The sequence below is a fragment of the Aythya marila genome (genome assembly GCF_965140915.1).
Source record: "Aythya marila genome assembly, chromosome: 3".
In the NCBI taxonomy this organism is placed as follows: domain Eukaryota; kingdom Metazoa; phylum Chordata; class Aves; order Anseriformes; family Anatidae; genus Aythya; species Aythya marila.
This window is the reverse complement of record NC_139044.1, coordinates 36,643,090-36,787,268: the sequence shown is the minus strand read 5'-3', so window position 1 is coordinate 36,787,268 and position 144,179 is coordinate 36,643,090. Positions and strand designations below refer to the sequence as shown.

The 144,179-nt window shown below is 42.5% G+C and overlaps 2 protein-coding genes and 1 long non-coding RNA gene across 3 annotated transcripts in view; all 3 read right to left on the bottom strand.

Annotated features, from left to right (window-relative positions):
• The window catches only part of PPP1CB (protein phosphatase 1 catalytic subunit beta), a 28,700-nt gene extending 19,391 nt beyond the window's left edge, over nucleotides 1-9,309 (bottom strand). Inside the window, exon 1 of the mRNA XM_082757621.1 lies at nucleotides 9,038-9,309. Within this exon, the coding sequence (XP_082613747.1) occupies nucleotides 9,038-9,089 (52 nt within the window). The 5' untranslated portion in view covers nucleotides 9,090-9,309. The remainder of the gene's footprint in view (nucleotides 1-9,037) is intronic.
• Nucleotides 9,310-48,797: 39,488 nt separating this feature from the next.
• On the bottom strand, nucleotides 48,798-122,663 carry PLB1 (phospholipase B1; the record flags this gene model as incomplete). Its single annotated transcript, XM_082758175.1, has 53 exons — nucleotides 48,798-49,436; nucleotides 49,924-49,998; nucleotides 53,532-53,627; nucleotides 54,658-54,762; nucleotides 56,088-56,169; nucleotides 57,355-57,449; nucleotides 57,998-58,063; nucleotides 59,210-59,290; nucleotides 60,873-60,924; nucleotides 62,299-62,398; nucleotides 63,545-63,588; nucleotides 65,282-65,340; nucleotides 68,255-68,313; nucleotides 69,023-69,083; nucleotides 70,867-70,950; nucleotides 71,673-71,744; nucleotides 72,874-72,969; nucleotides 74,740-74,844; nucleotides 75,308-75,389; nucleotides 77,757-77,857; nucleotides 78,220-78,285; nucleotides 79,451-79,531; nucleotides 79,665-79,716; nucleotides 83,521-83,629; nucleotides 84,874-84,917; nucleotides 85,934-86,001; nucleotides 87,783-87,841; nucleotides 88,572-88,632; nucleotides 89,003-89,062; nucleotides 89,658-89,729; nucleotides 90,206-90,301; nucleotides 90,985-91,089; nucleotides 91,883-91,964; nucleotides 94,292-94,392; nucleotides 95,091-95,156; nucleotides 96,701-96,781; nucleotides 99,273-99,324; nucleotides 100,223-100,331; nucleotides 101,146-101,189; nucleotides 102,574-102,647; nucleotides 103,682-103,740; nucleotides 104,373-104,439; nucleotides 105,257-105,337; nucleotides 106,147-106,215; nucleotides 113,119-113,211; nucleotides 114,920-115,024; nucleotides 115,627-115,705; nucleotides 118,413-118,495; nucleotides 119,867-119,929; nucleotides 120,184-120,270; nucleotides 121,464-121,515; nucleotides 122,047-122,125; nucleotides 122,591-122,663. The coding sequence occupies 53 exons, from the start codon at nucleotides 122,661-122,663 to the stop codon at nucleotides 49,218-49,220; spliced, it is 4,206 nt and encodes a 1,401-aa protein (XP_082614301.1). The 3' UTR covers nucleotides 48,798-49,217.
• Nucleotides 122,664-123,901: 1,238 nt separating this feature from the next.
• Nucleotides 123,902-126,138, bottom strand: LOC309875866. The gene is made up of 3 exons (XR_014317080.1): nucleotides 126,071-126,138; nucleotides 125,522-125,580; nucleotides 123,902-123,999 (listed from the first exon to the last, which is right to left on the bottom strand). It is a non-coding gene; the product is annotated as an uncharacterized lncRNA (long non-coding RNA).
• Between the last annotated feature and the right edge of the window lie 18,041 nt (nucleotides 126,139-144,179).

Here is a 144,179-nt window from a genome sequence, read left to right as displayed (position 1 = left end):
TGGGATTTCACGAGGAATAGCCACTAATAACGTGGTAAAGAGCAAGGAAGTTCTCCCACAGTCCCCGATCGTCCATAAACAACTTATGTATGGAAACGTGAGAAGGTGCTGGGATCCAGGAAGCCTCAGCACGTTGCTGGATTCACACTGGGAGGTGTTGAAAGGTCAGTCAGCTAGTCACCTGAAAGGGCTGGGCCACGAGCAGGGCTAAGCACATCTTTTACCGACTTACACTACAGTTAGTTTTGTTTGTGTCTCCTCGACTGAGCCGGGCACAGCTCGGATTGTAACTAGGAGCGTCTCTCACCATATTTAGTTTTGCAAAAGCCAAGTCCTCAAAACAGATTTAAGAGGAAGTTTGGAGAATCAGATCTAGAGTGTAAGCGGTGTTTCTCAGACTTCTTTGCAAATGGCTACAGGCAGCCATTCCTGAAACTTGCTCGTCAGAGCTGCGCACACTGGGAGGTTTGCAGCTCACCAAAGGCTTTAGCAGCACCGGGAAAGCCACCCATTGCCAATGGCTGCCACTGAGCCAGAGCAGGAACAGCACCTCGACATTAGATATAAATTAGTCCTCTAAGATGCAGAGGCTGTAAACAAGCTTTGATTTACGTGAATACCTTCAGTAGGGACAGCAACTCCTCTCGTAATTCACGGTCCCACGTGTGCAGTGCTATGCCAGAAGAAGCCTGTGCTGCAAGGAGCTTAAACCATGGTGAAACAGTAGAGAACAACGAATTAAAAGCAACTCCATGCATTGTACTGTGAAGCTATTATTTTAGCACAGTGTTTCCTGTAGCAATCCAAGAGATGCTCTGATCACTATTGAAGTATTCTCAGCATCAACACAACCTTCAATAAGCAACCTTAGTAAGCCTAGCAACAGGAACTGGTCATTTGAGAATGGCTGCACAGTACCAGGAAAGAAAATCTCCTGCAAGGTGTTTGTTTGCTTTACTTCTGTTTGTTTTTATCCCTCCAAACTCATTCCAGAGACCAGCACATTATGAATGGCTACAAGGCAATAGTGGCCAGGAAGGAAACAGCACCCAGGAGTGCAGTTTGAGAACTGCTTGTTGCAAGTTGTGCAGGCATCGCTCCTTTTGCCATTCTTCTCTATGACATGGAGAAAATCCACTAACCTAGTCTGTCATCCTGTTTCTGGAGCGCCTCTCACTTTCAGTAACTAAGCTCATCATTTTGTGGCATCACTAATAGAAGTTTCTTCAATTATTAAATCAGCTGTGGGGTGCACAGCTGTCCTAAGCATTTACACCATGCTCTCCAATAGCACGTGCATCCTGTTTACTAGACACCACTCACACTTCTAGCAGAACATTAGATCCCATATACCCTTCTAAGGATCAAAAAAACAAGGGCAGCACTGCTCCCTCTTCTTCCGAGCTCTTACTTTGTGGCCAGACACATTTGTATGGCCACACAGTAAAACACATCAGGGAGCTCATCTGTTCTGTCTAGCAGAAAAATGCAAGAAAGAAGCTTAATCTAGATAGCTCCCCCAGGCTGGAGGAGGCATCCACTGTGAACCTGGGCAAGGACTAATAAAATGTTCTGCTTCTTTCAGCAGCATCCCCGGACAAGGTATTTCTGGAATTGGGGCTTTCACATTCTATGTTCGTTCTATTTTTCATTTCTATTTGCCAGAGCATATCTTGAACAAAAAGCAAACAAAAACACACCACAACACAAGACTGCAAGCAGGCAATCCCACCAATATCCCCCAAGTTCACATTCTCCCCTAACAGTATCTGGAATGTTTAATGATTGGCAACTACCAGCTACAGCACTCAACTGTCTCTCTCTTGTACCTCAAAACATTTGGGAATATTTGACAAATCCTGAACAGCCTCTCTAGGAGGGGAATAGATTTGGAAGCCAAAGGCAATACTACCCACTACTTCAGAAAAAAAAAGAAAAAAGACAGAAAACACAGTTCTGACAGTTTTGGAAACATGTTCTCAAGTTATCTGCTCAATTTTTAAAATCCATGTTATAGGTTTCCATGGTTTTTAAATTCAAGAATCCTGGATTGGATTTAAAACGTCTTCCATTTTCAAAAGCAAAGCTTTTATTCCCTCAAAATATTTTGTTATTTAAATTGTACAGCTGTCACCCAGAATTATTTTGCACCAAAATGACAAGAGCCACGCCAACAATACAAGTTCACGAAGTTTCTGAATTGCTGCAACAAAATTAAGGTTAATGTGGCTTTCATTCCCACAGCAGCCTGCGGACAACAGTAAGGTGACTCAAGCCCTGCCATGCTTTGCTCCAGCACGCAGCATACTGCTGAACATACAGTCTGTACGTACACACAAAGCCTTTTGTAGGGTGCGTATCTGAACTCCACGCTAAAACCCAAAGAAATAACTTTCTTGGAAGCTCTTTTGCTGAAAGACTGCACTTTTCCATCTAAGTGGTCTAAAAACAATAATGAAGTTGTCTTTACTGGGTGCCCTTGAGATAAAGTATCTTGCTGAAGAACACGATTGCTGTAAGCTCACTTAGCAGGGCTTATTTAACATTAAACAAAACGACTGCAGAATAAGAGACTGTCCAAGCCTTTAATTTCTAACCAGGGAAACAACCAACACCAGTGGTGTTCCTCTTCCCCCAAAAGTTGGATTGACATTCTTAAAATTCATATTACCAGTAGAATTAATGCTCAGGTAGAAGCAGCAGAAGCTATCTCAGGTTGCTTCAGGAGAAACCCAGATCAGCCCACGACAACACCAAGTGCACCTACATCAAGCTTCACCCACTGCAGTTGCTTTTCATGGGCCGCCTGCTGCTTACTTGCACAGAGAGAGAGGTTCCATGCACCAGCTTATGGTCCCAAACCTCCTGAACTACACACCGTCCCAAAAAACGGTGGATCCAGAGCTGAAGGACAAGATCTCAGCAGTCACTCCACTCTGTAAGTGAAACACGTAATCCTAATGCTTGTTATTGGCCTGTACTTACTGTGTTTGGTTAATTACACTTGAACCAAAAATCCATGCAACTAGCAAAGCATGAGGTAGAAGCCTCTTACTACACTGTACTGTACCAAACGGTGATAAATTCTTTTCCAATCCCCTTGCAAGGTTTAACCTATCATTAAAATCTCATGCAACACAGAATTTCAACTTCTTGCTCAAAGTTTGACTTGATTTTTCCTCTAAAGCATCAGTAACAAAATTCCTAAAATTAGAGAAAGGTGGGTTGGGGGGGGCTGATTATAAAGTTACAAAGTAATTCATGAGAAATAACAAGGAGGAAAATTGCTTAAGTTGCAATAAAAAAAACAACAGGGTTTAACATGACATTTGCATCTCCGACTCCTCAGGTACTACATGTAAATATGGTTATGTAAGATATACAGATAAAGGCTTTGTATCGAGGTTGATACTAAATTGCCCCAAACCACAGAAGATGGTGCTGCAGAACTAATATGAGCCAGCCTATGCTGCAAGCCAAACTGTATGACAGCACTATGTGAAGGCAACAAACGGGGTCGTTTCTATGCTAAAATGATGAGGCAGATACAGACGGCACGAGAAGCACCTCGGGCCGCAGCTCACAGCAGCCCTCCCTACGTGCAGAGCCCTTCCCGAGTACAGCATCTGACCTCACTGAGCTACAGCCAAATATAGTATGCTTGGCTTCGCCCTGATAAACCACACACTGCTTCTTTTTTTTTTGTTGTTGTTACATACCTACTTTTGTAGTGATTGCTCACAAGCATTTAACTATCAAGGGTAAAAAAATCCTATTTACATTAAATACAGCAGCGTTGTTTTTTCTTTTATGCTGCGATTCAGCTGTACTCCGAGCAAGACTCAGAGGCAAGTCAAAACTGCTGCAGAATATTTGAGTGAAACAGTAACTGAACCATGCAGGCCTAGGGCAGCACAGTAAGAGGACAGAATAAAGAAAAACCAGTGGACATTTTTTGACACCAGGCCCTTGGCCTTCAGCATAATTTTTGAAGCCAACTCTCCCGTTCCTCCTGCACTTACAAAGCCAAGGATCAATGGGCTCGTATCTGCACTGATGTACAAGCCCAGCAACAAACACCATTCTTCCTTCTGCCCCTTCTCCCTGTTTAACACAGGGCACACCCTCCAAGGAACAGACAGCTAAAAACAAGAGTTTTCCTTCTCTCTCCAAAGAGACTGTTACAAAAAATCTTTCCACTGCTAAAAACTCCTTGTTGAGTTGTTCATCTTTGTTTTCTTAATACAAGGGTTATTGAAGGATTTCGCACCATATCAAGGTAGTAACCTGTGGTTTTTCAAGACTCACCTCCACAGCGTGTTCATGCTATTCTGAAGTGAATCACTGTCGTGGCTTTGGCTGGGATGGAATTAGTTTTCCTCACAGAGGCTCACGTGATGCTGTGTTTTGGATTTTTGACGAGACCAGAGGTGATACCACACCGATGTTTTAGCTGTTGCAGAGTGGTGCCTGCACAGAACCAAGGACGTCTCTGCTCCTCGTGCTGCCCTGCCAGCCGGCAGGCTGGGGGTGCACCAGGAGCTGGGAGGGGACACAGCCAGGACAGCTGGCCCCAGCCAACCAAAGGGATGTCCCACACCACGTGGACTTGTGCTCAGTGGTAACACCCTGGGAAAAGGAGGAGGAAGGGGGAGGTCTTTGGAGTGATGGCGTTGTTCTACCAAGAAACCATGACATGTGCTGAGCCCTGCTGTCCTGGACCTGGCTGAACACCTGCCTGCCAATGGGAAGTGGCAAATGGCCTGCCTGTTTCTTTTGCTTTGCCCAGTAAACTGTCTTCATCCCAGCCCAGGAGTTCTCACACTTTCACCTTTACGGGTCTCTCCCCACCCCACCCAGGGAGACTGAGCAAGCAGCAGGGTGGTGCTGAGCCCACGTGGACTACTCTTCCCTGCAGCTGCCTCTCTGCCAGGATCAGTTAGGAAGCCTGCAGAAGCACCAGCACCACTGCGCTATCACAGACCATCACACAGGCTGGGCAGGTTCATTTGTTAAGACCCAACATCTGAAATATTACTGACCATCATGCATCAGCCCAACAGCTCTGCAGCATTTAAATCTCAAATTTCATAAGCATTTAATCTTTCATCTGAAAAACTGAGTCATATTCAAACTTCAGTCTTTGTCACTGTCTGTGAGACCTCTGCATTCAGAAGAAACCAAGGGCTGTAGCTTTCTTAAAAAACATCACATGACACAGTAAGAGCACCACACAACCGGCCTTTATTATGGCAGCTGCAAAAATTGTGTTTTTAGCTGAACACTGCAGCAACATCCATTCTCCACATCTGCTGCATGTCTGACAAGACTTTTACTGGATGAGCATCTCCCAGCTTTCGTGGTGGGTTCGGTACTATCAGAACTAGCAGCCCTGCCAGCCCCACCAAAACATAATTTTGTTTTAGAGCAAACCCACATTACGTTCCACTAACTGAATTCAGATCATTATTTAATAGGTTAGACAGACTTAGAGTCTAGCTTTGTCTAGCCAAGGTAAATTAGCTTGTACAGCAATATAAATAAGCCTTCTTCACAGAAATCCAGCTTGTTTTTAAGGCTACTGTGTCTCTGTGTTTCCTCATGACCTCCCTTCCACATGATAACCTCCTTAGTGTTTACCAAGACAGATACCTATGTATCTGAAAGTACAGAAAGTCCAGTCCACCTGGAGGTATTTAGAAGACATTCATGGCACAAACCAGGAAGCCCAGCACCCAGACAGAAACCCAGCAGTCTATCTTCACCTACAGCACTCCTTACAAGAGGAGGCACAGCTACTCCAGCACTCTTGCTTTGCTACACAGGGAATTTTCCACAGATTTCCAAAGCTTAAACTAGCTTAGAGCCTGGCTTAAATGCAAGCCTGGTGTGCCAGTTTAGCTCAGCATTTCTCCAAATATCAGGGCATTTCCCACCGAGGGATACACGGTGCGCCTGGATGGGGCACAGTGCAGCACATTCCACTTCTTTTGTGCTGCTGACAGTTGTGTGTGCACTCCTATGCGTGACCTGAAGATCATCCACCAGATGGCATAGCTGGGAAGGTAGGAAGAAAAAAAAAAACACACAACAAAACAGCACATTAAAGCTAAAAAGAGGCAATCATCTTTTTGTACACCATAGCTTAACTGTGCCTGACCCACAACTACAACTCTAAATACTTGCACAAGAAAAACAGTCCTTGGGCTAATTCAGTTTATTCCCTTTTGTGGTCACATAGCCTAAATGTTTTCACTAACCTACAGAATTTTGTGGTTACATGACCTGTAAATGGTTGCAGATCCATTTATAGATGATTTCTCTATCAAACTAAATCTTATTACAAGCCAAAAGCATCTCCAAGATCAGGCACACATCTAGAAGAACCAGCACCTCCCTCATTATTCCAGTAAATAAGCAGGAATGGAAAGTCTGGAGATAGAAGAAAAAAGGAGAAAACATTGCTACCTTCAGTCCTTAAGCATACATTATTTGGAGGAAAATAAAGCTGAAGTTATTTATACAGTGCCATTAACTAGTAACCCAACACCAGACATACTGTACAAGAAAGTCAATGTATAACAAGCCCTTAGCATTCCTAAATTCATACTGATTTAATGAATAAAAAGGTAAAAACTCAGTAATATGCAAGAACATGGAAATGAAAAACTAGAGTCTTAGGAGACTATCATCATGTATTAGGCTCAGTTGAGCCTCTCCGAAAACTGTCCCTAGTTTAACTCGAGAGCTAATCAGTCTGGCTTCCAGCACGCAAAAGATCTCTAAAATAAATATACGTTCAGGATAAGCACGCATGCACATCTGTTGAGGGTTAGGAGGACGTTCTCAATTAATTCTCCCAAGCAGCCTGGCTATAAGCCACCTCATATTGACGTCTCAAAAATAAAAAAAGAACCACATGGAGGGTAAGATGATCTATGTAGGTAACTCCAATCAAAAGGCAAGTGGTCTCGAGCAACCACAGTAAATGCAGTCAAGAGCAACCCAATTAAATAAGAGGAAGACAACATAAGAGCTAGTACCACAGCACAGAAACAGGGTCACGAACCAGCAGCCCAATGACAACTGGAAAGTGTCCTGTTGCAGCTTTGTTGCGTATTTGCTACCTTTAAAATTTATGTGCAGCAGCCACTGAGACAATTGCTGTTCAAACTGAAAGCCATCCATTTCACTTTAAGTAACCAAAGGACTAAACACAAACTGCCTGCTAACACTTCATTAAAAAATAAGTTTGATTTTTTAACGTGTATTATTTACCACTCAAAAGCCACATTTCCTCATTGTTTTAGTCCAAACTGAAGTGAGAGTAAGGGAGCCAACACACTTTTAACTAATTAATTGCTCCAGAGATAAAAGCCTACAGGAATTTTTCTGCGCAAGCAGCACGAAGAAGGATCCATACTCACTTTACCAGAGCAGGTCAGCTAAGCAACAGCGTAAGCTATGGTTTGTGAGCTGCCAACCATACAAAAAGAATTCATTGTGGAACACTACTACTCAACCACAGCTTAAAATACTGTATGTTAGTAGTAAAACAACTAAAAAATGTTAAATGGAAGCAAAAATAATCCAGACGCAATACACTTCATTTTAATGTTGTTGTTTTTTTTTTTTCCTTCCAAATGCAACTTGGAAGAATCTATTCCCTTTCAGATACAAGATGTTGTACACGGCACTCCTACAACTCCTACAACTGTTTGTAGCTGACAAGCAGAAAAAAAAGTCATCTTGTTTTCCTAAAAAGAGCCTTCCTAATCTGCTCAGAGCAAGAAAGACTGAGAAACAGATGCAAAAATACAAGAAAAAATAGAAAGCACGGGTCAGATCGCTCAGTCTTGGTGCAACCAACCATAACCAAAAAAATAGTGAGCTGCAACACCAGTAGTAATGGTGTGTGCAAAAGGTATGGAGTATTTTAAGTCTTGATGACCTCCTCTTAAACCATTCTGCATTTAAGCAACTACCAGAAAAGCGAGGAAGTAAAGTACCTCTTGACAATTCAGGTGCCTCTACAAAAAAAAAAAAAAAAAGCAATCAAAAAAGCCAACTAAGAAAACCCCATGACACCATACTTATTCATTGTGAAGTCCCCAAAAATACGTGCAATGAAAGTCAATGTTTACTAGGTTCTGTTTTGCTTGTCTGAAACTGACCTACTAATCCGGATTTCAACATCAGGAAAATGGGAAGTTTATCTGCAATACTGATCAGAGATAAACTCTGACTGATGATCCCCGATGGTTCTTTCCATACTACATACACTACAGCACGTATCTTGAAACGCAAACATGACCGCAGCTGCCAAAGCCTTTGTGGATTTTAAAGTATTGATTTTTACTGTTTATAGATTACAGTCCCACTTCTAAAAAGAACAGCAATTACAAAGACACCCTCAACGCCTTAAAAATTCTGCTGAGCGATAACTCAGCTGGACAAAACTTTCAGACTTATAAAACACGTTTCTCCTCCAGAACCGTAGGTACATTTTTTTTTCCATAAGCCCTCTGCAGAGCGACCCAAATACGCGAAGTTGGTATCTCCATTTGTGGCAAGCAGGCGGGCAGCACATCTCTCGCATCCCCAGCGCACCAGGTATTTGTTGAATGTGGGGAGGGAGATTAATGCCAGCACGGGCCTAGGAACACCAAACACTCAGGACATGAATTCAATAAAAGGGGACCCTGTGACCCCAGCAGCGGGGCTCTGGCAGCCCCCTCGTTTCACAGGACCCCCCCCCAAGCCCCTTCACGGCCCCAGGCGAGCCCGGGCGGCTGCCCCGCAGGCAGGCAGGCAACGCCGGCTCCCTCCGTGCTGCCAGCTCCAGCCGCAGGCCTCCTCCTCGCCCTTTTATCGCTCTTCTTTTATTTTCCAGACAACCACAGGCACTTCGCGCAGGGCCGGGCGGGCTCCCCGTGCCCCGGGCGAGGACCGGCTCCTCAGCGCCTCCCCCCCGGGGCTCCCCGCAGGCTCCCCCCATCCCCCTGCGGGCTGCCGGTGCCCGGCCGGCGGCGCTCACCTTCCAGCAGCCGTGTGATCAGGCTGTCCACGTTCAGCTCCCCGTCCGCCATTTTGTGGCCGCCGCGCTCGGTCCCGGGCGGGGAGAGGGCGGGCTGGAGGGCGCCTCACGGAGGAGGAGGAGGAGGAGGAGGGGAGGAGCGGGGAGCGGCGGCCGCAGCACCGACGGCTCCCCCCACCCCCCGCGGCCACCACCAGCACCTCCGGTCCCCTCGGGCCGCCCGCCCCCGCTGGCAGCCCCGAGCGCCGCCGCCGCCGCCGCTCCCTCACGGCCGTAGCGGGGCGAAGCGGCCGCCCCTCCTGCCCGCCCCGCCTGCCCCCGCCTCAGCCGCCGCGCATGCGCAGCGCGCACCCCCCCTCCGCCCGCCGCGCAGGCTCCGGAGCGGGCTGGCGGGCTGCAGGGCGCATGCGCACAGCGCCGCCGCTCCCCTGTGGGGTCTGGTAACGGCGGGCGCTGAGGGGACTTCCCCACTCAGCTGCTGGAAGCCCAGTTTATTAAAAAAAATTGAAAATAAAATTATTTAAAATATATATTAAAAATAATTATAAAATAATTATAACCTCTTAGAACTGGAACTGTGGTCTTCATAGCCCTGCTCTTAACACAGTTGTCAAGAACCTCATAATTAACGTGTGTTTGTGTCACTGTGGCCAGACCTGCTGACGTATTTTTTTGGTGATTTCACATATATATATTTGGTGACTTCACATATATATATATATATATATATATATATATATATATACACTGAAATCTATATTTCACATATATATGTGAAATATATATATGTGAAATATATAAGATGAGTGCTCAAAAAGCACGTTAGTTGACATACTTTTGTCAACCATTGCTTGCCTTGAATGGACAGAAAAATGTTTTAAAATGTAGGTGAAAAGCAAAGCAGGACAGCAGACAACCACGCACATACTGACAAAATACGTATGGTGACTGGCTCGTCCCTCACACCAACCACCCTCCAGATGTTATAATAAAAAAAAACACAGGCCACTTATTTATATGTCTAAATACAGGTGTCGATGTAGAAACTTCTCTCGGTGAGCTCAAATGTGATTTTCTCCATCCGTCTGTACAAGCCAGCAAAATCCTGTCACCTGGAGTAATTTCAAAACCTAGTTTTTATCTCTTGATTAGGAGAAAATGAGGATGAGAAAAACAAAAGCAATTAGGATGAGGCGGGGCAGTGATTAGGCGTCAGACACTGGTAGGTGTCCAGACAGCCAGGTAAATGAGCACTCTTTTGAAATACGTAGGCAATGATAATAAAGTTTCGCTTGGACTCACTGAAGGAAGAGGAAGAAACTCCAGAGAAGAAAATTTATTTTGTATCTCCTTTTGTAGGCAGCATACATGGAAATACAATTCCGACTCATCTGCTGAAAGCATACACATATCCTTATTTTCCAGTTTCTGACAGTGGTGAAAATCTAAATAGCACATCAAAGGTTTGTCTTTCATTTCTTTGTTAAACTAGGAAAAGCAATTATTCAGCTCTTAAAAGGATCTTCCTTACCCTTACTACTTCATTCCTGGCAAAACTAATAGATACATGGTCTCTCCTGAGCTTTTAGGAATCGTCCCAGTTTCATTTCACACTACTGAAGTGCTGTGAAGGTTATTTTAAGCCACTGCAACATCAAGTTCAAACATAATAGTACATTACCGTAGAACATTTTGCATTGACAACAGAATAGGGATACGAAATTATCATTCCCTGTGACATAAATATACAATTAATTTGTCCTCAAAAGCTCCAGAAGATGCACAACTTTCAGATATATTGAGCAAAACATAATTCCTTAACAACTGTTTTTACTAGGCATGTCAGCATGTTCCAGAAACAACTCAGCAGCATATCATGATATCAAAATAATTTAAAAAGCAGATGCCATGGAACAGAACATGCTGCAATAGAGGCTGGGAAAATACCCCACTTCTTCCTTTGTAGATCCTGTGCCCGTCTCTTGTTTAATTTGACCACATCATATCTGAACCCACAATGACCTGTATCACTCTTGACGTTGCGTTCTTGAGGACGTCTGGCACAAGTGTAACTCTCTCAGTTACGCTCGGGTGAACGAGGGGCATCATTACATGATGAGGGAAGCCTGCTGGTGCTACCCTTGGCATCGGGAGTATGACACCTCCCCATCCACCTCCTGGCTCCCATCTCTGCTGCATCTTGTTTCCCACACCATATTGAGGCTTCTCTCCTGCTCCACAGACCTGTGCGGCAGGAACGGGGCTGGAGGGGCAGCGTTTCCTTCCCCATCTGCACGTGGGCCATCAGAGGCGAGGACAGTCGCTGTCCCTTGCTGTGCAGCAGAACTCTGCAAAGCATGCCCCCGCTTGCGTTGTAGCTTGAGCAGGGAAACGAGTATGTGACTTTCTTACTTGGGGCATAAAACTTGGCAGATCCTGTGGTTTATAGCAGCATAATCCCATTGCAGCAAGTAGAATGAAAAGATCAGAGAATGAGGCCCATTGTCTTCTACAATTCAGAAAGAAGTATTTAATGCAGACTGATTGCATCATCTTTGATCAAGGGGAGATGTTCAGGAATTTCTGACATTACAGCATACACAGGTACAGACCAAAGATCTGGTGATTTAAGTAGCAGGAGGAGCTGAATGTTGCTGATGCTTTGGCAAATTCTCATTAATAATGCTCATCTTTCTAAATTTCCTTTCAGTTATTTTGAAATTTCCTCTTATGTCCACAGACACGGCTTTGCTGCTAACTTTCTCCCGCTCAGTCTCAGTGTCATTAACCCTAAGTACCCTGCATGCCAACTTTCCTCTCTGTAACCACATGCTGTCTTGAGGTATCCTTTAATTCAGTGCTGTTCTGCTGAATATAAGACTTGAACAACAGAGATTTCCAAATAAGTTGGCAAGAAATAGTAGGTTAGTAAGAGTTGTTCTCTAAACTGTGGTTCTCCAGACACAAGTTCTCAGTTGTTTTGCTACCGAGACACTTGTGTCCCAGCTACAGAGCACTGCGTCAACATCTTGGATATTTCCTGCTGTTTTCTGGTTACCTTACGTAGACTCAGCCACCGTGTTGACCACTCGTTCCTCTTTAAGGCTGGCACATGACGTGCACTTTTAAGTTATTTACTGTGACATCATAACCGCTGCTTTCAGAAACCATGGCCCCAGCTGCATTGTCCTGCTTGGTCTGTCCTCAGTTACTCGACTGAAAGCACATGGGACATTTTGACACCTTTCCAGTCCCTACAGCTCATTTCTGACGTGTTGTATCACCCTTGCTGAGCTTAACTTAGGGCTGGCTGCGGCTGCTGTGTAGGTGGGAGTAGCTGTGTGGCCACACAGTTGGTTTTCCATCATGTAATTAGGAGCATATTCTCTCTGGGCGGCGACAGCTGAAGCACTGCTGCCTCCTCAGTGGCCTTGTTCAGTTTCTGACTTGCAACAGGAGTTAGCGATCCCAATCAGCAAAGTTACCTGTTTTCTCAGGGCAGTTTGCTTACAAAATATCCACAGTTCCTGTTTATTTTATTTTATTTTTTATTTTTTTTTTAACCAGAATTGGCAAGAAACTGCATCCAGGTGCTCTCAAAATAGACAAATACTTCAGATAAATTAGCACTATTTTGTTCCAAAAGTTTACTTTCAGACACAGGTGCAGAAAACCAAACAGGTCTGACTCTGTAGCTCTTCCTGACCCTTTTTCTCACTTTCTCAGTACTTGCACTAAAGCTGAGTAAACAGTAGGTTATGTTATATTCTTTTCAAGGTTTTAAAAATATATTACTCTTCTACAGAGAGCTGAAATCAACTTTCCTGATAAATTAGAGCAGGAGGAGGAGGGTCCCAAAATAACCAGTGGTTTGAGTTCAGAGGCATGTACCCAGGATGCAAAAAACCTTCCTCTGCCCTAATTGTTCAGTGATAGAGTTGGTCCATCCCTCTTGATGGAGCTATTATAGTTTGTAGAAATAGTTATATATTAATAGAGTCAAAGAGGCAGGCTATTATTAAAGTAATACGTTGTAAATATTCTACACACATTTTACACTTTTTCCACTTCAAAGAGCTAATAGGTAACTGAGATTCACCCTCCGCAGATTCTTGTCATACATTTACTCACAATTACCTGGGCACCTTTGGTGAGCTCTCAGTTTTAATTCCCACATTTGTAAAATGGGAATAATAACATATGTGAGCCTCTCCGGGTAATGAAGAGACATAACTGAAATATTTGAAACACATTATGAGGTCTTTGTTTGATATTCAGACGCATTTGCCATAATCATCAAAGCTTTAGTAATGACTTTTTTTGATGAAAAAGACTTTTTCTGTAGAATCATACTGACCCTTGGTTCCTGTGAATGTAGCATGTCCTGATTGCCTCCTAAGTGCACTGAAAGGGCAGGATAGGTCTGGATGTTACCTTATTTTCTCTGCAAGTAAAGCAAGAAAGCAGCTTGATGATTTCAAGGACCACTGATGAAAAAGTTTTTTTTTATTATTATTTAAAAAAAAAAAAAAAAGAAAAAATAATAATAAAAAAAGAATAGGAATTTCAATCTGACTTGAAAGTCTCGTTTTGGAAAGAGCAGAGACTTCTGCCCTATCCCAGTAGTTCCAGGCTGAGCAAGATCAGCTCTGCCTTGAACGCATGACGGAGACCCTCCAGGAGCCACATGTGAAACCACAAGGTAAAGCACACACAGCACTGCATATCACAGATTACTTCATTGCTCAGTGTCAGAACTATTTAAAAGTGCGAGAAGTTTTTTATTATTTTTATTAGCGCATGATACAATCTCAGTTCCCCTGGCAGCCTGTCCTACTGCCCACAAACTATCAGAAATTCGCAACACCTGCTGTGGCATTACTCCCTAAGCAAGGGAGGGGGAAGGACTTTGAAGCAAAACAAGGCAAATAATTTGGGCCTGCAGGATCTGCAGACCTCAGTTTGGGGAATGTCAATCAAGCTTACTGTTCCTCTGCACTGGAGAACAAAAACGTTCCTGCCCTCCTCTTTCCCAGGGAGGAACAGCTGTGAGAACTGAAAATGTCTGTATCCATTTTCCTAAGTAAACACAGGAATATTTAGTTTCAGCAAAAGCAGATGGTTTGTGCCCTGTGAATATGCTGGCATTTGACACTAGCAGCCAGAGTTTCACAGAAATAAAATGTGTGCAGAGCATCAGAAAGGGCTCCTCTAAACTCTGGGACTCAACTTACAAAATGAAAGCTAAGAATGCAGTAATAATATCCTTACAAAAAAAAATAAACAAAAAACAGCCTTTATCCAGAGATCTCAAAGTGCTCTCTAAATATTATTAATCAGTCTACATAACAGTCCATGGAGTAATTAAATTTTGTTACGAGTTTCTCACAGGGTTACGCTAAAGAAGAGAAGGTAATTGAGCTCCTTCGGGTTATGCAGTGAGTCACGGTCTCGCCTCTGTGTGCTCTGACCATCCACATTTCTCGCCTCTTGCTAATGCATCTCTAGTGTGCCGTGTCCTCATCTGTATTCCCAGGGCAGGATTGTTCAATGTGAAACCATTACTGTTAATAGCACAGGGACGGGACTGTGGTGTGTGCAGCATGCATTGCCGTCGCTGGGACATCTGAGTGCTCTACGGGGAATTTATAATATGCTGAAGCAATTTGTGAACAGCCCTCAAACCTCTCGCTAATGGCAGTTGCAGTGGGTGTTAAGTGTCTGAAGGTGTTTAATTATTTGGCGATTCTTATTGATTTGTGTTGTTATTGCTTAACATAACTCTGTACTAACACGGCATCTCTACCAATCTGAAAGTGTTTTCCAAACAGTAAATAATTAAACCGTACAATCCCAATAGGAACACCATTTTGCTGGGCAACTGAGGGATGGATGTGGTTTGCTCGGGATCAACCCGAGATTTAGGAGTGAGGCTCAGGGGGCTGCAGACCTCAGAGTCATTGGTGGGATGTGGCCCTGAAGCGCTGGCCCCCAGTCTTTGCTCATGTGTAAAAACAGGCTTGGGACGCATTTCTTTTTACTCATACCTTCAGAGCAAACCTGCATGCCAAAGCACATCACCTTTCTGGATCCCTGACTAAAATGCCTATTTGTTGTGACTCACCGGGTCGTGCCTCAAACACCGGCGCGAACCCCACGCGTATCCCGTTTGCAGGACCCAGCTCGGGCCTAAAATGGCTCCTCGGGCGCTGGGTGCCGGCGAGGAGCCGCGGCGGGCCCTGGTTTCTGCCTTCTTCTGCAGGACAGAGGGTGTGCCACAGAGAGCACCTGCCCTGCAGTTGAGGCAATGCTGTAATTTAATATACTCCGTGATCAGCATTTTAAGAGTTTGAATTTGCTATTTCTCCATTATGTAATTACATAATAATAGTAACTTAACTAACACAACGTACGTGGAGTTTTGCTGTTGCTCGTTATGTAAATCAGAGAGATTTAGCAATATGTTACAAAATGGATACATGTATTTGGGTGTGAGATGTAAGAGGCTACTTTGATTCACAAACAAAAAAAAATTAAAAAGTAGTTGTTGGGAAAACCTATTTTATAAAGAAAGAACTGTTTAGTTGAATCTTATCTTGTGGCTTATTCACTAATGGGGAAACTGCAGAGCTTCGTTATTAAAAAAAAAAAAAAAAGGCAAGAAAACTTCTGTCTTTTTGAGAAATGTAGATTTTTAATTTAGATTCAAAATCTGGATGATATACACGTGAGGAATTTGAGGCTGAATTTAGATAAGGTAACATGAATCACCAACAAAATACTGGTGAAGTAGCTAATCTTTAGGCACAAAAGAACATTTATTTTAGTTGTTAATCTGCTCGTAAGAAGCAGATATTCTTTAAAGTACACTTCAGAAGAAATAACAGAAAATTGAAAGTCAAATTTCAGTATCAAAAGGTCTGCTGCCTTGCCTTCTACCAAACTGTGACACATGCTGGTCACTCATCTTATTTGCGTGGTATTTTTAGTATCTCTCAGGTAATCTAATTTGTCCTAGATGTTCCCAAAATACTTTGTCTATGTATGGTAAGGCCCGAAAGAGCAGGAGCTGGGAGAGACCCAGAAAGCAGGAGCATGGCTGTGGGCGACCTGGTGTGCGGCCTGCCCTAACCCCGCCGAGCAGAGCCAGGATGGCGGTGCGAGGATGGGACATGTGGTGGCAACCAGGGGAGGGGGACAAGCAGCCCTCTGCTTGTCCTGCTGTGGCCAAAATGCCCCTGGCCATGGGCTAGCAGGAGGCTGTGGCCCTGTGCCACCCGGCCGAGCCATTACACCGCTCCGATAAGGCATGGGCCTTATCGTGCCTCAGCCTGCCATCTGCAACGCACTGATAAGAAAACGTAGATGCTTCAGAAGAATGTAGCTAGGCTTAATTGAGGTCTGTAACACATTTTGGACTCTCTACAAGCTGCTACAGTGCAGCGTCTAAGGTCTGGCTGCCACAGAGCGTGTTGCTCCTAGAGCCGTCTTCCTTCAACACCCTCCGCATACTCGCTCTTCCGACAACGCTCGCGTTCGTTATCCACGCGCAGCTCTGGTGCCATTGTGTTGCCTGGACACCTTCTAATTTAAATTTCATATTTTGATTCCTGGGTGATAACTTCAAACACCAATTTTCTTCTACCACGCTATACGTCCTTTTCTCTTATTTTAATGAAACCTAGCAACCATATTGTAAATTGGAAATAACTACAGCCCATTAGACTACTGAAATCCCTGAAGATCTGAATTATTCACTATTAACAGAACTTGTATAATTATAGGTTAAGATATCACTTAGGCATTTAGCATACATCATCTCCACTGTTAATTTTTAGCTCTTGATCTGTATTAGTAACCTCAGCTTGCTAAATTAAAGGATATGCCTCCAATTAGCCTAAATTTAACATTCAAGAACACATCTCTGGTGGGATGATGCTCATAAGTTTAGAACATCCAGGCAATTTCAGCTGAGCTATTGAGGCTCTATCTCAAGTGGAAAATAAGATATTTTCTTATAAACACTTCCAAGACTTTCACAGGGGCAGAAGGAAAAGGGCAAAGCTGCATTTTGAATAAGGCCCAAAGCCAAAAGGGGCGCAGGTGCTGCTCTTTTGCCCCTGTAGAGGGATTCGGGGCCTCATCTGTACCCTGTGCAGAGGCAGTGGGGTCAATGAATGAAATCCCCCCCCCCCCCCCCCCAAAAAAAAAAAAATAAAAAAAAAATTACTGGGCTTGGAATTGGCTGGCACAGCCAGCAAAACATTGAGATACATACCAAGAGAGATCTGATACAGCTGGGAAAGTAATAGACTTTTTTTTTTTTCTTTTCTTTTTTTTTTTTTTTCTTCCTTTTTCCTTTAAGAACATTGCCCTTGTTTAACTTACCAGGCCTCATCAGGACACTTGTTTGTATGCTGTGCAGAAACACATGGTCTCTTCAGAGTCTGGTGATCTATAAGACCCATTCTTCATGAGAGGAGTTTTACAGTTAAGCAGTGTAAATCCCTCATTCACAGCTGAGCTCCTCTGGGGGGCTGTCCCCAGGATTTTCAAAAATTATTGAGTTTATTGAGCATCTTCATTCCAACTAAATGACCAGCAAAGCTGGAATGACAGATACTTACAACTTCACATACTCATCCATTAAAATATGCACACTTTCTCATCAGAATAAACTTCATTTGGATAACCAATGATCTTGACAACAGGCTTCCAGCCACCACTGAGAAGCTGTAACTCTTCTGGTGGTCAGAAATACTGCTGCAGCATCTTCGACAAGACACAGCTTGTCTTTTTCTTCTGAGAACAGTGGGCTGACTTTCTATTTGTTAAAGTATAAATTAACTCTTCTGTTTCCTCTCTTATTCCACTAGGAAGGAAGGTCTCCCAGTCATCATCTGCATTTTTTATATACTGATTGATACCTGCCTTAGAAGATCAGCTCACTCTGCATCATCCTAGGTAGTCACATCTCTGCTTGTGGCAAGTCCTTTCAAAATATGGAGCAAGGAAATCACATGCTAGCCACAAGCTGGGCTGTAAGTTTAAAACATTTTGTCTTGGCCAGCACTGAGAAAAGATACAGCTTTTGACAATGTTCTGTCATGCATAAGTTCAGTGAAATGAATACATAAATTCAATAAAATAATTTCCAGTAAACATTAATGAGCTTGTTAAGGAAGAGAAATGCAGGCCCCATGATAGCTGTATAAATGTGACATAAGTATAATTCAGGAAAGAGTTGCTAGTATTGCTGAGCGTCTCCATAGGAAAGGTCTGGGCAGTAAGAAATCCTCTTGCTAGGAAATCTTATAAATTTATAATGGCAACCATAACAGAGGAGGGAGAAAGCACTAAACTGGAAAACACTATTAAAAATTGTAGTAGAATCCAAATTATTCAAAGCTTAGTCATGACTCTCATACAGCAAATCGTGTTACAGCGTACCAATATTACTGAAAACAATCAGAATCAAAAGATTACACTAGTAATGCTAATGCCTGGCTTCATTGTACCCAGAATGAAAACAACAAAAAAGATAATTTTCAGATTACAGTGCAGTGAGAATGTTTGAGTTTTTTATTAGTTTGTTTATTTTTTCCCAATTTTCTTTCATCTAGAAGATTGAGCTCTGTCCTATAAAGCCTTTTGTCACATACAACAGTCACAGTAGTGCATGTATACTTTTAGTCAGACCTCCAAAAATATGTACATGCCTCAGTCTTAAACACATCTTCCTTGCAACGCTGAATTTCCAAACTGTGATGCCCATAGTCCCAGCCACCCTATCAGCCACTGAGTGAAGTCTTTGGGTGGTAAATCCTACATTGGGTAAGTCCTCCATGTGATCGCAGCCAGCACAGAGGGTACAGATACCTCACATCTCCATTTCACGAGGATCCAAGAACTACTCATTCCTTTGTTCCTGCTATCAGGATTATTACCATGTCCCCTACAAGGAATATGCTGCCTTTTATAAAATCCCTTAAGAGCTATAAGAGCTAGGAGCTCAGGTGTCCTACTGCATGTTTTCTTGCCCATACCTCTCACCTAAGCCCCACAACTCCAACAGCCCAGCTGCACACACACCAGCTTTACTAGAAGGAGAAAATGTTTCTCTCTTTGTCAGGCTACCCCATGGGCTGGGGATTACAGTATGCTCTGGGTACTGTCACACATCTAGGAAATCCCATTTTCTGCATGCGTGCTTTACCTGGTAGCTCGTCCTGCAAAACTGGCTGTCACCACCACAGCCTTGCTTTAAAGAGCAAGTCCTCGAGACTCCCAGCCTCCTGAGCAGGGTGAGACCTCGGCGAAGTGCCAGGAGCTGCCTTGAGCTGTCCCTGCTCTGAGTTGGGGGATGGACCCTGTGACCCCCCCGAGGTCCCATCCAGCCTAAATTGCTCTCTGTGCCCTGCTGCATCGCACTACCTATAGGCTAATTCCCTCGTTAGCATGTGGGATTTTTCATCTCCCTGTGGAGGACACTGATTCTTCTCCTGGGTCCTCTGGGATGTCTGCACACCCCTGTCTGGTGCTTTGAATGGCCCTACGTGGGCAGGACCTACTTTTCAGCCCTTGCAATGCGTCCGTAGGAGCTGCATAAGCAGGCAATCTGGCTCCATCCTCAGCCACCCTCCTCATGCAGGTTTATCTCTGAACCCCAGCAGATTTCTCTTTAAAGCTGTCAAATGTTTGAGAAGTTCAGGTTTCTCTCATCTACTCTGGAATTTCAGCTTTAATTGTTCAGAACAAAGACTTTTCCCACCGTAACTGAACATCTTTTGCCTCAAGTGTTAGCTATCTGTGTCTTTGCATGATTGTTTACTTCAAAGATTTTAAAAGCATTTTCCCTTGCACTCTTCAGATGACTTGCTAGTGACACCATTCATGCATTTAGTTCTTTTATCTCATTAAACCTATGGATTTCCAAAATATTAATGGCACACGATCTTAAAGGATTCTTTTTTTTTTTTTTTTTTTTTTTTTTTAAATTTTCTCTCCCCCCTGTTCCAATGGAAATATCTGATTTCTTACTACAGAAGAAGTACATAATAGATGTTTCTGTGTCTTAAACCCCTCTTGTCCCATCTGCATCCACACACTGGCCAGCAAAGAAGTTATAGCAGGCACAAATAATGTGGGGAAGCATTAGGATAAGCCATACAAATCTAAGAAAAAGCAGGGCAAGGACTGATTTCTGCATGGTTTTGTGCTTGCCAGGGCAGTGCTTTGCTGTTGTACCACCCTCCTGTAGTGCTTGATGCATTGGCTCAGCCTTTCCCAGATGGAGCAGGCATAACTCTCCCTCCCCACCAAGAGGGAGGCCCTGTGTCTGACCAGGGAAGGGGAGGTTTTGGAAAATAAATGGCACTTTGGTAAGTGTTTAGTAGGCATCCTGCCTTGAATCACCACTTAGCTCCTGTTTACACTGGGAAGTTTTGTCATGCTGGTGCAGTTGTACCGGTAAACTCCTCCTACACGAGAGCTTCTTGCCTGTCAAACGCGTTCCAGCTTGGCAAGCAACATAAGCCATAACAACAAAACCACCTTTTTTGCTGGTGTAATTGTGTCTACACTCCGGCTTTTGTTGAAGTAGTTATGTCATGACAATCACCACACACAACACAAAGCCTTGAAGTGCAAACCCAAATCTTAAATCTCGTCTGCCAAGCCAAATGTTATTGTGCTTTAGCACAATTATGGAAAACCAAGGCAGATTTGGTAGAAAGTGCTGGCCACAACCTCACAGTCCACACGGACCCAGTTACGTTCCATTCAGCATTGTATTAGCTAACCAGGGATCCGCTGTGGTAAAATCTAATTTGGGTTTTAAATAGCTGCGGTTGAATAAGGACCAGCCAATCTGCCTCAAACTATATCACATATTAATAGGGCCAGGGTGGAATGTGCTTTATTTGAGCTTCTTTCTCACTAGCTTCACCTATGGATTCCTCCAACATACACTACTTTGGTTGTCATCTCTGTGAAGTCATTTTTCCCTTTAGGCTTTTCATATTCATTTTCCTTTTTTGACACCATGAAATGTAAACATATCTAAGCTGCCAATGAGAAAGAAACATCTGTCACTTCGAGGGATACTCCAGTGGATCTTTAAATACTGACAACCTTAAATTTTTTGAATGGTTTAAATTAAACAATTTACAAGCACTAACATAGTAGATTATCTGTACAAATGACATTAATATGTCTTTTTAGCCGAGTATCAGTTTCTAAAGGATGTCATTAGCCACACTCAGATTAGTTTTCCCCAGTAGACCGTAATTCAGTCTTGCGTTTCTAATAGTCTGCCGCATTTTAATTATTTTTCTTTCACTGGAGTGTTGCTAGGTTTCCTCAACAATGCAAATGCTGCCCTTCAGAAAACAATAACAGAAGTTATTAAAATTGGCAAGGCTGGGGCCTGAAGAAGTCAAAGAAAGTTACTTTTAGATCACAGAGGAAAACAAGGCTACCTTACACTTACAACGTGAGTTTCACCTACCGCAAGTCTGAAGTGCATCCCCCTCCTGAAGGACTGGAACCAGGTTTGCCCTGGCGTCAGCCACAGTTTGATGGTGAACCCAGAGGTGGCAGATTTCGTCCTCTAGACCAAATGAAGGAGAAACCTCATTTATCCCTGAGCTGCAGCCACTCCTGCGGTGTAACATGGACCTGTTCAATCCGCTCTGCTTGTTTTAACAAAGTCCATCACCACGCTTTAAGGACTCGCTAACAGATTTGTAGCTGAACAGTTTTTTAGCAACAGCCACAGCAGCAAATACAGAGCTCGACGTCCCGGTGACACTGCTGGCAAACATGAATAGACAGTGGAATTAAATTAGGGTGTTGTATCTCTATTGCAGAAAATACCGGGGGGTTCCTCTATGCCTCACACTGGGTTTGCATCTCATACCAGGCAGCGTTTGCACGGTGCCTAGCAAAGAGGGCCTGACCTCTGTGGGACCTTAAATAAAAATAGTCATCAGAGAGAACACCTCCACCACCACTGCCAGCTGCAAGAAGGACAAGTTTACAGGGCAAAACAGGGACCAGAGGTGCAGCAGAGCCCTGGCATGTGCTTTCAGTCACAGGACATACAGTAGACACAGGGCTGAGGCTTTCAGAGAACTGGGAGGGGACAGGCACTTCTGATATATTTCAGAATTGCTTTGTGACTACAAGAACAGTAAAGGAATAGTGGCTGGTATTCCACTCCAGGGCTCAGAGTCTCATATTAAATAATGAAATTCTTGCTTCACTACTCAAGCAAACAGACCCGAGAGCATTTTTCTAAAAACAAACAAAAGTGATGCAAATGCAATTTTAATGCTGGCACTCAGCCTATGAGTATACTACGCCCATTGCTTTTGCGTGGTGGCAGGCTGAAATCAGAATATATATAGGCATACATAGCTGTTTAAGGTCAATCCTGCTGGGCTAACAGTGGGGTTTTCTCTGACCATGTATTTACCATCTATCAGCGTCATCAATATCACCACAGGAGAATATCATCTCTTCTTTGCCATAAGTGTTTGTTGTTATCCTCTGCAGCACCGATCGATTTCCCAGCAGAGATTATAATAAATAACTCTCGCAGCAGTGATACGATTCACCTGCAATTTTCCAAGAGGAGGCACAAAGAAAGATGCCGAAGAAAAGCAGAAACTTTCTTCTTCAAAGCAACCTGCGTAATTCTGGAAAAGAAACAGTGTAATTTAGGTGAAGAATTGCAAACCAGACAACCCCAAAGATTCATCAGTGCTGACGTGTCTTTTACCTCCAGGCTACCGCGTGAGTCTAGACCAGGTGAGCAGAGGCCGCACGTTGTTACGACCTGACAGCCAAGGAGAGAAGAGGTGGTGGGAACACTCAGGGCTTGCATGAACGGCTGACCACAACACAAAGACCCAGCATTGGGCACTGAACGCAGGTTAAAGATCCCTTTCAACTCCCAGCGAGAAATAATCCCTTTTGATCCGGGTGGAGGAACAATTGCCCTGCTTGGGAAGCTTGCTGGCCACGCTGTTGCCCATTCTGTGCCTGTCGTATGAAAAATGAGTACAGGCAGACCTCCAGCCTGTCCAAATCATCAGAGTTTGGGTCACTGATTTCAGAGTAATTACCATTATTTACACAGCAGAGGAGTCTGCCCAACAGGGTTTATATGCACTGAGGTCAGACTAAAGATTTTTATGAATGTTACATATATTTCTTAAATATGACTACTGTAGATTAATTATATATATATATATATATATGTTACAGAATATGCTTCTCAAATTAATTGCATTGGATTTTTTTTTTCCAATCTCACACTGTACTAGATTTCAAACCTGGAAGTTAATTTTATAGGAGTAAAGGATTTGATTTTTTACACTGTTTTACCTCATTTTTGCTAGAAAAGTACATTTAAAGATTATTTTTTCCCGTGTATGCATTTATTAATCTAGCCTCAAATTCTGATGTTTTTGTCCTTTTCAACCTTCAGTAGCTAGGAACAGGATGTACTGTGGTACTCAAGGAACTCCCAGCTCACTGCAAACTTGTACCTTTCCTATAGAAATGGCACAACCCATTCTCCCAATAGCATGTTTCCCCAACAAATGATGTACTGGATATTACTGGATATTGCTGATTGTACTGGATATTACTGGATATTTCCCCAACAAATGATGTACTGGATGTACTGGATATTAAATCGTATTAAACTATAAGACAGAAACCTAAGACAAAGTACACCTGTCGCTGCAGATTACAAAACATGGACAACATCTTTTTAAACTATCTTAGGGGAAGAAAGACAGCTGCAGCCTCGTTGCATAATAACAGCCATTTTGATTGCTCCATAGCACACGAACAGCAATGAACAGACTTTGTGATTAATTAAATTAACTAATTAAAACCTCCTCCAACCTGATTTGAGCATTTAGTTAGTCAAAACAGTTGTTTACGTCCTATACAACAAAGCAACTGGGGTTACTATAATTAATTAAAAGTAATAGTGAGTGGTTTGGAGGGTCTGGGGTTTATGTATGTTCCTCGGAGGGCTGAACAATAGATTTAAAAAAAAGATTTTAAAAAGTGACAGCAGCTCGGTGTTTCCCTGACCGCGAGCTGTAATGTTTCCCTTTGTATGCGAGCTGTAATGCCCCAGTAGCTCGGGTCCGCTCGGGTGTGGGTGAGAGGAGGGACCCGAAAGCCGCGTGATGGGGCCACCAGCCAAACACCCTGCCCATGCCACTCCTCCCAAGCATGCAGGCTGGCAGCAGCGTGTGGGTGTTTTCAGTGCCATGGGGTATCCGAAGGAAAGTGAGGGGAAGAGCCTGGGCAGAGGACTTGTTTCTCCCGATGGGAAAGGCGAAGTGATGGCAGAGACCTGGGTGGCTCGTGGTCTGTGCTGTGATTGATCTGCACACCCCCAGTCAGAGTAGTCAGCAGCACCACATCTGCTTCTGGTGTCCATCATCAAGGTGCTCCAGGATCCCTTTTCCACCTCTGCAGCTGCCTGATACTAATGTGGTGCCATGTATCTTTTCTCACCCGCTTAGAGTCTTTAACATATAAAACATGAAGCAAAAAAACATCTCTTCCTAGCCACAGTAGTAAGAGATTTCTTGTCATTTCCAGAGCATTTTTTCAGGAAAGAATTATTTCCTTGGTAACAGGGAGACCTATTGATCTACTGACATCCATGTCAAATAACCCAACTGACCACGTTCCCCTCCCCAGGGCTCCCTCATTGCTGACTGCCCTACTTTTCCAGTAGCTTGGCAGCCTGGACCCCTGATGGGGGATCTCATCAAGTAACACACAACTTTCCCAAGTAGCGTTTGCTCTTGCAAGCACCCATCTTACCAATTAGAAGTCCCGTGCTCATTAACACCTCTCACTTCACGATGGACCAAATAAATGATTACATACTGCAAGAAGATTCAGTGCTTTGGACCGGAGTTGTGAATACAACTGTTTGAAGTGCAGAACTGACTTTTGCTTCAAAGAGGAAAGTTCACTCAACTAGAAGTCTGATGACTGTAATGGAGGCAAGGTAAATTTTACCTGGGCTGAATTTTGGTTTGGAAGAAAGGCACATTGAAAAACATGCGTAGGCGTGCAGAATAATTCCATAAACTGAGAAAAAAAAACAGTTTATCAGATAAGCATCTGCATTAATTCTTTTATCCAGTCTCATTCAAAAGAAGTTAATGTTTTTGGTACCAACAGATTACATTAAGATTAGTTCTGAACCTTTGGAGAAGATTGTTGTGGTCGGCTGTCTGTTTCTGAGCAAAGACTGAATTCACAATGAGGAAAAGAAGACAAAAGAGTGATTCTGTGGCAGAACAGCACACGTGCAGCTCCGTGAGCAGGGCAGGGAGAGGGGCAGGTCCCAGGAGAAGTGAAGGCATCTCCATCAGCCTGGCAGGGGAGGTCTGAGGTGGAGAAAGAGCAGCTCTTGCTCGAAAGGTTTGGTATGAACAGAAGAGCCTTACAGACAGTTGGCAAAATGCTTCATGCCGAGAGCTTTCGGGCCAGGATCAGGGTCCTTGATGTGGCCTTTCCATAAAGAATACTTGAAAAAATAACAGCAGTAGTGAAGGGTATACATGGGGACAGGGATAGAGAGCTGTGATAAAATCCCTATTACTCTGTTGCCTCATTCATATTTTTTTTCTTTGCTCTTCTTTTCCCCAAGTTTTCACTTTTTTCTCCTCCCTTTCTCTCATTCACATTGTGTTTAAGAAAGTATTCCTTTCCATGGACTTCAGTAAGCTTTGGATCACCCTCCCATACATCTGTAGTTCATTACATTTTTTAACATACTTGCTTCACAGTCTTTGTGCCATGTTTTGCTTGTTCAGAGGAAGCAACGTCAAAATTTGATTGTTTGGTCTAATTCCAAAGAAGAGCTAATACTCTGCCCTTGCCAGAATCACATGCCAGCTCAGCTCCTTCGTGCTTTAGAAAGCTGGGCTTCTCTTAGCACAGTTTTTCACTGCTGCTATGAGGCCACATTATACAATAAAATAAATTGCTTGCCCCTAGAGAAAATTGTGATTACAGAAACACAGTGAATGAATTCTTTACTTCTACAGAAAGCTGCTTCTAAAAAACAAAACAAACAAACAAACAAAAAAAACACACAAGCAAACAAACAAACAAAAAAAATCAACATAATTTTATAGAATCTGATTTGGTGCTCTTTTATAGTAATTTATGGATTCTTTATGATTATTTGCTTTTAGGAATGCTTGCTTTTTGAACAGCAATCACTATGTTACTGTCACAGCTAGTCCAGGCAAAGGAAACTCGTGGCTCACAATCTCTTGCCATCATGAGTTGCCCCTCCAGCATGCTGAAAGCATTAGGTGAGTTGAAATTTATGTCTCATCAAAGCCCATTCAACTTTCAGCAAGGAAGTGTTTTCTCTCCTGATTTAACCTAGTAAGTAACTACAAAGAATCAAAGGAGGAAGAGTGATTCAAAATAAAATAAAAACCATGCAAAGATTGTTAAGAGCCCATGCCAGGATTATTGATCTGAAGATAAAGTTGGCATAAAGAAATGATATACACTTCAATGTGGCAAATGGTAAGGTTAAAAAAAATAAATCCCTTGCCTTTGAATACAGGATGGTGGGCTAGTCTAGCCTAAAATCCATGAGTCTGAAAAAGAGGTGGATAAAGAGTCTCTGACCTGGTCCTTTGGCCAAAGACATTTAATCAGTGGTTGAATAAGAAAAATCCCAAGTAAAGGCTTTATTTTTCTACAGAATCGATTACTGCTAAAATACTGTACCTGCCTTTAGACACTAACATTGCCTGAGTCTCAGAGAAATGAAATGCCCCCAGGCATAATATACTGGGTGTTTCTGCAGCTCTGCCAAGGAAACCTCCCCGGCAGGGGTCAGGTACGGCTCCAGCTCGGCAGATCTCAAGAGAGGGTTGTAATTAAATAGATGGGGACTTTGACACCTACTTCTTACTTTTCCTCCCCCTTCCTTTTCTTACCAGCTTTGGTATCAAAGACCTTCACCCTCTAAAAGCTGATTACCTTGAACCTGGACTCAGAAGAAATGCATCCATCCCCCACTAATCCCAAGGGAACAGGATTCTCTCGCCCTTTCTCATTACAGCTGTAACAGTACTGTTGCTGTCTCCCCTGCTTGTGTCACACTGGAAAAAGCAGAATTTCAGTGCAATCTGAGAAGGATTACAACTAGATGGTCCCCAACAATAACACTAGGATTCTCACTGACAGAAAAATACAAGCAACAGAAAATGCCCTACAAACAATGCACCAAAAATGAGTAGCGTAAGCAGGGGAACACATGGCCATGGAAAATGATTCTCGTGTCAGTAACAACAGCCACGTGTGTCCCCTGTGCATGCACATCTGTTGTGCAGTCCCTCTCTGAATGTTTGCTGGCAGCGTTGTAAATATCTGAGCCACTAAGCAGATTTTATCTTCAAAACCTGTGGCCAAATCCTTAAGAACACATTAGCGTCTGTAAAATGACAGACAGGAGCGTGTGTGCATGCGGTTTTGCATTAGCTCATCAGCTTTGCTTTTCAAGAAAGAACTACAATGCCCTTGTATTAGTGGAAATTTGCCTGAACAAGAGCATGAACACCAATGGATATATATATTTTTTTTCTTGACCAGTAGCTGCCCAGCAGTAAAAGTCTTTAACACTGGTTAATTCTGACAAAAGTACAAATACTGCATGTTAGGGGTTGTGCCCAGAAGCCAGCAGCCGTGCCTTCTGCCTCCTCAGGCCCGGGATGCCTCCTGCTACAGAAGGCTGCAGCTCAGCTTTGCAATTGTTCAGCCACATGGAGGAGAAGGAAAAATAGCTATGCATTTCTAAACCCTAGCTCACGTCAGCTGCTGGTTTTCTGGAGTGCATCTTTTCACCTTAAAACACAGTCCAAAATAGTAGGAGGCTGCATAGCGGAGTACCGTATCCAAAGGCACTTAATGAAACCAACAGCTGATGGGTTTAGAAAGACAAGTTGCGTGCTTTGGTTTGATGAAGAACACGTTGTGGACGTCGGAGTGGAAGGCCTTCTTACACTGACAGCACCAGCTGGGAGCTTGCTCACCCAGTTCCCTTCCCTGACCTTAGCCAGCAACTCCTGGCATTGCCTCGGGCAGGCTGATTACCTCCTGGTAATGCTTAGGAAAATCAGGTGAAAGGCTTTCCAAGGCTTTTTTTTTTTTTTTTTTTTTTTGGCGAATTATCCATTAAGTGAAGTGATTGAGTTGGGATTAAGAGTGTTTCTAAAAATACCTTCTTGTTCAGTCACAGGTTGTTTGGCCTCGATGCATGAATTACTGGGTTAAATTATACGACGTAAACAGGAGTTTGGAGCAGATGATCAGAACAGTCCCTGCTGGGCTTAATATCCATGAATTAACCCACGGGAAGGGATAAACACAATGAGATGGCTCATACAATTACTGGTTTTAGCTCCTGTCCCCTGTTTTCAAGATTTGTGAGGCAGCTCCCAAACCACAGCAGCTTACAGAAGTACATCACCCAGTGCTGGTTTCAGCCTCCACAAGACTTCACTGTCTGAAGCTCCGGGTACTGCTCCTGCTGTCCCAGCCAGCCAGCACGAGGCAGCTGACTGCATTTCGGGATTCACTGTACGCCTGTAATTTATTAGGCTGTCATCTCTGGAAGAAGCATTGTTGAAGAAGAATGACATAGTCCTTCCTTTTTAATTTATTGTCCCAATAAAATTAATCACCGACCTCCAGCTCCTAGAAAACTCCGCAGAGGAAATCAAACTCTGAAGTTGATCCATTCTCGTCAGTGGCAAATGGAGCAAAAAATGAATCATTGCACAGGCTTAGATGCAAAATACAAGTGACCTTGGAGCAGCAATTGAACTTTAAAAGTTCACGTTTCACAAAAAACATCAAAATGAGTACTTGGAAAAGGCAATATTGATTTGGAAGCTTCCACACACTTTAAAGTTTTATTTTTTTAATGTAGTTTACAGTTGTTCCAGGATGCAAGAAACAAGGGGGGGGGGTGTCCACCCAGGGCAAACGTGAACTAAATAAGGGAGATGCACAGCGACTGCTGTCACACAAATGACAATGCAGAAATCCAATCCAGCATTCGCTGTGAGTTGGGCACCCATTCAAAAGGCAGCTTCTAAGGAAGTTTATGATACATTGCCACAATCTTATATGGGATGCCCTACATAAATCAGGGCATGCAATTGCTCTGCATGCTCCGGGCACACCTCCACCAGCACTGCACTTGCAAGGAATCAGGGACAAGTGCAAAAGATCACAAAGAGTCCTGGGCTGGTGAGCTGAGCCATGCGTGAACGCTAGGATGGCTGGTCTTAAGCTCTCCCATCCACAAAGCTCAGTGTATGGGGCTAGGTTTGCCATGAATTTGGGAGGACCATCCTCCCCATGCTGTTAGTGCTGTTCAGGGAGCCACGCATGCACACACTGTGTGAGGAACCGAGCAGCTTCTCCCATCACTCCATCAGGCAATGCTCTGCTTTACCAACATGGATGTGTAAAGCCTCTTAACTCCTCCTTATACAGGTTTATATAGGCTCATGCATGAGTGAGGAGGGTATGACATGGAAACTCAACAGCCTTAAAAATATTCCAGCGCCTCACTTAGCGTCAAAGAGTTTTGAAGGAAGATCAATGCCATAAATTTGAGATCCCATCACTTATTACAGCCAAGTCCATACCAGTGCTGCACAAGGCAGCCCAAGGCGACCCAGATGGGTGAGTAGGGACTGTAATTTTCACAAGTCTGTAGAGGATATGCGGAAATCAATAACATCATCCTAACTTTGCCACTAACTTGCTACAGTTAAGTCACTTATATTCTCCTTTCTCCCTTATTCATACACATAAAAAGACAATTCTTATGACTGTTCTTACAGAAATACTGGAAGATTTGCTTAGCTAATGTTTTTCCAACGCCACAAGTATTAAAGTACTCAACCCCTGAATTTTATCACTAGCATGGATAGTGAGAGTGCCAGCACTTACAGCAAGGAAAGAGACAAGAAAAAGCTGTTTTATCAGAGACGGAGCTGAGATTGAAATGGGTTCAATCTTTACAAGCCAATTACCGTATCACAACTGCATGTTCCAGCACTTGCCTAGAAGTCCAGACACCATGGAGTCACACAAGCTATTTGTTGCTTTTCATAATCAAGAGAGTGATTCCCTCATCTCCTCAAACACATCTAACCCTTGTTCTTACTGGTTCTTCACATGCAACTTACCATTTCATATTTTAAAGTCTCTCTTCATAACAGAGACAGTGAATTAGCTCAAATGTCTTACAGAGGTATTTACAGATTTGGTTGATAAATGCTGTGCTTCAGCCTAGTCTGGTTTTGCATGGCAGATGAACAGCCAAAAACTACCAAAATGATTATAAAGAACAGGGTAAGAAACTCAGGTAGTATAAAAGTAGTTTCAGTTGGCCTAAGATGCCTTATACTTTGAGGATCTGGCCACAAACTAAAAGGAAGCTTGCCAAACAAAGCTTTTCCTCAGCAATCGTGTATTTTTCAGAAGCCAGTCAGGTCCCAAGTAATTTCCTCTATTAAACCCAGCTCAGGGGTTCCTTTCTCTTGCAGCAGCACTGGGAAAATGTACCCAACAGCATCGTATACATCTGTAAAAGCAATTTAGCTGCCCAGGACCACGACTAGTATTTCAATTTGCACACTGTACTATCAAAGAAGCTTCATACCCATCTACAGTTCATAAGGAAACACATTTTTCAAAGCCATCTGAGCTGACACCTTTATCAGAGAACACTTTCTGACTCACTGAAATCAAGATCCTGTTCAGCAATAAAAATCATTGTAAAAAATAGACTTTGTGTCTTGCCCAGGACATGAACAGGCTTCAAACAACGATGAAACGCACACAGATCTCCAGCAGCCTAAACTCACAGCATGGCACGTACCAGCAGCTATCTGTACAAAAGTAAGACTATCTTATACGTGTTCATATTTTTTCTTCTTTCATTGATTCCATTGAGATTAGACTATTCGCATGAGCAAACGTACGCATTTGATCAAATAAACTTTTATGATAAGATTACATGCTGTACCAGAGTTTGCAAAACAGCGCTACTACCAGAACATGCAGTGCTCTGCCATCAACTGCTATATATCTATTAATCCATTTTACCAAACAACCTTGCCCTGCAATGCTTGTACCTGTACTCTCATTTGAAATAACATTAAATAACATGGTCCATCATTAATACTGCTCTGGCTGAAACATTTGGCATGTCTGCAAGTGATTTTAAAAATGTTTTAGTTGAAGAGATGTGTGGTTGATATACTGAGGGGTTTTGCTTCCATGCAAACCCACCTGATGCTTTTATCCACTGCACCTTGAAATACATCGTCTGCCCACCCCTACTCAATCCCACTCACTTTTAAGTGTCATATGTGCAGCAGTGTCAGCAGCACCGGCAGGAGTGGCAAGAAACCCAGCAGAAGAAATGACATCAGCAGCAACAGCCGATCAGTGACAGCAGCACCTTCTACCCACAAAAGTCTACCTTATCTATTCTAAAAAGTGTAGGGTCAACATTTGTACCAGCTGATATAACAGAAGACCAACATAGTAGCGTTGATCTGCTCCCATCTTTCCTGCCACCAACGATACTAGAGTCATTTACTCGACCTTGGAATATCAACATTTTGACCTCAAACTCTTTGGGCCATCTCCAGGCAACCTTCTCCAAGGATCAGGAGACTATTGTCCTATTTCTATGATGAGATGAGGAATAATGTTATTTGATCTCACTCTGTTTAACTTTCTCAATGCTTTTGTCTCTTGCCTGCTCCTCTTGTTACCCAGCATACAATGTGCTCCTTAAGAGATCCAGGGTGCATTGTCTCAGGGGAATAGCAATTAATTATTAAACCTGTCTCTACAGCAGCCTTCCAGGTGTTGAGACAATCTGTAAGCCAAGCGCTGATGTTTATCTCTGTAACATGGCACTACTGCATGAAACATGACAGCCAAACTCCTGCACAAGTTTTGTTGTTGTTGTTTTCTTCATCCTCTTACAGTGTAAAAATGTCTTTTTGCAGAAAAAACAGCCTGTGGTTATATCCTCCCTTCTAGCCTGTTTTGGGTAAGCACACATCACTGCACAAAACCTCCTACTGATTTTAGTACTGTACTTATCTCCTCTGCTCTGTGTGCAGTCAGGAGCCAGGAACCTTGAGCCAAGTTTAGATATGTCACCCACCACCGGCAAGGCAGTTAACTTCTTGCAGGGTTACACATCCCTACATATCATCTAGCCACTTTTAAGATTGTCCCTGGAATGGAAATAGGGTAGGCAAGGGCTGAGGATCTGCTGCTGGCAATAAACAAAATGGTGGGGTAAGATTTTGTGTTCCAGGTATTTTCAGAGCTGCTGTGGTCAGAGGAGCTGGTGGTAAGGAGGTCTCCTGAGATCTACAGACAAGGACAGGAGGCAGCCTGAGAAGATGGCTGTACCCCAACTGCACTACGATACAGTGCCAGAATTGCCTTTAACCCCCAGCAGGAACAATGAAGAAAGCCCAAATGTCCATTTGAGCCCTATTATGCCACCATTTGAAAGAAAAGAAGCACAGAATTAGAGCATTAAAGCCAAACATGGCTTTTACAAGGCAGTGGCAGAGAAATCTATGGGGAAGTGCCAAGCCTGGAAGGATTACAAGAATGACGCTGACCCCCCCAAATAGCTTTTTGGATGGGAAACGCTCATTAGTACATTTTGCCTTTATTATTCTTATTATTACTTCATGGTGTGTAATAACACACTAAAAAACCCTCTCAGGGAGCTGAAACTATTGTCCCAATCACTGTGCAAATACATTAAAAAAAAAAAAAAAAAGCCATTCAACAAGCACTGTTGAACCCAAGATTCCAGGTTGAGTGTCTTGTGGCCATTTGAAGGTACAAATTTAGCATTTTGGACACTGATTAATGCATCTCCCTTATGAATAGTTTGTTATCTCTTAAGACGCAAATACATCGGCTACCTCCCTTTCTGTCACATGGCCTAAGAGCTCCTCTCTGCTCCAGCTAGCTGCACAAGACTTGTAGGAATTCAATTACTTTTGAGCCTGCTCTCCGTCAGCCAAATTGAATCAGCCAGTGTATTCAACAGTTATTTGAAGTTGTACAGAGCACGATCACCTAAGCCTCATTTCCTGAGTAAAGCAGACTGGCAATTCCGACATCTAAGAGCTGATGACTTGCAATGGATGCATGAAATAAATGGGAAAATAAGAAGAGAAGATGGTAGGAAGGCTGGAGTTAGGTAATAAGAAGCTGAGCATACTATTGTGCAAGAAAATGAGCATTAGTCACAGTCCAATGCTGGCAGCTGGCGCCAGCTAGCAAGGCATTTAAAGGAAGGGTTGGAAGCAGGAGGGAGGCAGCAAGGTGGGTTCTTGCCCCAGATTTTCTCATATATATGAGGCAGCACAGAGGGAGGCATCACAAGCACTTGAGGGAAAAGTTAACCAGGAGTAAGTGGATAAGCAGAAGTGCTTGTGTCAAATTAGCAAGGACCAGCTGCTTAGCCCTGGATTGAGCTGTGCTGCTCCAAGGACACCAACCTGCCCCCAGCCTAGCCGCTGTGGCTTGTAGGTCTTCCTTGCCCTGCCCAGGGGAGGGGGAAATGAAACCGTGTTTCCAGGCGCCTCCTTTATGAAATCACAAAAGCTTGGTGCTTCAGTACAGGGAAGGGGAGAGGAGCTCACTGCGTGCTGAGAGACACCTCGACGTGCTTGTGGTACTGCATGTGTGGTGGGACGTGAACAGGCCTCACCTCCCCTCATGGCAGGTACTGGTAGTCGGGGTGGAAAGAAGCTGGGTTTGAAGAAATGTGCTTAGCCCGTGGCATGTTTTGGCTGACGTGGGCCTCGTGAGAGGGAGCAGGCTACAGGTGCTGGTGGCTGAGTGGTGGGGTATGTTGGCCGCAGCGACAAAGAGAGGCAGGAGAGATTACAAGGGAATGCCAGGCTCCGTGGAGCCAGGACCACTCACCGGTTTGACTGTTTCACGTATCCATAAGGCAATGTCAGGTTTTACATTTGGTAGTTTGGAGACAAGCCTGGAACAGATAAATGTGAGAATTATTAGCTGAAGCTGTGATGAAGCAGACATATGCTCTGGCTCTAGGAAACCTGCTCTCCTTCCTCTACCTGCATCAAGAGTAGGAGATGGCAGGCTCATCATAGCCATTTTCCAGCTCTCTGCTGGCAGAGCTATCTTGTTCCAGGAGATTTTTTTTCCGCTGGCTAAGCCCGATGTTTTAAGGCCCATGAAGGCTTTAAAGCTGCTTACAGATGGCAAAGTGACCTTTTCAGATTGCAGACTCTGAGACTGACTCGCGAGCTGATAGACCCTGAACAGAGAGAGCAAATTTGCTTTCATATTTCTGAAGTGTCATGATTTCATAAGTTATAAATAATAAATGTAACATGGTACACAGAATATATATTCCACCTCTTTGATAACACTCCACAGTGGTAATAAGCTTTTTAGCTTAAAATATTTTTGGTCCCAACCAGTATCTTCAGCCATGGGCCTCAGGACCACCAATGCAATGGAAGGAGAAGGGCAAATACCATACATCATGCTCCTAAATGTGAACACAAGATATGGGGCAAGCCATGGGCAAACCTGAGCAGGTCCCTGCTCTTCCCATCAGAGCCCTGCCACCAGCTGCCAATATTTGTGAGGAAGAAACAGTTCTCATCTCCTCACCATTTCACTAAGCTCACAGTTACCGTACCTCTGCTAGTGCTAAAACCTTATCACCATAACAGCCGAGTTTGTTTGCTTTCTATCAACATGCTTATTTAATATCTTTTTTTTTTCTTTTTTTTTTTTTTTTTATAACTTCACTAATGAGTCAGGCTTCTTCTATGACACACAAGACATCCATATTGCATGAGGTGGGGGACCCAAGCATGGCTAGCAAGCTCTGCATGCTTCAGTCGGCAAGCGCACTGTTAACACCAATGAACAAACAAGCGAGCGGGCGGCCTGAGCGCCCAGACCCAAACCAGGAGGAGAGCATGCAAAGGTTAATTGGCAAAACGCCACAGCAGCCATTCTGCAGGGGGGGAATATATGGTTTACAAGCATCTGAGTAAAAGACTGCTTTAATCGCCGGATTATACTAAGTAGTTGCAAATTTTAATACAGTAAACCAATATTTTTTCTACTTTAGCATTAAAAAAAAAAAAAAACTTTTTAAATATAGAAACATATAATCAGATTCCTATAAAGCCCCCACAGACATCTCTGAGAAACAGATATGGAAAGATGAGGGGGGGGAAATTCACCTTCCCCCCCCCACCCCCCCTTAATTTTTTCTCCTTATGTTTTGTGTGACAGTTGCTTGCAATCACTTCTCCCACGGTGCCTGTGCTGGGTTATGGTTATTTCCTCCTCTTCTTGGGAGAAAACAGGAGGGCCAGCAGCACCCTCACAGTGTGCCCAGAACTGCCAGGGCACGGCCCCTTTAGCTTCCACACCCATCACAGGCACCTCCCCTGCCCATGACACTCTTTGGGTTTGCCAAAATGAGGGGGGTGGGTTCAGGGAGCCCCTGAGGGGGTGGTCCCCATGCTGAGAACATGGCACCCACAGCATCCCCCCAGTCCTGGGGAAGCTGCTGCAGGAGCCAGGCAGAGAGGCTGGCTCGAAGCCTGTTGAAAATGGTATGCTAAATATCCTATTGTGCACTTACATGGTATTTAGAGACACCATTCATCACACGGGCCCTAAATGCATTAAATCAAGATTCGCTTAAAGACTGGTGTTCTAGACTCCTAAAAAGGGCTCAGAGAAATGAAATCCTTGCAGCCCTCACCTCATTTCTGGGGATTCAGACAGGTGTCTGGTGCTTGGCAGGCTTGGTTTACATCCCGACTCAGCCTCAGCTGGTGGTATTTGCCAGAGAGGTGATGGAAAGCACTCTCAGGCTGACCTTTTGGGCTAGTTGACATCAATCTCACCTTTGTGAACCAAGACTCGGTGGGGTGACATCCATATGGGATTAACACGGCGTAAGACAGACTGGGCTTCAAAACCTTCAGGCCTGGTGAAGGCCAGCACAGCGCACAGACTCAGCCCCTCCAAGCCAGCATGAGCAAGTGACCTCCTACACCACCAGTCAGCTCTAACCCCAAGTGTTTCTGACTGTAACTGGTCACAGCTGGGCTCCCTCTGGTTGCCTTCAGCTGAAGGGATGTCTGCAGCTCAATGCAGAAAGCATATGTGAACTGCAGACCTTGTTCAAGGAGCCGCTGGCAGTGTTTTTCAGTCTGGATGTTGTGGCATTACAAGGAGCATTTGAGCGGGAGTGCAAGGGGGAATGCTTGATTTTTGGTCTCCTGAACGTAATTTATGCAGCCATAGCAGATGTCCCATAGCCTAGGAGAGAGGGGAAGCAGCAGGCAGCACTGCTGTGCTCATCAGTGCAAAAAGTGACAGGCGCGGTGCCTCTGTGATGAGCGATACACTTACTGTCCTGACTTGGACTCTTACCTCTCAAATTAATTAGTTAACCTCCCAGCCTGGCTGCTGCTGTTTTTAATTGCATTTATCAATTCATCAGTGTTGTTTGCAGAAGTATGATGTTACTTGTAAGACATTCTCGAGAGAGGCAGCATTTCACATTCTGAGTGGTACAAGAAGCACAAGTTAGGTGTAAGATAGCATGGCTCGCTGCAGGAATGCTGCTGCTTATTCCCTGCATAACTGACCTACAAGGGCAGAGCAATGTTAGGCACCACGCAGTCTGTAGATTTGCTTATGCATGCAAAACCTCCTCTGCAAATTTCAGCAGTGCCTGTACCTCTTGTGCAAGAGGGTAAGCTGTGATGCAGTTTGCTTTCTCTTCCTAACAGTAATTAGATTCTTTTTTGGTGGTGTTTTGTTAACTGTGCTGCAGAAAGTCAAACCACGGGCAGCTTTCTTCCACAAGGCAATCCAATTAGTTAAGATTGTGGATGGATTAAGGTTTAATACTCCACAGAGATGCCTGGCTGGAAATCATTTAGGTTAGTTAGCTCTTATTCAGAAACAAACAAACAAGAGTGGAGGATAACAGCACATGCAACCTGGGGAGTGAAAGGTGGAGAGCAGCAGATAATGAAAGGTCTCTCCTTTATTATCACCTGTAGAAAAGGGAGGGGCAGATGAGCCAGGACATGTGGAGAAGGACAGGTGTGTAGGTCACTGTGCCATACATGAAGGCGCAGAGCAGAGCCTGAGCAGCCACCTGCACACGGTGCCAAATAAAAGAAGAAAGTGGGGGCACCTCCAGAAGGAGCAGTGGGCATGGATCAGGCACCAGCACGAGGCCCCAGTCCAAAGGAAAACCCTGTGCCTAGCCGTCCTCTTCCTCTGGATGGCAGGTGGTCATCTTGGCCACCATCAGGAGATAGCCGAGGAAAAGATCTTTGAGGAAGAATTCCTAGGATTGTGTAGGGTCAAAAATAGGGAGGGCAAACAGGTGCAGGGGGTATGCAGACAGCTGCATGTACAGCAGGAGGGATTGCTTCTCCTTGGTCCCACTTGTCCTTGTGTTCCTTTATCTAGAAAAAAGTCAGAGAAGGGAGAAAGGAAGAAGGACTTCTCTCCTAGGGCATAAAACACAAATGAGGCAGACAGCAGCACGGATGTGAGGCTTCAGACATTCATTGCTGGGAACGGGTTAGGAGAGATCTGAAGCCAGCTTGGGCAGGGTGAGTCAGCAGCCAGGCTGCAGCCCCAGCTGAATAGCTTCTGTAGCTCTTGGAAGTAAAGGTTGCCAGCACATAAATGCCAATCAAGTGGGCACGGCAGACTTAGACATGATCGCATGAGATCATCCCGGAGGATCAGCTACTCGTCAGGAGCCAGTGAGGGCCAGAAGCGCCGACAGTCACTTCTCCACTGCTTTCTAGTGACCGCTGCTCAGAGCCACGTGGCTGCAGAGGGCACCGCAGTTGTCACCTACCAGGCGGCTCCCTCGATTATACGGTGCCGCAGAGTGATAATAGACGGCTATTTCCCTGCTCCGTCAGGTGGGCATTTCAGGACACAGCATTTTAAATAACTGTTTATACATTAACATCTCGCTGCAATGGAATCATCGAGTGTTTCTGAGGTTACGTCGTGCCACAGGAGCACAGACCAGGACGCAGAGCTCCCTAACCTCTGGCCTGGGTACCATGGGGTGTCACAAACCCTGCTGAAGATCCAAGGGTTCAGCACAGCAAGGGAGCTGCTTTGGCTGCTAGCAACACATGTTTGAGCAACCTTTAAATAGCTCGAATATGGGGGGAGAACCACAATGCTGCGAGCATCTCAATTGCAGCAGGTCTTCTGTCCTCATCAGAGCAATGTTTGTGTACCGAGTACTCTGCCACCACCAGGTCTGGGCAATGTGGTGCCTGCTTACCAGGAACACCTGCCACCGCTGGGGCTGACAGAAGGATAAGCCCTGTCCTGCACAGATTGTGAGTTTGAAACGTGCACTGAAATATTAATTTCACACTGGAATGAAATCTGAACATTGCAAGTCTTCAAAAATAATTGATTAGGACTGATCATTATACCGTTGGCTTTTGTTTGTCTATTTAAATCTGCCTCCTGAGTTTTTGTGTTGTTATAAAAACTTACATTTTTCATGGAAAAAAAGAAATGGCTTATTCCAAAATGTCCCCCAGATTTTAACCAGGACACTTCACCACCATCCAAAATGTGAATTTCTGTGGGCCTGTGTTTTTGCTGGCCTGCAGTGGCTGTAACTGGTTATTGCTTTTCAGTTCTAATCAGTATAGGACTACCCAAAAAGACCGTGATGAAAAATTATATCACACTTCTGTATCATCAAAAATGTATGTATAATAAGCAAAGACTGCAGTCACTAAACATAGTTCATTTAAACCCAGGAGCTAACATGAGATAGCAGCAAAAGGCTGGCGTGCAGTAGCTGAGCCTATGCTAGAAAAACTGCAGGAAGAGCTAGGCCATCACATATTTTATTTTCTGGTGAGCAGCAGACCGTATCAAAAATACGAGATTAGGAGCAGGCTGGTCATTTTAACTAACTTTGTACTTAAAAAATGGCTCGCAAGCAGCAGGCTTAGAGAGACCAGGAAAACAAAATTGGGTTCTACTATCAGCAAGTCAAATTGTGAAATGACATCAGGAACACTGCAAAGATTATATCATGGATTTCACAACATTTGGTGCTGTTGTATACAACTCTGTAATTACATGAAAATTGCTACTTTCATTTAAAAGTAAAAAACGTCTCCAGCCTTGAAAGTTTAAAAAACATTAACCAAGCACTCCAAATCCAGAAAGCAAACAGCAAAAAAAACACATCAAACTAACTATTAAAAAACAAAACTACTCAGGATTTTCCAGCAGATAGCTCATGGTGTGTGGTGGCCTGAGTTCAGCTGATAGCTGCTGGCTGCTCAACTGGAAAAAAATTTGGTTTTCTTGAGGGAGAGGCAACTAAGAGGGAGTATCTGTTTTTATAAGATAAGAGAGTAAAGTATAATGGCTGTGTGGCTGGTAGGAAGGAATATTTCTAGTTTTCATGTGTTTTTGGTGTGAGCGATGGAGCTGGGAGGAAGACTAGGAGGGGATTCAAGCTAAATCTTTAATGACAACCTTTTCACTCGCTCCCTATCTCTCTGTGCTTCTTACACATCACCCCAGAAGTTTGCAAATACCTGGGAAATGCATCATTAACTGGAATATGTATGTGCATATGTATGTGCGTGTGCATGTGGTTTAAATGCCTGCGAGCTTTTTAGCCACCTAGGCCCTCATAAGAAGCAAGAGCCTCACCGTGCAGGAGCGATGGAGTAAGAATGCAGCCGCCACAAATCCCTCTCTAATCCTGCTTTAATTACATGGGCGAGCGGGGCCCTGGTGCTGAGGCAGCTTGGCGCTGCCCCGTGCTCCGACAGGCGTGAAGGAAGCGGCAGCACCTGATGGCGCAGGGCTGTGCAGTACCCAGGGTGAAGGCAAGGCTATAATTAGGAAACCACTTTGTTGTGAGGCAGGCGGTCTAATGAAAGCAGCTGATGGGACCAGCTGACTGCATTTACATTGACAATAGCCTGCTAGCATCATGAGTTGCTGTCATCTCCCCCCCAGCACGTCTGAACGTTTGGAGTGAAGTAATCTCCCTGCACCATAAAGACCGAAATCTTTCTTTAAATTGCTCCACCGAGATCCATCCTAACTCAAACAGTGCAACAGCCACCGTGCTGGGGGCAGATCTCACCTCTGGGCACACCTACAGCAAACAGGCAGGTGCATCACATCGTGCCCTTGCTTCACACGCTCCCTCGCAACATCAGGGAAACACCACAAACACAGCTCCACGGCAGGAGGTGCAGACTCGCCTAAATCCTAGCAGCAGGCTGGGCAACAGCACAGGGAGGCACTTAGAGACACGGAGTGCTTCATCACGGAGCTCAGAGTGCTGTTATGAGCTGCAGTGAAGTAATCGCTGCTCTGACTCTCGTGAGAAGGGTCAACATCTGCTGTCCCTCACGTCAGGTACCCTACACATGTTTTTCAGGGTATTTTGCACAGTTTGGCTCTGAGAAGCTCGTAACTTTCCTGTGTATGGTGATTGCTCTCTTGCTTTTCAGCTTAGCTTCTAGTGCATGGGAAATACGTACAGAAAGCAGCTTGCCCTTTTGCTGCCCTTGATGTGCCCAGTCTGAGCCGATGGGGTTTTGGATCTCCAGGGCTCTCTCTAGGTCTAGCAGCTTGTAAAAGCATTACAAATTAACTACCCTTTTTAACCAGCAAAGAACATAAATCTTCCTTGCCATAAATGCTGATGTTCATGCAGGGAGAAATTCAAAGTGAGGCTGCAGAGAGAGAGAAACATTCCCCATGCGATGATTAAAGTGCCAGTTCACGAAAGCTGACGTCAGCGCATGCTTTCAGGGCAGCAGAGCACTTTGCATTTATCCTCTCCTTGTTTGTGCTCCATCTGGATGGGCTCCAGTGGAAAAAAAAAAAAAAAAAAAGAGAGAGAGAGAAAAGGAGAAGCTAATGCCTTTCTAATACGTTTCTGGATTCCCTCGGTTTCATGCAGGGAGCAGGCTCTGAAGCACCTCACTTCTGCTTGACCCGTTCAGAGAGATAAAAGAAACCAAAGGCAGCTGGTGCTAGCGGCCAGACTAAATTATAATCAGATTTTCGGAGCCAGGAGTCAGTCGGTGCAGCTCCAAGGATGACCAAAGGAGAACACGTTGGTAAATAACATAATCTTAGGATTCAATAATTTGCAGAGGCAACCCTGTTTCCCATCAAGCGGATCCATTCCAGCTCCCAATTGCTTTCATATAAAGTCATGGCGGTTCAAAGACAAAAAGCTTGAGTTAGCTGCAGGTTTCTGCTAAAAATGGTCTGACAGGAGGACGACAGCAAGCACAAGAGCAGCTCCCCAACTCTGGGCTGCTGTATGTAGGTTAGAGGACAGGCAGGGCTGGTACCAGGCTCCCTATTAAAGCAGATCGCCCTTCCTAGGGAGAGAGCAGCAGCCTGGTGAAGGTGTGGGCTGGGGGAGATGCTGGCTGCATGGGGGCAGCCTTTAGTAGAAAAAAAAAAAACCACTTTTTTCTTTAATTCTGAGCTGTGGGAGTCGGTGGGAAAGGCTTACCCAGTCAGTCAGGTCACACAGCCACTGCAGCTGCTGCAGAGTGGTGCCAACGTGGCGTGGTCTCTTACTGAAGACACCTAAGGATAATTTGGCTGTAGACTACGTGCTGGCACTGTCGAGCTGCACTGATGACAACCACACACACAACACAATGGCAGTTTCAGCCTGTGGTCACTCTCACAGCTGGCACAGTTACTGGTACAAACAGCACGCGTTGGGCGCTACAGGAGTTAGCTCTGCAGGGAGGCTGCCTCTCGAGCACTTACATAGCAGGTCTGAATTTTCTGGAATTATTCAGAAGAACCTTTCTTTCTCCCTGGACATGCCAACAGTTTAGAGTTGGCTCTTGTTTCAACAATCGAAATGGTAATATTAAAAAAAAAAAAAAAAGATAAAAAGATTCCAAATCAGTAACATTTTTCAACTATATGCTTTCAGCTGGAAAATAAACCAAAAGGCATATATCCTGCACTTCTGAAAATCCTGAAGCTAAATACTTTTTCAAATAGCTAAATAACCTTTGAAATAATGCTCTAAAAAGGGAAATTTCACTTTAGGTCAACTTTTTCACCATCATTTCTCTTCCGCCAAGTAAAAAAAAAAGGCAGACAAACTGACTAACTATGCAAGAAACATCCATTTCAGATACATCATTTCTTCCCAAGAAGATTTTTTTTTCCAATAAAAATTCTGTCCCAAAGGACATACCTTCACCATGTAAACAGAGCTGAGCTCAGATCCCTGAAAGTCCTGACCCTTCCTATCCTAAGCAACACGTAAGGGACCCTCCAGAGCCAGGCAAGCAGAGGGTGCAACCTGCAGCCTTGCATCGTGCAGGCAGGAGGAGGAACCCAGCAAGATAATTGCAGGGCGTGGGTCCTGCAAGTGGGAGCACGACAGGAGAGCAGCACATTTCTCCCTGCTCTCCAATCCCCACCCCACAATAATCACAGGCTGGGCCACCGCCAAAGCCTGCTGCAAGGTGCCCGGCATGGCACGGGGCATCAGGGGAGAGCTGGTTCTCGGTGAGCGGAGTGCCACGGAGCTTGCTGCTCCTCACCGCTCATACAGGCTGCTGCTATTTTGCTGCGTTTGCACTCGCGGGGAACACCAGGCACAGAACTGGCACAGCAACTAGTCGGCTGTGTTAGTGATTGAACGATAAGTTGTGTAGTGGTTACACAACCAGGCCGTGTCTGTGGAGCCAGGACTTCTGGCTTTAATTTCCTGCTCGGTCACTGACTCATCGCGTAGCCCAGGGCACATCGCTTCACCTCTCTGCACGTAAATTTCATCATCTTTAGTAGGGGGGTAAGAAGACTATCTCACAGGAATGTTAAGACACACAAATTACCCTCATAAGTATTTGTAAAACACTTTAAGCCATGTTTCAACAAAGGCATTGAGTATTTCGTTGTGGAATAAGTAACAGTCAGGGGAATGTCCTAATTGCCGGGCTGGTTTATTTACCTACCGTGCACCACAGATTTCTGACAGCTGTACCAAAAGGATGTCTCAGGTAGGGGAAAAAGGGTGAAGAGGTTGTTTGACAAGTGCAGCAGGAGCAGCAGCAGCAAAATGTCAGCTCATGCCACAAGACAAGTGCGTGATAGATAGATGTTATGTCAAGGGCTGAGGGGCATTTGCGTCATTTTCAGCCCAGATTCACAAAAAGCTAATGTAGATGACTTTTAAAGGGATGGAATACAGATGTCTAACCCTGCTAAGCATGGTCCAACAAAAGCCCACGTGATTTCTCCAGGAGCTGCTGTCAACTGTTCTCGGATTCACCAAGCATTGAGATACCTGAAGTTCTGCATCTGCACATTCCCAGAGGTGTTATCTTGCTGCCTACCGCAAGCACCGTGCTGTCTGACCTCCCCCTCAGGCTGTCTGGGACTCACAGCCGAGGTGTGTCCATGCCTCGGATCCCCAGAGGATCCGGGAGGGCTACTCAGGGTCATTACATGATTCACGTAATTGTGCAGCCTGGCTGTGGCACATTAAGGAGCTGCTGCACTCCGGGCTCCAGAGGCTGTATTTGCTTACGGGGGCGCTGTCTGGGGGTCCCCACATGCACTGAAGTTGGTGATTGTTGGTGAAAGGCAAGGGCTAAGCAGAGGCAGCCTTAGAAATTTGCAAGGTGCATCCCTGATTTCTGCTGTCTAATCTATCCAGCTACATCCTCCCCAGTCATTTCTAACTCCCGTGTTTTACTTGGATCCAAAAGCTGCTTCAGAGGATGCCCACGGGCAACCCAGCAAGCACATGTAAATCCCTGGCAGGTGGAGAGCTGCTGAGCTGCCCAGTTCCTACGACTTTCAGAGAAGGCACTGCCTGCAAACACGAGCTGGTGTAAGAGCACCGAAGGTACTCTGTCTCGTTGACCCACTGCAAAGACATTGCACGTCTTTCCTAAAATGCCCAAGGCCCAGCCTCCCTGCTGCTGCTGAACTGAACCACTGCTGCCTGCCCTGGCTCGGCAGGTGGGGATTATCTCCTATTGCAGCCTCAGCCCATTGGGGCCCTCAGGTGGTGCTTGCAGTCACCTAACCAACACAAATGGGAGCAAAAGGATTTTTCTTCATGGCTTGTTTGTTAACACTGAGAGGAATTTTAAGGAATCTGTGATGGTTATGATACAGACCATCTGAAATTAAAGGCTACTTTCCTTCTCTGCATCCATAACCACTTTGCAGCAATGAGAAGGCTCTGTTAGATGGTCAGAAGTGGCTGGTTTCTCCAGCTGAAATAACTCACCCTGGGGTCAACCCAGCTATCAACAGCAGAAATCCTCTACTGCCTCTCACTGAACCCCAACCACAGAGCACTGCTAGTCCAAAGGGACTATTAAATCCTTCTTGTAAGGAAGCAGAAAGCCTGAGGCTTGCAAAGGACCCTACCACTGAAACATGTTAATTGACCCCACACTCTGTCCGACAGAGGACATGGGCACATTTTCATACCCAACTTCTACAAGTTCGGTAATTAGAAGAAAAAAAAAAAACAAAAAAAAAACAGGAAGTTTGTGAATGAAAATCTCTCAGTAAAATCCACATAATTTATTCTAGTTATGACTGCATTATGACTGACAGTTACATAGGTCATGGAAATGGACAGATGTAAGGCAGCTTCTTGCAGCCAGCAGGTAGTCCTGACCACTTCTTAAACAAGCTCTCCTACATTTCATTGGATTCCCTTTCTAAAGTTGCTCACACCACAGGCTTTCTGACTTTTCTTCTGGGTGACTGTTCTTTCTGATGGTCTAAAGCAGAACAAACTCTGCTTTGTGCTGGGATGCTCATCAAAAGCAGCTAAAGTTTTCTGCACCTGTCAGGCACGTGCTGACAGTATTGCATTTCAATACGCATGAGAAAATCATTGCACTCAGAAAGGAATTCAACATGTGAAAGATGGTGTAATAGCTAGTGCCCAAGAAAGCCAATTGATGGAAGGGCCAGTTGCTGGCAGCTAAATGGAAGATACTCAGCATGTGCTACATTTAAACATACCAGCTTCCTTCCCCTCCTCTGCCACTCTCTTTTTTGGATTCAGACTACTGCTGCTGGAAATAATTCCCAGGTCCCTGGATGTGCAAACTGTGTACTCAGTACAGAAATAGTTTAAACGTGATAGATCTCAGGAGCATCCCTCCCTGTGATGGTCAAAGACCTGTAACACCCAGAAACATATTCCATTTAAGTAACTTGTGAACCGCCTTTTGGACAATCTTTTATCTTGCCGTTCCCAAAATCTCAGATAGCTTCCTTTCAAAATGGCTAAAAAAGGAGCAAGCTTTGCAAACCTGTGATCCCCCAAGAGCAAGTTCTTTAAATAGCTCATGGAAAATGAATAACCTGATTGCAGAGCTGTAAAAACCCAGGGCTTTTCCATGCCTGAGTGGTGAGATTCCTGAAGCCCCTCTCTTGGGGAGGGGCAGAGAGAGAAGGTCTAGTGGGTGTAGTTGTTTGAACTCAACATTTTAGATAAATTCCCCTCATAGTAACAAAATTCCTGATCACGTACCCACATATTACAAGTTAATCAACTGTTAAAATGATATCACATTTGTAATCCGCATCTCTTTTCCTCTATCTCACCATCCATAAACTGGTGAGATGTTTTTCTTAATTTTCCCTCTCTTCCCTTAGTTATTGAGCATCTAAACTGGACTTTGGGGGCAAAATCACACTAGGTGAAACTCTTCTGTACCATTTGATTCTACAAAACAAAATGCAGATGCTGTACCATGACTAGAGGGAAGTCTCTTGACAGCAAAAAAGGCCAGAACTTCAATTCAGCTGCTGCCTAAGCTGTAGACAAACTGTCAACACTTATTAGGCTCTGTCACTTCTCTTCTTGAGGGCTGGATCAGTTTTACAAGGACAGGCACAGCACTTACCCCTGGCTGCCCCTCACAACCACCTGAGCTGGGCAGCGCAGCCTGTAGCCACAGCAGTTGTTTGGACAGTGACTGCTCACGGGTTTCAGAGGACATTAGGAAGCCACCTTACACAGAAGTGGTGCTTTTCAGCAGCAGGTGAGATCAACGTAGTCCAAAGTGAAATCCTGGACTAAACCACCTTCCATTTCATGCATTTTTCCATACAGACTTGAAGATCCTCCTATGCTTCTCCTCCTTTGTGCATCAGTAGCAGTCCAGCCTACCCAGCAGTGTGGTGAGGGAAAATACCACAGGGCAACTGAAACCAAGGGCATGCTATTAAAGAAAAGAGGGAAAAATGGACAACGGGCAGACAGGGTAACAGATTACATTCTGATTTAACGCTACACTGAATGCAGTCAGACTAAGATCCAGACCCAATGATTTGTCATTCATTCCAGCTTAATGAGCACCTCTGCTTAATGAGCACAGAGGGAACACTTAGCATCAATATTTTCAAGGAAACAGTTTTGCTTGTAAAATAGCTGCAAACTGCATGATTCTTAATAATTTTTTTTGTTTGTTTTTAAACATCAGTGCAGTTCATCACATACTTCAGTTTACACAGGAAAGGTACCAGAAGGTATTTCCATAGACTAAGTAAGGAGCCGCCAGTTCCTGCTCCATCTCCACAGCTCCTGCTGGGGTAGTGCAGTAGAGCTCTATTGCACCCAGAGAAACTTTGGAGAAAAGTCTCCTGTTGCAGAAGCATCACAGAGCCAGTAAGTTTAAGCTCAGTAGTCTCAGTTCCCAAAAGTGTCAGTAAAGGCAGCATTCATTATGAAGCTGAATGCCTCAGGGAGGTGAGAATCTGCAGTCCAAAGTGGAGTCATTCAAGCTCCTGTGCAAGAATTATTTCCACCAGCATCCTTCAAAATGCTGGAGGAGGTAAGAGCCATCTATTTCCCTCACTACCCAACTGGCTGCACCTCTGATGTTTTGGCCTTCAGAAGCTCAGAGCAAAATTCGGCCTCCGAGGATGAATGGAAAGGGGCTCTAGTTTTTCTAGCAGGGGACGCCAGTGTGAAACACAACACAACACAACACAACACAACAACAAAAAAACAAACAAACAAACAAACAAAAAACAACAGATTTGCATTCATCTTCAGGTAAGAAAAGATGTGAGACACCACGCAGGATGTTGTAGCTCTTACTCATGCTCTAGGACCCCCATTCTACTTCATTCATACACACATTGTTTAGAAAGGTATATCAGCACTGAACTGCTGTTTTTAGCTTCCTTCAACATACCTAGCACTGATGAAAGGTTCTGTAGAGAATGTTTATATTTTGCAATATGTCTGAGGTAAGGATGCTCTGGAATGAACAGGAGGAATACAGTAACTGTCATCTCTTGCATTACAGTTTCAAGGCTGCATTTGCTTCCAATTATTGAGCTAAATAAATACCAGCAGTTAGGATATCAGGTAGATGGTTAATGATGCACACTGATGACAGGCACGGGGAGAGCAGCGGAGATGGGCTGTTTGAGCTTATGCCTGAGCTGCGCTGAAACAAGATGCAGGTGCTTTTGTTTTGCATTCCAAATATATCCTTGTTTGGGGCTGCATGTAGAGCTCCCAAACTCAGACACACCTGTGGAGAGGATTTATGCAAACAACAGTCCTACCAGTAACAGTCCAACCTTTGAAAGCAGATCAAAGAAGGGACGAGTAGAGCTACAGCTCTTGAAACCTGACCATACCGTTTGTATTTACCCACCTCTTTTTATCTCTGCAAGAACAATGAGTGAAATGGAAAAGGGAGGACTCTGAACACTTTCTGTGTGTGCATAGTGAGCAGGTTTAGGAACCCCAGAACATTTTTTCCCCTGAAACAATTTAATTCTCAACTCATTTGCATTTATGGAGTGGAAATGTTGAAGCCTCACAAAAAAAAATCACACCATTACAAACTACACTCTGGCTTCAATAAAATAAAAATTAAAAGTATTTGACATATGAAATAAAGGTTTTGAAGACAAGAATACAGGGAGTCTATGTCATATGATCCATGCTAGTAGATCAGAAATTGACCTGCAAGTATAATACAAGGAATGTCTAACTACCAGGAAAGTTCTCCTCTGAACTCCTGATCAGAAGTTTGAAAAAACTTTGCAAATTCTTGGAGAACAACCAGGGAGATTCCAGTCTGGGAGACTTGAACATAGCACAGATCCCATGAGAGCCAGGCTAGGTTACCCATACCTACCTCATTTTTTGTTTAGATCCCCTACTCCACTGCTAGTGAATTACTTCTTCAGGGGAAGAGCCATTCTGGACCAGCTGCCATACAGCTATGGGGCAAGAAGACATGAGACTAAACAATTGAGCCCTGCAGAAGTGATGTGCATGGCCCAACTCCACATCCAGCCTCAGACAGACAGTGGCTTGCGCCCAAGGCAGTGGACAGGGTGCCCAGCACTGCACCACAGATGCTACATGGATGTTCTGGGTTGCTTAGAAGTTGCTTGAAGATGTTTCCATGGCATGGTATTTTCCTGTGTAGAATGAACTTAGCTCCTTCAACTCAACAGTCTTGCTGGAATCTAATATGTGAAATTGCTGTTTTCCTTTATTGCACTTACTTTGGTATTAAGGAACACCAGGTTACAATCATGGACTTGAATCTAACATTTTATATACAGAGTTTTATGAGGAAAAAAGGGCAGATGTGCAAATAAGGTGCCAAGGTACATGAACAAGTTTTCTTGCTTCATGAAAGCAATTGTCAGCCTATGTAATATTTATGAAACCAAGAATTGCATCTCGGAATCAAAAAGCTTTAACACTTTGAATGGCATTGCCCACTTCACTGACCTGCAGAAGCTAAGTCCCACAGTGCATTTCTGATCAATAGTATTGGGCCCCCAAATCCCTTGGCTAACCAAGAAGCTCAATTAATGTCCAACTTTTTTTTTTTTTTTTTTTTTATGATGCTGGTCTCTGTGTCACACCAGAGAGCAGCCTCAGCAGAACCAGATGTTTGTTCCACTTGCTTTACAGAGACGTTGTTTTCATGTTCTTTTCTGTTTCAGTCTCTCGTCGGTGTCTCTTGGTTCTTCTTGACACACCCCAGATGAGTGCAGAACCCACCAGGACTCCAGCTACCGCTGCCACAATGACAGCCCAGTAGGGCACCGAAGGCTCAGTTTTCTCCGAGTCGGGAACTGAATTCCTGAATCCACTGTTCCTCACCGTGGAAAGAAAGGGTTTCTCCTACAAAGGGAGATCAAAGGTTTTACTGACCACTTGGCAGGCAGCGTTCAGACAATATACCATCACCCCTCCCAGAGATGCAAACTGTCAGTCTCTAGACAGACCGTCAGCTGTTTCTGCCTTCTGTCTTAGCTCAAGCTATTTCCTGCCCTACTGCCTGAAAGTTCCTAGAAGAAAAAAAAGGAGAAGCCAGTCCAGAAACAGCACTGATGGCATCATTTCCAAATCTGTTTGCTTCAGGCAACCAAATGGAAGTATGTAGACTCATTAAAACCGGCTTAAAGTAGAGGCTTTCCACTGCAGTAAGGATAATTCTTTTGCATTGAATCCTCAGTATAATTTCCAATGTGTAACAAAATAGGAGCATATTTTTGCTATTTAAAACCTTCACAAAGATATTCTTAAAAAAAAAAAAAAAGTTATCCATAAGAAGAAAAATAAAAATGGACAAAGGAGAGTATGGGCTGGCCTCTCGGCCTTTACTTACTGGGGTTGGACACTTGAGTTTTGATCTGTCATAGGTAAAGTTGTTGTAAGTCTGCTTTTCACCAACTGGCTCCATCTGAGGAAGGGAAAAACAATAGTAAACAATGAGTTTTTTTCTCCTTGGTTTCCTGACTTGGGTGGCTACAACTTTTCATCCAATCTTTAGGTTCTTGCATCAATGAAGAAGTGCGGGAGAAGGTGCATAACAGGAAAGCTTCCCAACATTTTAATATTGATGAACTAAAGACACTGAGAATCTGATGTACTGTCTGCAGAAAAACTCCCTCAGGAAGCAAGGAACAGGAGAAGCCTTTCCTCTTTTTGCACTAAGTGTAGGAGAAAATAACCTACTAGCACATACTCTGCCAAAACAAAGTGGTTCACTATGTGCCCAGGACTGCCACAGACATCTCAAATGACAGTATAAACCACAAAAAGAAAACAATCACATGACAGAAGCACAGTACTGAAAGAAAGATGCCTAGGTGTCATGGTGGTGGAAGCAGCTCCAAAAGCGATGCAGAGTTACAGAGACGGGATAAGACAGTACCAACCTTTGCAGCCTTCACTCAGACAAATAATTCCCTGGGAGTTCTAGCTAAGGCTAAGTTCACAAGACTGCAAGAAGTGAATTAAACAGAGCCTTTTGTATCATCAGTTGTCAGCAAAGCTGCATTAACCGAACATAGGCTCACTTTGAGTCCATTTCAAATGCAAAGTAAAATATGTCCAGGCTAATGGCACAACATCTGTGGTTGGCAAGGACTCCACATGCCATCCGTTACCATAGTTAAGCTAACAAGTAGGAGCCTGATCAGTCACGTTAACTGAAGTGTTTACAACTGTGTATGGACATGCTTGAAGTAATGACTTGAGGACTGGCCCGTAGAGGACTGCAGAATTGTCATCCAGCAGTTCTGGGAATACAGTGCAGAGGGCTGCTGTTGCTTCTGCTGCCCTGTATATTCACATCTACTGTTCTCAGGTGATTGAAGTGTCAGCTGCATGCTGGAGAGAAACAACACCCTGACAAACCCAACACAATGTGCGGAAAAATTCTAACTAATCAGATTCCCATACGGAAACACTGGGAATACTTCCTCTCTCTCGTCTGGTAATACAAAATAGAAACAGAGACTGAAAAAATCAAAGGAGAGAGATGAACCAATGCAAGATGCAGGGTCTGGTGCCTTACGTATTAAAAATATGACTGGAGAAGGGAAGAAAGCTAGGAAGTTCAGAGAAGATGAGAACAAAAAACAGTGCCAGGTTATGCTGATTGCCTTGGGGTCCTGCTGGACTCAGGAGTCCTAATCATTTGCCCTGCCTGCTAGTTAATATTGTGGAGACTGAATTTGGTAGTCTTATTGCACCTTAAAGTGAACAGCTCAAATTCCAGTGTGATTATTTGTAAGATATGTGGTTCGTCTCCTGTAATGTTCTGTCTCACTGCTTATTTGTAGGTAATTGTAATGCTGCCCGTGATAGACCCCTTGGTAAGGAGTCTGGCATAGAGCAGGCAAAGGATGATATGATGCAAAATTCTGCAGCGAGCTTTTTTTTTTTATTTTATTTTTATTTATTTTTTTCCCCCACTTCAGCTCTGTGATCTGTACCTCAGGAGCAGCATTAACTTCTGAGCTCTGAAGATGACAGCACCCTCGAGCCCCTGAGTGTACAGAACAATTTCTTGAAGAAACACATGGCTCTTCTAAGGGCATGTAGCAAACGTGGTGGCTTAACACAAGCTAAACATGCTGTCTGTGTGCTCTTCTCCTGGGCCAGGGGACCGATGAGGTGGATTTGCAACCAAAGGGGACCTGTTAAGACTACAGCATTTTCTGACTTCAGAGAGCAGGAGCATGGTTTGCTTTGCATGAGGCTGGAAGGGCAGAGATCTCCAGGGTGAGGGAGAAGCTTCCTAAGCCATCCTCACCCATGCATACCCACGCAGTGGCCAGGCACAGTCTGGCCCTTTGTGTGTACTGACAAGAATCCATGTCATTTGGCCATAAGCCTACTGCTTGCTGAGCTTTTCAGGGAACTGAAAAACAATACAGCCTCACAGTAAGCTTGCACAACCTCTCTGTGCATGGACAGCAAATGAAAAGCCAGGATGTGTTATAAGAACTAGATTTATCTAGGGAATAGTCCAATCAACACGAATCGACAGAGCCCTGTGGATTGAATAGTTGTACTTTGCATTAGTAAGAAGCCAATCTCCACTACCCAATAGAAAGCTGTGTCAATATTCTTATGTGCGTAGGAAATGAGTGACAGTCTGGACAGAATAAAACTCCAGTGGCTTAGAAAAAGGACTGATCGTGATTCAGGAATGAGTAATGGCTGACAGGAACACCATGTGGCAACAAACCCACTTTAAGGCTACCATATGCCCAGGTACTGCCTCTTTCTCCTTGGACTTGCAGCCATGCACAATTTGGATGTTGGTTGCATTTGCCAGAGGTTTCTGGGCCATTGTCAGCCCTGCTAAAGCTATGAAGCCTACCAGGCTGCCATCAGCTGGAGTACCAGACAGTGAAGCCTGACATAGAAAAACAGGCAAATTGGCGGAGTGTGTACAAATCTATTATTCAGCACAAGTGCATGTACTGTTTTCTGTAACCCTGGACCTACAGTTCATATGCTGGACTGGGCAACTGCATAGATTTCTGCCCTGGATTTCCCAGCCCTTATGCTGAAGTTCATTCTGGAATATGCTGCAAGTTTCTTATCTTGCTCAAACTTTTAAGTAAAGTGAAAAGAAATTCTCCTCCATTTATGCCTGTTTCTTGCACAAACCAGGATACTGCATTTCTGCTTGCACAGTGTGCTTGGGAAGTGCTGTTTGTAAGACAAGAGGAGGAAATGTCCCCGTGGCATGAAAATGCCATAGTCTTCCTTCCACTATGGGAAACAACATAGTTCCAAAAGTGACTGTTACCGTGGAGTTATCGAGTCCAGCATATGCCTCTTACACACTGTGCCAGCACTACTCAGAAGTTACCATTTCCCCTAAAACAGCAGAAGGAATGTGACTGCAAGTAGAGGAATCATAGGTATGATTTCAGTCCTGCATTAGTTTCAGTGACTCTGCTAGAACTGCCTCAGATATTAGAGTGGGTGGTACAACATGTCCACACTATTAATGGCAGCAAAAATTAAATCACTTGTTTGTTTTCATAATAAATCTAACAGACTTCACCGAAGAAAGGCAAGCTCATTCAACAGACATTTTCAGGAAGCTGCAGGACTGCATGTTTAACTGGGCTGATTTTTGCTTTAGTGCATATTAATTACAAAATCAAAAGGGAATTTTTCTCCAGAGTACGTTGAAGCTCTCAGGGTTTCTCATTTTGAATGAGCAACAGCTTATACAGTTTTTTTAATGAGCAACAGCTTATACTTTTTTTTTTTTTTTTTTTAAATTGCCTTGGGTTGTGTTCCCAAGCAATGCAGACTGAGAAGGATCTCAAGTTCAGTAGTCCTCCTCTTGTTAGCAAGAAACAAAACTGATATGCTCACTGTTTTGTTTTGGACACTTTTCTCATGACCTTTTGTTGGGACTCCTACCCCAAGCACATGGGGATCTGCTTTGTAGCCACTTACCATGTTATTCCAGAGAGCCATAGCCATCTCAGCATAGCCTTTTCTGCTGAAATGAAAGCAGTCTGCAGCAAAGAAACTCAGATCTGGTTTGCCATCCTGTAATAAAAGCAAAATACATTTTTAAGCTCACTTTAAGCTTTGAGACCTGACAATATCTAAAAGTGTATCCAAAAAGTGCACTGAACTTGCCGTACCCCTTTACAATTTTGGTATCTTCCTAAAGGCAATATGCTTATGTTTTGACAATGCAGATGAAGTTTGGTGCTTCTAACTGTGGGCAGATTACCACATCTTGAGATCTTTTGTGTAATGCATCCTGCTCAATTTCACACTGCAATTTCGATAACAAATCTAGACTTGTCATTATACCAATATTCACAGCTCTTATGCTGACCCTGCCATCGAGCAATGCTCCGCACTGAACAGAATTATTTAAAAAAAATCTGATTGCTTATTTTTGCTTGTTAAACTTCCACAATTCAGACACAGGCTTAAAATCTTTCAGGTGTTGAAACTTGTGCTGAATTTCAGGAAACATCAAAAACTGTGGGTTTATCCAGCTGAGGCAAATGTCTGTCTTAGGGAAGATCTGCCCAATCACTGTCAAAACGATAACCATTCTTTGGACTTGAAGGCTGGCAGAACAAAACAGGGATGATATGACAAAATAAGTATTATGTAAAACTGAATAGTTTTGACCAGGATTCATGCTGAGAATTTGTCCTTTACTACAGAGAACATGCAATGCTAGAGCTGGAGAAAAGAAGGGAGAATCAGCCTTTGACTTCAAAGGCTGCTTGCTTTTTCCAGCCTTGGGTGAGCTAGGGATAAAGCGTACTTCCCCATGTGCTGGTTTCCATGTGAAGGTAATCTGAACATATACAAAAACCTAAATTGGAAAAAAATTCTGGTGAAGGCCAACTAAGCCCTCCAACAGCGGAAGCAAAAGGGAACATGCAATTCAGATGAAACTAGAGGGGGCCTACATTTTGTGTGGCCACTGCACACGTTTGTGTGCTGCTAGACTCTGCAAAGGAAGAAAAAACAGTCCTTGCCTTATGGATCTTACTGACGTAGAAATCAAGACACTGGTCCTTGCATGATGGGAAAGAAAAATGGGACTCACCCTATCCAAGGGCAACACGGTGTTTCGGAAAAATGGCTGCACAACAACTGCAAAGTCCTCACGCTCTTCGTACCGACCACTGTTAACCAGCTGTAAGGCTTCAGCCTGTATGGAGTTGCAAAGTTAGAAACAGAAAAGTAACTCGCAAGGCTCATCTACCATTTATCAGCTATCATAAAAACATGCATATCATACTTCTTTCAATGTAGGTAAGCATAGCTCATTAGTACAAATCCAGCTGAATAGGACTAAGCTTTCCAGAGAATGGCAAAGAAAATAATTTGGAAGAGATTTTCATGAGTAAAATGCAAAGAAATGAGGATAATTTGAAATGTAAAGTTGCTTAATTGGGGGGCAAAAAATGTATTTCATACCTCACTTACTGAAATCAGTGCTTCACAAGCACAAGAAGATTAAAGTTTACAGAGAATTAGAAAAAGGAGTATGACCAAAATTTTTAGAAGTGAAGGATGAGTTCAGAATGCCAACTTGAGCCGTTCAAAGCATGTTTAATTTTTCAGAAAGGTGTGCTTGAAATAAAATAATGCATAAACATTGAAAATCACCTGTTACTTTTGAAAACTATGGGCACAGACATTCATATAGATAATAAAAACATATAATTATTACTTTCCAGCTTATGGTTATAAACTCTAAGGCTCCTGGTCATGTCTCAGAGCAGTTCTAGACCCATTCCCTTAGCTAAGGAAAACATTCCCCTGGATAGGTTTATACGAATGTTTAAGGTCCATGTTTTCCAATATGGACCTTTTGAGCAGCCACTGCCAGAGACAGAATGGAGGAGTGGAGAACATACTGTGATCTGATAGAGCAATCCTTGTATTCACAGGAATAATGATAGAAAAATCTTCTGCTCCAGTGTCTACTTACAGCCTTTGTTAAATTTGAGTGAATCTTAAACCCTGAGGCTACGAAAAGTTAACTCTCGGATAGCAAGCTGACCCATGGTAAGCTATCTGTGTACTAACTCTTAGCCCATGCCAAAAGAAAGGAATATCAGGTTAGTTTAGTTCATTTTCTTTGCTAAGAGTTATGACAACAGAGCTGACGCAAGGTCATTTGTCATCCTTGCAGTGGCATGTTAATTCATGTGAGCTGTTCAATGGATTCATAACAGACACGTATCAACAAAACAGCCGTCATCAGTAACTCCTTTTCAGCTGTCCAAACAGCAACTGGAAACAAAACTGGTTTCAATCTGCTGCCATCTCAGAACTGAGCTCAAATCATAAGGCAGCAAAGACTTGCACTGCTGCTAGCCAGCTAGCAGGCTAGGGTTTTAATTAAACTGTAGCCGAGCTATTTCCAAGTCACCCCTCTCAGTTCTGAGGATGTGTGAGAGGAAGAGGAGTGAAATAAGAGATATGAGACACAATAGAAGATGACCAGTTACAGAATCAAGGTGTTACCTGAAAATCTCTGTTAACTCTCTTAATTTCTTGTAGTTCAGAGGAGTTTTCCTTGGGGTTTAAGAAGCATGGGCAAATATTCCTTCAATGAAAGAAATACAAAAATTTAAAGCCAACCCATAGTAGTATATGCAGTGTTTCAGCAATGTGTCTGTTCAAGAATCTCAGAATAACTGCTCAAAGTTTACATGCAGAGAGAGATCCTCCTTGTTGACTTACGGAAGGACAGATACTTCAGAAAAAAAGTTCTTATTGAATTAGTTTTCAGGGAACACTTGTCACAGACAGTAAGAGATGCAAGACTCACAACTCTTAATAATCAGGTAAACGCACTTATGTCACACATTAGCAGCATATCATGTTTTCCAATGAAAAAGATAACACTACATAATGAATCCAGCAGAATTTCAGAAATCTGGGGGTTTAAAGGTAAAAAAGATAAATTGTTCACATGATCTGACTCCTCAGACTACTTTGTTTCATTCTGTTACCCCTAGACCAAGAGGTAATAACCTGTAATTCACTGAAATACATCCTCTAAGAAGGTGCCTAGCATTAATATGAAAACATCAAGCAAGACAGTCAATTCACTAATTTCCCCTCTAGTGTGTTCTAGCAGTTTGTCAACTCTATTATTAAAAATCCGTGCCTTACTTCATTTGAATTCAGTAGGCACCAGCTTCCAACCACTGGTCTGTTACACCTTACTCTGCTAGACTAAACATCCTTTTTATGTCTGTGCTGACTCCTCTGAAGGTGCTGCTAATTTCTAAATCTATTCCCTCAGTTGTCTTTGAGATTTTGGCTTCCTCCATTTGGTGGGAAAAGGAACTCTTGGTCATGCATTGTGCACTGCAGCCCAGCCTGCACCACAGGTGATGCAGCACTGAATGCAAAGAGAGGCGTCAGGGATGTCAGCCTGAGCTGTTGAGCAGTGAACAGCTAGGTGAAAATGGCTTTGAAGTGCAGTGCTATGGCAATTGTATAGTGATTTATGCTGTGATATGCTGCCTTAGAGCTAAGAAAAGCGACGACTGACTGCAACCTACAGGTGCATGCCTTTTAGCTGAAGTATTGGAAGAAGTAATAGAAAGTCAATGCGAACTGGTGTTACTCATCTAAGGGCAGCAATAAAAATGGCTCAGAAAGCTCAGTGTGGCTATCTTACTGTAGTGGCAGTTTGGACTGATCAGAAAAGAAAAACACACCAAAAAAAAAAATAAAAATCCAAGCACTTTAAAGGTGAAGACCTGTTCTGCTCACTTACATTGCTGTCAGAGCGCACTCTGAAGAGCTTGCTGCGATCTGACGCAGCCCAGAAATCTCCAGTATCTCCACCATGTTGACAAAGACTCTTGGAAGCTGCAGGGATTATAATAAACAGACATACCGAGTCAGAGAACATGATACCACTACAAAGCGAGAACCAAGTGCCATCCGCAGGTCAGTGAGTCAGTGCAAACTCCACTGGCTGCAACCAATGGCATGCGCAAGGGTAATGTATAAAGGGAGCGGGAAGGAGACGTATAGTGGATGTCAGCCAAAAAATCCCTGGCAGCTAGCACAAGCTAGCTGAAATGCTGCTTCACTCCCTGGGGCATTTTCATTTTCTCTAGGGTAAATGAGACTTTGCACAGTTGGTTTAGCCAGCAGAACCAGCAGTAAGGCTGGGATATGCTCGGTCCATGGCAAATAGACCATGCAACACATTTTTCCTAAAACTGCAGCCCACTGTCCAGGGTATTGTCTAACACAAGTTGTTAGGTTGCTCCTTAGTGCTGCATTATGGCTCCAGCTATTTGGAAGATAACCTCGTATGAAACATAATCACTGCAAGTCTATCAGAGCTGAGGAAAAACACCAGGGTGCTTGCCAGGAACATAGCTTGCTAGGGTATCTTAAAAGTTTACCTCATCGTAGAAAACATCCAGAGCGTCTTGGAGGTGCTTTACATAGTTTTGCACTGAATAGGTTTCCTGTGTAATTAAAAAAATCAAAATAAAATTGGATCAGTTTTCATTTAGTAACTAAGAAGTTTAACTGTTTTATCTGAACAGCTGAGTCCACAGACTGTCTAGTAGCGAGGTGTCCCATGGGAAGATATACCAACTCAGTGCTCCTTTCTCCTTCTGATGGCAGATATATTTTTGGATCAAGAGGTTTATGGCCACGTGCACAGAGGTTGATAGTGCTTGTATTTCCACGGCACTAATGTATTCACTTAATCTCTGCAGAAAATCCAGAGGTATAGAATAGTTGTGGGCAGAGTCTTTCCCTGATTAATCACTCCATAAACAACTTCTTCAGATTTCATGTTGTCTTTTATGGGACCCAGACCACATTACGATCAGAGCAATACATTTCACGGTTTGTTGGGTTTGCTTTTTTGTTGTTGGTGCTTTGTTTTTGTTTTTGTTTTTAAACTTCCAGTCTGGGGAAACTGATATGAAGGCAGCCAGACCCCACAAAACCCATTGGCAAAACAACTTTGTGAGTGTAGTTATAGAGGTGCAGCCATGGGGGCCAAAGAATGCCTACAGCAGTCTCTATGGTCAGTTTCTAAAGGAAACTGACCATAACTGAGAGAACGATCCCCAATTATCTCAATGAGCTGGGGCCCAGGCCCTCATAGCCTGTGTTATGGGAACCTTCTCAGAGGGGATGGCTGCTGGCAGTGAGGTAAGACATCTTTTTCACTATAAACTGATGGTATTTCATTTGGTGTCATTCTGAAGTGAGAAATGGGCATCCCCAGTAATAACTACATGGAGGCACTTCCCAGAATAAAGCTTCACTTGTGTCCCCATAACAACACACCAAAGACACCACGCTGTCTTGATTACTTTGTCCAGCTGAGCTGGAAGAGCTCTTCAGTTTATATCTTTGTTCAATATGGGGAAGATGGATGGTTCTTAAATAATGCATTACTCTGGAGCTATGGTGCCCCAAAATTAAAAGCTGTGCACTTCTTGCTGATACAATACAGATGAAAGGAGCAGTAGTCCTAAGTGCTTTTTAAACCAAGAGGAGCTTTGGCTCACAGAGGGAGAGAAAGGTTAAATTTCCGGGGCTGGTCACCTGCCAAGCACCCAAACAAGCATGCCTGCTTCAGAGATACAAACCTTATCAAAGCAGTATTCACACAGGTCATTGCCTCCAACGAGGATAGTGATCAGCTTCCAGTCCTCCTTGAAGTTAATTTCCTTGCGGCACATAAAATAAACAGATTTCAGTTTCCATCGCTTAGGCATGTAGAGGTAACATTTACAGATGCAAATGCAGAGGGTACAGACAGCCCAGCAGAAAAGAGGCACGCTGAGTTAAGACAGCAGCAGAAAAGCGGCTGTCTGGGGCTACGTGCGAGTTATTTGCTAGCCTAGCTGCAAGTCACCTTGGCTTCTGGAAGGGTATCCCCTCCGGCAGACAAGGACTGTCAGGGTGGCTGAGCACAGGACGTGCGTCTGTGGCAGCAAGCGTGCTGAAATAGATACCAGCCTCGGGTCAGGGACAGGCAGGGGACATTTGCCAGCCACGGCCAAGCGCTGCGGGCAGCGTGGGGACGAAGAGTGCTGGGAGGGGATGCTGGAATGACCTACGGGAGCTGGGGAACTGGAGCTGCTGGGGATCCCTGCCAGCTGGGCAAATGTTGCCCCTGTAGCCAGGAGGGGAGAGGGGTGCCCCAGGGAACAGAGCAGATTAAAATAGAAGAGTCCAGGAGGCCGGTGACTTCACTGAGCTCATATAAGGGCAGCTGCAGCATCCACGTCACCACAAGCTAACAATAGGCGCTGCTGAGAGCTGGATCTCATCAAAACATTTTGTAGCTTTCAGTACAAAGAAAGGAATCAAAGGCAACTATTTTTAGAGCGGTGCATTTACACAACAAACATCTGCGAAAGGATCCCAACAAATAGAGAAAGGGCCTGGGAATCACCCATAACTCCGAATTTTCCTCCTTCACCAACACTTTGCTCAGAAAGCTTTTCATGAAGAGGAAAAGTGTGGCACGAAGTTAACCCTCTTCCTTTTAAAGATGTGCAAAAAGCAGTGAATACAACAAAGACCCAGAGCCATGTACTATTTTACTGAAGAGCCATGCCAGCTCCCTTCACTCTGCCAAACAATTGGTAACTGACAGTGGGGCTAGCATGCAGCATCCATCAGCAGTGCTGGCACACAGAGACACATGCTTTAACAAATCCTGCTTATGCAGTACCTTCCTTTCCCATTCAGCCGTAGCCAAGGAGCACCAGGCACTCAAATTCCCTTACAGGGAATACTCTGGAGCAACAAATCACACCCAGTCAGACACTCAGACAAATTCAGCCCACGCTTGGAGCAGGATAGCTTCAGCTTTCTCCCATATTTCCCTCCTAAACCTCAAACTACAGCACCTGGCACTCTGTTAAAAACGAGCTGCCTTTTTGGTGGGTGCCCCTTGCAGCCCTCAGCAGCAACAGAAGGTTGGTCTCCAACACTAGACCCCTGGCCAGTTCCCCAAAAACCTTGTGACGTGGCAGGGATTCAGCCCATCCTGAGGATTAGTCTCTGCCCTGTGTGTCTGCACACTACCTGTGTGGCTTTGCATGGGTAAATCTTAATCTCCTCATAGTAATGACTAGTCCCTGGCACACCAGAGACAAGGACACTGATTTTTCTTTCATCCGTAAAGCACTCATCACTGCTTGAATGTCCCATCAATTAGTCATCTCCCAGAGACCACGCGAGCGCTGAGGGGCAGCCCAAATATCCAACCATGATGTTTCTAAGGAACAGTCCACTTACCGAGCTGCTTCTCATTAGCTCCACCAACTCACGTGCTTGGGCTGACATATTGCTGTAGAGAGAGGACAGAAGCAGTTTTGGTGCATGCTCTGAAAGCACATCATCGTTTTGCTCTCCCACTCCTCACTTCAGGGACCTTTAGGAGCAGCAGAAATCAGTGCAGAGAAAGTGATGCTTCAGAGGGAAGAGCAAGTAGAAGGACCATGGAGCAGCATCAGCAGCACAAATAATCTGATCCAAAAGGGCTTCAGTGAGGATGGCTGCCAAGTGATGGGCAACTGGGATGGATTCTACACATCTCAGAGCTCACTTAAATGCATTTTGTTTGGAGAAAAACATGAATGCCCACATGTACAGAGACATTTAGCTGCATAACTCCTTTTCTAGTTGTGTGTGTGGGGAGTCTGGTGCTTACACAGAAGCTGGGCACCTAACCAGCTTTCCTGACCTGGCCTTCAATTCCTACAGCCTGTCACAATGCTGGAGGATATTGCTTACACTGTGGAATCACTGGGCTGGAGATTCCCAGCTCAGCTGTAGGCAGGGTGCAACACCCACAGAGCAAAGCACAAGCCATGCTGAGACACCAGCTGGAGACTTGAGCTCCTGACATACTGGGATGCAACTGTGCTTGAGCCCTGCCTATTTCCAGCAGCTACATAAATGTGGCTACATTATTTGCACTCCCAGAGCCATAATGACTGTGCTGAGCCTTTGCTCAGGGCACCCATGAGGTATTTAGTAGCTGCATAGGCTTTGCTAGCTACCCTGAAACTCTCTTGCAGTAAATTTAATGACTGTTAGAGGTGTCACAGGCAGTCTTGGAAACATTCTGTGAGTATCCATAGAGCAGGCAAAACATGTGCAATACAAACTTTTATATATTTGAGTTCGTAACAGACTAGCAGAGTTTTCCTTCAAAAAGGAAGAGGAATCAATTCCCAGCTGCTCACTCTCTTTGAACTAAAACCAAGGATAGTTTTTAATGCCGTTAGGGTAGCAGTGGGCCTCTATTTGTTAGTTTGGGGCACGTTTCCCAGAAGTCAAGGAATAACTGAGAGATGGTCATGAACTTTTTCTCATTACAAACACAGCCTGAAAATGAAGCAAGGAGCTGCATACCAAAGGCTGGGCAGAAAAAGGTACCAATAGAATAGGAAGCATAACTAAGGCACTGACTCAGAAATTCTGCACAAAGATCGAATGAAGAAAGGGAGTTTGTCTCTAACTTAGAAAACTTAAAAATTAAATCCCCAAATACTGAATTTAAAAGTATATAATCAGTAATCAAACCACAGAAACATGCACAGTACAAGTAAGCACCATCAGCATTAACTCAACCTTAAGATACAGTTCAAAGATAATCTGCCAGTCCATCATTTCTCTGCTACCCGCTTTACCCTTTCCTGGCCGCAGTTGCACTTACCGTGCAGTGGCACCTTTCTGTGCAACGTTGAATCCAGCTGTTTCCTTACTGCTACCAGTGGAAAAGCCAAAGATGTTTGGACTGAATTTTTTCAAGATATCTTAAAAAGAGAAGACGTAACGTTCAACCATCCACAGTACAACCAGCATTGTTGCTATAGACACACCTGCCTCGGAGACTTCAGTACGAAATTATTTCTCCCTGTGGCCTTGAGGAGCCAGGGCCTGGCAAGCCTTAAATCACACAGCTCCCAGGGAATTCACCATTCTTGAGTATGAATGCTGAAGCAATCATGGTTCCTTCCCTTCATGTAACAGCAGCAGATGCTCCAAATACAGCCCTCTACCTCCTGGTCCTCCAGCTTCTCATTAAGATAATATTTATAGCAGAGAAGTGAATTATATTCATGTTTACAGGCTTCAGTGAAACCCTCAGCAGTGAAGCATGATGCCTGAAAACTATTATTGTTATTGTGTCTGTAGTGCTGTCTGAAACCTCTTTGCAGAGTCTCACAGTGCTGTATACATAATGAAATGTATTTTCTATTTTTCCTTACACATGATGTTCGTCATGTTACATATCAGATCTCATTACCAACAATGTCAGGTATTTTCAAACTGCTCCACAGCACGGATTGTGTATAAATAGAAGAACCACTGTGAACCAATTCCCCTCTAATTTATAGTCACACTGACCACTTAGTGGTTTCTATGGCAACTACAGGAATCAGTTACGCACAATGCTACGACAAGAAATTTATAGTATTTTTAGATTTTTTTCAATGTGATGTACCAATTCAAAATCTCTGGAAGAAGTCACCAGGAAACCACAACTTTATCAACAATCTTTTCTAAGTGGATCGCTAATTGTTTCATAACTCTTCATTTGCCCACAGCCATTACAGTCAGTCATTGGAAAGCACAAAATGAAATGAAGGAACAGATCGGCCAGGAACTTCTGCCACCTTCAGCACATTTACTCCTCATCATTTTTATCAAAAGGATGCAACCATCACATGCAGATCCTGTGATGCGGAGGGGCTGAATCAGCTTTACGGCTAGGAAGGTCAGTCTGGGTTTCAGCTGTGACTCTCATGAACTGCTCGTATCCACAACAGATGGGCACCCCCCACTGTTTGGGAGGAAAGCGTGATCATTTCCAGATGTTTCCTAGCATCTACTTGGACTACTTTCAGAGTAATTACTTCCCTTGCTTTACACTCACATCAGTTTTCCAAGATACTCACTAGGTAAAGTAGTTTGGGTCTCGAGGGTCCCATCACCTCCGATACTACAAAGGGAAAGAACAGAATCACAAAGTAGGATTAGTTCGGCAACCATCTGTCTTGCTGTCACCATATGTTGCTGTAGCAGCCCAGGAAGGTAAAAAGACTAACCTCAAACAGGACTATGAATATAAACCACAGGACAAGTAGGAATTCAGGGGAAGTACTGAAAGGAGATTTCAGATTAAATCAACCAGGGTTTCAGCTAAGGTAGAAACTATGCCAAACTAGGAATTGAGCATAGCGGAGAAATAATTTTTCATATGGACATGCTGGGATGCCCATCAGAGAAAGGCATTTTTCCTCACCAATGTTGCTCCATGTGACCTTGTTGAAATTACATTTGTGTGCAGTTATGCATAGAAGAGAGACTGCATTAAATGCTCATTAGCCACCTATTTAGGATTCTGCAGTGTTGATTATGAAAAAAAGCCTCTGCATCTACCATTCAAATAACATCTTTGTAACAAGCCAATACTTTCTTATACCACCTCTGTCAGACCCTCTGACATGTCTATGCTTGCATATACATTTAGGGTGGGGGTAGGGTGCAGAAAAGAAAGATGAATAAACATATGCTTGCTTATCTACCATACGTACTTTTGCCTACATGAAATAGGCAGTTTCCTTCCACTCTACTGTGGACATGGAGGCTCATATCCACTCTAATATATAATGTCATTGCCCACTTTGTAACCACAAATATATTTGGGGTATCTTCAAATCAAATATATTTGGGGTATCTTTGGGCGGCTGAGGGAGCTGGGCTTGTTCAGCCTGGAGAAGAGGAGGTTCAGGGGCGACCTTATCGCTCTTTATAGGTACCTCAAGGGAGGCTGTAGCGAGGTGGGGGTTGGCCTGTTCTCCCACGTGCCTGGTGACAGGACGAGGGGGAATGGGCTTAAGTTGAGCCAGGGGAGTTTTAGGTTAGATGTTAGGAAGAACTTCTTCACTGAAAGGGTTGTGAGGCACTGGAACAGGCTGCCCAGGGAAGTGGTGGAGTCACCATCCCTGGAAGTCTTCAAAAGCCGTTTAGATGTAGAGCTTAGGGATATGGTTTAGTGGAGGGCTGTTAGTGTTAGGTTGGAGGTTGGACTCGATGACCTTGAGGTCTCTTCCAACCTAGAAAATTCTGTGTCTGTGTGATTCACTGAATGTGCATGCGGTGTTCTCACCGTGTTTGTGCCAATTCACACTCACTCAGATTCTCTAGTGTTAGACACTGTATTAGTATTAGATAATCACAACAACAGCAGCAATATTTTGAATAAATTCCGGAGGGACTAGTAGGAGGTTGAGATAATTTACTCATATTAATAATCTAGTACTGCCAGATGGGGGCACAGGAGCCTGCTGGTAGCAGTCAGGTCTGGTTAAAAAAAATAAGACAAGCAAACGCACACAAAACTAACAACACAAAAATCACTCCATTTCTCTTCCAGTTCTGATTCCCTCAAGTCCTTAGCCAGCAAAATCAATCACTCTCTGCATCCTACCCTACCCCGATATTTACTCTCAGCAGGGAGAAATTGGTATGATAGAAGTAGAATTTAGCTACTACAGCTGTGTCAGCACACCCCTTTGCATGGGACATTTCATTTCCATTTTTTTTCAGTATGTAACTACTCAACCAGGTGACCTGCACTTTTAACTGAGTCTGTGGACAAAAATGCCAGAGAGGAAATGAAGAGTTTTTACCTCCAGGAAAGTCCCCTCCAGTCTGTTTGTAGGTCAGTTGAGTGGGCTCCTACAGCAGTCTGGAAATGATGGAAAGAATCATTTATAAAATACTAGAAGAAAAAGGTGCTACAAGCTTAGGTAGGAGAGACAATGTGATATGAAAGTGCTGAAGGTAACATTATTCTGCATACAGACATTTTTTTCTTCAATATCTCTGTTATAGCATAAGTGCTCCATGGTCTCATTAACCAACATACGCTGCCCCCAGTCAGCCCTGCATCTCCTACACTTCAAATTCATGGCCTTCTCCTCATATTCAAAAGCATTTCATCTAGTCAATAGACCTTGGAGCATCAGAGATACAGCCCAGCCAGAGGGCATCAGGCTGTAAGGCCAAAGACATATGGCCTTGGAACTACAACTCTAATATTAGTTTCAGCAACCCTAGGGGACCCAGATTAACATCTACAGCTTTCTATTTGTTTGGATTTTTCTAATGGAAAATGTTTCATTCTGGCATTTCCTGAAGAAAGCCGATTTTGAGAGACTTAATAATCCAGGAAAAAACACTGATGAAAAATTCCCTGCCAGTTTAGCTGTAAATAAATCAGTAGAGGAGCTGGCTTTTAATCTGCCAAGAAAACAAATCTTTGGTGCAAAACCCACTTTACTCTTCTGAGACCCAGTCTGCTAGTCTAACACACAGACTTAGTGAGGTGTAGGCAGGCTCTTTTTTTGCCAACACAGATAAGCGCGTTGGCATATCTATTGCTTTCACTGTGCAATGGTGCTGGGAAGTCGGACAGATTCATTTCCAGCCAGTGACATGACAAAATTGCTCAGCGTTTCATTAATCTCCAACTGCATCTAGACTGAGAACAGTCTTCTTGCAGGGTGAGCTTTACTGTTATTATTATTTAGTATAAAGAAAAGCCACCATAACAAAGAAATTGGTGATGGATTTGAGTGCTCACAGGACTGGGAAAAGAAGCTTATTTAACTTAAAAAAAGAAAAAAAAAAAAAAAAGAAAAAAAACTTCTACCAAGGTCAGCACCTGCAGTTATATAGTTTATTAATGGTTTAATTTCAGTTTGTACTCCTCAAAAAGACATGTGTCCTAATTTCAGCTGGGATAGAGTTAATTCGCTTCATAGTAGATAGTATGGTGCTGTGTTTTAGGGTGAAAATAGCATTGATTGTACTGAATCAAGGCCTTTTCTGCTAGGTGTGTGCAGGAAGCTGGGAGGGGATGTAACCAGGACAGCTGACCCAAATGAGCCAAAGTGATGCCCCATACCATGTTATGTTATGCTGAACAATAAATATGTGGGGAGTTGCTGTTGCTCAGGAAATGGCTGGGCATCAGTTGGCTGGTGGTGAGCAATTGATTTGTGCATCACTTGCTTGGGTTCTATTTATTCTTCCCCCCTTCTTTTCTGATTATACTGTTCTTATTTCAGCAGACAAGTTCTTACACTTTAACCTTTTTCAATTCTCTCCCCCAACCCATAAGGTGGGGAGAGAGAGGAGGGGAGAAGCAGCAACTGTGCTGTGCTCAGCTGCTTTCTTGGTTAAACCACAGCTTCATGGTATCAATACAGCCCTGAATACTGACTGCATTCAGGGCTCCTCTGGGAAACACCAGGAGGAAGAAATCAGTGCCTTAGTGGACCAAGACAGATCTTTGCTGCAGTCCCTCTGCACCAGGGATGGTTATGAAGTACAAAGTATGTGTTGCTGCTGGCTATAATAGACTTTTTGTGTGTGTGCAAATGTGTGGATGTGTAAGCTTGTGTGATAAATACCATATTTGTGTCCTTCCCCCCAGCCCCAGCCAGTACTACTTCCCGCAAAAAATGTCACACCTTCCTGTAGCAATGGCATCCAATAAGAATTGCATGAATAATGGCAGTGTGAAAATTGCCTTGCTCAGCTGTTGAGACAAAGTCCTCAAGCATCAGTCTGGCCCTTATTGTTAGGGATCTCTGAGAAATTTCACATACTGAAGAATGAAAATTTAAAGAAGAGATGTGTGCACTAGGGGGAGGAAATCAAGCAATCAATTTTAAGTGTTGTAGCCATGGATAGGAGGGAGGGTTGCAGGATCATTACTGAGGTCTTCTAAGAAAAGCTCAAAGCTCAGTAAGCAGGAAGCCAGGATTACATCAGGAACACCAAAATCAGTTTTCAGAGTTAATGAGGAGGTGAAGACATGCACACCTGCCAGTTGATAAGCCTGACCATTTGAAGGCTCATTCAACTCCTTCTGAACTCTACAGGAGCTGAAGCTGCTAGAATGAGCACAGGTTTAGCTCAGGAGTTAGAGTTCATGTTGACACCAATATTTGCCTTCATCCCATGCCAGAACAATTCTGTAGTGCTGTGTAATTTCAGAATTTTTTCCTCAAAAAACTTAAGTACAGATCTGCAGTATTTCCTGTTATTCTTCTTCTGGGGCCTTTATTTTTCTATGATTTTTTTTTCCCTGCGTGCATTTCTCAATACATGGCATACATCATAGTTAAAACTGAAAGGTGCCTAATCCAGGAAGCAACAGCTGAAAGCAAAATTCTGATATACTGAGATGAACTATCTCAAGAGAAAAGCACTTTGGCCAGCTATCAGTTATTTCCATAGGAATTTACAGCAAGACCTCTTACTGCATGAAAAATGCCTCTTGCTTGTTCTTATGTCAGAAAATACTGTTACTATAAGGGAGACCTCTTCCTTTTCAAAAACACTTGAATAGATTCTGTGCAATGGAGAATATGATCCCATTTCTGTCCTGGCCTGAATTATTCATTACTGGATTACACAATTGCCAGTGTCACTCAGATCCCTTCAGGCTATTTGTTCTCAAAGGGGCACAGGTAGATGAGCTTTGCTTTGCCAAGCCAAAGCAATTTGCTTTCTGCCTGACACAACTGTGTATAGGTAGAAAGCAACACTTACTCTTCTCATTCTAAACCTGGCAATACCGCAGTACTTACTGTCAGGGAATCTCCCAGTGCACCAATGACTTTGATGTCAGCAGGTTGTAGCTCATGTACTGAAAGAGGTAGGAGAAAAATCATGATTAATGATAACTGACTCAAAATACTTTTTATCAGAATAAATAGCAGAATAAAGGTCCAAGTCTTTAGTTCCAACCTGATGGTATTTTTACAGACTTTTAGGGAGAATGAGCCTCAAGTTCTTTGTACCCACAAGGCAAAAGGCAAAGCTTCTTGCCATTTGCTTGCAGCAGTGTACTCAACCAACAAGGAAATACAGGCTTTAAAACAGCTTTTCATATGTAGGAAAAGAGTGAAAATGGATTAGATACGTTTAGGGTTTCTAAGGTTTGGGTCATAGATCAATACTTTCCATTAGCAATCTGCCCATAAAACCTCCCAGTTATGAACAGCACTGCTACTGTGCTTTCTATCAGACACGGCTCGCCAGGTAAATCACACCTGCTGAGCCGCTAACCAACCTAGGCAATTTTAATCTGACATGTTGCTATATATAATATATGGATTTGATAAACATAATTGTATTTATCCACAGAGAGCACACCTGCTGTGCTGTAAAGCTTGTCACGTATGGCAGGATGGACTTTCCTGCTTTGAAGTTAAATATATTAGCTTTCATTGTTTACTTTCTACCTAGGATTTGCAGTTTCAAGATCTTATTGATCTTGAAAAAACAAAAACAAACAAACAAAAAAAGGTGAAATCTTTCCTGTTTGGGATTTTAGCTCATGAGTTCACTCTCACCTGATGTTGGGACACGACTGGATGGAGTCTGTTCTGAACAAGACAGGTCACTGCCCCAATTCTGAAATGACAGTTTATCGAATTGTGTCACGTTGTGGTTAAAAGACAACATGGAATACATATATCATTTAATTGTACAGTAAAGGGCAAAACCAAATTCAAAAATAGATCTTGTTTTGGTGCCTATACAGCTGAAGAGTCATAGAATCATAGAATCTTTTAGGTGGGAAAAGACCTCTAAGATCAGTCTGTCCTCTTCTTTGTGGAATGCTGTCCAAACATCAATTACTTTTGGTGACATTTTCTAGCCAAAACACATCTTTTTTATCAAAGCCAAAACATATCATGTAGAAATACTGCTTATAACAACAGTTCCATAAGAAGAATATATTTTTTTCCCTCCTCTACAGCCTGGAGATTTTGTCCATGATCTAGGAGGTAGAGTCTCCAGTTCTGAAGTACTGTCTAAAGAGATACCAGATGTAAATCCAAAGAAAACAGAAGTAAATAGAAGTTACATTATATTCATGTATTACATTATTACTACTTTCTATGTACCTCCCTATTCTTCTCCTGAAAACTTTCAAAAATTGCTTGTTTCAGTGAACATAACATTTTAAGAGAATTTGAACCCTCTGATGTTTCAGAAAACAGAACTGTCAGCCTCTAAATAATTAGATTTTACCATACATTTGTAGGAGATATCATAGCTATTATGTTTATTCCACCATTAATGAAACGATGTCAACCACATATCACTAAACATCTTGATTCACCAGCAAAAGCATCTGATGTTGCCCATGCTCTTTGGTAGTAAGCAACAATGCAGAGATGACAGTGAGGGAAAGACTGTTCTCCTATACAATGTGTAATAGGCTCTACAATCCAACAGCTAGTTAAAGGATGCTTCCAGAAGTTAGAAAGGATAGCTGAGAGTATTTTTAGATCAGAGAGGAAGCTGTTCTTTTACTCTCTCTACTGCTTCTTTACTTTATCATTTCAAAAGCTATTGCCATTGAGATTCAGTAAGTGCAAGAATTACCCATTAAAATTATAATTTTATCTCTACAGACAAAAATCCTATTTCAACATTGTAAACTATGGCTCGTTGAAACCATATTAGCGGTTGCTCTTTGCAACCCTCAAGACTCACAGAGATTTTCTTAATTTAGTTAGGTATGAGGACCCCTGGTACGTCCAGCTAGCCCAGTCCACTTTGACTGCCATCCCCAACCATACTTGTATCACCAAAACAGAGCAACCCTCGCAGAAAATCTGCGTGCCTGCAACCATTTGTCACGAGCAAGTTACTGCCCCATTTCCTCAAGTCCTACACAAAGTTTGTTTCTGCAGTTTGTTTAATCTGCCCTGTGGTAGTTGCTCCGTCATCATGGAAAGTGAATCCTTTGGAGGACCAATCCCCGTCACCTCCTCTGCAGCTGGCAGCAAATCCAATAAGATGACTGCCCTCTACAGGTTGAGCACACTTGAGAGCATGGAAGTACAGTGGCTCAAGAAGAGTCCTCAGATCATTTGGGTACTCAGGATCCTAAGTTCTCTTCCCCTACTGTTAGGGATGAGTTAATGATGCACGTTGGGTGACTTACTGTAGAGAAAAGTTTCAATATAATTGCACTGACTGATACAATTAATTTTGTCTGCCTTCTGGGAAGAGTTTAACCTTTATTTACATAGAAAACAATGCAATGCAAGATAGACTTCTCTGTCTGAAAACTGTTAATAGGTTATTGCATTTCTAAATTCAGGATGATGTGTGAACAGTCACCAAACAGGGACCATTTTGCATAGTTTGTCTAAAATGCAGCAAAGTATGCAACAGTTACCTCTGCTGGCTCACTGGTGGGAACCACAGTTGGAGTTGGATTGATGTAGTTGCTATTTTTATATGTTGCCAGGAAGGGTTTAGCCTGGGAGAAAGAAGAAATTAAAAAAAAAAAAAAAAAAAAAAAGGAGAAAGAGAGAGAGAGAGATTAGGCAAAAAACACATGGAACAATCCAGAGCAAGTGACATCAATAAACACCAAAAAAGTAATTGTCTAAGCTGCAAAAGATGTATCTATATTTTGTAACCATGCTCCTTACTTTAAAATTCAGAAGCAAGATTTTTGTTTAGCACCTTATGGCAAAAATGACATATGCCATATCCTGATTAGCAGTTTAACATTCCCCTCTCTTAAGCTTTCCACAAATTATTAAACATTATTGGATGTTTAATTCTTTCAAAAGACACTGATGTAAGGTCTGAAGAAACCTTGACCTATGTCAGCAGAGGGGAATAAACGATTGACTACTATATGGTGCTCTCTTCCCTGCAAAAGAGAACGTACAGACTGCATAGTTGGTTTTGTCCCCTACTAATGGAGCCTGTATTAATGAAGAAAGGCACATTTGTTTAGGCTAAAACTGAAAACACGTAAATCAGCATGTTCTCAGTCAGCATTCACTGCACAATAAAAGGCCGAGGGATACCAGAGAAGGTACATTGATAGCACCTGTTCATTCAGAGGTAAGCAGAGGAGGAAAGTTTTCAGCAAACTTGCCCCAGACATATTGAACCCCTGCTGTCTGCAGGCCACACAAGTATGTACAGCTGCCTGATACCCATCTTCCACGACATGGGGATATTTACCTGAGTCGGGCAGCTGAGGACAGTGTCAACCATGAAGTTAAATGAGTCAGCTTTCTGGCCTACAGGCTGTAACTAGGAGGGACAAAAATAAATAAATAAGCAAAAGTTTGTAGCTGTCTCAGCTCATCTTGCACTTGTATAACAATTCTATCCAAAAGAATCTAAACACACCTATCAGTTTGTTTTTTTTTTTATTTATTTATTTTATTTTTTTTAAACTGCCTGCATTTACAGACCTTGATTTACCCAAAGCTGAAATGCCTTTGCTCCTCAGAAGGAACATGGCAACTGAGCAACAAAACAGCAACTCTAGAAAGAAGTTTAAAATGGGAAGTGGAGAGCTATGCTGGATCAGCTTAAACTCCAGGATGATTTTGGCAGGCACATGAAGTACCTTGGACTTTTGCCAGAAGGCGAGGTTGTAAACTCTGTTCTCTTGCATAAAAGAGAAGACACTAAGAGTCCCTCAGTTTTTATTGCTAAGTTGCACGATGGCAGCTCCAAGAAAAGGCTGTTTATATGTAGAAGATTAAACAAAATTTAATTAGAGGTACTGCTTGATGATTGCAGGCAATCATTTTAGCTAAGACATTACCCCAAAGTATAAAGAAGTTACCATTTGGGATCTAAGATACTGCGTCGGACTGCATGCATACTCCTACTGCACTACAATCCTAAGCACAATGAGTTTGCTTAACCAATCTTCATGACTCATTGTTACCAAGTTTTATTCATTTTCAAAGGTAGTAAAGCTAAACTGAATTAAAGCTACTTTAATTCCTAGTGAGACTCTCACAATACAAGGATTTAAAACACTTTTAAGTAATCCATTTTAAATTGGCATATGTAGTCACGATTCTTTATTTGGTGGTTTCTCATATCAGCCCATAGAAACATCATCCTTAGTAAATATCCCAACTTTCATGACAATGGGTGAAATGGATCTCAAGCTGCTCAGCTGAAATCATGACTGACTGATCATGCACCTTCAGCACCCCTCCCTTCCCCACCGAATCTAAGAGGCAAGAGCTTCTAGGTTGTAGGTAGGCAGAAATTTGAGGGTATCTGACTAGGAAAGAAGAAACAAACACTGGGCACCTATCACCACGTTACAGAGTTATCTGGGACTTCATTACAATGTTTATTACATAATCTTTGTGGTCTAGCTAAAGACTGTTGTATGCAGAGCCTGTCACCTTACCAGAGCATTCCAGAGAGCCCTGGCAAGCTGAGAATGGCCTTTCTGGCTTGGATGGAAGCAGTCAGGTGAAAAGTAGGAGACATCAGGATGACCATCCTACAGATGAAAGCATAAAGTACATGTAAGTGCGGAAGAACTCACAGAGCTCCAACTTCAGATTTCTGAGGCCAGATCAGAGCCAGTTCACTCTACTTCTTCTTGCCACTCCAATGTGGAAAGCCTCATTAACTGGTGATACAAAGCGTGCTTCAGCAGGTCCACTAGCTACCAGAAAAGCTTAGCTAGAAATGCTTATGTGCTTCCAAGGAGAGATCCACAAAACAGCAGCAAAAACACCATTTTGAGTTTGGTATCTAGTCTCTCTCTGGGTTCTGTGAGAAAAATGGGATCCTCTCCTTGGCACAACATCAGAACTGGCTGCCTCAGCACCATTATGCTCTGCTGTACCTTTACACGTGAATGAGCGTCTTATAGACATTGTACCAGAAGGAACAGAAGCCAGCCATCTTCTCACAGTTGTGTCAGTTCTGCAAGCTTGATAGGAGCAAAAACCAAGTGCTTGAGAGAAGGCAGCCAAACTGACTAAGTACAGGTACAGCCTCCTTTACAAGCACAGCTGTGCTTTAATACAGATACTGGGACGTCTGGAGCAAGTAAGGCTTGGACATTTAAATACCTTGGCTTTCAGAGAGTTTAGATCACAGATAACTGAAATAACTTTTTGTTGTTGTTCAGAGCAGTCCTCCCCCAAAACTTGAGCAGTTTTTTGATTCAGTGTGTTTGAGCAAGCTAATGAGGATGACTACCAGCATTTGGATCTACATCTGATCTTTTGCCAAGTTTAGAGGCTGAGCTTTCAGTTCAGGAACATCTGAATTTTGTGTGAGATAAGGAAAAGACAACACCCTGAACTTCCTTAAAATCTCAGCTAATGCTTGTGAGACTATAAAAAAAAAAAAAAAAAAAAAAGTTCAGAAACACTTTGCTTCTCCTATTTTTATTTTTGTGTTCCTCACCTTAGCAACAAAACCCCTAAGGATGGCTTTTCACAGGAACCAGCTTCATAAAAAATAAATAAATAAAAAATAAAAAAGCCTGGTTTGTTTGTTTTTTTTCACCTGTGAAGTTTTCAACCAGTTTTCTAAGTTTAGGAGTTTTATCTGTAGCAGTATTTGAAACTCTTCAAACTTATCACTAGCCATTGGTTCGATAATACTAAGGCAAACCCTGATAAATATTTTGCTGCATCTGCATATTTAGTTCCAGGTGAGAGAAGGAAGCACAGATCTACGTGAAAATTAGCAAGTGGAGTTTCAGTTTCAGAGAAGGTACAAATCACTTCCTAGATTCACAGCTCGCTGGGACTTATTCAAGGAACTGAAATATAATTGCCAATAACAGGAAAAAGGGCTCACTACATAAAGCTGCTGTTTCCTCTAGATCATATGAAAACTTCTCTTTCTGTCAGACACATAAGTTATGGGACATGACGAAGAGGTGATGTTCTAGTCTTCAGTGAGCAATGCAGCTAGGTTGCTTTAAGAACTGTAACTTAATATCTCCATCTTTTATTAATCACACTATATTTTGAGAAAGAAAAGTATTTACATATCCTTGAGAACATACACAAACCAACCTCTTGATTCAGGTTTTGATTCATTGTCCAAAAAAGCAATTCATACTGATAGAACAATATGTAAAACAAAGAGCAGATATCTACACAAAGAAATCTAATCTGTTGTACTAAAAATCAACAAGTTCTAGTAAGAAAAGCACATGACAAGCTGAAACTATTTTGCATACTTTCTGTAAATGTTAGATACTCACATTTAGTTCTTTGCATTTGTAAGTCTCTTTAGACCATACCTGATCAAGAGGAATCGTGGGATTTCGGAGGAAGGGCTGAATGATCACTGTGAAATTTTCGTGAGTGTCATATCTGCCAGATTCCACCAGTCCCTGAACACCAAGCTGCAAGAAAACAAACCCAGCCACCAATAACCCATCAACATCTCTGCATAAAAACTGTTTTGTTGTTGTCTGCATTTTTGTTTCTTTCTTTTAGAGGGAGAGCCCAAGAATCATTAGGAAGCTTCTGCTTGTTAACTGAGATAGACAGAGACATTGGCAAAAGGTAAGCCTTGTAAAAGTGGCTGAGAAGGCTGCAACACAATACTGCAGTTGTGAGGGACAGGATTTTGGTGACTGAACTCTCACCTGTCCATCTGTATTACAAAACACTTTTTCTGAAGAGATTTACTTCTGTTTTTTATCGCATGGTGTTCTGGATAACATCAAAATTAGCTCCTGCTTAGCTCATAGTAATATTTTACCCTGAAGGACCCTATGATTTGCTATAAACAGGCAGGTTGCTTGGTAATCAAAAGCTCATCTCAACTGAAGGCAAAGTAATAAGTTCTCTTAATAAACATACCTGGTAAGCTCTGACGGCTTCCCTCACCATCGTTAAGTTTTTTGAGTTTTCTTCTCCTGTGAGAACACAACTACACAGATAACTGTGGGAGAGGTTAGAGGAGAAAACAAGAACATAGAGGATTAGATATTTTAGAATGCAAGTCGCCCTTTACCACCCAACATCTTCATGACATGGGAGTAACAAGGAAATCTGTACACTTGAATTTCTGTGAAAGTGTCTTATTGTCCATAGCATTGTTTACCATTTCAAACCTTGGCTTATTTTCCTTGGATTATTTTCTGGATTAACCTTGGATTATTTTCTGCCTCACATGAATGATGCTACTCTAATACCTGTTTGGTTTCACCCCCAGGCACATAAAGGTGAGGTACACTGTAGAATGCCAGTTTGTCCCATGCAAGGCATCTAAAGTCCCTGCAGCCTGACAAAGAGAGACACATGCCATTCCCTCTGGAACTAGAAAAGAGATCTTTGAAATTTACTGCCTGTATTATCTCTGAGTTGATCCCTTTCCAATCAACAATTCTTTTTGCCTTCCCAAGATATAGAATTTGTTCCTGTTTGGAGGATCAGCAAAGAATGTAAATTATTCATTACAATAAAGACACTGAAACTGGAGATAGCTGTCCACTCTGCAAATACTTCATATTCCCTCAAAATGCCATAAAATCCAAATACTTGAAGAATTCAACCCCATCTTGAGGTACCCTGTATCAATGATTTTAACCCAAGCACATTATGTACCACAGGAAACCTTACAGTTCAAACCTGAATGAAATGCACAGAAGATCTCCTTGTCTTAAAGTCCTAAATTCTAGGGCACAACCATCTATACTCTTAACCTTAGGTGCAGGAGCCTAGTTTACTACAAACTAGTCATGTTTGGCAAATTTTGTAAACTTAAGAGCTAAGAGACCATGGCAGCAGTAGCCCAGTGAGTCCTATGTACCCAAATATTGACTCAAGATAAGGTGAGCCAAGCTTCACTAAAATTAATGACCTGTTAAGAGTTGCCTTACTCTGAGGTGTCCCTACTTTGCGGTCTCAGCTATTGTAAGCAGGTTTATGGATGCTATATCTTACATCTATGCTAACAGCATCATGAAAAGGCCAGAACCATGACGCTTTCAGCCAGGAAGGTCTTCAGTCAAGTTGATTTACAGATCATATCCTCTCCAATCTTAACAAGAGGCCAAGGAATTATTACGCAAGTCTTAATTTAACCAGCCAATGAGCTTAATCCTAACCTGCCCTGGGAGGGAACACAAGCAGCCCAAACCAAAGTATAGTTCCACAGATGTACATTTAGCTTTAATGCAACCCTACTCCATAGAGCCTAAACTTGTCATCTCAATCTTGGTGCAGAAAGGCTACATCTGTTACTTTAGTCTGACCTTTTACACTCAGCCCAAGCCTCTCTCTTGCCAGTGAATATCATCACCTTGCTCATTTTATGTATCATCTGATGTGCTGCCTTAGCCTGTACCATTAGAATCACAGAATCACAGAATTTCTAGGTTGGAAGAGACCTCAAGATCATCAAGTCCAACCTCTGACCTAACACTAGCAGTCCATCCCTAAGCTCTACATCTAAACGTCTTTTAAAGACTTCCAGGGATGGTGACTCCACCACTTCCCTGGGCAGCCTGTTCCAATGTCTAACAACCCTTTCGGTATTAGAGTCACAGTGAGATCTGTAACTGCCTTCTAAAACCAGAAGCACGATTTAGAGCACTCATTTCTATCAAGCCTAATTCTACCCCAAAATCTGGTAAGCCTTCCCAGGTCCAGATGAAACCCTAGTGCTGCTAGCCCTTTTATAGTCCCAGCCCCAAATCCTGTGCAAGCCTTGCCTTCTCTGATGCGATCACTGAATAGTTATGTTCTAAACTCTCCAGTATTAATCTAAGCAGCCTCACATGCTTTTACTCTTATCCTAAACCAACTGTTGCCATATCCCAGGAATCCTAAGCTTCTGCTTCTTAATAGTAGCTCAAAGTGCCTTATTTTATTTAACTATAACATCAGAAGTCCTTATATGTCTCAGCTAAATTGAAACAGAAATAAACAAAACAAAACAAAAACCCTGCTGTTTAAAACAGGCAACTCAGTCCTCCAGACTCATAAACTTTGCCAAAGAGCATCTCTAAGCCAGTGCACCAACACTGGCCTGCCATTACATATACTCAATAGTCACACACTAGTGTAAGAGCTGCCTGAAATATTTGCAGCCAACAAAACAAATGTACTTGGGAATCTTTTAGATCAAAGCCAAGATAAGGCAACTCCATTGGGCAGAATGATATCAGCACTGGATGTGATGATGCCTGTGGAACTGTAGTGCTATGGACACACTTCTCTATGATGAAAAGAGCACAGAGAAAGAACTTGCTTTATCATCACCAAAAATAAGTTCAAGTACAAAAGAAAGTCAAACAAGCCTTACTCTGCCAGGTAAGTGGGGCACGGAACTTGTGTATCCACAAACAACTGTCTTAGAGGAAGGATGTCTATCACTTCGACCAGATTCACTAGAGCTTTTGGAACCTAAAAGGAAAGTCAGACTTCACCTTATAAGGAACTGATTATACAACCCACAGTGCACTTAATTTAAGTCAAAGTCCAGTCATTCAACACCCCTTCCCTTTCTCTCTTGTTGAGAGGAGAAAAAAAAAGAAGAAACAACAAAACCCACAAAACTTCAACTCTGCTGTTGATCCTTTTCCAACACCATGGTTCAATGCTGCTGCCTCTCATTTCAAACAGCATCTCATTACTCTCAGACACCACATGAGCAGTTGCTCGTATTAAAGTCAGCAGACCACATTTGGTACCAAAATGGAAGAAACCCATGCATCAATTATACACCAGTTCAAGCTACAGTACCAGGACAATTTCACAGTACTTGCCTGTCCATGCAGAATATCAAGAGTTTCTTGAATTCTACTAGTGAAATTTACAGCTGAGTAGTGATACTGATAGAAAGAGAACAAAAGAGATTATTGCTAAATGGGGACACAAGGCATTTGGGTTGGAAAGATAAAGAATCACATTAATTCTTTTCCTTTTCTGCCATACAACACCGTGGTCAGGAGAATATTCTTGCTTCTTTCTAGAGGCCAAGAATGTTATGCATATCAATTAGTCTAAAATATAGAAAGACTCAGTCACATTTTGGATTTAAAATAAACCTATTTAAAATAAACCTATATTAAGCTGTATGTTTAACCAGTCCACTGGGTGCTTTACGTAAGGATACGGGAAGGAACCTAATCTGATCACATGCTGAAAAGCATAAATCAGGCAACCACAAGCATGCTCAGAGCCAATTGATAAGCTCTCATAAAATCAGGAGAAATCATTGCTAGTCAAGGACACGACTGTAAATAAAGCTATAATACTTGGTGGTAGCAGCAATGATGCCTATAGCAAGGCTACTGCAGGAGCAGCACATTTCCCAAGCACAAGTGGTTGCAGGAGAACTGAAAGCACTCACAGGAAATTTTCATATTTAAAGTAAGAGAGTAAGATCTGACAGAGAAAGGTGGCCTCTCCCCATCACCTGCCCACTCAAATCCCATGATCTCCTTACAGCAGCCCTAAAGGCTTCTTCACAATCCAGTGAAGCATAAAATTCAAATGACTTGCTGCTGAATGAATTGCTACACTGCAGCAACTTCTCTCATACATACCTCACCTGTCCCTAGCACTTTCCTACAATACGAGTTATGGGGTGATGACAAACATTGTAGGATTGGACTGATGGTAGTTCAAAGCAGTACAGTTCTTTCTTGGATATCTAATGAGGCATTGCTAGCAGTAGAGCAATTACCAGATCAGGCAAAGGAAGCTTTTCTTCCCTTCCATTTTTTGCTCGTGGCCAGAAAAGACAAAAAGTGGTTCTTACCCTGGAGTAAGCCAGAGAGAACACAACCATCTTACTTGGTTGCTGGTAAATGGTTTTTTTTGTTTGTTGGTTTGTTTTTTAATCAGGGCACTGTCTGCAGCAACCTCAATTGTGAATTGTATGTACTGCTGTTTTGATAATCTCTATGAAGGCTCTAAGGATCTGTGGATTTCCCTTGACGTACTGATATCACAGTCCCATCACCATTTTAGTTAACAGGTTCTAATACTCACAGGGTCCTTGCAATAGTTGCACAGATCGTTTCCTCCAATAAACACGGTTATGATTTTCCAGTCAGCATTGAAGTCAATTCTCTGTGTAACAAAGAAGAAAAGAGTAAGCACAAATTTCTTTGATATGCACTTGGCATCTTTGCAGATGGATCTATCATGTGAAGCAACACCTGTTTCTTCTTATGCTGTAAGATCAGAGTCCCAGGTAACTTACAGAATCAGTCTGCATTAGTCTCAGGAGAGTTCTTGCTTGGGTTGGTAAGTGCCTGTGAAGAAGAGCAACCAATGAGTGAATGACACACCCTTATGGAGAGCACGATATTAATGCACTTTGGACACCTTAAATCTGTGAGCTGTCAGATACCAGGAGAGTTACCGATGAGGCAGTGTAATCCTCGTTTTGCAGTAACCAAATTTCATGTTCACATCTTTATGAAGAGTTATCATCAAATTGGATTTGAATACAGATTTTACTCAAGTTCAATAATTAATGTGGAACCATAAGTTTAGTTTTCTATTACACTGCTTAGCAGCTAAAATGACAGACACAGCAACATGTTTGTTAGCAGATGGCCTGTTCAGAAATGGGCTACTATCAAGCTATTCCTCGTGTACTAAAGTGAGGAGGGAATCCCAAGTCTCAATATTTAACTGACCTCTTGAGCAATGTTTGTGCACGCACCATGGCTCACCCAGCCCTGTAAAGCTGAGGTGTTTCAGAGTTCACTGCGTACTCATCCCCCATTCCTGTAGCCTGCACCCCAAGTCAATACTTAATTTTCAATGGTGTAAAACAGCTTAGCACACTCTACCTTTCTAAGCAAATTAAAAATCCAAGCAACTTCCAAGATCACTTACACAAGATGACAGCCTTGCTGTTTTTCAACAGCTATGCTAACACCCTCTCTCTTTTGAATGTATACACAAACATATATATATATATATGTATAAATACAACTGCATATGTATGTTCATATGCATGTATATATAAAATTGCTACTAATTCTGGGTTACCTTGGCTAAACACTTCAACCTTGTTTGACTGCCCGGACATGTTGATACTCAAATATGCATAGAAAAGAGAAAGTGGTTAGAAAGCTTGGCCTGCCAGGCAGCTCTGGAGCTGCATCAGTCACTAGGTTCTTGTTACAAACATTTCTCTGACTGTATATAGAAGCATAGAATCATCAAGGTGAGAAAAGCCCTCCAAGATCATGTGGTTCAACCACCCCCCTACCACCACTATCACCCACTAAACCAAGTCCCTAAGCACCATGTCCAACCTTTCCTTGAACACCCCCAGGGACGGTGATGCCACCGCCTCCCTGGGCGACCTGTCCCAGTGCCTGACTGCTCTTTCTGAGAAGAAATGTCTGCTAATTCACAGCCTGAACCTTCCCCTGGCCAACTTGAGGCCACTCCCTCTAGTCCTATCACCTGTGAGAAGAGACTGACCCCCAGCTCCCCACACCTTCCTTTCAGGTAGTTGTAGAGAGCAATGTGGTCTCCCCTGAGCCTCCTCTTCTCCAGACCAAACAACCTGCGTTCTCTCAGTTGCTCCTCACAGGACTTGTGCTCCAGGCCCTTCACCAGCTTCGTAGCCCTTCTCTAGACATCATATGACATTAATAAGCATGATACTGGTTTTGTACAGTAACCAGAGAGTAGCTCTCCTTTGCAATGCTGTATTTGCTGTAGGAACAGGAGTTATTTCTCACCACCCTTCTTTAACCAAATACTGATCTAACACTAACATAAGAGTATTTAATGGGGAATGAGCTCTGTCATGCATTTACTCGTGAAACAGGCACCCCACACATGTAGTTCGCTTTGCCATTACCCTTATCCCCAGTCATAACCTACTTACTTATATCCCAAAAACAATCACAAGTGGTCAAGAATTCCTTCTGTTCTTACCATGGATACTAAGCTAGTGCATTGACTTCAATATTAATGCAGAGGAAAACATTCCTTATTGACCTGGCAATCTGCAACACCTTTCATTTCTCATGCAGTCACTGAAGTGCTGTTGCATCCTGAGCCAACACAGTCAGTAAGATTGAACATTTTGAATGAAGCAGAGGCAGTGATCATCTATTCTTGAGCTGCAGCCTCCACCAAATTTAGATCTTAATCAACAGAAAGTCTGCTAATGGGAAATAGATATTCACAGTTCCTGTCACCTGTTCTCTCAGTCTTAAGTTCTTAGCCTCATTTTTTCAAGTGCAATCAGAGACATAAGCCAGGCTCTGCTTCAACAGCATGCTTTAGATACATCCTAAACTCCAATATGTACTTAAGCACTTTGGCAATGAATGGGGGTGGGCTCAAGAAAGTTTTGTCTACACTGCTACATTCAGTAAATAGCTCTTCAAAGCAGCCACTGATTTCACTTTAATAAGTCCTGTTCTTCAAAAGCTAGTAAGGGTGCAGAACCACGTCCTTTCAGAAAAGACCCAGCATATCTGGAAAACAGTTCCCAGACTGGCACCCAGCAGTGAGACAGGCCAGGTAGCAATTCTGAAATATCAGCGTTAGCTTTCATTCATGGACTATTTTTGTCCTCTGGGTAATAGGAAGAGATATATTTTGAGGTGATGAAGAATAAGTGTTGGACTGCATTATCATTCCAGGTCCAATCATCTAAAACAGGAGAAATGTTTCCTTATGTTGCAATGCATTTCAATAATTAAACTAGGATGCATATGACTCCTCAGATCCATCATAACATGATGGAGAAGAGCCCCAAAACAGGCATCTCAAAGTTCAGGGATATTGCTGTAGCAGTTTACAGGAATTCTCTACTTTAGGATTTAATTGATATAAAACGTAAGACAACCACCTACCTCATTCTTTCCTATAACAAGCAAAACCTCAAGTAATACGTGCTGCATCTAGCAACATGGTGATAAACTCTCACAAATGGCTCAAGCAGAGCTGTAATCCTTGCAAGTGTTTCACCGACACACAGAAACAGACACGTTCAGTCATCACTAGGAAACAAAATCCCTTCTCTGAGGTATGAGGGGCTGTAACATATGTCAGGAGACCTAGCGGACCATTTCTGCCAGGAAATACAAGCATTTACTGAGATTACTAGTGTGAGTCAGAAGTTACTCAAGGTGTGCAGGAGAGTGATAAACAATACCTGATAAATCCTAACAATCATTGCTTAGATACAACAAACTCAGACACTTCACTTGGCTTCTAAATGTCACTCCCAAGGCCTCTTTAAGAAGAATATTTTTTCTTTAAACAAACAAACAAAAATATTAAATTATGGAGTTCTGGGTAATATCAACTAACACTGTCAAACCCAGGCACAGTCTGCCAAACCCTATGCCCAAGCTATGACTGAATTCCAGCAGCCATCTGTTTCGTTAATTAAATAGGACTGACGCTTTCAATAAGAAACCAGGGACTTCTAGGATAAGCAGTATATCAAAGCTTAACTCCTGCAGTCTCCCAGGTGTGACTAAAATCAAATAGCCAAAATGAGATGACTGCAAGACAACACAATTCCTATTAAATTTGCAGAACTATCACTGCACAAGGTCTGCAATGCACCAAAACCTACACATGACCATCTGCAATTCTTTTTTCTCTTGAGTCCAGACTGTGGCTGATTTTTCCTCTCTTTCAACCACTCTTGCCTGCCTATCCAGATGCCTGAGGCCAGTTATGGGAGATTTCATCTAGTTTTTCCTCCAATTAACTCTTTAACAATTCACTACACGTTCATTTTCTGAAAACATCCATGCTCTAAGATATTTATAGACAAATAGATAAATGAATGGATGTTGAAGAGGAAGTGTAGAAACCACCACCACCACCAAATAGTTTCTTTCAATTTTTTGTTTGCAGATTTCATAACCAGGACTGTTGGCTTCATTTGAAAGTTATGGTATGAAATAAGCCCATACATTTAATATGTTTTGAGCTAATTTTCAGCTCCAACTAGACTGGTTTTGCTTGCTGTTCAGAGCAAGTTGTGTCAGCATTTGAGACAGTTGAAAGGGAAGTAGATGAAGCATCCATCACCTGCGAAAGTAAAACAAAAAGCTACATACTCAGCCTCTGCTCCAGGAACTGCCTGGTTAAGGAATGCATTCGAGTCATTCACACTCCCAGTGCCAGTTGAATAGCCCTCGATCATAGCATTGAACTCTCGAAAGATGTCTGAAAAAGAAAGATGACAACGAAGAGAAAATATATCTGTTCCCCGCCTAGTGAGATCAGAACTGTCACAGTTTTGACAGCACATTGCAGCTGCTGCAGCCTCATTTTGTTTCATCCACCAAAGAGCAGCAAGAGGGACAACCAGCTAGCAGTGATGAGACAGCATGTGCTTGCTGTGCACCCTGCACTGCCAACAGAAGCTGACCAGAACCAAAGACTACCATGTCCAGGTCGCTTTCATGTTGTAGCTGTTAAGGTCTAAATTAAAACCATCCCAGTCATGCGGTGGTGACTTTGTGAAATGAGCCTCAGAGGGGCTTTAACCCAGGAGGGTTAAAGCAGGAGCTTGTTTTCAGCTAAACAATCTGGGTCCACTTTGCAGCTGTGCAACATCTCATACTACTGACAAATTTGAAGAAAGCCTCAGATGCATGGTGAATTCCCACCACACTCAATAGTCATTTCCAGAAGGAGGCAGACAGAAAATTTCTGAGCTGAATGTGAAAATGGTCACACTATAAACCATAAAAGCTACCTTAATCTCCAAGACTGAATTTAACCACATTTTAATGAAGGTTTTGTCAAAGGTTGTACCTTGTGAATCAATTAATTGCTTATAACAATCAATAAGACATTCTAATGATATTCTTGTCAAATTCCACTTACAATAATGGGCAACACACAAAAGGACAATTTATCAGCCCTCTTCAGATGAAAATTTATTTTATTTAATCCAAACTGAAACTCCAGTGGTTTTACATTAACAGTAGGCTGAGTTAGGAGAGGTTGCAAGTTTCAATGAAAACAAAGTTAAAATTATTCCATTCATGTTACGTATAGAGCTAGTGAGACATGTTTACTAAAGAGGTCTGCTCTCTGCAAACATCCCTTTTTGGAAGAAAAAAAAAAAAAAAAAAAAAAAAAAGTGGTAGAATATTTATTAAAAGTAAGTTTTAATTACAACACAAGCATGGACATAGCAAGCTTATTTAGAAATTCAAATAACACTCACTAAGTAGTTTGAGAAGGGAGAGGGAAAAGGAAGGAAAGAATTTTCTATCTGCTTCTCAATTTTACTGATGAAGGAAACTTTTTTTCATTAGTCCTAGGATATTGTTTCTTTGAAAGGTAAGTCTTGTGAATTACTCTCAAATGGCTTAGAGCTCTCTGTAAAATTATTATGAATCAGCCCATTCCCTCTCTCCAGACTTGCCACAGCTAAATCTAGCAAAGCATTTACTTACTAGGTAGAGTTGTTACGTTCTCTAATGAGGCATCCCCTCCAATACTAAAACGAGAAAGAGAAATACAAGTTACTCATCTCTTAGCTGGACACAGACAACACATAAAGAGAAAACCTACTATACCTCATAAGAAAAGGTGAAGGATTATTAATTTGGTAACTATCAAACTATCATACTACTTGGAAAGGACAGACGTGCAAGTGCTTTGGGGAAAATTGCTGAGGTTTCAGTGGTAAAGTTGCTCATCAGAAAAATTTATGTGCATGCGGCTCTGCAGAGGCACAGTTAATCATTATGAAATACCAGAAAATGCCTGAGACAGCTACATATTTGAATGACAGAGCTGTAAAGTACTGCAGATTTCAGGGCAGACCTGAAGACCAGTTCCAGCCTCACAAAGCCGCTCTAAGGCAGCACCAACCAGCCAGTCCCTCAGGTGACATATGGCTGAGGCACCAGCTCCTTTATCTCTTTTTCGGTCTTCCTGCGTAGCAGTATGTTCTCTCCAGCTTTTAAATTGCTGGGCCACGCTGAGGCCAAACTCTGGCTTATGTAGAGGAGATAGGACAGCACAGAACTGCTTCAGTCAATGTCAATTCAGCTATATCGTCACCCCACCTCCAATTTCATCTTTTACAAATTTCTGTTGTATGTGGTAAAAGTTCTGCAGTGAAACTGGTTTTCGCAGTTCTACAAAAAATTCAGAAATGTCAAACTTCGAGAACTCCCCAAAGCAACATGGCCTAATTTATTTGTTCCAGTGATTTTTCTCCAGTTTTGCAGATCTCCAGCCCACCATAAAACTACCAACTGTCAAAAGTAGCTGAAGATAAAAGCGTGAGAGCAGTTAAAAGGCAAACTGAAGCTCTATTGCTGAAAACATTGTGTAAATCCAGTTTTGTGACAAATATTGGATCTTGACATATCTTCACAAGAAATGTTAACCAGAAAGCAAATCTTTTTCCACTATCTGACAGCTGAAAGCCCTGGAACATGTGGAAAATAATATTTTGCACAGGAAATAATGCACATATTCTCATCACCTTGCCTGAAAACTTACCTCCATGACAGTCCCCGATATTCGGTGTCCAAATCTGTGAGATTGTATGAAGCAATTCCCGTTCCAGCCTGGGCATTATATTTCATAAACCCAATGAAATTAAAGCACAATAGAAAGTCACACATTAGTCATTTTATTTACTTTTGAATGCAACCCTTCACAAGCTTTAGAATACATCTGTTTTTTCCCCACCTTCCTCCTGAAAAATGCATCAATACTTTTTGTAATTATTTACAAGCATCATATTGTATATGATGCACAAAATAAATGACGAATCAGTGAAACAAAAGCTTTCTTCTTGTAGGTCTGGGTGAGCTGAATAACTCATTTACATTGCATTACTCAAGAATGATGAAAACATCTCAAACAACCCCATAAAGCTTTCAGGCTAATAAGGAACACTATAAAACTCAGCACAGAAAACAAACATATCTCAGAAAGAAGTACTGTAATGTCTTTATTTGAAAAGTTATGTGCTAAATGGTGAGTTTTATAGTAGTATAAGAGGAAGAAAGAAAGCACCCTCTACGCTTATACTGAAGAAGGGCAATCTGGCAACTACATCCCTCTTTAACAAAACAAGGGAATTCAGAAGCAGAGTGTCTGCCAGCTGTTATGCTTTTGTCTCATGTTAAATCTGGGTACTAGGTAGTACTTTACTATATCACAATACCAGGCAGACTATTTACTGCTATCACAGAATCACAGATTCTGCTACTTCAGATTAAATCATACTAATACTTCATATTAAAACCATGCTAATACATTTTCTCCTCTATATAAGCTTTATTGAGTTAATGGAAGACTGGTGTTCAGAATAACTACGCATGGGCCAAGTCCAGATCGGACAGCAATGCAAAACTGCTGTTTCTATGAAAACAGATTTTATCGTCAGTTTCTACAGACTATACTTAGCAGAATCACCTGCAGGGGCCTGGATATTGTAATATTGCAACTGCAGCTAGATACTAACTATCTTGCTTAGATCAACATTGCATGTTTGCATAGAAATGCTGCTATTTATTTTGGTAACCTCATGCATGTAGGAGTTTTAGCAACATGCCTGTCAGACAGTTGGAAAGGCTTCATGGTTTGTAAGCACAAACTGTGTCTTTGTTGTTAAGGCTCACATTCAGAGATCCTAGAGATTTCAACTGTCTTTCTGCCCAACATTTCCTATGAGCTGGTTGTAAAGCTTCAGTCTTCGGCTGGTAGGAAAAAATTGGGCATAAACATGTATCAGAATTTAGGATGTCTGTATCTTGATACATATTCCTTCCAGCCTGCCAAAGATAATCATCCTCAGCAAGAACTACATCTCAATAAAGAAATTAGCTGTGAGTTAAAAGAGGAAAAATAAACATTCTGAGTATCTCCTGAAATGGATAGTCAGAGGGTTCTCACCCCTGTTCATCCATTAATGATAAAATAAATACACTATTTTCCAATATCCCTTAGTCACATGCTATTCCAGAAAGAACTGAGGGAAAAGGATGGGTTCACTGATCTGTACCTGTTCGTAAAAACTTTGAAACATTGGACCCTAATGTTTGCATTAAGTCCCATTAATTTCAACAACATCTAATCTCTTCTGTCTCCAATTCAGCAAACCTTTTAAATACCTCTTTAAAGGATTTGTCTTTGTTCCAAATCATGTGAATATATGCGGGGGGGGGGGGGGAACACAGAGCAGGAGAACTGACACCTTTCTTGTTATAGCTGCTAGGTCTATTATCATCTGCGAATGATTGGATCTTTACATCTAGGTACAACAATCATTTCAGCTCCACTAGAGAAGGCACATGTTTGTAGTTTTACCAAGAGAACAGTAAAAACACTGTCTTCTTACCGTCAAAGAATCCCCAAGGGCTGCTATAATTTTCACATCAGCTGGCTTTAGGGAATGCACTATAAAAGAAAGAGATGCAGTTGAAACCAGATAGGGAACAGCCATGCATTTTCATGGTTCCATATGTAAAACACGTTGTTGTGCATTCTGATGCTCAGCCACATTGCTTTTGCAATACCCAGGTGGTTAAACAGGAGCTCTCTCCAGCTCATCTTACATGGTTGTAGCAGCAGCACATGCATATTATCCAGCCCCTCAATAGCTAACATTGCTACCAAAAAGACAGAAGAGCGAGGAGAAAATAACAATACATTGTAATCAATGTCCAACACTAAGCTAACAATAAAAAAAAAATGCAGTATTGTATAAACCAGTAACGGCATATTAAAAGCTTTAAGAAGGTAGAGAAGGAGTAAGGAGAAGACAGTATGAAGTTAACTGAAGACCTGAATACTGCTATATCCCAGACTGACATGCATGAAGCTGTGTTTCCGGTTCCCTTCTCTAAGATTTAGGTGGTATCACTTAAAAGCTGTGTCAGCACACGAGTTTGGCTTTTCTTGCAAGATATTTTGAAGTTCTCCACTGTCAGTGAGCTAAGTGAAGCTATTTAGAATGTTACTTCATGTGATGGTTTGGCATTATATCTATTAAGTAGTTGCTGAAAAACATGACATCTTTTCTGAGCAGTATTTTCACAGTCCAGCAATCATTTCAGCAAAAATGAAGAGTCATCCTGAAGGACAGTTGAAAGTAATTCAGCCTCCTACACAAACCGGGTAAGACTACCTGAAGTTGAAGAAGGGGAGGATGGAGATCTGTCCTCACATAGCAGTTGGCTTCCATAATTCTAAAGAGAAGAAGAAGGATGAATAGCATTGGCTAGGAAATACAGTCAGCAGTACCCTGGATATTCCTAGCAGACCAAGTGGATAAACCAGAGCATGTTTAACGTGTAAGTAATAAGACAAGTCTTGGTTGCCCAATTCAATAGTCATATTCAGCGTTGTTTGGATTAGCATCCTGTACTGATAACTGTGATGTCTGAGCATGTATCCTTACAGGTGTTTCTGGATGTATTTTGCCTTACTCAAGGAATACTTTCCTGTTCTTTGCCCTTTAGCCAAAGAGTGATATCACCTGTGGTGCAAAGCATGATTCATGGCTATACAGGAACAAATGCAGCACAGTAACAGAGGGATGCTGATGTTGATACTTACTGGAGTTTGGTTAGGGTATGTGTAATTACTGTTTTTATACGTCCTCAGGAATGGCTCAGCCTGAAAAATAAGACAATCTGAGTCAATGCAAAGCATCAGGAAAATACAGGGAGATTTCTACTCCCCAACTTTTCATTCTTAGACGTCTGCAGGTGATTATTAACTTGATGCAAACAAAGCCCAGGGATTTAAAAAAAAAAAAAAAAAAAAAAAAAAAAAGAGGCATTTTGAATATCCAATAACAGTGTAAACCTAGAGCACTATTTTACAGAGCCAGAATTTACAGAATGCTCTAAGGACCCTGCTCACCGCACCCATGCTGTGCATGGTTAGCAAGAAGCTTGACATCACAGGCACTACCCAGGTTCATGCCAGCCAGAGATAGTTTCACAGGTCTCAGCCAAGCCACCCAGACCAATGCCAGTGTTGCTCTATTTCCCTCACTGAAGGTCTTTCATCCAACATGGATGCTAGGCAGGCAAAACACTCTGCCCTTGTGTTTTGGCTGACTATGATACATGACTGTGAGGAAGTTTACCTCCAGCCCTCCATCTTGGCTCACAGAAACAGTGCTCCAGGCAGTTGGTGATAGCACAAGCAGACTTCCAGCAACCCCCAACACCACCATAAAAATACAGATACGCTTGTAATTTACCTCACTTGGACATTTGAGAGAAATTTCATTTCCTATTTGTTGATTATCTGTCTTCTTCCCTACGGGTTCCAGCTGTGGGAATATAAGATTGGGGGGGGAGGGCAGAGAAGAAAAGCAAATGAGCATCAGAGAGCAGAGGGTAACTGCATTACCAGCTGCTGGAACCACCCCTGCAACACAGCAAGACAAACACTGCTCACTGCACCTTCTCTGGTGATGTCACTCACTGCTGCGTTTCATATTGAAAAGTTTAATCCCTGTATGTACCAAAAGCGGTCTGATGATCAGTGGCAGGTGTGCAGTATCTCCCCAAAGATGTCCAACACTCATAGTTTTAACGTATCCTGAGATTTATTGTTTTGATATGACTGGTTTAACAGTTGAGGTGACTTTTCTCCAAATGAACACTCTTTCCTTTTATAAACATAATTAATGGTGTAAAAGAGAGAGGGCTAGTTACATAGTAGTTCTCTTAGGTGATTTTTTTTTCCTGCTAAGACAAGGATGGAGAGGACAAAGTGCAACAAACCCAACCTTTAACATCTTACCATGTTGTTCCACAAAGCACGTGCAGCCTGGGAATGAGACTTCTGGCTGAAGTGGAAGCAGTCTGGGGCAAAATATGAATTGTCAGGCAACCCCTCCTAGATAACGAGATGGGTGCTGTCACAGAGAGCAGTAAATGTGCAACAAGCTGTGCATTATCCCCTGTGAAAAATCCCATCTGACTTCAAATTAACATAGCTGCAAAGGCCTCTGAGATGAAGAGAATTAAACTGGGCTGGAGAACACTAGTAAGTCAAGACTGTGAAGCCCTTTGAGCCTTTTTAATAAATGATTTCCAAAGTATTAAGGCACACAGACCACTCTGACTCTGGTCACACAGAATACCTGTGCACAGACATTGATCATACTCCTTATTTCCCCAGAGACTCACACATTATAATCTTTCATGGCACAAGGGTTTTTATACTAGAAGTCTTAGCTTTACCAAAGTACTGGAAGGGACTTCGTGATGTGTGGGGGATGTAGGATGAGTGCTCCCTGGTGAATACTTTGAACTGATATCTTCTACACAATTGTCTGTAATTGTAGAGGAGTGGATTTGATGTCTAAAATAGTGCCATCAAGGAGTACATTGCCGTTGCCCATTATCTCCAAGTTATTCCATAAATATTTTCTGCTATTTTAAATGTTACCTTAGCTGATTATAAGAATTATAAGGCCAGAATACTGCTGGTCACATTTACCAGAACAAGTCAGGACAATTCCAAGAAATCAGTGCTGCACTAGGATTTAGTGTAGGGGTTTTGTTTATTTGTTTTACCTGTGTTCTTGGCATGTCGACATGAGTCAGGAATGGCTGCAGAACCACTGTGAAATCTTCCCTAGTGTCGTATCTTCCACTCTCCACTAACTCTTTGGTTCTTTCCTTTAAGAGCACAAAATAAATAAATAAATAAACATGTTGTCGTCTTTCTTTCTTTTACACTCAGCTCACTGGGTCCCTCATTACTGTACATCTCACGCAGGCATTCCCTCTCCTCCGTGCAGAAACCCAGACACGACAGCGATTGCCAGCCTGTGCCAGGTAGAAAATGCAGAGGTCCTTCACAGAGACTCATCCCAGACATTTCTACGGCAAGACAGCCTGTGGATCATTACCTGACTAACACATGCAGGCAACATGCTCAGTAATTAGGTATTCTGTCAAAAAGATGTTCTTCCAGAGCTAGTGAAGTGTTTTCAGTTTGGCTGGCAGCCCGTGCCCAAAGTTCATTCCAAATTTATCACATTCTTTGACTTAATCTTATCTCCAGCAAGATAAGTGATCAAGAAACTGCTGGCACACTGATGCCCTCTACTTTCTATGACTCTTTAACAGATGTTTCCTGATCTGTTTTGTTATTTTAGTGAACCAGAGTTGTAAAGATCTTGAGCTAAGTCACATCTCCCTCACAACTGCTTTGTTGTTGTTGTTAAATCACAACTACAAATATGTCATTAAAACAAGTGCAAACTACCCTCCAACTCCCAATATTCACCCCTCTGTGGTCACTTGATTATGTCTCTTACTACAGACCCTGCTATTGCACTGTTTCTCATTCCCAGTGGAAAGAAAAAAAAAAAAAAGGGCAAAAAAAATCCACACTACTTCTAGGACAGAAGAACAGAAGGATTACACTAAATGTGTAAAAATAAATCAATAAATGCATTAGTCTTACCTGATACCTTTTGTTGAAGTTGACCAACTGCTCGACCTCAGTGGAATTGTCATCATATTTCAGTACACAAGGGCACAAAAGCCTGCAGGATGAGAACAACATGCTGAGACCCGCTCGTCTTTTTCCCTTTCACTAGATGAAAATCTGCAGGGTTAAAAGCTTCTCTGGGGGGGATTTTTCTGACAGACTTTTCAATGGTAGGATTGAACGTCATCCCCGAGTTTCTGCACAGCCCTGATTCTTGACAAGAAACATTATTAGGGATAAAATCATGAACACAGGACAAGAGAGAGAAGGAAGGAGTGGCAGAGAGAAACCATGATGTCCCAGTCCCAGCCCTTGCAGCACCTTTTGCCTTGCTAAAGGGACTTAGGGTCACCTGTAGCAGTAACAACGCAGCAGGAGAGCTGCTTGGAGTGAAGCTACCAGTTGTGGGAAGGGGTGAGGACAGATGCTTTAAACCCAAGTTGCAGCATGTGGAGGGGGGTAAAGCACCAAACCAGATGCCCAGAGGGAAGCTGGATTCTTCATCCTTGGAGAGACTCAAAGCTTGACCCTACACAGCCTGGAGCAACTTTCTCTACCTTTGAAGCTGGCCGGGCTGTGTGCAGGGACTTGAGGCAGATGACCCCCTGATTTCTCTTCCAACTGGAGCTATTTTAAGTTTCTGTGAGCTCATGTTGGCCACCTTTATCCTTCCCTGCACGCAGGTCCTCTAGCACATGATTTTTTTCTTCTGGTGTTCCCCATTTCTGGGCATGCCTCTTTATCATGAAACCAAATGAGAACAAATGACTCCTTTAAAAAAATCCTCTAATTTGTTCATAGTGAAGCATTCCTGAGTAATACTTCCCATAGAACCATGGATACGTATAAAGTATGTGTGTCCCTACCTCCAAACTTGTCTGAATAGAGAGCAACTAATAAAACAATACGATTCGACTTCTGCAGAACATTTATATGAGAAGTAGAACAAGCCTAAATTGTATTTCAGAAATATTTTAGTAACATAAGCAAAGCAAACTTATTGGACATGTAGTCTCTTTTTCAGTTATTCGTGGCTCTCAGGAAAGAGAAGCTTTCAAAGTCAAAAGTCTCCTTTTGTTTTTTCTTCAAATGGGTAACGTGGCATTTGGTATTCTACACAGGGTCTTCTTAGTTCCCTGTAAACCTGGCTTGCTGTCAGCCAGCTATTAAATTCAGCATGGCGCTTGAAATGATGGGATAAGGTTATAAGTACCCTGAGATAATCTAATCTTAAGAGCTCCACTAACTATCCTTGCCCAATGATTAGGATATCGAGATCTACGCACTCTACCCCATAACCTTTGTTAAAAAGAAACTGTGACTGGATGCAGAAGCACCTGTGCTCTAAATTTAAAAACCTTTTTTTTTTTTTTTTTTTTTTTAAACTGATTTCACCATGGAGTCCTTAAATCATGCCAAGGGGGGTGCAAGTATGTTTCTCCTTGTTTTGACACCTGAAAGAAGGTGGTTTTACCAGCCGTATCAAGCAGCTACATATTCCCTTGTGAAGGATGGGGTCCAGGAGGATGAATTCGAAGCAGATGTTTTAGTGAAGCAGCTAGGTACAGGAGGCCCTGTAGTCCTCCTGTGGTTCTGCCCCCCAGGCTAGCTCTTGCACTCCCTGCTGCCTGATAGCTGGCACAAACTCCTTGACACAAGCAGCAAGAGGAGCAATGGCTGCCTGCACTCACAGGACAAAGCTGTTCTGCATGTCTGTCTGGAAAAGCAGCCATTTCTTGCTTTTCTGACATCAAGCAAGCCCTGCCAGGAACAAGCCTAGGGGAACATGCCAGACCCTGCCTGAGTCACCACAAGGTCACTACGGCCCAGACCTGCCACTGCAATGACAGATTGACACTGACCTGGGAGGATTATTCATCCAAAAAGCAACAGGTGGTGTGACTAAACAACCCAGACACCTGCTTTAGAGACTAATCAGCAGAGAAACTAGTAACCAGCAACGAGATTACAGAGATCAGAAACTACAGAAGCAAGAAGAGAGTTTTAAGATTGTATAGAGGTAATTCTGCAGATAAAACTAGATTAATGTAAGCAACTTAAACAAACAACATACTATCCTACTCTTTTTTTTCTGTATTTTCCCCACAGACTGCACAGCTGAGTTTTCTGCTCAGGCTTGAACTCCCTTGCAGCATAAACCATTAAAATGGCAGCTCCATAAAAAGTGGATACAGTGGGGCTCAAATGCAAACAGTGAAAGGTGGAGGTATTCCTAAATGCCGGGTTGAAATTAATGTCTAGGTACATGTGCATATACAGACAAAATAGTAGAACATTTTTCCCTTTAAGAAAGTTTCCCACGGTGACCTTCCAGCCCTCTGTGAGCAACAGTGAGAGCTGTAAAATAAATCATCTTCAAACCTCATAAGAATCCTTGGGCAGCTGACATTTTTCTCTGCGTACAACTCGCGCAGGCTTGTTATGGAAAGCACTGTCACCAGGTTCACAAACGTCCGTGGAACCTGCCGAGAGAATAAGCAAACCCATAGCCGACGTCTGGAGCAGAGTGCCACCTCTGCCCTTACACAGCCACAGCAGACCTCGGCTGGCAGCCTGCATTATTTATAACAGAGGTGTGCAAAGTTCCTTCTCAATAATTAATCCCCTCATGGACAATACCAAATTACAGCCCCTACCTGCATTGTCTATTTTTATTTTAAATACTGACGCCTGGTCACTCGAGAATGATGATTTTGAAAAGGTCTAAACAAGTTGTGACAGATTTCAGTGTGGCTCAGAGAGCTGCTAACTCTGACTAGTCTCACCATCAACCTCACCCTCATCTGCAGCATCAGAACCTCTTTTCATGACCACAGGTATATTTATTTGCAAAATAATCATAGAATCACAGATTATGATTATAACGTATGAGCAAAGCACTTTCGACTCATTTAATATTATGTTTGTTCAGATTCGTTATACTTTTTATATTATCTGCAGCGTATCAGCTAGAACTCAGCACATCCTTATTCATTCTGTAAAATATTTCTCCGGCCCTCTCTGGCTCTCACAAGGATTTTATTTTATTTATTTTTTGTTTTGTTTTTATATATATGCAACAATTTCTGTGCAAGGAACTAAGTTCTCAATCAATAACCAGGGAATACATTACAAACAGGTCACAATCCCCACTCCCACATACTCGAAGAGTTTGTTTTACCTCTCTGTGAAGCATGTCCAAAGCTGTTTGAATATTATAGGTGTAGTTTTCAGGAGAATAGCGTATCTGTTGAAATAAGAGGGTTAAATTTCATTGTCAATCGGTTTACTCAGGCAGATTCAACTGATTGTCTGGAGTCTCTCACAGCAGTGATCACATTTCTAATTCTTGGGTCAAGAGTAACAGAGTCTTATGTAGAACTACTCTGTCTCTGCTTTTCTCCTTTCCTGTCACAGCTGCCTTACTCCCAAGAAAACATCTTGCAGCCACAGAATAGCAGTGAGGGAGATTCAAATTCAGGGGGCATTATCAGTCATTACAGCATCCTCCACCCCATGCTGGTTTAGGCCACTCTTAAAAACATGGCCAACACCTCATTAATGGGGACCATCATTGGAAGAGATCATTTTTTTGTAAAAGGAATATTATTTCTGCTGTATGGAATATTAGCAACATGCGTCACGTGTACTGCTTACCTCCTACAAATAATAACTGGCACTGCTGTGTACTACACAGTAAAATGTACCAGAGAAACTTTGTAGTTCTCTAGGAATTAAAACACTTTACATACTTGCTTCTTAGCATCAGTCTCACTGTTCAGTTTGAGTGGTTTGACTCATCTAATTCAACTGTCTCCATCTGACTTCTACTTCTTCACTCGTGGAACTATTCCAGAGTCAGATAAACTTCCTCATTAGAAACATTTATTTCTTTCTCATTTTAAGCCTTAATCCTCCTTGATTTTATTTCAAGCAGAAGTTCCCTGTGAGCCCCACTGGCCTCCTCTACAAAACTGGACAGCTCAGCTCCCTTATTCAGTCTCTAAGTCAAAGTTCACCACAAGCATTATGGTTGGCACAATCTGTGGCTATGCAACATACATGAAGAATCATCCTGATCTTCAGATACTGACCTATCTTCCAGCCACCCACCCTTGTGTGCAAACACCACTTTGTTTCTGGGTCAGGAGCAGAAAGTAATAACGGGTAAATTGCCCTTTCACTGTTTTATAACCATTTTATTGTGCTTCTTTGTTGTTTTTCTGATCTGAAATTAATAGATAAGACAATAACATTTCATCACTATCTGAGAAGTCTGCCAGTCTTTCACCTCCTCTATAATCATATAGATCAAAGGTTACATATAGTATGCGTATATATCTTATACTGTGTTGTACTATATATAATTGCATCAGCACAAGCTGTGGGTAAAACCATTCCCATGGCACTGAAGCTGGTAAGAGAGCACTAAGTGAGATGCTTGTATGACTGTGCACAAGGCAAAGGAAAAAGGAAAAACCTTGACCGTATCTTTTATCTACGGGTGGTAAAGTGATTAGACAGCAGAAAGTTATCTTACTTGACAGCAAAAGAAAGCAGCCACAATTATGTAACTTACAGGTGTTCTAGAGCTATCTCTATTTTCATCATAACATTAGGGTGAACAATCTAAAGGTCTCAACACAGCTAATTAGCAGAGCTGCAGAAATGAGACCTGCCTTATTCATTCTCAGGTGCTTACCCCACTGAGTGCCCTCTCACCCAGTGCAGCGCACACAGACCCAATGCCCAGGCTGGCCAAGATCGCACTGCAGGCAGTGAGTGACTTACTGGATCCTCGCAGAATTTGCATAGGTCATTTCCTCCTATGAAGAGTGTTACAAGCTTCCAGTCAGTCTGCAAATTTATTCTCTATGCACAAAAAAAGACCGAATGAAAGTTACGAGGAAAAAAACATAATAATAAAGGCTGAGCAACAGAATAAACACAAATTTAACATTTCTCAGGAGACCTCAGGGGACTTGTACTTCTCTGTTGCTTCACAACAAAATGAATTTGTAGTCATGGCTTGATGTACAAACTACTATGATCTAAATAAGGTTTATAATATCAGTAATACTATCCAAAATTACTGGCTTCTGAAAAATAGTGCTTAAAAAATTCCACCTATATACTTTTTACCTTTTTTTTTTTTTTTTTTAGTAATATCTTGTGTACGCACCGACTGACTCCTCCTGCAGCTCTGGGAATACGTCTTCATTGCAAAAATGATAGTATGTGTTTTACTGTGTCATAAATAATGCAGTTATACTGCTGGAAAACCCTGAAGGGCAACATATTTCAGTCTTGCTGTGAGAGAAACTACATAGAATAGACGGGCATTATTGACTATTTAGCAACACTGGTTAAAAAAAAAAAAAAAAGTATTTATTCTCTGAAAGCATTTTGCAAAGCAATAACCAATGCAAGGTAATTATGCTACAGTAAGCATACACCTTCTTAGCTTTGAGGAAGGGTTTAGATATTATTAGTACCATGTAGCTGATGTTGTTCTTGATACCTTGCCACTTTTCAGTGCAAAACACCACTAAGAAAAGCAACAATAGTACATCAGCCTCAAGTGGTTTTAAAAGTGCCTATCTTCAAAGGCAGAAGGCAACATCTCCCAGCTGATAAACACACTGTTCAGTAGTTTGGTCTCAAAATGTACTTATCCAAATTAAAAGAATGAGGGGAATAATTTCCTCCTGAGCTATACAGTTGTTTTAAAAAGAGAAAAAAAAAAAAAAAAAAAGAGCTCTTAAATCAAAGATGTGTTATCACTAACGTGAACATTCTTTCTAGTTAATTCATTAAATAAAAGTTTTTTTTTCATTCATTTCTTTTGTGTGATGTTTCTAAGCCAATAAATATGACAGAGTACTGCTTAGAGGCCTCAACAAATACTGGTTTGAATGAAAACTATCCAAACACTTCATTGTTAGCTGCTACCCCTTTTAATCTCATTTCAGATATAGCCTGAGTGAATTGTTGTTTACAAGTGCACAAAAAGGAAGGTATATGTAAATATTTTTACCAATATGTATTCACCAGAATATTTATACTAGACAAGTACACACAGTTATCTTGAAGGCTTGTTGGCTGCTTTCCAAATGCACAATTGGAAAACCAAAATAATATCACGTAACCTAGGTCACTGATTGCATAGCAAATTTGTCAAAATACTAATAGCAAACATTCAAAGCAGTAGTTATGTGAAAAATATGCAAGTAATCCTCAGCCTAATACGTGTCTTATAGACCATTAATCAAATAATTTCTAACAACAAATGTGGTAAGGCAAAAGTCAGCTGGTTACCAACTCAGAAAAGGGACTAAATAGTTTTTAAAGGAAAATAAGTCTTTCCACATGTTCACTCCATATGATTTGCCATTTGTAGAGGTTGCCCTCAACATCCAGCATGTATCTTCTTGGCTGGCAAAAATGTGTTCTTACAAGATAATTAATAGCATCATGGCAAAATCCTATCAGAGAAAAAGTTCTGTCATATTGCAGGGTGTTGTAGGTTCAAGGGGAGGCAACTACACTGAAATTACCAGCCACTTGTGGTAGAAATGATAGGGAGATTACAATTATCTGGGTTCGATAGCTTTATCCTAGCTAAAACCAGGATAGGTTTCTCATTAACTTTCTTCCTAGTAGCTGGTGTGGCGCTGTGTTTAATATATTTAGAATGAGAATAAAGCTGATACTACACAGAGTCGAGGACTTTTCTGCTCCTCGTGCTGCCCTGCCAGCCGGCAGGCTGGGGGTGCACCAGGAGCTGGGAGGGGACACAGCCAGGACAGCTGGCCCCAGCCAACCAAAGGGATGTCCCACACCACGTGGAGTTGTGCTCAGAGATAAGACCTGGGGGAGTTAGTTGGCTGGGGGGGACTGTAATTTTTCACAGCCTGGCTGGTCATGAGTCAGTGGGTGGTGAGAATCGCATTGTGCACTCACTTTGTTTATTCTTCTTGTTGTAGTGTTTTCTGCTCTCCCCTCCCCCTTTTTCTTAGCCCCTTCTAATTAAGCTATCCTTATCTCAACCCACAAGTTATTGCACTTTTAATTCCCCAGTCCCACCACAAATGGGGGCAGTGAGCAAACAGCTGCGTGGTGTCAGGCCACCTGCAGGGTTAAACCACAGCAGTCCTAACACGTGCTGGTACAAATTCAGTTAAGACAAAACTATAGCTGATTTTGTACTGACTCACACTTGGCACCAAGGAATGCTACTCTGTACACTGTTGTACACATAGCTTTATGTCTGGCGTCTGCTGTTGGTCTGTTGTGCTGTTAGAAACAAATGATGCCACATAATTTAATTCTTCTAAAGATATCAATGACGTGTTAAACTCACAGTATCATTCTTCATTCGATCCACCAGTCTTCTAACCTGTGCAGGAACATCCCTAAAAATTAATAAGAAAATTAATTCTGTATAGATATCAAGGTAAGGAGGAAAGTCAATGAATTGACATCCCTAACTAAAAAAAGGAAAAAACTGGGAAACTCCTTTTTTTATTATATGCAGGATGAGAGGTATGATTACTCAAAAAGGCTATATTTTGAGACAGTGATGTGGAAAAAAAAAAAGTGAGAAAACAGCATACAAGAGGCACTTGACCTCTTTGCAAATGCTGCATAGTTACACTTTTATAAACTGTATAGAAAATAACTGCAGTACCTCAAAACAAATGCACTGTGCTCCTTCCCAGCATCAGACAGATGCTATTAATACACACATCACTGAAGTATCCATGCGTGTGTCGATGTTATTACATGGCCTCAAGCCACTGATGCATGTTTTATAAGAAGCGTTCCCAAGTGGAAAAAAAAATTATATGAATTTCACTGAAGACTGAGCATAGTGGTCTCTAGTTAATTCCCAGCTCTGCCACAGACTACTCATAAGCAATCCATAATTTTCTTTTGGTTTCTCTACATGAAACTGTGGTCCTACCAACAAGAGGGTTTGAATATACCTCTTATAAAATGGGAATATTCACAACAGGGATATGAAGCTTTCTGATTGGTGCCTGTAAAGTGCTTTGGGCTTCTTGGTTGAAAATATTTCAGAAGCTTTGCCTTTGCTGATGATTTACTTGATGGAGATAAGAAAAACTTTAAAGCCTCCATCACATTTCTCAGCCTTCCTACTAGTGATGGGCTCAAGAATTACATTTGGGTTTGCCAATCAGTTTTATCTGCACTCTTGTCAAACTCCATAGTTTGCACCTTTTATTTATTTATTTTTTTAAGTTAAAAGTGAGTTTTATTTTCTGTTAAAAATAAGAGTTTTCCTCTTACTCTGACTTATCCCCTGCCACTGCTTGGTTGAGCGCAGCATTTTCCGTAGTCTCCCTTCCAGTGCCAGTAGAATAACCAATCAGGGATGGGTTGAACTCACGAAGAATATCTGCAGAAAAAGAAAGCACCCTGAAATGTTGCTTACTTAGCAGGTAACAAGTGGGGTTATAAAGATTAGATCTTAGTAAAAGAGCATTTAAATACTTTAAGAGATACCTACCAAAAAACCTCAAAGCATAGTAAATGCGTAAATATAACCTTGCCTTCAGATTTCTGAATTTCAAGCATTCAGATATCATAGAATCATGGAGTGGTTTGGGTTGGAAGGGACTTTAAAGACCATCTAATTCCAACCCCCTGCCATGGGCAGAGACACCTCCCACCAGACCAGGTTGCCCAAAGCCCCACCCAGCCTGGCCTTGAACACCTCCATGCATCATGACCTAATACGATCACATGGGCTAGCTATACATTTTTGTTGTGTAACCGAGTCTGAGTATGCTCAGGCAGGAGCCATTACATTAACTAGAGGTGGGTAGGAATCAAATCCTTTAGCCTGATCTCCCTGGATGCGTTAACCCTAAAGACCTAGATCCCGCTGCAGATCGTGGATTGCAAAGCAGCCTTACAGACTGTTTGATTCATCTATTCCCAATACATTTTAGACAGAATTATAATCAACAGAATACAGAAACAACTGAACCCCTGGGAATTACAAAATACACGGTTAAGTCATGCACAACAAATTACAGTCTGGCTGTTACACAACTTCTGCTCAGCGCTGGACATTGAATACAAAGTGATCCATTCTGCCATGTTACAAATTGTAAAGTCTGTCTTCACCGCTTTTCCTTTTTATTTTAACATGTGCTTTAATAAACAACTCTAGATATTTATCAGGTTTACAGAAAAAAAGCACTTACTTGCTAGTGTTGTGACCGTGCTTATGTTTTCATTTCCTCCAACACTGTAAAAAAAAAAAAAAAAAAAAAAGAAAAAAATGTTCCAAAATATGATGGACTTCTTAAGGTAGTGGACTAAGTAGGAGAGCTCCCCCTTATGAGTTTTCTATAGATGTACACAGCACGTTCTCTGGTGGTTGTTTGTATTAAGTCAAAGCAAGCTCTTTGTGTGCATACCAAAAGGGTTGCAAATTAGAGACTGCCATAATCATAATTATATTAATATCCCCGTACACTAACTGCCCTTTCAGTCTTCGCATCTTGTGGCATATGTTAAAACATTGCTGACAGAAATAAGAATTTTAAAAAGCTACCACTTAGCTATTGTTGTCCCTATTAAAATATTTATTACTTCCATTTCTACTTAACAAACCCTTTGTATCCATAAAAACAAGTTCTAGAAGTAGATATTTCAGAGAGATAAATACACTCAATACTTTTCCTACCTCCCAACTCCCCAACCCAATCTCACTTGCTGGAAGAGTACTGCTAGAGCAGTAAAAATCACCATCTTCTGTACTCTTTAGCCTTCCTTATACTATAGGGGAAGCTTGTACTCTTTTTCCAAAAACATCAGTAGAATATTATTGATCAAAATCTTAAAAGTTGTACTTACAACTCATCTCTAGTACTCCTTTAATTTGGAACAGAATATTTTGAGGTGTTCTAGTACCTCTTCAAACCTCTATAGAGCTGCAGTTTCTCAAACGAGTAAGAAACAATGAGCAGAAAATCAGCCTGACAGGCTTGGTGTTAAGTCTTATGCTTGCAAATTAGTAAGTGAACATGATTACCTTTCTTCAGAATAGCTTTTGGACCTGTCTATTAAAGTGCTGCATACATATTAAAGTAATATGTAAGATTCTGGACTAATGATAAGCTGTTCTGAGTGATGTAAGCAATATTGGGAAAGGGTCAAGGAAATAGAGACTATGCATGAAATAGAAGCAGGAAAAAGATCACATTCTGCCTTTTTGTAGACCATTGATTTTAACCGAGACAAACAGGTCACATGGGCTGTAATGGGGAAGAGCAGACAAACAGTAGAAATAGCAGGGACAAACACAGAATGCCTAAGTGGTGCAATGAGCTCCAGAAGCCCTCTTTGCAATTGTTGCAATGATGAGAGGAGAAAGGGGCCATCTTGATGAGGACCCCATTTCATCTATGTATACAGGCTTATGCCAGCCAGACTATGTCGTACTCTAGGTAGCTACTAGTTTGAATATTGTATTTAACATGAATAAAAACACAACCATCTGTCTCCATGTAAAACTGTAGTCAAATTTGCTCTTCACTAGTCTCCATTGGTTACCTAAAATCAAGTATACATACCAAAACTTTAAGAAAAGGGGTTCTCTCCCATTGATGGGAATTCTTGGGACTCACCTCCAAGAAAGACCTCGGTACTGAGTCAGGACATCCAGAACATCATGGGGATTGGATGCTGCCCCATTACCTGCCTAGAAGCAGAGAAGTGGAGTTCACCTTTAGAAAATAAGAAATGCTACAGTAACTAGTTCTTTGACTGATCCTAGTGAAAGTAATTAAAGAGGATGTTAATGAGTCAAGCTACATCATCTTTCCAAAATATAACAGATCTTTGTTCTCAAGAGAATCAAGGGCTGAGGGCATTTCAACTCTGCTCCAGTGAATTACCCTCCTCTATCAAATTTTTGATTAGAAGAAGTGAGGCAAAGTTGATTGAGTGTGTTCAAAGTGTTCATATAACTCTAAATTTGCATAAGGAATAAATAAGACAGCAGTGGTCTTGAATGAATAATTTTTTGTAATGTTTGTCATTTAAAATTAAAACTTGGTACAATGATTTTGTCTTCCTTCTCCCAGTTTCCCCAGGAAAAGGGATTACAAGAGTTTAATGTAGCAATTATTACAGAAATAAGCAGCATGAATTACGATCTGCACAATGAAGCTGTTATCACTGATTGGAGAATCACCGTCAGTCTAGGAGTAAACCTTTCATGTAGTTCTAGGAACGATGCTAAAAGATTCTTTATATAAGTTACTTATTGCACCTCATGATCTACCATAATTTTACTCAAATATTTAGTCAGTGTAGGAGGACATGGTTTTATAGACTTTGGTATTATCATACATATACACATTTGCTGAAGTTTTTTTTCTTTCTATTTACACTGCTTACTAATGGTTTTGAAGGCCAACACCTTGAGAGCTGTGTAGAGTCAATAAGGAAATGCATGTTACAAGTCCAATCTAGTAAGGTGTTTTTGCTGCTGTACAATCTAATCTCACAGTTCTTTCTTGTTCAGCACTCTTGTGTACTTTAAATGGGAACCATGCACACATTTGACCCATGGTCTGATTGCCATTCAGTCAAGGTGAAGTATGGAAAAGGGTATGCAAAGACTGCTTGGCCCAATAGGGCATAATTATATGCATTCTCTCTTGGATTAAAATTCAGAAGTGCTCTTTCATTGCTTGTTTTAATGCTGGTTATCCAATGATCTTTACTTACTGTGAGTGAATCTCCCAGGGCAGCAATCACCTGAATATCTGCTGGTCTCAAGTTATGAACTGATAAAATAAAAGCAGCATTAGGAAAGGAGGAAATAAAGAAAACTTCAAATTGTGATGGTTATCAGAATTTTTCTTTAAGATGAACGTAAAGCATTACAAAGACAGTATCTTAATACACATGATGACATTGGCTCAGAATGCCACCGACAGTCATCCAAACAATTCTTGGTACCTTAGTTTTACATTAGCTACACTGACAAGGGAAGCAGTAAGGTATCAGCCTTACATCTGTGCTGACTCAAGTTCCCTCTAACCGGTGGGAACCACTGAAAGGCAGGCACAGCCAGCACAGGGCTGTGATTTTATCATCACAGTTTCTGAGAGAAGACAAAACACACCTGGGACAGGATTCTATGTGTCTCTCTGCACTGACAACTTCCTGGCTTTTCCACTGTCACTTCTTGGCTTGCACATGGAAAGTGCAGTTGCATAAGCTGTCACTGTCCCTGAGGGAAAACTTGCATCTTGCTATACAACTATTTGTGTTGTTCCAGAGGATTTTTAAATCACAGTCAATAGAACGCACTGCTTCAAAGAAAAAAATGTACCTTTTCTAACCAAAAACAGTTCCTGCTCCCCTTCTACCATCAAGTGAAGTGACTCTACAATAAAATTGCATAAAACCATACCTGAAACTGGAACCGTATCGGAAGGGCTCTGGTTGGAACAAGGAATATTTGTTCCATAACTTCTCTCCTAGGAAGGGACAGTGCAAGACTTTATGTCAGACTCATCGTGCTCTGGTCATGACGAACCATTTATGTCTAAGAGTATTATGTTAATAGCCTTCCTCCACATACTTTGTGCACATCTACCCAGCTCAGCCTTTCCTTTTTTGGCCATGCCAAAAACCACCCTCTGAAGGCAGACAAGCGCAGACTGTTCACAAATTGTATGGCCACATCAGCGCAGCACTGCTCTTGTCTACTATTAGGGCCAATTATTTCAGACTCTGCGCCATGCTACGTTTAGCTAAGCAACTGTTTGTGCGTCCATACTCTGATCTAGGTGAGCTCGCATTCTTTTGTGAAAGTCTGCTTGAACATCACCAGAATATCCCCACATTAAACTGTACCTTTGACAGCAGGCCACAAGCCTGCCTTCTTGAGGCGCAGTCCTACAACATGATGGCCAGGCTGTTGGACAGTGCTGTAGGTACAATCTGATCTAGTTTCTTCCACAGTAAAACTAAAGGGCCCCATTTCCGTTGTCTTCTTATCCCAGGGAACTTAATATTGTTATCCAAAAATTTAAAAAACATTCTTAATAGTGAACATGAGACTTAATATAGGTCAGCTGAAGACCTCTACCCTGAGTTATACTCTACAGGACCCATCAAGGATAAAATGTGCTATTAAGTGTCTGACTGACTATTTAGCCAAGCATGGAAATAGAGCTTTTTATTCAGTTTTCCCAGGTAACGTTTTTTAATTAGGCTCCAACACAATTCCACCCACCTGCCCCACTCCCTGGAATACATTTAGTCCATTTGCTGTAAACAGTTTTACCGTACCTGAGATCTTTCTTTGATGTTTGATGTCTCTGGGGTAGATGAGTAATTACTATTTCTATACGTGAAGAAGTATGGATTTTCCTGCAGAAGTAAGAACATTGTTTTTATTATTGTTATTTTAAAACCAACAGTAGTGAAAACAGTCAGCTGACGTTACCTTCTTCTGGATATGTTTTCCATGAGAAGAAAATCTATACAATATTTATTTTTGAATGAAATTGTACTGGTGAAGTAAGCCAGGTTAGACCTGAAAATTAAGCCCTGGAATGCCCTAGGCACAGCACTGCCTCTTGCCTCAAACCTAACATCAGACAAAACAGATAATTCAATGTCTTTGATGCTTTAATTGCTGTTCAGTGAAGCTTTTTGATGCCAGTAATGTTTTATCACTATTAAATTATTGAAGTCAGTGCTTAAATGCAAAAACATTCAAAAACCAGTTCTTTGAACCTCAGAGATGTCCAGACCTTGAAGACAGTACTGGGTTACTGACAGTTTCAGTCAAATCTGACAAAAGACAGAGTCAAGTCACAGAAAAGTCAAAGGATGAAAAATGTATGGATTCAATTTTATTGTTGACATAGCTTTTAATATTGATAATGGTTTACTTGTTATTCACAATTTATTATTATTTTTATTCAAAAGTCAGCTAATCTGAATTATCTGTGGTTTAACTAAACTTTGTCAAGAGCTCTTGCTTTCAGAGTTTCATCATAGTAGAACAAAGATTCTGTGTCAAGGAGTTTTAGGAATGTTAAATTTTCAGCAGTGCAGTATCTTTGGGAAGTGCGTGTTTCTAAGAAATTCAGAAGATGACAACAATATTTGAAAGCTTGGAAATTCTGCAAAGAGTAAATAAAAATCTCATAGTAATAAGGAAATCCTTTTACCTGAGATGGACACTGGATCTGAAGCAGTTTTGTGAAATCATAAGGCTTCTTCTGCCCAACTGGCTCCATCTGGAAAGGGACAGAACACAGGACTTGTACTCATGCTATGCAGGGGTGGGATGGGAGAGCAGCAGTAACTCAAAGGCTCTAGTGCCTCATGTTTTCCATTACATTAATACATATTAAAAGCTTGCTTTGCTTATGATTAATCTACATGCAACATATCGTATGCATACCTACAAAATCTAGGATTGAAAAACAAGGTCTCTCCCATGATTAGACTGTCATTCCATCATCATTAAAGCAACCATCCACACATTAACTTTGCTCTTGGGAATGCTGGCCAGTAGGCATTGATCTCATACCACAGCATTTGATTGCTTGCATTCGGGTTGCTTTTTTATCAGCTCAACTGCAGTAACTGTGGACATGCTCTAGGAAAAAGTATAGCTCCAACCACATTCATGATTCATTCTCTTCTTTTACAAAATGCAGTTTTTACCTTGTTGTGATTAACAAGTCACTGTTACTTCCCAGATGGGCCGGTCATGAAAAAGCAAAGTGTGGGTTATCACAGATCCACTACTAAGTCACAACTTTTTGCAGCATCCTGTCAATCCATGCAAGCCTCAACTACCATATATTTTTTGTCTGCTCCCAGGCTGTGAAAGCCATGCTCACTAACATTTGAGAAAGGCATGCTTGGGAAACCTTTCTTAGCTTTCTACAGTTTACTATATATTCATCTATAGAGGGAACACATGGACTTTTGCGTGGGAAGAAAAGCAACTGACTGAAACTTTGAAGTAAAAATGATATTATTGAAACTTTTGAGAAAAATTCAGCTCAGATTCAGACTATACACTTGAGGACTTGTTGAAGTCCACACTGCTTTAGCTCAGGAGAAAGTACAAAATCCCTAATGTAAATGGAAAACTAAAAATAATCTATTTGGTGATACATTTGTGTTTCGTTAACCCTTTCCTTCTGTCTTGTGAACACTACCTTCATGTACTCCTTAAGCTGCAAACTCATTTGGCAATAGTCAGAAACATGGAATGAATGTTTCAAATGACAAAGATCACTCCTGTAATGGCTGTAACTCACTCAGCTAAAGCCTTACTAATTTATCCCACTTTGCAGAACTGTTTCTTTTATCTACATTTACACACATACTACACAACAGCAAAAGGTGCACTCCAACTCTGCAGAGAGGCTTGATAGTATTTACATTTGCTGGCCTTTGTTTATCTTCCAACAAGATGGAGAGATAAAAAAACTATTCCATAATTCATAACTCAGTACTGACAGCACAATGTGGTAAATACCATGAAGAATCACTTCACCTGTTCCTGCACCTTGCTGGGAGCTAATTAAATTGCAGTCACACCCAGAGGAGTTGGTCACTGTTTGAAATTCCTCAGCGAATCTCTGCTCAGCTTGCGCTACCAGCAGCAGCTGCCAGAAGCAGCAGACTACATAAGAAACCAGACTGAAGGCATTAAAAAATGCAGCAGTAACAGGCTTGACGTCACTGATATATTCTGGGCAGGAATGTAGTATTCTATTTTGGTTACTCCATCAATGAAGATAACATTGAAAAAATCAGCAAACTAGGGAAGAGGATTACAAAGTCAGATTCATTCAAATAAGTACTTGAAGAATAGAGTTTGTATTTGCTTTTGAAAGATGTATATAAGGTATATCCCTGAAATATGCAAAATAATGAAGCCCAGAGAGAAGATACACTGGGGACTGATACTTTCCCATCCTCATAGGACAAAAATTAAAATAGCTGTTTAACAGCATTCTTAAAAGGAAATATTCTGCCAGGACAGAATCACCCTACTGAACATGGGACAAAAGTGGTATTTCATGGCTAGTAATGAATTGCAAATAAGCATTAGCCACTTGTATGTTGTTGGGTGATAGAGCTTTATTTCTCCAGGAAGCAATTTATTCTAGATTGCTGAGACACTGTTCTCCCAAGGAAAACCAACAGTTTCTGTGCAGGAGAGCTGCAAGGTTCTGAGGTCCTGATCATAGGAAGTCAGGCATTAAGTATGTGCTGTGGTCAGCCAAAACCTACTCTGAATCCTAGCACGTCTGTCATAAAAGCAGGTTAGGGGCTGGTGTACTCTGGAAATGCAGCGGTTTCTAAGTGAGTGTAAACCACTGAGTGCAGAAGGGAGACAGGTACAGCCTCATGCAGGTGCTGTTCCCTTTCAGGTTCTTGCCTGGTTTCAGTTTGTTTCTCTCTGGGTTGCAGGATGTTTTCTGGTGGCCTTGTCTGTTACACAAAAGAATGCCAGACACAAGTGCAGGAGCTTCTGGCCTAAGTTCTTTACGCACATGAAAGGAGCTTTGCCCTCTTACATATTTCCCCAGATAAAGTTGTAGGCATTTGCCAAAATTAATCAGACTCTTTGTGGTAAACATCAAAGCTGTCAAATAAACAAACAGCCTCTCAGCCCTTCCTAACTACCCAATGTCATTCAGCTGACTGTTCTCTGATGTGCTTAGCATTTGAATTGCATTGCTCCTAGATAACTAGGAAGGTTTCAGGAAAATACCCAGCTATGCCTAAGACAAGTCCTTAGCACATACCAGCTCAGCTTCTTCTCAGCTAGACTGAAGTCCAGTGCTACTGCCAATTGCTGCTAGATTTTCAAGGTTTTGCCCTTTGGCCAAGTAACAGTTAATCATTCCAATGAAGGGGCAGGTATGAAGCCACAAAACAGCATAAGGGCATACGTCAATATAAGGACAGCCCAGCAGAAGCAGGAGGAGAGAAACACTCTGAATGCAGTTTTTAGGCACTTCCTCATTCTACTGTTTGCTGCTCAATAAATCATGATCTTGATTTCCTAGCAGTTCCCAACAGTTGCTTTTTTTTGGTTTTGTTTTTAAACATTACACGGTCAGCATAAACTATTAGCTCTACCGAAAAGGACAGATAGAGTGAACCTTGTTGGATGAGGACACTTGCCAGTGTGCTTTTTACACTGAAAGCATCTTTCATACCATCTGCTTTTCTAAAATGGCAGAATACCATCACAGCCAGCTAAGGAAACCTAACCAGGAAAGTACCTTTCTGATAATTGCCAGCTGTGCTAAGAAAATTTCATTAAAGAGAGGCAGCTGGAAAGAAAAAGGGAAAAGGCGTTGTTAAGAGAACACCACCGTTCCTTCAAACCAACAGCAACATGTGGCTTTGGCACATCTTGTTCTTCCTCCGGATCATCCAGATTGTCCCCTCTCTATAGGGGCCACTTCACACTGAGGAAAAAACACTGAAATAAAAATAAAGCCAGTAGTTGAAAATGAGGAAATGTGCACAGAAAAAAAAAAAAAAAAAAAAAAAAAAGCACAGAGAAAGAAGGCTCTTCTGATGGCAGAAGCTGACAAGAAAAAACGTATCTGAAGGGACAGAAGGAATTTGCTGCTAGCTAAGTGTAAGAATTTGAGAGGGCACAAAAGAGAAACCAGTGCTGGATTAACTGAGTACATTTGCAATAATTATCAAACTTCAGGAGAGAAATCCTGGCCCTCTCCCCTTTTTTCAGTGTCTAGGTTTTAAGGAAGCAATATAGCTGATTCAGAATGGGGATGATACATGTATTATCGTAACTCCTTGCAAAGAATATTGAAGATACCTAGCACTGACATTTTGCATAAATTGAAATCGGAAAAGTTGGACTGCAAGTGGCCATAGAAATAAAAGATTTATAGGATATTTAGAGAAAAGAAAAAAAAAAAAAAAAAGTGAAAACCATTAGAAGCACATGAAACCAGATAATTGCATGGTCTGGAAAGAGAGATGGATATTACTCAGACCCGGAGGTCAGTTTCCAACTGATAAGCTCTGGAAAATATAATAGGTCAGTCTGATCTACTGCTGTTCTTGGGTGAAACTCAAATTCTGACAAACTTGGTTCAGTTGGCCACAAACAATTCCTGCTGGAGAGGCACAAAATGGGCTGGTAACCTGGCAGCGCTCTGGGCTCTCTCATCAGAAGTATTAATTTTCTGCACTAGTTGAAAAAAATACAGCCTTTCATTTCAAAACATAGATGATGAAAATACTGTACTAAACAGACGTAAAAGGCCATTTATAACTCATGTGGTTTGGTCTTGTCTAGGTTTAATATTTATAGTAGTTAATGTTTGTGGAAGATGTGCCACCTCTTGCTAGAGTCTTAGAGATTGTGTTTAAGTAGTAACCGCGAACTCTGCAAATATCACCACCACTGATGGGGATACCAAGACATTGGCAGTCTAAGTAACTCACCCAGTTTCTCATAGAGCTGACAGAAATAGAACGTTTTAAATTCAGACTACAGGAATCTGACTTTCAGTGTCTACTTTGCTTGTTCAGTTAGTGAAGCTAGTTACTTCATGAGACTAAGGCAAAACAACGATAAAGAAGCCAACGTGAATCTTGTCATTGCATCTACTTTACGATAGAAGAACTGAGATAGAAACTTTGACATCAGTGTGAGGAGTGTCAGAGATAACAGCAAAAAAAGATAACTGGATGCAGCACATTTGTTCAAGGTTAAAGCTTCAACGGCTGATCAATTTTTAACTCCTGAGTCTCCTACTAACTATCTGAAGTGTCAGACATACATAGAAAGGTATCTTTTATTAGAGTGACTGTAAATTTTTTCTAGCTATGTCATCTGGTTGAATAAAGGGATTTTTCTTGTAAATCCATTTCCATTAAATGATTAGTTTAATATCTTTGATAAATGATTACATTTAATATTTTTAAAGTGACATAAACAATGGGATCGAGTGCGTTCTCAACAAGTTTGCAGATGACACCAATCTGAGTAGAGCAGTCAATACAACAGAAAGAAGGGATGCCATCCAAAGGGACCTGGACAAGCTAGATGGGTCCATGTGAACCTAATGAGGTTCAGTGAGTCCAAATGCAAGGTGCTGCACCTGGGTCAAGGCAATTCCAGACATGAGCACGGACTGGGGGGAAAACTTATTGAGAGCAGCTCTGAGAGAAGGACATGGGGATTCTGGTGGACTAAAAGCTTGACATGAGCCAGCAGTGTGTGCTTGCAGTCCAGAAGGCCAACTGCATCCTAGGCTGCATCAGCAGAGGAGTGGCCTGCGGGTGGAGGGAAGGGGGGGATTGTGCCCCTCTTCTCTGTCCTTGTGAGGCCCCACTTGGAGTGCTGCATCCAGGTCTGGGGCCCCCAGGACAAGAAGGACACAGGGCTGTTACAGCAGGTCCAGAGGAGGGCCACAAAGTTGTTCAGGGGGCTGGAGCACCTTTCCTATGAAGAAAAACAGAGAGCTGGGGATGTTCAGCTTGGAGAAGAGAAGGCTCTGGGGTGACCTCATTGCAACCTTTCAATATTTAGAGGGGTCTTATAAAAAAGGTGGAGAGCAATATTTTCCACAGGCAGATAATGACAGGACAAGGGGGATGGTTTTACACTAAAAGAGGGGAGATTTAGATTAGAGGTTAGGAGAAAGTTCTTCACTCAGAGAGTGGTGAGGCACTGGAACGGGTTGTCCACAGCAGCTGTGGAAGCCTCATCCTTGGAGGCGTTCAAAACCAGGGCGGATGGGGCTTTGGGCAACCTGATCTAGTGGGTGGCATCCCTGCCCATGACAGAGGGGTTGGAACTAGGTGATCTTAAAGATCCCTTCCAACCCAAGGCATTCTATGGCCAACACTACAATAGCATTACTACTGCCAGAATTAGCATAAAAAGAAAGAAGAACACATCAATCTGTATGGATTTGGTTTTAAGCATGGTTATCTAAAAGGTGGTTGCAGTATAGCCTATTTCATTCATGCTTCAGACAGTTGCAGAAATAGTTGGTGTTCTCAAATGAAAAGCCTAACACCACATGGACTGCAAAACAAGCAGAAAGTAAGTCATACCTTAAATTTAACTTAATTGGCCATGCAAATTCCTTTTAATTAAAAGAAGACTGTGTATTTTATAACCATATGGTATAAGAAGTTTATTAGAATAAAAGAGAAGATTTTGAGCATTTCTAAGCCAGAAGGAACATTAATATCAACATCTTATTCAAAATCACTGGTACCAAGGCATAGCCTTGGCATAACATGCACTAAGCAATAAAATTCTGCTTTGCTCTGGTGAGTACAAAACCAGGTGCCTGCTTTTTTTATTTAAATTTCATTCATATTGGAAAGTAACTCCCTTTCCTTCATTTGTCTCTATCATCAATTTTGAAATGCAAACTGCTCCAGCTGTATGTGCATACACTCAGTTACACATACAAATGGGTAAAAAAGCGTGTTGACAGCTCAAGTCTGTAGAAGCCTCTTGCAGAATTGGACGTTGTGCTCAAGCTTGATTGGGTCAGAGAGGCTGTATTTCTTTCAGACACCCTCTCTCCCCCATTAGAAAGCACCATTGATGGGCTTTCTTTAGCTGGGTAGGGCATCCTGCTCTTGAAGAAGCAATGGGAGCTCATTAAGGCAGTCTATTGCATTTTTACTATGAGCAACAGCAGCAGCAGCAGACAGTTAATAAAGAAACAGACACTGTGAGTCTCAGTAAAGAGTGGGATGGATAAAAGACAGATGAGACAGAAGAGTATAATCATTATAATCTCAGGTTATGACAAGCCTCAGTTGTCACTGTGCCACTCTGCCACAGAGGTGAGGCTAGCAAAAGGGTCTGCCACAGCTCTCTTATTCCCTGGGACTTCCTGAAGGGCTACTTTGAAAGCCTTTCTGAAAAGTTGTTCATAGAAAGTAGCAGCCAAGGAACAGAAAGATTTGTCCTGGAAATGTAGGGCATTTAGCATTAGTAGAGAGCAGACCCTCTGCACGGCTGAGGACAGCAGTCATGGGATGTTTGTTTCCCACTTTCCTTCCCCTTCCGGCTACTCAAAGCCTGACTGGTGTGGAGTTGCTGCTAAGCTTCTGTACTAAGACCAGTAAGTAACAGTGTCTGTGGTACTGCTCACCATGTTGTTCCAGAGAGCCACAGACAAGAAAGTATAATCTTCTTCCAGTTTTTCCACTTCTGTCTTTGACGTGGTGGTGAAGTCATCCCTGTCCTGAAAGACAAAGCATTTAGACCATGAAAAAAGGCTTTGTGTGAAGAGATGAGACATTCAGGCACACAAGTTCTCTTTTCATAAAGTAACTTTTTATATCTACAAGAATCACAATCTTTTGTATTCCCATTAAGCCATTTGTTGTGGATCTCAGCTCCTGATGGCGTGTCAAGACAGAACAGATGCTGTTCTTATAAGTGATTGCTGTACCTACTACCGTAAGGCAGCAGTGAAGGGACAGCAGTATCCAAGAGCAGACTCTGCAGAGCTGAGGATAGCAGCCATGGCATGTTTCTTTCCTACTTTCTTCCTTCCCATCCCTCCCTGCTACTCAAAGCCTAGATAATGCAGGGTTGCTACCAGGTGTCTGTACCAAGTGCAGTAAGCCACAGTGTCAGCAGAAGACCACTGCTGGAGCAACAACAAAACACAATCACACTAGTGACATACAGGACATCAGGGAACCTTGCAGATGTGACCATACAAACAATTTCGAATAAACAACGCTTCCTCTAGCTAACACTTACAGGGGTTAAAAAAAGGGGAAGCATGAAGAGTTTGTCTTAAGAGGTCATGTTTATTTTTAAATGAAAGGGAGTGAAGAGTTTGGAAAATCCACATGGTAGCCTGCTGGTCAGGTGGCTTGCTATTACAAATCAGGGGAAACTAAGAAGGTAACTATGACATAAGATGACATTGAAGGCAATAACAGAGCAATTTACTAAGGGAAAAAGTCATGTCATGAAAAGTAAGTCTGACATTTGTACACGGACCAGTCATCAACAAAACATCTGCCACAAAACGACCCAACAGCAAAGGAAGATTTTGCAATATAGCAGATCCCAGACTTCCCGGAAGACAAATTTCCTTCTTACAGTCCACTCTGTTCTGATACCAAGCTGAAGGGAGAAACAGCATAAAAACACATTCATGGAGTTGTTACAGTGCCTAGGAACTGGACCACGACTCACCACCAACATAATATGCAAATAGCCAGCAATGTTTAATGTTGGATTTTGATACCTTGCTGAGTAAGCCATTATCTAAGAAGTCATACCTTCCTCTCTCCTTTGCCAGGTCTCAGACAACCTTAACCTTTGAGCTCTCATTTAAAATCACCTGTGGTGAAGGATGTCTGACATTCCAGGCAACCCTGTCAATATATATTTGCCATTGGCTATACTAGATACAAATTCTGGACAGAATTCATTTCCAGGATCCCAGACTGCATTAATCTCAGTTTATTTGCAGGGAGGTAGTCCTACTTTCCAATACTATTTATGAATCTTTTATCTCTTTGTTGTTTTCCCCTACCCATTTTTAAAATACTTATTGTTAACCTCTTTTGGCTTTGATTCCAAACACACACAAGCATAATGGGAGTGAATGAGCAAGGATGACTGCAAGGATAGAGAAAAACTAGCAGCACTGTCAGTTTCTGGGCACTTGTGATCTAATCTACAGATGTTCCATGAGCTGATTTCTCCAGGAACACAGAATTCAAAAAACACAGGATCTCTGAATGATGCTGCTTGAACTGAGCTGCAATCCTAGTACCTCAATGTCTGATGCCAAGATGTGTCCTGGCTACCTAATTATGCTTGTCTTCTGGCATTATACAGCCTAGATAGGAGAAAGCCAGCTGAACATTGCACTCAGTCTCACCAGACACAATCCAGAAAGAATGGAGCAGCTTGCATTTACTCACCAGTCTGAGCAACAGATTCGTTTCTTGGAAAGAAGGCTGAAGAACAACAGTGAAGTCATCTTTTTGATCATACCTTGCAGACTCTAGCAGTTTTCCCCAAGCATCCTGAATAGACAACCATATAATCAGATGAGTATTATTTTGTATAGTGTAATATATGTGCAATTCATTGGAGTTTAAAGTGAACTAAAATTATCTCCTTCCCTAATAAACCACAAGAATCAAATTCTGTAATCCAGAACAAAGACAGTAATTAAATGAAATCTTCTTATGCAATAGTTAGAAACTCCTTGTGGCTACAAGAGAGCTACCCTGAATTACTATCACTTTCTTTGAAAGAATAGCATGCTTAGCAAGGAAATAAAATTTCATGCTTATTTGCCTCTCTGCTGTTTCTAAAGGGATTACAGCACAACTATTGTTGTCTTACAGAAAGTTTCCATCTAAGTCACGTGGCATCAACAGCCAAGTTAAAGGACAAGATAAATCATTCCTCTAATGGGTTATAACAACTCCTAGGTTCCCAAGAACTACAGTCATTGGAAACTGGAAGAGACACTTGGGTCACTCAGATATACAAAGAACATCTCCATTGTTCCTGGTGACCCCAAGAAATGTGGTCTTAATCTAGAAATGTCAGCTTAATCTGGAAAATGAACAGAGATGTCTAGCAATACAAGCACCAAGCAATACGGAATATGCCATACCTGATAGGACCACCTCAGTATGTAATCATCTAGCACAGAGTGTTCATGTACACAATTGCACTGATTCCCAACAGGATTGCTGCAGAGAAGAACGAAAAGCAAAGACATTATAAACTTTAGATAAATAGATAACAAGACAGTACAGACTCTGAAGCCACTGACAAGCATGTATTGAAGATTAAATTATTGCATACATTGACAAAGCTATATGGAGTTGTATTTCATTTTTTTTTTTTAATATATATAATCATTGGTATATATTTCCATGTCCAGAGCTTTGTACTACTACTACACTCGAAAGCCTATTCAGTTGACAAATATGCCAGACTGGGATTAGCACAGGGACTTGCAAGCTACCAGCATGCTTAGGTTTAAAATAGGTGCTATGCTGGTTTTCAAATACTTCCCTCTCTATAATCACATACGAAAATTGAACACACCCAGAATACTTTCCAGAAGAAATTTTGCCTTAGTGTTTGTTAACAAGACCTCCATCTAGAAATGTGGATGGAAGCTCAGTGCTTCAAAAGCTTATTTATGCTGAAGCGTGGCTAGACATTACAAAGCAGCTGGCCAATCTCAGCAAAATTTCTGACCTACAGGGTGAGATCTGCATACTGAGTATTTCTGTAGTTGACAGGGTAACTCAGACCCTCTCCCAAAGCAGCTGACAGGAACAACATAGGATACTTTTGAGATCAGCCTGTTTCCAACAAAGGTAAATTCAGATGAAAATGCCAGGATAAATGAGAATTTGAGAAACTTTTAGTGGAGCTTGCAGGTGTAAGCAGTAAGCACCTGTCAAGATCAGGCACTCTCTCCTTTTCACAAAACTCTAGCTAAACCTGTAAAATAGCAGGTTTTCTATTAAGATGTGTTTATTAGCACTGGTGAGTGGAAAAAAAAAAAAAAAAAAAGAAAGAAAAAAAAAAGTGAATTCAGGACAAGCATCGTACCAAAGCCTAACAGGCAGGAACAAATAGAGACATCTAAGAACTTCATACAATACATGAAGAGAGTTTTATGCCTAAAAGTGGGGTTCATCCACCAATTCTGGCATGGACAACACTTGTAGTTAATGAGAAGCTAATAAAGGAAGTAATTTCAAATCCCACTTATGTTCCAAATTCCAGTGCCTGAAGTTAGATACTGACATGGGATTGGAAATGTCAGCCACTATTCTCTTCTTAGACACTGAAGTTTCCTCTTTTGCTGTGGCTCATATTTTTCTTTGAGAGCACAGTCCAAAGATGACAAATTGCTAACCAAATGCTGAGACCCTTATCTGGGAGAGTATCTGGGCCTGATGAGCCCAAGAGCTTTATACTTAAGCACAAAGCATACAAACTGGTAGAACTGTTCAACCAGATAAACACAGCTTCAAGAGCCCATTGATATGTAAGCTTGCTAATATTCTCCATGCAATCATTTTTGACAAGGAAAGCTTCTTCTCCTCTGCTTATGCTTGTTGTTATGCATGTGGTTATGCAGCAGCCAGACCTCTTGCTTGACTGATGGAACATCTCCCAGGCCATATATTTGCAAAACTTGTAAAGCACTTCAGAATTACTATATTAGTATGCCACGAGCACAAGAAAAAAAATTGCTATGGAGTAAAATGGAGTGTAATCTCATCAGCTGTAAACTACTCTATCATAACTGTCCTTGTGCACACTCCTACTCCCTACTAAATTGGGACTTAAGCTACTCACACTTTTTTTTACAAGGTGCTGAGAGAAGGAGATGGATGAAAACATCTATGCAAGCAGTTACCATAGAACGGGCAAGTTGAATGTTCCATCCTACCATACCCTAAGCCCAAGCAGTAGCTCTCATATTGCCAGTGTTTTAATACTCATTATTCCTTTTGTGAATACTGTGAACATTGATACCTAGAAACTTATACATTTAAAGAGCCTTCAGAGTTTCTTTTTCAAGTTTGAAGTAGTGGATGGACTGTACGGTCTTGTTACCATAATGACTGTATTGTGTCTGGTTGGGATGGAGTTAACTTTCTTAACAACAGCCAATATGTCATTGTATTTTGGATTTCTGGTTAAAACACTGTTGATAACACACCAGTGCCTTGGTCACTGTTGAACAGTGCTTGCAGTGTTGAAGCTTCCTCTTTTTCCACATTGTCCCACCCAGTGAACAGGCTGGGGTTGGACAAGAGAGGGGACACAGCCAGGACAAGCGGCAAGCTGACCAAAGGGATATTCCACATGATATAGCATCATGTTCAGAAATAAAACCTGAGGTAGAGAAGAAGAGGGAAAATTTGGCTTCCAAGGTCATTGTTGATTGGAGACTGGCTGGACAACGGTCCATTCATGGGAAGTGGGGAGTTATTACCTTTGAGTCATTTATCTCCCCCACCCCCTAGCCCCCTTTCTTTCAGCTATTAAACTGTCTTATCTCAACCCACATCTTCTGGGTTTCATTATTCCTTTCCTCTCCCCTGTCCCATTGGGGTGTGGTAAAGGGAAGTGATAGAGGGGCTGTGTGGGTGCTTGGCTACTGCTCAGGGTAAACCCACCACCACCACAGTATGTTATTGAGATGTGCTACCCAAGCCGCTGAGTTAAAGCACCTACTCCTCCTGGTAAATCTATGCCTGCAGAAACAAAGTGGAGATCTAAAAACCTGTGACATACATTGGTGTTAAGGGCAGAAAGTTGTTCAGAATACTCTACCGGATAGGTATAAAGCTAATATATATACAAAGCTATGTGTCTGAACAGTAGTGGGAGACAGTATTGAAAACTTAAAGGAACCTCTGTTACCTTGCATTATTGGGATCTTGGCATGCAAGAAAGGAAGTTGTGAGCTCAGTAGAATCTACCAGATTTACAAAGGCTTTGGGAACCTGCAGTTATAAAGTAAAAATTAGTCACATAAATACTAGCAATTGGAGATTAGCAAATAGCACTAACAGTAAATTACAATGTCTACAATGTCACTTGTGTTACCTCTGGGCTGGGATTCTACCTTCATAAAATCAATAATCACAGTCTTTGCCAATTCCTTCCTGAACCCTACTTCTATGCCTGCCATCTAGAATAATGTTAATCATCCTTTGTGAAATAATTGTGACCATGACGACTTCTTGACTGAGACCCAAAAATTCATTTTACATAAACTACATGGCCACCAGCCAACTAAATTGAACTCAGATAAGCTAGGAAATATCATTTTTGTGGCAATGTATCAATGTAAAGCCTTGGGATAAAACATTCTGTGTAATAACACAAGCACTTGTGCATCCTGCCTCCCCTCTCCCCCAAGGAGAAAGCAGCTGTCCATTTATATAGGACCCTTGTGCACATTCACAAGTGCACATATACAGATTCTGGAAACAATACGGGAGGGAATCTGAAGCAAATGCATGGGTGAAGCTTCACCCATACATAACATTTGTTGGAGTCAGCCTGAGAGGAATGAGTGGTTGTAGCCTAATGCAATGAAACCGGAGAAGGTTTAGAAGACCCTTCAGGCCTTCAATCTGGCAACACAAAATTCTTGGAAGATGCTGTTGAACTAGTTCAGATAGACTGTTAATATTCTGCTTTACTAGTGATACATCCTCATCTAACTCATTAGTCGACTAAGACTCAGTGCAGAGCATTTCTCAGAAACTTTCCTAAAGAAGTAGATACATCCCAGCTAAGACAGCTAGAAAACCTTTAGAAACACTAAAAACACTTAAAATTGACAAATAACGAGAGAAAAAATATATTATATATAATATATATTATTATTATTATTATTTTAATGTGTTAATGTGTTTTTTCCCATTTCACACAAGTCACCACCATCTATTTAGCAGCCTGTACACTGCCTAGGTAGCTCCATGCATTCAGCAATTCAATATATTTTCATAAACACCACTGTTTCAAAAGGAACAGCTTTCAGACCTAGACTGACATACTCTGTTATTAATGCAAATCACTTAAAAACAGACTGAGTAGTACATCAGCTTGTGTAACAAAGGATGGACAGGTAACTGCTTAGCTTTGCATCAGATTTTTAAAGCATAATTTATATATATATATTTATAAAATATAGCATAATATACTTTAAGTGCTTATTGCCAACAAATACAACCAGAAGACTGAAGTCAATGAGATGTGTGTTCTAAGTCACTTGAACACTGGTACAAGCCACTGTATGGTAAGAGAGACCGGAAAAAAAGAAATCAAAAGATTCGGATTATTAAAAATTGATGAATAAAGCTTACTTCTTTATACAAGAAGTCCAAGACCTCTTGAAGTTTTTCCAGGTTTTCCAACATGCAGTTCTCCTGTGAGATGAAAAACACCATCAAAACCAGTAGGAGAACTATCCTACTATGTCATCTCAGAGTTGAAATGACAAATCACTTACACATTTATAAATACAAAACATGTGGTGCACCAGCAGCTTACATTACTGAATAGTGACTTTCCAACCTCCTGGAACCAGCTACTGCTTTGGTTCACTATGGCAAAGGGTAGAGCTTGGAAAAGTGAGTTTATCACCTGCCTTGACTGCTAAACTACGCCAAGAAAAAATTACCGGTTGTGTGAAAGCACAGGAAGAGCACGGGTTTTCAGCACTAAAGAAAACTGTGATCAATTTCCAGTCATTTTGGAAGTCCATCATCTAGAAGAAAAAAAAAATAAAATAAAAATTTGAAATGAACATGATGGTAAGAGCCCTATTTGTCATTTTCCTTTCTCGTGTAAGATTTGCTGTAGCTTTAAATCAGCAAGCCCAAACAGTGCCTACAACCATGGCTACTTCAATCCCTTCCATCTGACTCAACAGCTTACCCTAGAGAAAGCAGCAAATGGATGGTTAGGAAGCAACTGCTGCCATTAAAGCTGAATGCATACCTCTAAAAATCTCAAGATAAAGCCAGAAATCACTGTGGCCATTGGAGGGTTCATTGGAAATGAGCATGCACAACTCAGCACAAAGCCTGATGCTGTTTCTTTCTATCACTGATGCAGCTTGATGACAGAGTTAACGTTCCTGAACTGCTGAGATTGGGTCATACTAGAGGGATGTAGAGTGGAGCAAAAATCTAAGAGCTACAGCCCTGTCCATCTGTGGTAAGTCCATTAGGCAACACTCGCCAGTCACAAAAGAAAATTGCTTAGAAGCCTTCAGTTCCACAAAAAACTTATGCTAAATCCATTCACGTATAGTCTGGTGTGCTGCCTTTACAGGGAGCAGGCAACAGCAGAATCACTTTGGCAGTTACATTTGCCAGTTATATCAAGGCTTTTTAACACAATAACATGCCTAGGGGTTAAGAACAGAAGAAAAAACGAGTACATCAAACTCCAGGATGGGATTTTTGAAGTACTCAGCCATGAATGATAATTCAGCTCTCACCAGCATCAACCATTGGCATCAGCCAAAGCGTATACAGAGCTTTACTGGCATTTTAAAAAATATGATCCTGAGAGGCCAGGAGGCAGTAACAAATTTCAAGAATTATAATTGTGGGTTGGCTTCTCAGAAACACCAGCACAGTTTCTGAGTATAGTTAGCAGAGGTCTTGCATTCTTACCCAATGCAAAACAAAAATTCTGACTTCCATACCAACGTCTTCAGCCACTCTGACAAACATAAGCCAGGTGGGATACTTTTAGGAACAAAACTCCATAGCTTAAAAGGTACAGGACTGATTCTATTTACGTCAGAGAGACCAAAGTCTGTTAACCTCAAGAAACAGCATTTTCTATTTTGAAGAGACATTTAAGTGGTGTTTAAGGTATTTCATCACACTTCCCCCTTTTCCAGCTTGGAGACCAAGCTCTCTGAACTGTTCTGTGTTTTAAGCAAACCTGATCCTCTTTCATGAGCTTCACTATTTCTACAGCTTGATCCAGGAGGTCTCTGAAAAAAAACACAAGGAAAGAATCTGTCAAGGCATCAGTAAGGGTGAAGCTTTAGTTGATTTTTGTCATAAAGTCAAAGAACATTTGAAACCTCAGGTTTTCATCTTTTCTCTCTTAAATATGTAAAGATTAGACACTTGTCTGAGCTAGACAGAGTGCTTGGGGTGATTAGCTCCTATTCAGACATCTCACTTTCAGGTGTGCACTTAGATGAAGACAGTAAACACAGGTTGGCTGGCACACTCTAATTCTATTTGAGCTCAGACAGTTGTTTTGCAGATATAAAGAAGAAGCCCTGATGTTAGGTCAGATTTTCCAGACCTGAAAGCGCATGGGGGCTTCATTCCTTCTGTTTCTGAGAGGTGACAACTGACCCTCCATGGCAGGGTCTGTCCCTGGAAGTCTTGTACAGCCTCAGCTGGTACCAAGTACACTCTGTGTCCCAAGAGGTGCTCCATTACTAAACACATCCATCCTCCACCTTTCTAGATATGAGTGAACTGCCCAGCCAGAAACCCCTCGCACTTACGTGGCTCGACCATCTGATCCCGTTGTGCCAGGCAGAGGAGATTGGTGCAGGACCGAGGGATTAAAACTGCTAATGAGAGCTAAAGGACATACATGGGTTAGGCTATTTCTGGATACATGGGACTGCTACTCTGCAATTTCACTATAAACATAGCTGAAGTAGACCAGAACATGTAAGAGCTGGGGATCTCCTGGCAGGCATGAAGGGCACCTGAGATGCTCTGCAGCTGTTCCCGAGTGGTGACTGCTCCTAAAAACTGGAGGTTTCATGTCTGAGTTTTCCTCCACACTCAGGTCAGAAACATCCACCCCCACCTCTCACGTCAGCCACAAGAAGTGTTGGCAGATTTAAATACAAGTGGCTGTAGAAATGAAGCTTCTGAAAAGGGCCATCAGCTCCTGAAGCACTAAGGAGTTGCCAGTTTGTAATCCACTTTTCCAGCTAGTAGAATGGAGGTGCCATTAAGACACTGGAAGGTTTGGAGGGAAGACCCGGGAGCTACCCATTACTCAATTCAGCATTTCAGTGGACCTGAAGGTTTTACCTGCAACACCTGTCAAGCAAGTCAAGGCTACTATCACAACCAGCTCATGGTTGAATACATCTATGTGGTGCATCAAGGGCAGCCCTAGTGTAAATTCAGAGTGTGTGGCAGCAGAAGGAGCACTGGACAGGCAAATCCACACAAGATTACACTTGGCTAGTGTGGGCAGAAAGCACAGTGAAGATGTGCCAGCAGGGATTGGGGCTACCTAGATGGCCTGTTCAAAGCCTGCACAGATAGCCCAGCCTATGCTGCACACATACTCCCCATGAGCACCTTCCCTCAGGCTTCCCGTACACCCCTGTGGCATGCTTGTGCTGAACCCCCGCTGCAGCCCAACAAAGCTCTTGACCTGCAGCCAGCTTGACATTTAGTTAATTTGCTTGAGTTTGTGTGATAGCAAGACACACCTGATAAAGTTTCCACGCTCATGTCAAGGAGGCTCTTTCCTGTGCTATAGAAAGGGAAGAGAAAACAGGAAGCTGTTATTCCATTTCTCAAAGAAAAGTTACATTTCAGCAGAGCCCCAATCTCTTCCTACTCAAGCTACAGCTCAAATTGCATTTTCACAGCAGTTGCTGAAATTAAGAATGGGGCCTTTCTCTCCCTAGAACCATCATGTCATCAGCTACTGCTGAGGAAGAACACAGTCTTGGATCTCATTCTTCTGCCTCTCCACGCTCTGCCTGTTGCAATATTTGTGCTTATGCATATACACAAGCAATGCCAGGACCTCTCTGTGTGTACGCGTAAGTGGACACAGATGTTCATGCAACCATTTAAAATTATTAGTCTTTTAAAGTTTGTCTTTGCAGGGCCAAATCCTCATCTGGAATGCCTCAAAAGAGCTACACAGATTTGCATCTATGAGGTTTAACTATATGATTCTTCCCACTAACTTAGATCTGCTAAAAGGGCAAGAAAGAAGAAAATGATGTAGAACTTGCCCACAAACACTGGGAATCATTCAAGCAGAGGACAGGGTACTAACACTCCTGGGTTCATTCTTTGCTTTGATAAATCTCTGCTTTCTGCTCTCTAATTAGTGGATGATATTTACTACACAGGATTCATCATGGAGTAACAAGTCTTAATCAAGGTTATTGCAACCTTAAGGTAGTTGCATACCTTGGTTTAAAAAAAAAAAAAAAAAAAAGGAACACAAAAAAAACACACACAGTCTAAGTACAAAAAATTTCTGTTAACTAAGGATGGGGAAGGATCCAGCGGCTCAAAATCTTTTATATTTAAATTGTCTTTCTCCTTTTTAGATAACAACAATAAGAATTGCTTGTATCTTATTCCCACCTTGTGATATTTTATGAACTAGGATCATGACAGAAGTCGATGCTAGCAGTTCATGGTTACCTTTGGAGTAAGTCTTCACGATGAACACTGGCTCCTGGTGTCTGCGAAAAAGCAGGCAATAAGAATACCACTAAGCATAGGGAAATTTAGTTCTACACACACTGTTCCCCTACTGTACACCTCTTTTCCAAGTAGTAGTTTTCTACATATTCTTCATTACGCTGCAGTTTGCAACAGATTTAAATTATTTTCCAGAGCTGTCATTTGCAGCACTTCCTTTTTACACTGTGTTCTCATAGTCTGGTGATTTTTTTCTTGGGTACTGCTTTCATTAATGAATTTATTACATATGGCTTAAAATAAAATTTGACTGGCTGAACTCAAATTCAGTCAAATGAAATGCTGTTCTAAACCATATTGAATTTCTCTAATCTATTTATTTTCAACAAGGGACATGACCTGAAGTCATTTAGATAATTTACATGGATGGCACTCTGCCAACACCGTGTCTGTTGAAAAAAACAACACCTTAACAGAGGAACTCCACTGATTGCAAGTAGTCTAGGAGTAGACAAAGATATATGCTTGCTCTAAGAAAGCAGATATTCATTAGACCATCGTTTAAACATTTTTCTATGGCACCACCCACAGGCAATAAAGACTTCATCACAAAAAAGACCTGGCCTGAAGGACCACGCCTCCAGTCTGAGAGTGAAGCAACTTCCACTTTAAGACAAAACTTTCTCTTCCGAAGAGGGAAGTACTTGCAGGGAGTCCAGGAATGCTTGTTTTGTTTGTTTGTACATTTGTTTTGAAAGCCCTTAAACCAAGGAAAAGTATGATATCTCAGGGAATACCATTTCAAAGTTGAAGGTTGCTTTGTGACAAAGTAGAATCTCCCCTATTTCTTGGGATTTGTAGCCCCCACAATGGCTCCCAGTTTTTGCCCACTAGATACATTTCTGTACTTCCTCAAAGCTTGAAAACTGTGGTTGTGGTTAAACACTTTTAATTGGGCCTCAAATCTATTTCAGATATTTACTTCCAACTATTAAGTAAAAATTATCCAAATCTAACTATCAGAACAGGTAGATCTTCACCCAGTGATTTATACATCAGAAGTATACATGTATATTTATGATTCATCTAGAGTTTCTGACTTTTAAACTCTACAGGACGGAAACACTTAAATGGGATGGAAAATCTACTACATTTGTTGATGATTTGTCCTAATGCTGATCAACAATACCGTAGTTTTTTCCTAGAGTTTTCCCAAATGCTTCTTCCAGTTATTCGATCTGTTCCGCTCATTGTTAGGAAAATCCAAGCATGGTAATCAAATACCATGGCTCTCTGCAAGAGCACTGTGATCAAATTTCCTCCTGCATGAAGTCAGATGCCTATTTTTGTACTCACAGTATACTGGAACACTGAACAGCAGGTATTTCCAGTCTTTTTTTTTTTTTTTTTTAAAAAACACCAGAAACCGTTGATGCTCATGGAAAGTTTCATGCCCTAACTGGGACCCCAAATTACAGCATCAGCTCAATTCATCATCACCTCATCGCAGAGTCAGAAAGGAGGAAATGGGTCACGTTCAGCACACTTAATGCATGTACTTACTCTTTGCAAATTTCCTATTGCAGCAACTGCTGTAATGTCAGCTGGCCTCAGAGCATGAACTGCAGAAAAGTCGAAGACCAGGTTAGAAAAGAACAGTAACTTTGAAAGAAAGTCACATCCACCAGCATATTAAAATGTGGCAAAATTTATTAAAACGATTCTGTAAGAAGTCTATGTTAATCTTTTTAACTGTCAGTTTTAAGACGGCCAGAAAGAGAAACCTTACTCAGGTACTCAGTAAATACTGCAGATGCACTGAAATGTTCAGCCATCAAGCAAGAAGAAACCACAAAACACAGTGCTGAATGATTTAAGTAATACCAGCATCCTCAATCAGCATCTGAAGAAACTTAAGTACTGTTATGAACACATACACACACACAAAACCAAAACAAAACAAAACTAAGGATTTCACACAGCTCACCCCTACTTCAGTCACGTCCCACACACACAAAGCCATTCAAAACAGCTGAATTCCTTCCCTCCACAGCCTCTCTAAAGTAATTGGCAGGAAGGAAAGCCTCTACAAGAATAATATTAGACACAAACCTGAAGTTGAAGGAGTCTCAGGTGGCATCGCATGCTCACATGAAAGCTGGAATTTTCTTGGAGCCTTTGACATAAAGAAATAAATATGGTTGATTACTTATTTCCAACAAGGAAACTGGTAAAAGGAGGGGACATGGAGGCTCCATTCTCACACAGTACCAAGCTTTTCCTGATGTCACAGTGGTTTAAAAGAACAGTTGCACCCCTGCTAGAAATACATGGAAATATAGACTTGGAATTTTCAAATCCAGTCTTCCAAAACTCTACACTTTTTGCTCAGCTTTCTTACCAATTCCCACATAGCAATCAACAAAATACGCTGAACATAATCTGTTATGTTCATTGTTGTGAACCATCAGCGCTTAATCTGGAAGAGATCACAAAAACAGCTTCTGCGTGCATCTCCACACACCACAAGGTACACAACGTACATGACAAAAAGCCACAGCTCTGGTACACAACAGGAAAGGTAAAGTGAACCAAGAGCATCGCCCATATTCTGGGTCTCTGGCAACTGGCACAATCCCCATGTCATCATAGAAAGTACTAAAGAGGGAAATAATGAAATAAAAAAAGATTTGTATTTAGGGTAAGGATGTGAGTGATGTGACTAAACTCAGCATGAGAGACAGCTGACTATCACTAGGAACAATAATTTAACGCCCTCCTGCATCCTGACAATAGCTATGATCCACCTCTAGTACCTCAAAGAAAGATGAAAGACAGCGATCTTCCGTTTCTAAAAGAGCAACGGAGCATCTAGGAACAAGCGCTAACCACAGCCAACCTACGTACAGGATGTGCAACCTAATAACAAACGTTGCTCGGAGAAACTTTTATTTCCTGATTAGGTACTGTAGTTTTGAAAGCGCAGTACCACGTTGCTGAGTCATTTGCTATGCATTTATTCTTTACAAAATTAAACAGTTTAGTGCACTGAGCTCTTCTCCTGACGGCCTCAGAGGAAGCATCAGCCAGAGAGGTGACAGATACTGAAAAAAGGGAAGAAAAAAAAAGAAAAAGATAGAGCTGTTTCTCATACTTCACCTTTAGTTTTCCTTGTTCTTCCAGGAGATGAGCTGTCTGACCTTTAAAAAGGTAAAATAAATAAATAAGTAAAAGAATAATTAATTGCACAATTTTAAACCTTAGAAAAAGCCTTCAGAAAACATAATAAACCTAAAAGCACACAATCATGAAAGCTGTAACCTTTCTCGTCTGCCCTACTTTCCAAAGGTGAGGCACACCCCAACAACCGTTATATTTTATTTTTGCTACACTAGAATAAGCTTCTAGTTGTTATAATCAGATGACATTTGTTGAAATTAGTGTTGAAGTACAGTGAAGTCATATACATAGTTGATGGACCTCATCCTTCACAGGCACTAAAAACCCTTCAGAATTCCTGTATTCTAACCACTCTCCTCTTCAGCCCAATTCATACACTGCTGTTCTCCTGTATTACAATGGAACTTAGCTTTGTATCTCAAAGAAAGCAACCTATCTTTGTTTTGGAAAGTACAAAATGCCAAGGACAGCTAATAAACATTTAATTCCCATGAACAAAAGGAGATTTTGCAATCATCTACAAATGCACGTGAGCCAACCCCCAATTCTTATGCACTGAGAGCACAGCCTAGTCTTGCCCTGTACAAACTTAGGGTCATTTGAGCACATACAAGCTGAAACTCCTTAAAAAAGGAGCAGTTCACATTAATCTACATCTTCCACATCCAGGGAGCAACATCGCACTGTTGTGAGTTTGCCATAGTGATACAGAAACAGCGGCAATTTCTTTTCTTCCTGGAGAGTGTTGACAGATAAAATAGTCTGCGGAGCCAAAAGTCAGGCCTGTAGGTATTTCAGTAAACATTATTCTCTTTCCTTTAGTATACACTTGGATTGGAACACATGAATTTTGGTTTATTCTAAAATCTTCACAAAGGCAGCCACGGGTCTGGATCCTCAGCTGAACTTCACAGCATGCTCACAGCTGCCCCTGCATGCCAGCCAAGCCCTGCTGTTCCTACAATAATTCTCCTTTAGCATTCAGAAGCCAACCCGGGAATATTTAGTCCTGCTGCACACTCCGGCTTGCATGCCTTTCTTTCCACACCAAAAAGTAAATGGGGAGCCAGCTCAGGCCAGCAGGTGAGAGACACCTGAATTAGGACAGCTGGCAGCACACACACTACAGGGAGGAAACGTGCCTGGCATGGGCCAGTGGTATGGGGTACCCCCACCCTCCTGAGACGGGTACTGGCACTCGCAATGGTCAGCGGGGTGGCAGAAAGCTACTGCTGCTCTCCATGACCACCTCAGCCCATCCCTCGAGCCACGCTGCCCATTTTCGATAATTGTCACCAACTTCCCTGCATTATTTTTCCACTTGAGTTTCAGCCATGAGCTATTCACAAGCTCCTGTTGTCTTCATGGTGCTTGGTAGAAAATTCAAACAATTGCTGCCTGACTGCTGAGTAACATTTATTTAACGTGTGTGTTTGCTCAATCCATGCTTTTAGGTGACATTTTACTCAGGACAACAACCAGGATCCCAGCTCTCATTTGAGATACTGGAAGCACGTGCAATGAGGGGACTCATATTCATTATGCCAACCTGTTGTAGAAATTCAGTATTTTTGAGGTTTTTTATTAAACACTGATTTCAACCCTATTTGAGAATAGATCCACAGGCTACATTGGGGAAGAAAGAGGGTCCAATCCCAGTTTCCAGGATTATGGGGGAGGAGGAAATCTCAATATTTGAAAGACTTCAGAGAGACCATTCTGCACCAGGCTGAAGGTCAGTCTAATCTGAGATGCTGCCTCTGACAACAGCCAAACTCAGGTGCTTAGGGAAAACAGCTGTGGAAAAAAAAAAAAAAAAAATGGGCTGGGGTGATATACCATGGAAGTGTAACTTCTGTGCTTCTGCATCTCCTTGAGCAAGCAATTACTTAATGCTGAAGAACTCCTGAGACCTTTCTTCCATTAACTTGCTATTTATTTTTTTTTTTTTTTACCCATTCATAGTTTTGGCTTCTCCAGAAGTCCTGTGGCAAAGGTGCTTCATACTTAATTATTCTGAAAAAAATACCTTCTCACCAGCTAATAATTTGATCTGGCTCCTTGATGTTGTTCTTCCATGCTTCCACAAAATTCACCATTTTGCACATGCTCATATGTCTTTATCGTATGCCCATCCACCTCTCTTCCAAGCTAAAGAGTCATCCTATTTATCTCCTCTCATGGGGAAGTTGTTTCATAAGTCTGAATACTCTTCCCCTTTATCCTCCTCCTATGTTCTTTCATGTTTTTTAACATGAAAAAGCTAGACAGTCCTCACAAGGTGAGTGAACTGGACTTGTACACAGCATTAGAGATGTGTTATTTTGTTCTGTTCTTTCCCTAATACCTAAAATTGGCTCCTTAACTGTTACTAAAACTGAGTTGATGTCTTCAGACAGCTACATACTGTGAAGCAGTATCTAATTTAGAGTTCACCACTGCGCATAGCTAGAACAAGTTCTGCCCACCATATGTATTCCCTTTCAGTTTTCAGTTTGAGCATCCTGAGCAGTTTTGCATGAGCAAGCTAGCATGTCTCCTTATCTGATACCCAGATATACTGAAAGCATTTCCCAGCACAGGTGACGCTGGGACTCTGCAGGTTGGCTCTCCCCTTTTCCCAGTTTGAAAATTCCCAGTCCGAATCTTTATTCCACAGCTCTTAACAATGGTGTCTGAAGCTCTTGGTCAAAAGATTTTTGGAAATTCAACAACCCCTCAGACAAACAATCCATGGGCACATACCCATTGTCATGGCCTTTCTGTATCAATTCCACAGGGAAACTTCCCCATTATATCACATTTGCCCCAAGTTAGTTCATTACATTCCTCTACTCTGGTGTCACCCCTTTGCCTAGTACAGGAGCCAGCCTCACTACCTAGTTTACCTACTGCCAGCCTCACTACTTTTGTACCACTACCACTGCAGGTCCTCAAATCCTCCTAAAGCAGAGCTCGTTTTAAAAGCTGGTTTCACATTTGCCATTTTCCATTCCTGACACCAATGCCAACTGAAGAATTAGTTTGCACAACAGTTAACACATGGACACAGTTAACACATTCATTTGGTTCACTCCCTTGGGCAAATATCATCTAATCCTGACAAGTTTTTTGCTATTCATTATCAATTTGTTCACAGATTTGACAGTTTCCCTAGCTTATCCCCTCCACAGAAAGGTTCTTAGTGCAAAGCCTTTATAAGCTCTTGTGCAGATGACACCAAAGGGGAAGAAAAAAAAAAAAAAAAAAGGAAAAAAAAAAAAGCAGCCTTTGTCTTGGGCTTCAGCTTTTATTTATTCATTTATTTATTTGTGTGTCTATCAGCACTACAGATCCTCTTTCAGATGTATTTAAAAGAAAATTTATTATTTTGTTATTGCTTTAGCAATGATTCCTCATTTCCCCATAGATTCATTTTTGGCTTGTCTGATTGCATTTTAACTTACCAGAGCACACATTCTTTAGTTTTCTGTATTTGCTTTGGATTTATGTTTTCCATAGGATTTTTTTTTTTACCCCTGCTGCTTCCAATATTATAGTTACTCCCTTACTCTACCATTTAAATTCTAGTTTGTATTTCTGATTTTCTCCATCTCTTCCCTCCTCCCCCCCCCAAAAAAAAAAAAAAAAAAAAAAATCTGTCAATTTATCCAAAACCTGGATAAAAGTTCTATTCTTTCTTCCCTTGCTCTTCTAGTTAATATGTTTCAGATAATTATTCTTACAGGCTGCTATCAATCAACATTTTTCCTGAATTGTTTTCACAGGAACTCCAGTCACCATACTTCTTTTTTCACTAAATTAAAATGCCAGAGCACAATCATTTCTTTGGTTTGTGTTAAGAACGAAAGCCTCCTAACAGTTAATCAGAGCACCTTACAGTCCTATTCATCATTACTTTCTTACAGGCAGAGAGATAAAGCAAAGAGGTAATAAGGCCAAGACATCCACAGCATTTTTAGTCCTAGAGCACTTAGAAAATTCAGTATCTGGTACTAAGTGTGGAATTCACAGAGCCACTACAGAAAACAAAGCTCATCCACCCCCCAGCATCACCACCCCTCACTTTTTTTTCCTCCCCTACATCAATTTGCTCAGATTGTACAGAAAGTCTGTGGAAAAGCAGAAATCTGAATAATGATGCCCTAAGTGTCAGAACATTGCCTAACTCATTCAATCTTCTACCACTGAAAAGAAAATTATCATAGACATGAATTTGGAGAAAAATTTTGTCTCTTTCTTGAATTTCTGCACTATTTTGGGGCAGAGCTCACCATTAACTAATTATTTGATTACATTTTTCCCCATGAGAAAACTTCAGTGCCTGCCTAAGATGCAATTGTTCCCCAGAACAGTGGAAACCAAGGCATGTATCTTCTATCTAAAATGATCAGACATACCCCAAATTACATGCAAGATCACAGTTTTACTTTCATATTTTCTTCACCCTGCTTGAAGACTTGTGCTATACACCCACCTTGCAACGACTAAAAATATAGGTTCCTAAATACCGCGTAACCAGAATTTTCAAAGAACATTTCATTTCTTACCTTCTAAGGAAAGCAACCAAAGGAAAAACAGGCCTAACAGTAGTTTCATGATAAGTGCCTCTATGAACAGATAACTTGGAGTGCTGTTGGTTAGCGTTTACGGCTGCTAGGAAAGAAATTCCCCTCTTTTTCCTCTTTTATATTCTACCAGGTTGATAACTCAGCAGCCATAAAATTTATTAGCCTCTTTACCTTTGGAAAGCAAAACAACGATAACATTTGCATTTCTTATTTCAAGGAGCTCTGCAACCTTAGTTTATAAATAGCCCCATCCATGGGTCAAAGGAGTAAAGTGGCACAGCTTCTCCCACTTCTCCACTAGGCACTCCAACCCAGCATTTTGCTCATCCTTTCTGTCTATGAGGCATTAGCTACATGATTTATCAGAGAAGACTGCAGCGAGGAGCAGCAGTAGCTTTCAGGTTGCTGCCAGTGATAAACACCACGCAGAACAGCACGTGACTAGCAGGTGTATTTTACTGCCAGTGCAATGAATGAGCACTTAAAGACTTGCATAGTTAGCATATAGCGGACATGTTGCCCGCATTCTACTTTAAAACACTTTAACAGCTTGTTAGTGTCACACAGCGCAAACCATGCAAACTCTCTCGTGGGATATAACGAAATCTAGTGTCCTGTTAAGACTTCTGCCTGTGTTCAGAGAGAACCGGTCTCTTTGCAGGGGAGCTCTCAGCAAATATCAGCACTAAGGTCACACAGGTCAACTTCCAGCAGAGTCAAGGCTCTTTCCTGCAGTGCACAACACAGTAACTTATTAGTCTGTCTCTACTGAACACGGAAGGAGGCTCAGTTTCTTAGACTACAGGGCAGTTCAGCCCTACATAGCAGGACACATCCACCCAAAGTTGTGTTCTTCCTCTTCTCTCCTTTTGATTTTTCCTTGCCTTCAAACAGCCTCACACTGCGCCTCTCTTCCACTAGATCCAGAGCCACTGTGTCCTTCTGAAAGCTGATTTATCTCATTGAAACTCCAAAAACCTAAGTTTGAATCCCAGAGCAGTGTGAAGAACAGAGACACCACAGAAGAGCATGGGATGGTCACGATCTGAGCGAGGAGAGCAAGTCCTGCATCCAGCACAGCTCTACCTTGCGCTGTGAAAGCCTGCCCCGAAGTGAGATAATGTAAATATATCCCTCACAAGTGGCTGAGCCCAAACACCTCGTCAGGGATGTATCACCTCTCCTGACACCCAAGCCCATAAAATTCCTGATACTGGGAGAATAAGAAGAAAGGTCAGAGGGAAGTAATGCAGAGCCAGTATGGTACTATCAGCGCTGGCAGTAGGCATGTTAGTGAAGACCTCTGCCTATATCCCATGGGATGAAGCAGTAGTTCTCCTTCTGGCAAGTTTTCCTTCATTGTGGCATTCCTCGTAGGTATCTGCCAAGACAAAGCACTGGTGACAAGCAGTATAGCTCACTCTGCCCTCATTATGTCAGACAATGTTCAACAAACAGGATTTCACACTGAGTTGACCACAAACTAGCATGGTCCTAAGGCCCAGGCTGATCAGACTTACAGACTAGTTTTCCTGATTTGAACAAGCACCACGACCTGACAGCTAAAGTGCCAGTTCAGGGCATACCATGCCTATAGCACACCACAGGTACTCCAGCACTGCAGAGGAATTTTATATACACACAAGTCAGTATCAAACAAGACAGTAGGACTGCATCAATGTTTAGATGCAGGCAGTCAACCCAAGCGTCATGTATTTGAGCATGCATACGGCGTGCCCAAGTCTGCAAAACCCTGGCTACAACACCTTCACAGCAGCTTGGTCACTCCTGCAGATTCAAACAAACAAACACAAGTGACTGCTGCACTGCAACATTACACTCCCGAGCAAGACCCTGCTACTCCCCCAGTTACAGCATTCAGATCTAACCCCTGAAGAGCATCCTGTTGTCCTCACACAAAGCACTAGGGTCCTCTGGTCTCTTCTGAGCCTCCTGACACCCAACTGGACCTCCTGCAGAGATAACAGGAGAAGGTTTAAGAAGGGCAACTGCTTCAGTAAACAGCTTAAAATGCTTAAGCAAACCACTGACACCCCTGATATCTCAGGCAAGATAGCTCATCCTTCAAATTGCTTTTTATGGCTTTATGGCTGAAATTTGATAATATTTGAGGAAATGCACTGCACAGACCTTGCACCCACTTCACTTTGCAAAAAAAATGGGAAAGTAAAATTTATTTAGAATGTGAACAGCTATTATGCAGAATAACATAGAAGTAGGAATCTGCACAGATAGGAGAAAAGTTCCTCCACCCCCCAGTCTCTAACCTCATCCCAGCACAAACATACCATAGGCCTCACCAGTACAAACAGCTGCTCACCTCCAACATAACAGCATATTCAACTCCAAGAAAGAGGAGCTTGTTCCACATCAGGGTCTCACAACAAGAAACCTGGTTTGACACCCTAGCTCCTTTGACCAGGAGTAAGGTAGCAAAAAACTAGAAGCTTACACACCGTCAGAATAACCCAGGGGCCAGCAGCTCCCCAAACTGGCTTAAAATGGAGCTCCTGCGGCCATTGGCAGGGCTGGTGAGGCCCCAGGTGAGGCTGGTCAAGGCCATTATGGCTTGTGAGTCAGTATGGTACTGTGCAGATGGGAGTTACCTCTAGTGGTCTTTGTCATTAGGTACAAGGGTTTGTGGCTGTTTCATTCCTCAGCAGAAACTCCTCATTAAGTCTGAGAAACAGCCTCCTTAAAGAAATGGAATGTTTAAAATTTTAGAGAGAAAGCTTCTTCTTCACTGTACACCAAGCAAAAGAAGGAAGGTAGCGTTAATTCATACATTTGCCATAAACCACAGCTCCAAGAGTAAGAATTAGGTCTTCAGACTCTGTGACGTGCTCCAGAAGGGAAATATCACTAACTGCAAGGCTTGTAAGTCTTCTGTAAACACTTCTTCCTACCACCCAAGCATCAAAATAGCTCCTAGATTGAATAGCAAATAGCAGGTGGCAGCAAAGATCAAAGAAGCTGGCAAAAGAGAGAAGAGAGAATTTTCTCACAGATGGAGAAGGTGTCAGAGATGAGCTGAAGCTTCTCCATCACTGCAAGGACAAAGCCACACCTCACAGAAGCTGTGGAGAGCTGCAGCCCATGAGCCAACCCCCAGCTGACAGCATTTAGGAATACCCCAGGGAACTGCAGCCACATAGCTAATTACTTAATGGTCTACACAGAACATCTTCTGCCTTGCCTAAAGCACCTCCTGCTGCTGCTTGGGTGGGACAGGCAGCTGGATAGACTTTGTACCTGACCTTGCCTGTGTTGTGTCAGTCTTCTCGTCATCTGCCCTGGATGAGAAAGTTGATGACACAACTGCATGGAAGAGCTTTCTGAGGAACGTGGTGGTTAAGAGCAGTTTTGTGCCTCTATATTTTCTCCAGCAAATGCACCTGTTTCACATATCTAGGCCCAAGAGAGTGAAACGCTACAAAACCAAAAGTCAGGCCACTATTAGAGCTCTAAAGTGAGCAACACCCAAACATATATTCAAATACATGCTCTCAAACATGTTAGTCAGAATTCCCGGCCTGTTGCTATGTTTTTAGGTAGGTTATAGTAATACCTAAGAGCTTCACCCCTCATACCTTGTATGGGAGGTGGGAAAGTCAATGGATTTCTTTACTTGCCTTTAAGCTTTGCTTTATCTGCTCACTCAAATGGAGCTTTTTCCTGCATTCCTTTTTCCTCATGCAGAATATTGAAAACCAGAAACCCTGACAATCTATTTGTGTCCTCACCTATAGGACCAGTGTTTTAAAGTGCAAAGTAATGAATCTATGGCTGCACCTTTAAAGAAAAACCAACAACACAGCACTCAACCACTCATAATTAAACACAAAATGATTGCCATCACACACACAACCTTTTACTGTATGTTAGGGACATAGTTCTTTCAGCCGCTAATAGGCAGAGGCCATATATCAGAGGGTAATGTAATCACACCCACAGAACTGTGATATTACACTAGCACAGGAGAGGACTTACTGTTGAAATATAAAGCTGACTGATTCTCCATTTCATTTGAAGGTTCAGCCTGTCTGTGACTTGTGAATGTTTCAGCTAATCTTACTGACTAGCCAAGTCTTTAGATCCTGAATTTTTTATTCAGGAAGCATATCCTTGCATTGTTCCATCCATCATACCCCAGTCTGTAATGGGTAGACCATTAGAGCAGTGTGGAACGGCTATGAATAAATCATATACCACAGTCAGACATGTTACTGTGATGTGCCGTTGCCTTGTCTTGCTGCAATCCACGTTGCTGGTAAGCTCAGTGCATGCTGCGGACCTAAACAGGAGATCTGCCACCTCAGGAGAGGCCAGGAGTGCAGCAGAGGGTCAGGGCATGAAAGGAGGCCAAGGGCAGGCAGAGACATCAGCCCCAGGGCAGGAATCCTGCAGCAGCAGGCAGGAGTGCTGCCCAGTTTAAAGGAGGCTGCTACCATCTGCTGGAGAGACTGCAAATACTCAGTGGAAAAGAAGAAGCCAGAAGTTTATTTGGTCATTTCGGGCAGGAGCTGGAATGCACCTCTCCACATGTGGTGAGGCAACAGAAAGCAGACAAAATGCCTTCTAATATTTGGCTCTCCCCTTAAAACACAGGTTTCTGGAGCTGCTGGCAGGGAGGATCTTAGGCGTTTCTACCATGGCTTTCAGAAAGGAATATCTGTAAAAACAAGTGCAAATGAAAAGCCTCAAATACACTTCTGAATGTGAATTTGTCTAAGCTGAGCACATGACTGGAAACTAAAATTCAGGTCTGGAAAGAGTGCCACATTTCAGGCCCGTTTCAGGTGTGCCTGGCACTTGAAAGAAGAACATGTATGAAGTGCTGCCCTCTTCCCATCTTAGCTGTGAGTCTGCAAAGGCTGTCACAGTGTCAACGGGGAAAGAGAGGACCAGAGGCTGCACCCAGCAGGTGAAGTGAGCTCTGCTCCCCTCTTTTGCATGGGAGCTGCCAGTGACCCCCACCCAGCTCGGGGAGAGCTTCTGGAGCTTGTCCACACCTGCAGTGGCACAGCAGAGCTCTCATCCTTGGACATGCACACTGTGTTGGGTCTGCTTCTTTGGCTGTGCACACAAGAATATACCCTGAGGGGGCTCTCAGGGCGAGTGGGCTGCAGATCATGCCATCGGTGAAATCCCCACAGCTCCACAGAAGCGAGGAACCCCAGTGCTGGGTACAGAGGGGTCCCTCAGCTCGTCACTGCCTTTCTGCTGGTCAGCTGAGGCCCAGCTATGGCCGAGGGCACCAAACAGAACAACTCAAAATTCGGAGATCTTCTGCAAAAGACTCTTTGCTCACATTACTGCAGCGTGAGGATTAGTTTAAGTCTCTGGGCTGCAAGAAGACCAGATACTTCCCATGGCCTCGTCTTCAGCTGGCCCCTCTGTTATCAGATCAGGAGATAATGCTGGTTTCTGAAGAGCCCTGTTTACAGCCCCAGCCTTGGAGAGTCAGCCGGTGCTAGCACAGCCGTGAGACAGCAGCACTGGCAGGAAGGCAGATAGCAAAGGAAGCAGTCTGTCTGCCTCCGATAGGCGTGGGGATGGTGTTTTACAGCAGGGACCAGAAAATGTAGATTCTCTTCCTGTGAGTCTTGGGGCGAGACTATTGAGTCTCAGATCCCAAGCACCCAATTCTCAAAAACTTGCCTGGAAATCACACACCCAAATAAATACCTCTGTGAATTTAAGTACTGTGATTCTCTTTGAAATAGAAACACTAGCATTCCCTTTCTCCCATCCTTTTCCATTAGGTTATAAAATTCCTCAAGCAGTTCCAGCATTATACTGTTTGTATTCACACCACAAAAGGTTTTGTTTGGTTGGTTGGTTGGTTTGTTTTGTTTTTCAGCCAGAGCTGGGACTGCAGCAACAGTGTGGGAAACTCCTGACCCTCCTGTGCTCTCTCAAGCTCTTCTACAAGAAGGTGCAATGCACAGGCTCCTTAGGGTCAGCCTGTATAGGTCCCAATGCATCACAGGCTCGCAAAGTCCACGTACCCACACCCTAAAAAATCCTCTGTTAACCTCACTCGCCTGTAGAAGCTTGTTTCTCAGCTTGCCTCTACAGGTCAGAAAACGTATCCCTTTGACCTCCATGAGGCAGCCCCAGCTGTGCTATATTCCTTTTGCATTATTAATGCCTGTGTTGCCCTTGAAATAGAGAAGACTACCAAGTGGTAACATAGTTCATGAGATGGGGGAAAGGTAGTAAGGCTGCAATGAGCAATGAGGCTTTTTGACCCTTCTTACTGCAGTTGTTCCAAACACAGACCATTGAACTTCAAGTTCCTGGCAAATGATCATTTTTTGCCTGGATCCAGCAGAGGCACCTGGAGCTAGGAGCATAAGGCTCAGCATGCTCCCTTGACGTACTTTACACACCACAAGCTGTGGCAAACGCGTCCTCCCACTTGTAGTATTCACCATCTACACAATGCTCTGAGATGCTCTCACCTGTTTTGTGGCTAAAAAAGAGTCAGGCATGGCCTGTCCAGGTGCTCTGTGCCTTCTCACTCGCCAGTTTTTTCACCTGGTGAGTGGAACCACATTTGGGCAAGCCTGGGCAGTGACAGATTCAGTGCCTGCAAAGAAGTGGATTAAAAGGCCTTTGAAATCAAGAGCAGCTATTTTTCTTAAGGACCATGCAAAGGCAAGCAGCAAAGGCCTTTGCCAACTGTGCAGAGGTCCTCGCAGAAGCTAAATTCCCTTCTGTGAGATGAAGAAATCCCAGGTGAACAACAAGCAACCACCACCACGTCAATCTTGCACCAAAGTCACGCAGCCCTCAGCGCTCCTGAAAGGGGAGCGGCTCCCCAGGCACAAAATAAATAGGAGGGGTGAGCATATAGAAACAAGAGATGCCAGGCAGGCACAGGAATATTTACAGTGCAGGTGGAAAGGAATATCAGTGCTCCACCTGGAGAACAAGGCCCTGGGACGGCCCACTGGCGCCCATGGCCACCTGTATGGCGAGGCCAAGGCTTGCTTCTGCCTGCTGTAACTCTCACAGCTGCCACCAGAGGACACCAAATTCCTACAACATTTAGCTCCTGAGACCAACACGTTCCCGGCCCCTGTGGCTGGGAACGGGGAAAAACACTCCTATGGTTGTGGAGCAGCAGCTCCAGTCCTCAGGAGGAAAGCCCAGGCCAGGGGACTCTTGATGAGAGCTGGTGGTGTCTGCTTGTGCAGTCCGCTGCTGTAGCTCTGCTCCTGCCCTTACAGCCAGAAACTGATTTCAAGCTTGCGTATTTCCAGGGACTCCATGCTCTGAAGACCTGTAATAATACAGAAAATATCACTGATTCAAACCACCGCTAGATGGTCGGAGACCAACAGCCACTGCCAGCTGAACAGATGCTCTTATTCCATATTTTCATTGAAAGAACCTTCCTAAATTCACAGCTTTGCCAGGCTTCATCCTGACATTTCAGCTGAATATTGCAAGAATGCCATCAAGTGCCGGAGGCCTTTGTTTTTAAGACGGAAAGGCTGGGCTCTGGAACCAGCTATGGGTGCAGGCATGGGCCTGTGCATAGGATTTTCTGAACAATTAATCTGCACATTATTATTTCAAGTGATCTCAATAAATTGCAAAAGCCACTCAGAATCAGCTGGATAAAATTCAATAAAAACACAGCAAAGTACTATGATCGGGAGGGAGAAATTAAATTCACAAATGAATGACTTGGAATAATTGCCTAAGCAGCAGTATTATGGCAAAGAATCTGGAGGAATTAGAGTGGATCATGTAATAAATTTGAGTCAATGGTATGCTGCTATTGCAAAAAGAAAAAAAGAAATCCTACAAAACATTTGTTTGGGGATATGCAAATGGAGTGTCATAAGCATGTCACGGAAGGTCATTATTATGCTTTATCCTGAAGAATGCTCACTCGTGCTAAATGCTGTGCCAGATCTGGAGCACTGTGCTTTCAGAAAGACAAAGTAGACCAGCCAGCCCAACAGGAAGCTTAACCCAGGAGGAAAGCTGGATTGACTGGGGGAGCATTTCCAAGAGGGGCGATGAGAAGGAGGACAGCCTCCCCAAACACAGGGGGCTGTTCTAGCACACAGCAAATAATGTGGATCTCTTTTCCCTGCCTCCCAAAAGACACACAGAGGGGTACTAGACCAGTGTGCGAAAAAGACAAGACACCAAGCCCGGTGCTGGCTGGGGTTTCATCCCATCAGGCAACTCCATTTTTCTTACTTAAGACGGAAGTCATGCAGGTGGGGGATGGGAGGGATCACGAGTTTTGATGTGACAGCTGGTGACAACCTGGAAACTTGCTTTTAGGGGAGGAATGGTCCTTTTAACACAACAAAGCGGCACACCCAAGAGTGCATACACAGACCACACCTACTGGAGCCAGCTTCCACAGGGTTGTTTGTACAGCAAGCAAAGGAGAAAATAAAGATTGGAGATGCAACTTCCTTTTTGCCCATTTCTCCCCCAGGTCATCCTGACCTTATGAATAGTGTGGCAAGGCTGTACATGTATCACTGCTTTCTGCAGTTCCTGAGGACCTTCCTGGTCCTGCTAGTCTCTCAGACTCCCTCCACTTGGACCTGGTTTCCGCCAAGCGCCTCAGCAAATTTGGGCACGTCCCCATTCAGTAAAGGCCTTAAGCGCATGCTTAAATTTAAGCATGAGCTTCAAACAAAGCATGTGTTTAGCAACCTCTGCAAACAAGGCCTTAACCTTAAAATACACACACAGATAAAACGATTTTTCACTCTGGCTAGATTCAAATGCTTTCCTCAGGCTCCTTGAAGTCGAGTCTACCACCTCTCTGACACTGAAATAGATGCCTTGCATAAGAAGACTCTCTTGCTTCCTCTCTGCTGTAACTCATCAGCTCTTCCCTGCTCCAGGGCACGTACCTCTAGGGACAGATGAGATCTATTCCTGTTAGTTACTATGCAGAGCTAGATCTCAGCAGCAGCGATAAAGGCCCTTGCACATCCTAGCTTGCTTGCTGATACTTCCCTTTTCTCTGGAATTCGTACTCCTCGCCCGCCCTCGCTCCCTTCCCCCTTCCCCAGTTGCTCATACTTCTGGAAAGATGACTGAAGGCTAACTAATGAGTAAGACGCTGCTGCACGTCATCGCCTGTCTGCTGCAAGAAGGGGTGAACAAGTTCGTTTGTCCACAGGTTAAAGTGAGGTTGCCATCCAAACACAGAGCATGTAATTGGGAGACCAAGCAGTGGGAAACCTGCCGTCTCTTCTTTCTCGTCTGGAGCATTTAATTTCTCTTGTTTTCTTCATTGCGTACACCACTTTATGCCTGCACAGCATCTTTCAAGCAAGGATCTTAAAGGACTTCATAGACCTTAATTAAACCTCATAAATCCCTAATTGATAGATGAAAATTCTGAGTCACAAAAAGGTGAAGGGATGTGCTCATGGTGCAGCACTGAGTCAGTTGCAGAGCGTGGAGCAGTGCTCCCAACCCGGTACTCCGCATCCTCCCCGCTCGATGGACATTATGGATGATGAGGATCTGCTCAGAGGGCACGTTCAGCAGCTACCTGACACTGATCCCAAGGGCCAGTGATGAAGGACACACATCGATTGCATTTGGCACTGCAGTGCCCCAAAACAGGCCAAGAGTGGAGGCAGGGGCACTGTACAAACCCGGAGGTGCAGACAACCCTAAGGGACCAGCACCAGCAAAAGGGCGAGACACCAGTAATAAATTGCCTTTGGTGTGGCCACCACTGAGAGTCTCATGATGAAGAATTTTCCCTGTCCTTGGCTGCTGTCCCCTCTGCAGCCATGGAGCCCCAGCCAGTCTGCTGACCCTCACCCCAAGGCCTGCCTGGGTCCCGGGGCCTGGATGATGGCCATTTCCAAAGCCTGGGACAACAAGCCTGGTCCGCTGTGGATCTGCATCACCATGGTCACTTGGGGCACCCAGCCCCCATGCCCCAGACACCTTCTGGTCCTTTTTTTGCCCTCGCTTCCCTGCCCAGCCTTTGTTTTTGAGTAGGTAGCGTGTAAACTGTGTAGGGCAGGGACCATCCCAGCTGGGCGTTTGCCTGGCACGGCCCTGGCCGGGCTCCTGCCACCTGCACTGGGCAAACAGCGTCAGGACGGCGCGGCCCAGCCCGCCTCGGTGCCTGTCCCTCTCAGTGGACGTTGTCACATACTGCTTTCCAATTATAGCCTTTCAGGCTGCGACGGCGTTTAATTGTCTGAGTTTTATAAACACTGCACGGCCTTGGCTGACGCCCGAGTTAATGATCCCCTGCAGAAGCGACTTTGGCCGGCCGGCTCCCAGCTGGGCCATCGCCACGCCTGCCGGAGAGGGTGAATTAAAAAAAAAGGAGAGGGTAAAAAAGCAGAAAGGCGACTTAAAAGATGATGCTGCATCTGAGGAAATGACACATGCCTCCTTCATCTGCCAGCGATATGCAATGCTGCTGCTGACACCAAGGAGAGAGGGCTCAGCTCTGCAAAGCCTGCAGCAGCAGCCCTCCTACCTGCCGAGTGAATGGTGTTTGTAGCAGGACAAGCAGCTCCACTCACCTTTCAAACTCATGTTTCTTTCCTTTAGCTTTTCTCTCCTCCTAATATCAACAAAGAAAAAAGAAAAAAAAAAAAAAAGACACAACAAAACCAACCCTCAAAAATGCAAACAGAATGAAGAACCCCACAAGAGTAAATAGACAAGGCTTTTATGTTAATACAAGTCACTGAGAGCATCAAAACAAGGGGAAAAAAAAATCTCTGGGTGAAATTTACAAACTGATGTAAATCAGCCTGTTGAATTTCAGTGAAGAGCACTGATTTTTCCTGTCTGTATACACAGTGTGTATGTATGTCTGTGTGCTCCTCCCAGACTCCTTCACTAGAGCCCCCTGACTTAGTGACACAAACTGCATTGGAAGGGGACCAGACGACACTGCTGTAATTTGTACATATGCACCACTAAAGCTCAGCATTTATATTTAAAAAAAAAATAATAATAATCGGGCGAACGCACAGCTGCAAGGCGGGCTGGGTAATTGTGCAATGCTGGGAACTCTTAGGTAGTTAATAATTATACTCAACCTTCGGTCTAGTTCCTAACAACACCCCTAGGCGTGTCGCTCTTACAGAATAAGGGCACACGCCCTGCTGTGTCTCCTTGCTTAACAGGAACACAAAGTACAGTAGTAGGAGGTGTTTCCTTGAACTCTGAACAATTGGACATTTAAGGATTAATTACTGTTAAGGAGCTTTGGACTGGCAAACACACTAACTCAGCTCTTGGCTGCGTCTCCCAGCCAAGTTCTCTCAGTCATCCTAATTAGACATTCTGATACCATCTTTAATTATATGATCTCACATACTATTTTTTTTTCCCTTCTTCTATTATTTTTTTGCACCGAACCCCTGTCCTGTGCAGCACGCTGGGCAGGGGAAAGCACCCTCCTGGCAGCATGGCAGCAGCCGGACCATGCTCCATTCGGACCCGAGGCTCCGCTGAGAGCCACCCAGGGGCTTTCACAACAGAAGGAAAGCACCCAAGCTGCTGCAGGCAAGACGGGACCTATGCTGTATTTGTCAGTATTGACTGCAGCCTGCCTGGAAAAACGTCTATGCTGCGCAGCACCCAGCGCCAGCCACCGTGAGTGCGTGTGCGTGCACATGTATACACACAGAGGCTCTCCCGTACACACCTTGATCTTGTTGAAACAACAGGAGGAGCAGAGTGCATGTTGTTAATGTTTTTCGCCTCGGTAAACACTGCATCGCTGGGGCGATGCTCCCGCGTCCTGACTTGCAGCGCCTGGTGGTGCTGGGGGCCGGGCGCCTGCCAAAAGCTGCAGGAGCCGCTCCACACGCAGGCTGGTCCTGCTGCTCTGCAGCGTCCTTCCTAGGAAGAGGCCTGGCCGTGGCTAAGAGTCGCTGATTTGATGCTGCCTCGGCTTCTGCTGGCAGCCGTTTGCTGCCCACCCCTTGTGGCCCCCCCTCCAGAGGCGCAGAGGGAAGTTTTGGGTGGCGTGTTTTCAACTGAAACGCTGCTGCTCAGCTGTGCTGGAAACTCGGCACCCTGAGGTCAGCCGAGGTTCACTCAGCCGAGGAACTCCTTAAATGGCATAGTCTTGCTCAAAAGCCTGCTCTCTTTGCGGCGGTGAGCAGTGTGGGGACGGTGGGCCAGCACTCTGAGGCACCCTTTTGTGAAGGCCAGACCCCCAGCCTCACACGGAGGTGGGGAAGGAGAGCGATGGCGCTGCTTCCCCTCGCTGCCCTGGCATCCCTGCTTTCCTCAGGGCCTGCCTGCTGACTGGAAATGGCTCCAAGACCCACCCCTGCCTCTACCTGCCAGCAGAGCTGGCTGGGCTCAGCAGGAAGGCACCCATGTACGCTTCTGGGGCTGGGGAGCCTGGCACGTGCCCTAACAGGGGCTCAACCCATCCCCCTGGAGGGTCGGGGCTAGCC